At 35.2% G+C, this 144,179-nt stretch overlaps 2 protein-coding genes across 8 annotated transcripts in view; one reads left to right on the forward strand and one right to left on the reverse strand.

Moving 5' to 3' along the window:
- The first annotated feature begins 201 nt into the window (after positions 1 to 201).
- On the forward strand, positions 202 to 83,512 carry LOC145690237 (FIGNL1-interacting regulator of recombination and mitosis-like). 6 transcript variants are annotated; one of them, XM_081764930.1, is made up of 14 exons: positions 202 to 326; positions 18,366 to 18,490; positions 27,102 to 27,252; positions 31,250 to 31,336; positions 34,022 to 34,164; positions 42,386 to 42,540; positions 43,787 to 43,980; positions 49,536 to 49,681; positions 53,312 to 53,438; positions 55,085 to 55,259; positions 60,888 to 61,116; positions 72,719 to 73,046; positions 77,505 to 77,729; positions 82,508 to 83,512. In XM_081764930.1, the coding sequence occupies exons 2-14, from the start codon at positions 18,390 to 18,392 to the stop codon at positions 83,168 to 83,170; spliced, it is 2,724 nt and encodes a 907-aa protein (XP_081621056.1). In that variant the 5' UTR covers positions 202 to 326; positions 18,366 to 18,389; the 3' UTR covers positions 83,171 to 83,512. The 6 variants fall into 6 exon arrangements, with proteins under 6 accessions (XP_081621056.1, XP_081621053.1, XP_081621058.1 ...); XM_081764927.1 differs by lacking the exon at positions 202 to 326 and adding an exon at positions 414 to 570; XM_081764929.1 differs by lacking the exon at positions 202 to 326 and adding an exon at positions 577 to 721.
- A 28,299-nt stretch (positions 83,513 to 111,811) lies between these two features.
- The window catches only part of LOC145690239 (N(G),N(G)-dimethylarginine dimethylaminohydrolase 1), a 40,536-nt gene continuing 8,168 nt past the window's right edge, over positions 111,812 to 144,179 (reverse strand). The window contains exons 3-6 of one of the 2 annotated variants that reach the window (XM_081764933.1): positions 140,188 to 140,336; positions 135,139 to 135,234; positions 126,472 to 126,600; positions 111,812 to 120,111 (exon numbers count right to left, since the gene is read on the reverse strand). In XM_081764933.1, coding sequence (XP_081621059.1) covers positions 119,986 to 120,111; positions 126,472 to 126,600; positions 135,139 to 135,234; positions 140,188 to 140,336 — 500 coding nt within the window. In that variant the 3' untranslated portion in view covers positions 111,812 to 119,985. The remainder of the gene's footprint in view (positions 120,112 to 126,471; positions 126,601 to 135,138; positions 135,235 to 140,187; positions 140,337 to 144,179) is intronic. The other variant, XM_081764935.1, reaches the window with a different exon arrangement.

Consider the following 144,179-nt stretch of genomic DNA (forward strand, 5'->3'; position numbering starts at 1 on the left):
GTAAACACATTGAAACAAGACGGCTCAAGAAATACAAATATAACTTCTCACCAAAAGTCGTATCTTCGAATCGGTTCTTATCAGAAAAAGATGGACACATTCTTAAACAAGTGAATATCAGCATGCGAGACGGAGCGACACTATCGACATCTATCTCTCGCAGTGAAAGTTATGAACTAAAACAGTGTACTTCCGGATTCCCTTTGACTGTCACAGGCCTGGTAGGAAGTTTCAGTCAGTTGTATCTGTTGCCATAGCAACAGTGCACGTTCTGATTTTTTTTTTATTGTTATTTAATTATTTCAGCTAACAATTCATAAGAACGCGTAAGTTCCTTACAAAAGCTGTCATCAAAGAATTTTTGTTTCTATGTTCAGTAAAGTAAAATACACTTATGTCCCGTTAGTATACCGTAAATTATGGAGTACAAGACATTTACAAAGTGTGCTATGTAGAAGTCGTTTGTCTCAATTTTTGCCATGTTGTAAACAATATGGAGGACGCCCGTGTGATTGGTGGCGCTATTATTCAAGATTAAATTAAGTTAATTACGACGACAGTTTGTTATATGTGAGTTAATAGATTAATAATCGTAAAAGGGCTAGTGTTTATCAGTGGATGAATAATGCATAAACAAGCAGTCACTATCAGTAGGGGTATATTTTCTGTTAATCTTTAAGGGAAGAAAGACTGAAATTTGTTACTTTGTACTTATATTGTGGTTAGTACTGGTTAACGTACTTAATTATAAAATATTATCAATAATTTCGTTTGTAAGGACTGCAGTTCTGTAAAGATTTTCTCGTGCAGATTAAGAATATTCGGGTCAGCAGATTATTATCTACAAATAGTTTTTTTTTAATGTCTTCTAATCAGTGTTCGAAGTGGGAAAAAGCAGAGGCGGTATTACCACAGAGGAAATAACAAGTCACATAGTTATTTCCTCTGTGGTATTACTATGATTTTGACTCAACATACCGGCTATTTAAATATTGTCTTGATCACTGAAAAACCAGAGACAGTATGTCCTCATTACTGAAAAACCAGAGCCGGTATGGCATACCATCGCATACCGCCTCACTTCGACCACTGGTTCTAATGCTTTAGGAACACGTACTAAATCCTTTGCAAAATATCTGTTCGTGGTGCCCTCAAAACTCGTGTGGTTTGTGCCTTTACGCTTTTCTTATGGTTTACTGTAGATAGCAACTGATCAACATACATATGGTAATAATTTTTTTTTAAGTATCTGTTGTCTTAACCCTTTATTGCACGAAATTAATTTTGGTGGTGTTGAAATTATTTTTCTTCTTTCTTTCTTTCTTTTTTTTTTTTTTTTTTTGAATTATGTAGATAAATGTAAATAATATCCAATATACCGGTATGATTTTTATGTTTTTACGGCATTACTCGAGCAGACGGCTCTACCAAATTTTCACACATTTATTGCATTATCCGGTTTCTTCTTGCAGAGAATGCATTAAATGAGGAGCTAATGCACAAACCACGAACCAACTTGCTAGGTGGCCACTAAAAGCACGAAGTGGAGCGCACTCGAGTGCTGGCCACGAGTAGGAGCGCAGCAGGGGGGCCCGAGCGGAGCGAGGGGGTGCGTCTGTAGGGAGCAGGCGCGTCAACGACGGAGGGCATCCGCATAAACAAGGATAGTGTAAAAATACATAAAATATCCGCAATAATTTTCACCTTCAAAAACACTTAAATAATCGTAATAACTCTTACATTCAAAATGACTTCATTGGTTTCCCGGGTAGAAATGACCCGCTGCGAGGAGAAATTCGTCTGTTTTGAATTTTTACTTCTATTCCACACTTCGCATAGTTGATTTTACGTTTCAACATACCGGTACCATGATGCTGCAAAAACTTTATACTATGACGCTCTTTATCACACAATTCTTTGTAATAAAATCGTATGTTTGCATTATATCCATCGCAAATGTCTATTGCTAACACGAACAGAACATTCCCGCCGTTTATTTCCACCTTTTTCGCATTCTTGTATTCTTCCGCTTCAGTAAATAGTTACACTTAGAATACGTTCACTCCCATTCAAAATGTATTTCAATATGATATCTAATAACAGAAATTACTTATATTCATACTAAACTTCTTTTATGAAAAGTGTTTGACATCGTATTTTACCTATAAATTTTGATTTTGGTAGAGTCGTCTGCTCGAGTGAACCCGTTTTTGCTCCTGGGGTATCAAGTTACAGGATAGCTGTCATCGTTGTATTTCACTAGTGAAAACAGAGTTGAGTGACATTTAGTATCTCCCCCAACTTGTTTCATGGTTCCAGAACCGAGTACCTTGTTTTTGTCTAAATTGTGATAAAGGTAGAAGTACAAGGGTCCTGGGGGCTTCTAACTCTCTTCGCTAGCTGTCCCTAACTCAGCTATATTTTGTAAAGTAGATAACACACTGTAAATCTTATATGTGCAAGATTGAGGGAGATACTAAATATCAGCCACAGAGTTCAGTGTCAATAACTAAATATCAGCCACAGAATTCAGTGTCAATATCAGCAGAAACTATGTGGTATGGAATATTGTGAAACGATTAGTGCTGTATCGCCGGACCAATTTGAAAATCGAAAAAAAGTACCAATATGTACTGTATTTGGTTATATTTGGTTAGATTGCATTAAGTTACATTAGATTACGTTATTATTCGTGTAGCTTTACTATACGGATCGGTAGTATAAATAGGAGTAGTAGTAGTGGTAGTAGGAACGGGACAGGACGTTTGGGCGCGGACGTTTCGGCGCTGCCGTTTGGACACCGGACGTTTGGGCGCAAAGCCGTTTAGGCGCCAGACGTTTGGGCGCGAGGTACATAGCAAAAAATCACAATTTACATATAAAGTAAGCTAGGCACTGAAAACTAAGCGCGAATCAAGATATATACATTTCCTACATTTCTATCTTTATCTCACCTCATTTATCTGTATATTTTCTATCTCTATCTTATTTATTCATCTAAATTAAATAGTTTAATGCGTTTGTGGCATTTGTTGCCTAACCTCGTCATGAATTGATTTTTCGCTTGTTTACGATTCTTGTACTTCTGATCTAATGATCTCATTTTTGTATTATATAAGAAAGCTAGGAAATGAAGGAATCAGACGAACTGTTAATAATTTTCTTAATGGTAATTAAAACATATTGATTTAATTTTTGTATTTTTTTAAAGTTAATAATTACATACTTATGAATATTAAAATTTGTTTTCTTTCGTATTATGTTTGCTAAACTCTTCTCTTCCTTAAATCCAATAAAGAACTACCAATAAAAGATTTCCGCGCACTCGAGTTGAGGGAAGTGGCCCCGCGTAGCGTAGTCGCTAATGCTCTCGCCTTCGGTGCGAGTAATCCCAGGTTCGATTCCCGATGGGGGCATTCTGTCGAAAAATTGTAACACGCTCTTTGTCACACGCCAGCCACCCTGAATGAGGTTTTCCTGGATTTTCCTCATTAACACCAGGCAAATGCCGGGGTGGTACGTAATTTATAGGTCCAGGCCGCTTCCTTCCTCCCCTTTCCCCGGATAGTGTACTCCCTCAAACGTGACGGGCTAAATGGCCTTAGATGCCGAAAGCCCAGAAATCTAAATTCCTAAATCCTAATCGAGTTGAGGGAAAGATGTTGATACAGGGTGTCTAGGACACTGAGTTTAGGAACTGCAGTATGCCGTATTTCGGGTATCATTTTTTTTTAAAACATTCCAATATAAAAATCAAAACTTAACACACTTTTTTCCGTTCCATTGTAAGCATTTAATCTGCATTGAAGAAAGTAGCGAAAGGAAAAAAAAGATTTCAAAGTGAAAAATAATTGTTAAGTGTACATATATTGGTCATTTAGCCCCTAGAAATGTGTTTGACATTTACACTTATCGCATAACTACAGTAGAAGGCCTGCTTAACTACAGTAGAAGTACCCCGAATTAATGGAATAGGTTCACTATGTATGTAATACAGGCAATCATATCTAGTCTGGTCTACTTAGCTTGAAAAGTTATCAAATAAAAAGCACACTTAACTTTGGCTGAAACTTAAATTTACAAAACTTAATTGTTAATTCAGTTTTTAGAATTTTGAAATTCCAGTATTTCTAGTATGTAAAACAAAATCCAGTATAATTCAAGGACTTCCACTACAGTAGACACCTTGTGATATCTTGATTCGAGCTTAGTACTCAGCGCCTAACATAATGACTTTTTAATTTAACTCGCGCCCAAACGTCTGGCGCCCAAATGGCTTCGCGCCCAAAAGTCCAGTGCCCAAACGGCGGCGCCCAAACGTCCGTGCCCAAACGTCCGCGCCCAAACGTCACGTACCGGTAGGAACGGGTTAGCAGCCCCCGCATGGGTTCGCTGGGTTCTGTTCTCGACATGAAATGGGCAAATTAAAGACGCCCAAATTTTTCTGTGCAGTTTGCAGTCTATGGATCCGTATAATAAAACATGTGTACCTCTCTGCGAAATAGTACATCTGCCTCCACATACAGTGCCGCTTACAACATCAAAAACAATCAGCAAATACAACAACTTTCTTAACTTTTACTATTTCCCTTACCTGACTTTCATTCATTCTTCCTCACAAATTTAAATTAATTCTCCAATTGACCCGGGAAATTTTCTCAAACTGGTCCAGCGATGCAGCAGTTAGCCACGATATTTTTTTAATGTTAAAAGATCAAAAGATTTTGTGAAAAAATTTACAAGTAACAAATGTGCACGTTGTGCTTTCTATATGCTTTTTGATGCTCTCTGACACTCTCTGTCCGACCTATGCCACTAGACGAAAACTGTGGTAGAAAGCTTAACTCCATTAGTACCACATGGCATCAGCGTGCGCTGTTCGCTAATGTACACATTTTAAGAATATCATTATTATTGTTATTGATTCATTATGGTACCACTTGGCATCAAAATGCATTTTAGGGTTAATATTCGTATTATACAGTGAAACCTCTCTAAAGCGGACAGCCGTGGGGAATCAAAAAATTGTCCGTTATAGAGAGGTGTCCGTCGTAAAGAGGTTTCAATATTTTCTTACGTAAATTAATAAACAAGGTAATATGCAATTAGAAAAAAAAAATCATGAATCACGTATTTATGAATATTACCAAAATGTTACTGTACCTGCATTATCTTGTGCCATTCAATTCGAGGTACAACATGGGAATAAGATGTTATAGTTCTCTGCATTTTGTACTTATCGCTACTTACTACGTTTTCGGTGTTGCTTTAATTTATGAGTTAATTGCAGTCCAGCAATGACTTAAAAAAAAAATAAAAAAAAAAATGCGTACCCGTGGTCAAAAATACCAAACTTGTCTTCTGTTTGGTTAGAAATTCCAGCGGGACAGTAGAATGATGTGTCATTCCGAACAGTGGGCAACTATCAATCACTTTTGTTTCTGAAGCAGATTGGGTGGGAGTGAAATGCACGCAAAGGATATAAGAGTGTTGTGAAACAGAGACCCCTCCTTTGGGTTGCTGAATAGACAATTGAGGAGGCAAAATGTTGTCACACCCACATGTTCTTCCTTGGTAACATACGTATGAATTACTAAAAGTGTATTTTTACTGCACTTTCCAACTTGTTTCTAGAGAAAGTGTCCGTAATACGGTGGCAAATAATACCTATAAAAGACAAGACTTTAGAGAGGTTTGCCAATATGTTTTTTTCCTATTACAGTGTTTGGGGATTACAAAATATGTCCGTTATGGGAGGTGTCCGCTTTGTAGAGGTGTCCGTTAGTAGAGGTTTCACTGTATTAGCTACTTTCCATTTTTACTAGGCATGATAGGTGATTGCTTTTATGACTCACCGGGAGTGGAGTGTTGAAGCCTGTGAAGAGGAGGCTGGTTGGTGAATAGTACATAGGATGAGGTCGCAGTGTCTGGCGTTATTTGCGGGTTAAATTCCAAAGTTGATTAGATACTGGTGTACTTTTGGCGCACCACATTTTGGAAGATTTAAATACTGGGTCAATCCAAATGAAATCGACCAATGATGCTTGCTGACAAAATGTAGTTTTTTATTAATTTTTTAGCCAAGTTTGTACCACATTTAGGGAGTTGAAAACGGGTATTCATTTATTTTTTGGCCGCACACGTTTTGTCGTAGCGGCCATTTTGTATAGGCGGCTGAGCGGATTTTGAACTTTTTAGTGCATTCCGTTAAACGCTGTAACCTTTTAGGTTTTAAAGATAATGAGTTCAAACCAAAACCCTATGAAAGAGACTGGAAACTGGAATGGGCAATATTTTATGTTCTGTGCACATTGAGACGTGCTTCAAAACGTCGAGAAAAGAAGCTCTGAACATTGAGGTTGGAAACCTAGAAATTGCAATTTTGGAATGTACACTCATGTCCAAAATTATTGTCGGATGTCTATAAATATGTTGTAGGAATATTGATAACGAATTCACCCGATATTTCTTACAATGTTAGTATGTGTATAATCGGCAAAGACATGTATGGGGTAGATTTCATGTCAAAAGAGCAGTAAATAAGAACAATATAACGAAAATAAAAATTTTCTTGTCTATTTAGCAACATTTTGTTTTACTCATTCTAATTTTTGTATTTGTAATTCTTTTCCTATTAAATTTACCATAAATATACACTTCCCGATTATATACATAGTATTAGTATTAAAAGTACCCTGCAAAATCATTATCAAATTATATTCTTACAAGAAGACAGTTATAGATATGCGACAATCATTTTGGACATTAGTGTACATTTTGAAACGAAATAAATGAGACTCACCTTCAATTCTTTGTCTACATAGAGAGTGGATAATAGACAATGTCCTAAACAAGTTTCATATCTAAGAATTATATACTTATTATTTTGAAAATTTTTAAACCTTGCGAATTTTCGAAAATCGTGTATTTTCACCCTCAAATAGCTCAGAGAACAGAAGTAAAAAATCCCAAATTTGCACAAAATAGACGGTAGTTGTGCAGTAACAAGTGTGTGTACTTGCATCACTGAGACTCGAATAATTTCTAAGTTATAAGTTTTTCTTTACTGGCACTTAATATCATGAAGCGCCATTGGAGTGAATATAAACTTTGTTGCAAAAGTCAAAATAACACGGCAGTAATATTAAATGGGTAAAGTATACGTAATTTATGAATCATATCTTGTACAAAAAACGAAACGCATCTGTTATTTGTTTTCTGCCTACAGCGCTGCTGTTAAGACATGAGTGAGGTAAATATTTGACTAATTTGTGTATAGAGTTTGGCACTGATAATTGAAAGTATGACCTGTAGGAGTGCGGGTGTGAGTTTCCGGCGGATCTTAGTGATTGGCACCCACACTTTGTCATTCGTACATAGTTTAAAAGAGGTTCTTGGGCCATGGGAATGGAAAAAGTGATCAAAAAGATTGTTATTTTCTGGCTAATGTCTTCAATTCCTCCAATCCACCTTTTCTGTCATAAACACAGGCTATTGTACCATTAAGTGCAAATGACAGTGTTGCAATTTTACTCACTTGTTACTGCACAACTATCGTCTATTTTGTGCAAATTTGGGATTTTTTACTTATGTCCTTCCTGAGACATTTGGTGGTGAAAATACACGGTTTTCGAAAATTCGCAATGTTTAAAAATTTCCAAAAAATCAAGTATACGGTTCTCAGATCTGAAATTTGTTTGGGACATTGTTTACTATCTAGTCTCTATGTAGACAAAGAATTGAAGACGAGTCTTATTTATTTCGTTTCAAAATGTACATTCCAAAATTGCAATTTCTAGGTTTCCAACCTCTATGTTCAGAGCTTCTTTTTTCGACGTTCTAAAGTACATCTCAATGTGTACAGAACACAGAATGTTGTCCATTCAATTATCTTTCATATGTTTTTGGTTTAAACATATTATCTTTAAAACCTTGAAAGTTACAGTGTTTAACGGAATCCTCTGAAAAGTGCAAAATATGCTCAGGCGCCTATACAAAATGGCCGCTACAAACCTTCGCGGCTAAAAAATAAATGAATACCCGTTTTCAACTCCTTGGATGTGGTACAATCTTTACAAAATTAATTAATAAATAAATTTTGTCAGCAAGCTTTGACCTGGAAATTGGTCGATTTCATTTGGATTACCCCTACTTCGTATGAAAAGACATTTAAAAGGAACAAATTTCTGCAGGCGACAGAATAAATTAAATATAAAGTAATTTAGCTGTATTTTAGGATTACAAGTATGGAGTTACTAATGTAAAACCATTATAAATGCTTTACGACGGATAGAATAAATGAATGCGTATGAAAGAAGACTCTATTAGTTGCTATTTTCCACCGGTGGTGTATTTCTGCACAGTGTACATAAAGAGTGTTTTATATTTACAATTGAATTGTTACTAGTATGAAACCATGACAAATGTTATTGAAACTCCTATCATTGCCAAAACCCAATTCTTTTCACTACCCTTCCTGATGCGCCTGCTCCCTCCGGACTCACCCCTGCGCTATCGCGCGAGTCTACCAGCATCGTCCTGCCCTGACTCGTTTAGATAGCGTTCGTTCTTTCTAGTGGCCACATAGCTTAGATATGTCCTTTTTCCACTGTAGCTTTTATGCCATACATTTCGAAGCCGTATTTATTACTAAGATCGTAAAAGAATTGTAATTTTTCAACAAATACTTCTAATGGACTTCTTGAATTTAATCTATGCCAAATGATTTATTTTTATTTTGCCCAGCACAAATCTTTTAGAGGACAGTAAAAGGGAAATCAGTGTCAGAATTATATTTTTCAACAATTATTTCGAGTGCTGCGCCTGTCACGTGCAAGTCAAACTTGCACGGATAATATGTAAAAAGAGAGGATTTTTTTATTAAATAAGCGGTTATATACATGAAACTATTCGCCAAGCGAAGGGAACTACTTGTCGCAAGATTACCGCATGATTATATTGTGGAAAATGACCAGCATGTGTATTCTAAATATAGCTGCAGTTGAACAGAGACGTTGCCCAGGATGTGAACTAACAGTTATACAGTTTGTGAAACAATACAATGATACTGAGGAAGTTCTTTTGAAACTGTGAAAGTCAGGGATTAATAAATCTAACAACAAATTGCAGGTGGAGAAAGCTATGGGGGAACAAGATGGCGACGGACATCTTTACACCTGAAGTGTCATGCTCCTACAATTGTGCAATTGTGAATTTGTTCATAATTTTAAATTTTGACAAAATTTAGTTTCTTTCAGGGTGGAAAAAAATCATGATTTTTTAAATAAAAATCATTTTTGTTGATTTTTTTTATTTAAATCGATTTTTTTGATTTAAATCGATTTTTTTGATTTAAATCAAATCTTTCTCCTCGTATAATACAAGTCGCGAACTGGAGAAAGAACATTAGTAATTAATATTAAATGACAATTAGGCCATTTAAGTGAAAGTATTTTGGTTTAATTTCGAATTAATCCTCAATCGTTAAGCTATTTCAATCCGAAACAATATTTCTTAAGCATTAAGGAAAAAAACGTACAGCAACGTTTATCAACATGACACTTTTCTTTTCACGAAAATTCCTGATATTTGGCAGGAGTATATTTTAAAAAAATCGAAACTAGCCAGCGGCACGAAGTACATGTAAAGTACATAAATTTCGCCCAAAATTAGCTAATTAACTCTATGGCCTATGGAACCCGGAGGTTCAATGCCGCGTTCACGGAAACTCTCCACTGACTTCTATCCTTAGCCAACTGGATCCAGTTTCTATTTTGTATTCCTATTTCTGCGAGATTCATCTTAATATTGTCATCCCATCTGCGCCTAGATCTTCCTAATGGTCGTTTTCCGATTGGTCTTCCAGTTAAGAATGTGAAAGTGTTCCTATTTTCTTCCATCCTGGCTACATGACCTGCCCACCTGAGACTTGATGACCCTAGCAATGTTTGGTAAACCGTATAAATTATGTAGTTCCTCGTTATGAAGTTTCCCCCATTCCCGCTCCTCTTGGGTCTGAATATTCGTCTCAGGATCTTGTTCTCAAATACTTTCAGTCTACGTTCTTTCCTCATAGTAAGCGACCATGTTTCGCAACCATATAGAAGCAGGGTATCTACCAATCAGGGAAAGTCAGGGAATTTCATTGTGTTTCAGGGAAAAATCTTTTCCAGGCTGTGACGGGTGAAGGGATGCCACTAAAAAAGTCATAAATTACAGGTAAATGAATGGGTTCGTTTGTACGTTCGTAGAATATTGTATAAGCACATAAACAATGGTGAAAACTTACAGTTCACTTTAAATACAAGTTGGGGGCGCGGTGGCTCACTGGTAGAGCGTTCACTTCCGGTGCTTGGGTACCCTGGTTCAATTCCAGCTCGCGCCGTGTGACTTTGTGGTGTACAAACACCGTGGTCGTGGGTTTTCTCTGGGTTCTCCCATTTCCTCCCACTTTCTTCATTTCATTCATCACTCACCCATCACCGTCTCCTTTAGCCTAACCGGCATAACCGTGGGACGTAAAACTGAAAGATTTCATTTTCATGATTTAAATATAAGTTACTTTTCATGAGTTACTAAGGAAAAAGAATGACAGAGTCAGGGAAAATTATAATTTTGTCAGGGAAAGTCAGGGAATTTGATTATGCTTGCTTGCTAGACACCCTGAGAACAACAGGCATACATATTTTAATCTTCAAATTCCTGGACAGAATTCGTGACAAGAGATTTTGAACTGAATAATAACACGAATTCCTTGCTTTTAGTCGACATTTAATTTCTTCGTAAATATCGTTTTCGTCTGTTGATATTGATCCTAGATATTTGAAAGAATCCACTTTATCAAAAGTATTATTGGATATTTTAACGCATCCAAAATTTGCCCTATTACGATCCCGAGGAACTTCTATGCTATGTATTTAGTACATAAATTTCGCCTAAAGTTTTATTATTATTATTATTATTATTTTGGAAAGGGGATCGGGCCCCTCTAAATACGCCCCTATTATCTGGAAACAAACAAACAGACGTGGACATAAAAAAATTTTTGTCTTAAATGTCGATGGTGATTTCTCCGTTGGAATAATTAACGATTTAAAAACCCTATGTTACGAAGAGAAGAAAGCAGGATTTTCCCGTTTCCCGTTCAAAACAGGATTTTCCCTAATCATCCTCTGCATGATACTCGTTTTCATACTGTGCTGTACATACATTTGAGTCTTATTGTATTATGATTATTATCTTCCATAATCGAAATAACAGAACAGAAACGGGATTTTACTTATTTTCGCTTTAAATTAATTTATTTCAGAATTTGATTTAAATCAACGATTTTTATTTAAAATATCAAGTGATTTAAATCTTGATTAAAATCGTGATTTAAATCAGACTGATTTAAATCAATCCACCCTGGTTTCTTTACAATTTTTATATATTATTACATCTTTTTTTTTTATATGTCCTGAGCCTCTAACCCCCAAGTAATTTTACAAATAGTGTAAAAACAAATTTACTTAGAACAGGCGAATTCGTCCATGTTGGAACGCGCCATTTTATACAAATCTATGTTTTCAAAAACAATTAAAACAAATTTAGTGAAGCAGTCCACTGGGCTATAAGGCTGGGACTTTCTTTATAAATCTCCCGAAAGGGAGATAACCAGAACTAGAACTAGAGAAAGCTATACGTTTCAATATAACAGTAATTCATGATGAAAAGCGCAACTGGCGGAATGCAGCAACGAAGGGGTCGTTTTTTGAGCATGTTTAGTTATGTCTGGCCTAACCTAATCTTATGCTTTTTGCTGAAAACCAAGGAATGATTAACTTCGGAAATTTATCTCTGGCCAACCGCAACCTAACCTAACCTTTCGCTTTTTGTCGAAAGCCAGGCGGACGACCAACTTAATTGCCATATTTGCTGTCACAATTACTTTTCTTTGTCATTAGTAAGCTGACAGCGTACAGTTATTCAACTTTGGCAGGTGACACTATACAATACTTTTTGTATTGTTTTACGAGCTGTCATTTAAAGAGAGGAAAAATATGAAATTCCATGCTTTAAAGTATGCCTCGCAAGGCGATGGAAATAAGGATTCTTATGTTTTATAGTATGCAGAATCGATGTAGCATGTTTTTAATTTTCGTATTTTATAGTATTTTGACAAAAAGTTCATACTTAACTTAGTAATTCATACTGTATGTTTCATATTCCTAAACTGAATTTCTAACTTCCTTGAGTCGTGACCTTGCATCATCTTCAATGTTAAGTTCAGTTTCTCGCCCCATGTAGATGGAATTTTTATTTATCAGAACTGATTGGTGTTGAAAATTTGGCTTAGGGCGCAGTTTTCGACGAATATTGTTTTGTCTAAAGTCCAATCCACCACCCGTACTTCCACTCTTCCTAAAATCATTATTATATAAACTTAGTTGAGTGGATTCAATAGGAAGTGGTTTAGTGCGCGTAGTGTGGCGTGTGTTGATTTTGGATTTGAAAAGATGTAAGAAGATTGCAACATACCTAAAACTAATGCCGAACTTCGCGACTAAGTAGCTGAATTTAAGTGCTTTTAGAACAGACGGAAAAGTTCTCTATGCATATATTACAATAATAATGTAACCAAAGAGGGATGGCATTGACTTCTCCCCCAAATCCAGTGAGGGCTTCGGAGCCGGTGCTCAAACTTATAGTACGCTGTTGTAAACGACCTCTTTTATGCGTATAGCCACTGTCGCTGACACCCCTACTCTTTACCAGGATTTGCCCCGGATTGAAGCCACCTGAAAAAACCCACCTGGGTTTTTGACCTTTCTGTTAGTATATTATTGGTACAACTGAGGTGATCACATTGAAAGTTATTTTTATCACATTTTGAACTTTCTTTGGGGGAATTATATGCTTTCATGTTAAGGTAATCAACAACATTCAACATAAGACGTTTATAAAGTTCTGAATGCACTGATTGAATGAATTTAAAAAAACTCAGCTTGAGATAATTATGGAACAAATTAATGTATGGATTATGCTTATAGCCTATTTGAAGTAAAATATGCAATTTTATATTTTAGAAAATACTTACCGTGAATAGTATGCTTTCTGACTCGACGCCGCCGAGGGACGTTATCCCTCATACGTTGACAGGTTTGAGATCATAGGTGCCGGTACTAACAGTAAATATGTAAATACATTAGTAAAACTATTAGTATTATTTCTTACCTTTCACGGTAACAAAAGTATTCAGTAAAATTTGGTTTTTCAACAACAGTTCAGTCCAGTCATTTGTTGTTACCCTTCAAATAAGCACTCTGTAGAATCAACACCAGCAATAGCGTAAAAATTCTTGTCAAAATTAAGAAGCTTAATGCTCGGAGCTCCCAAGACTACGTAACGCTTACTATTTTAAGTGCTGAATTCAAACTTCAGTATTAATGGAAGTTTCGATGTACAGTAAAGCAAGATGCATTTTCAAGGAAAACCCGTGGTGAAAGAGGTGTTCGGGAAATTCCCGCAATTGAACCCACAAGGCATCGGAAGTGAATATTTCAACAATAAAACTATTTATTTTACGCTGGAAGATATTTAATTTTATTTATGACATTTTGAAACATTTACTTTAATAAAATATGAATTATAGGCCTATCTTTGTTAATTGTTTTAAATTTATTTTCAGGAAAGAACCGTCTTGCAACAAGTGCTCGGGATTTTCCCGTAATTGAACAAACAAAGCATTGAAAGTGAACTTCAACAATAAAACCGTTTATTTTACGTTGAAAAATATTTATTTCATATAAGACATTTTGATGAGTTATGTCTTCGTTTCAAATTAATATAGCTATTTGGTATTCATATTTGGCGAACGTCACAGGCCCCTGGGATGACTCGATCTACATTCGTTCGTTTGTGTGCCTGTACCACACAGTGTTCAACTTTTGGTCTTTGAAATTTCAGGATACAAGCTGGAGACACTCTAAATTTTCTGTATGGAGTTTTTCGGCATACCAACGTAAAATTACAAAATGGCATTTTATTATTATTATTATTATTATTATTATTATTATTATTATTATTATTATTATTATTATTATTATTATTATTATTATTAATAGCGGATATCCACGCTACAAGTTCAGTTTTCGGTCTTTCAAGTTAAAATTTTCAAAGTTGAAGCACGAGAGATTAAATTAGCTGTATATATTTTGGCGGCATAAAATTTTAAAATGGCGGCCATTATTCAAAATAGCGGGTATCCATGCTACAGGGTGCAATTTTCGGACTTTTTAACTTGAAATTTTGGAGTAGAAGCACAAAACATTCTAAATTTGCTGTATAGATTTTTTCGGCTATCCAATATAAAATTTCAAAATGGCGGCCATTTTTTCAAAACAGCAGTGAATAGAAAATTGTTGCAATTTGTGACAATGACAATCTTGAAATGTAAATCATATAACATTTTTACCCCAAAGACATTGTAATATTTCGAAAAAAAAAAAAAAAAAAAAAAAAACAATTAAACCCGAAAATACCAGAAAAACCCACATAGGTCCAGGTGGGTTGGGTTTTTCAAACCGTGCTCTCTATGGACGCATCCCCTCGCATTCGTGCTTTTTAGTGGCCAGCTAGCACAAGTTATTTCGTGTTTTATGCACTGTAGTGTTTACACCGTATGTCCACACTGTATACTCATCACAATTACAAATAAGGAACCGTAATCACTACCAAATCAGCCAGTCACTACTAAGTGATTTGGGAAGAAACTAAATAATACTCCTGAAATATGTGATTTTCATTTAGGCTACATTAGGCCCAAAGATTCTGTCATTCATTCCACGTAAGTCTATAAGCAATCAAAACAGCTCCTCTACTTCTTAGCTCCTCCTCCCTCTATTTACTATTGTAAAAGAAGGAAACAACTTCCAGATCATATTAGAGACAGAAGCATTTACTAAAGATAAAAAATCACCTCAATTTAAATTCCATCCTGTTATTGCATTTTTCAGCCACTATGAACAACTACTAGCGACAATAACTATACTAGGTCGCATTATACTTTTAATCTTTAGAAGGAGTATTGATATAGTTATTTTTGTGTCATATATTTGATTTTAAGTGTATTTCTAAATGAAGTTACTAGAAATAACCATTTAATTGTCACGAAGTTAATTTTAATGATCTTTTTATCTAAGAGTCACCGAGGTAGTGAAACAAAGTTTAATCATTTCGCGATTCTAGCTTTGTTTCAAATTTCAAAAAAGGTGATCTTCTATATGTTTGGGTAATTGAATCTCGAGAGTATTGATATATGTAAAATATATTAATTTAGCGTTGTAAATATTTCAAATAGCGTTGTTTGTAATACATATGTATTACTTGTAACAAATTAAAATGTATACATTCATTTGTAGCATCTTTAGTCCTTAGCGAAACCAGAATTCATAATGTGTGCTACAATTTAAAATATATATGAAAATGTCTTTGTTGTACGGTCACACGAAATGTGAAAATCTCGATTTATTAGGGAGTCGCACGAGACATGTTTTCTTCAGTTTGGGTTGGTGTGAATGAAACGTTCTCGTTGACGTATGGTGTAAAACGCAGCTCAGCAATACAACCCAAAGATGAACTAAAGTTACGCTTCTAATGTCACAAATTCTGTACACGTCCAAGAAACAGTCTGGGGTACCCAAACAGTAAGGAAACAGTTATTGAACGGGGTCGTATGAAAGTGCATCACGGAGAACACAGATTTTTTTTTTTTTTTTTTTTTTTCGACTTGAAACTGGGTAATTCAGGACAGGTATGAACATTTTGCAGCAAAACATTAACATTGCACTTGGAATAAATTCTGCTTTTGAGAGACCAAACTTTTGTTTCTAAAAATTGACTTTTTTGCTAAATATAGATAATATAAATATATATATTTATAATAATAATATATAATAATAATTTTCGTTAGGCTAGGTAGATGTTCCACAGGAAGTTTATACTTACCCTTACGGTTTGTACCTAGGTATAGATCGGGAACGGCTTCTGTTTTGTACCTAGTTTAGGCCCTCTCCCGTCAACATTTCTTGTTCTTCCATTATACACATTGCATTTCTATTCTATTCATTTCACAGATTACTCACACATTAATTACCCTTCCGTAACAACAACTCGTTTCTCCTGTAATTATTATTTTTTTTTCTCCTAGTTTTGGTCCCCTGAATGCAGAATTAGCCCTTGGACTTGGGCCAGGAATGATGAACGAACTTACCATTCGTAGTTTGTCAAATTTTGTTCTGGTGACAGAGTTCCAAATTGAGATCCTTGGGCACCGATCAATATTGTTTGAATGAGCTTCTCAAGAACATCGTGGAAGCGGACTTCAGAAGAGTGTTCATGCCATTGCATATGAGTTAGGCGTACACTATGCCACTGTCGTTCGGCGGTTCCATGTCATCTGTAAAATGTTGGACTTGTGGGTGCTACTGGAGTAGACACCTGTCAACAAGAATCGCCACATTATGGTGCAGTTCTCTGAGTGTAAGGACTAAACGGAAAAGTTTCCTACATCGTATTTTCACTTTTAATAATATATATATATATATATATCTGTTACGACTATCGTGAACGGTGAGGGCAGTGGCTGATCAAAGCTCAGGACAGTTTCCAAAACTCTTAGATGATGTTGATTATAGGGTGAATTATGTTCCTTTTGATTCATCATGTCTTTCTCATGTCAAAGCGAAAACATCACTTTCAGACTTTCCCTGATAACCACTCTATCGATAAAAGAGCATTGCGTACAGTATATTTAAGCCTAAATGGCATTTTCTTGGTCATTTTCGAAAATCTGAACAATTTGAAAATCCAAACTACATGTGGTTCAAATTAATTCGGATTTTCGACTTCCTACTGTATTTGGTTATCAATCTCATTACTTTTATCAGCTGGTACCGGTAATCTGTATTATTATTATTTTACATTTCCACAAGTATCCCCATTCTGGATTCGTAACTGAACTGGAGAACAATATTCCCCGCTCTTGTATTTTCTGAGTAAAATATTCTTCATTGGTTAAGTAAGAACAGTTGTCATTTTATCAATTACTAGATGAAATACCCATTCTTCGCACGGAAAGGATAAAGTTTATGCAATATATCATATTTGAGAGTAAGTAAAAAAATGGGTTAATAAATAAATAAGGAAGAGCAACGCCTTAAACGTTGCTTCTGTAAGTGTCAGTGAAATATATATATATAAAAAAAAAAACGAATAGTAACACCTTTAGCGTAGTCCCTGTCAATATGAGTGCAATAATATCGGATAGCAACGCCTTAGGCGTTGTCCGTCTTAATATGATTGAAATAAATAAATACGGAAGATCAACGTCTTTGTCGTTGCCCCTGTCAATTCTCGAGCCAGTTGCCATGTCCTTTCCTGTCTAAACTGGGGGTCAAATGTCATCCCGGCTGTCACTAATCATCTTAGCAGTCGGTAAAACCAACCATTTTAGCAGTTCGACACTTAATACCGGTGATTTTGACCTGTTATTTTTCACACCCACAACTCTCACGACAATGGACATTAAAGCTGAGCTTGAATGAGCTCATGGGTGTTACTATGCATCTCAGCGACCCCGAAAACTATGAATTTTACAGTAATCAGACATTTTGGACACACTGATTTACAATTTTTCTGATTTACTTAACTGTGTGTGCGAATCATTTATTTTTTAATCAATTCAATTTAGTGTTTACTCTCCAAATAAATATTGGGGTAGTGTCTTAAAATATGGATCATGGTCAACTTATATTATAGAAAGTTCCTTCCCCGTCTCCCATTGTAATGTTTCTAGTGCTACGAGTATCTTCATTCCAGGTATATCTAGAATTCGTCAATAAATAATAAATATTTTGAAATATCAGACTGCAGTCTCACTGATTACTATCTGATATTAATAATCATAAAAGTTGATCAGGGTGTCTATCGGTCACGAAAAAGTCACGAAATCAGAAAATGGTTATGAAAGTCACGAAATTTAACTTTTTTTTTTTAACTGTTCAAATGTAAGTACAGATTAGAAAATTTTGTTCTATAAAATGTCAGAGTTCACCACCAAAAATGTCTATGATCAGCTTTAGACAGTACCAAATCGCAAGAAAAATACGTTTCTATCGCATGGATGAAAATTCGGCCTAATTCACACCCAAATTCGCTCTTGAAAATTTTAAGAAATTTTATGATTTAGTAAAGAAAAGGTCACGAAAAAGTCAGGAAATTTCATTTTGGGATTTTAGTAGACACCCTGTGTATTTTGCATGTACTGTATGTATTCGATTAATAAAAGTTCGATTATTACAGATATTGTTTTGTTATTATTATAGGATGAGTAAAAGGTTCCATGAAGGATGAGTTCACAAGAGTCTATTACACAACTTCTACGCCAATTCGATCAGTGGTCGGTTGAAGAACTACGAGATAAAGTAGAATATGTTCTTCCTGACTTAATCATATCCTTTTATCCATTACATAAATATTTCATTACATAACGTTAGAAGTCATGTATTCATTATGCTAAGAAAGTAAAAGATTATGGCAGTAGAGTATGGTAGGTAGCAAACAGTACGTCAGGTTTTCTATGTATATGTATTAGGGTGTCTAAAAAGTATTGAGCCTTTAGAGGTCAAAAATAATAACACATTTATTGTTATTTGAAAATAACGTTATGAAATATTACATGTGCACCATTTTGTTCGATGATCTGCCACTTTTCCGGCAACACCATATATATGACGCGTGATTTTTCATAGGCTTCTGTTGAAACTAGCTTAACACTATTCAGGGAGTTCTGCAGAGACCCTAACAAATAATGTTCTGACAGTGGAGGTCCGGACTATGCGGTATATGAACTAAAACCTTCGTACCATGTTCTCAATATTTGACGAGTCGTCAAAGATGTATGCGATCTGATGTTGTCAGTGTAGTATACGACATTTCTTTCTGTTGACCTGTTCCAGCCGTTTCGTTTGAATTGTTAGGTACACTCGTGCCTATTGTCGACAGTATAAATCCGAGTCTACCGTTCTGTCCGTCGGCAGCAGCTGGTGATGTACAGTAACCTTCCAATCCCACCAAACACACAGCATAGCTTTAAGCATCAGTGCAGGCTTTACCACAGATAGTAAAGTTTCTTCTAGCTACAATCATAGTCTTTTTTGCACATTGTCGTCGTAGGCTATCCACTTTCTATTACTCTGATCAACCGCTTCAGAAATGGTTCGAGTTCGTTACATTCCAATAGAGATCCACAGGTTGAAATTCGATGGAAAAAATATTTTTTTGGTCAGATCATGTGGCACCCAAACGTCTAGTTTCTTTTGGTACTCAGCTTTCTCCAAATGGTTTAACATTGTTTCGTGATGGATGTTTAGACCATTGGTAATGTCATTACTGGTTACATGCCGGTCTTGCTCGACTTTTGCCAGAATATCTACTTTTTCTGTTATTGGTCCGTTCACTGCGAGCAGAATCTTGGACATCGACATTTCCAGGACGATAGCGACTTTTCACTGTTGCTTTTGATAATGTGTCTTACCCATAAACAGCACATATCAGACCTTCTTAGCACTTACGTGTTTATTAAAATAAAATTGTAAAATGCAGCGCAGTTTTGCAAAAAGTTCACTCATCTTCACGGCGCAATACCGTAAGTCTGATTCTAAGAATTGCAATACTTTTCTGCACATCCACTATCTTCAACCGTCAGCTGTCGAAGCGACTCATACTTGAGATTTGGGACTATAAAATCATCTCGTGCGCAAGAGACTCAATACCTTTTATCATCACCATAGGTGTTCTGCCATTATTGGTAGGTCATTTGCCGCATCCTGGTATCCAGGTTCCACATACATAGGTTTGATTATATATATGTATTTTCAAAAGATACAAATTTGATCCATCGTCCATGAGATAGAGATGCAAGGGCTCGGAAAAAAACCGGCTTTTTTGGAAAAAAACTCGGTTTTTTCTGCTTTGCTTTTTTGCTTGGGAAATTTTGGGCTTTTTTCAAAATTCTGCTTTAAATCGATAAAGCAGACTTTGTTTCGCTTCTCTATAACACAGAAAGTCAATTAATTAGTGGTTGATGCCGATAATAATATAAAACCTCGAAAGTAAACCATGAATTTCGAAAAGATATTTTAAACAATTTTACTTCAACATTTTTACATTATGAATTCCAAAGGATTAACCAATGTATATAATAAACACATTTTAACCTCCTATATACAAAAGTAAGCAGAGTTGGCAAGAACCATGGTTGTTTCTGAAAATGCCAAAAACCCGTTTGGGGGGGGGGGGGCAGTTTAAACCAGGCTTTTTTGGGGTTTAAACCAGGTTTTTTTATTTAGATATTTTGCTTTATGTATTTATATTACATATTCACAGAAATAAGTTTGTTTCGCCTTGGTGTTATTATTCAACAACGGGGTTATGCTGGAAGAGGTCCCATAAGCTTAAAGAAGTCCGGTCAGTAAATTTCTTAAATTGAGAAACTCCCGCCCTAGCCATCGGGAAAATCCCGTCATTCTTTTAAATGTAAAACAATAACGGGAAAATCCTGTAAAATTTAATTTGCATGTAAAATTTAAAGGCCAACGTATTATAATCAGTACGCTAAAACTGAGTGACACACAATCATAGTCAACGTCTTACGAATAAAATCAGAAAAATAAACACACTGCTGAACAAGACTGCACTTATTTAATATAAAAACACATTTACACGTGACGTTTCGATCTTCTATCCAAGATCCTCATCAGACGTGAGTGTACGTCTGATGAGGATCTTGGATAGAAGATCGAAACGTCACGTGTAAATGTGTTTTTATATTAAATAAGTGCAGTCTTGTTCAGCAGTGTGTTTATTTTTCTAAAACTGAGGTATTAAATTACAAATTTAGTATGTAGGTATCATTGAAAGTCCAATCCAAGCTAATGTTGGAAGCTAAGTAGGCAATCGATAAATTTTACCAATTTTAATCAATATATTTAAGCAACCTTCGCTTCTTTATAAAACAACAGGCATGCAGAAATATATAATTTGGTTTCGTTTTGTATGTTTAGGCTTAACATCCTTACGTAATACCGAGGTTATCAAGGAGAAGACTTTCACTTAAAGTGACATCCGAAAGAGTACTTGGTTTACACATGAAAGAAGGGTTGTGGTTCGACCGAGAATTGAACATGGGACACCTTGATTAAAAGGTGAAAAGGAAATAAGACTAATGCAGATGGTTTGACATGTGAAACGTCACCATGAAGTTCACACGATTCGCATTTTTGTTCTTTTAATTTTTTTAGTTTAAACCAGTTATTAAAAAAAAAAACAGCTGGTGTAAACGAGCCAACCCTAAGAGTAAAAACTTCTTTCAAAAAATACACAAATAACTAGCAAAATTGTATGTAGTATTTTTACTTTAAAATATTCCATACCCTCTTTTTGAAACAAAATAAAATTAAAATAAAACATAAGAGAAATACTTAGATTTGTATGATACAATTAAAGGCTGCACATGGTTCTGTATATTCTTGAAATTCTACAGTCAAGTTTTTTATAACCACCATCAAGGGCGCCCATCAGGGGGGTTAAGGGGGCGCTTGCCCCCCCTAGAGGAAAATGTACTTCAGAATATTGAAAATCCAATAGGATTTTTACATTAGTTACAGCAAAATTTGAAACTATTTTTGAAACGTCGCTTATACTTGCCCCTCCTTGGAAACCACAACATAGGCGCCCTTGACCACCATCACGGTTTACCCAGTCCTCAAGTTTTCTGAATTTTTAACAAGAGGGATTCAACATATCATTACGGAACAAAAAAAGAAAAAAAGACTACGGAATATATTTAAGTTAAGCTAAATACAACTGCTCAACAAACGTGACTGAGTGGTTGGCTTTTGCGCTTCTATCGGGAAGTCCGGGATTCAACCCAGCATTCGACCATTCTGACAAAGCCTTCCTTCATTCCATCTGAGAATGTAGAAATACTGCGTGTACTGGCCGACTAGGAGTGTAGGAGTTGGCCGACTTCCTTTCTTATTGTTTTTAAATCGTTATTACTACTAATTACCAGCAGTGACGGTTTTGCGAAGGTTAGAGGATCGGTCTTTCGGACTGAAGCCTGTTCTCCAAAGTTGTGGAATGTCTAAAACGAACGAAATATCTATTAGTTATGCCTTTACTCATAAACTTTAAGCTCCCGTCAAATAAAAATTACGAATGTTTAGAAAAACTAAACATTAGTAGTAAGAAAACCCCTCCCAAAACACTTTTTTAAATTCGCCACTGATTCTCAGTATAAAATGATCTTCAAGGTTGTATCCGGAAGATTATTGCTAAACATATAAACGAAACGAAATATTAGCTATGCCTGTACTCATAAACTTCAAGCCGCTCCCAAATAAAATTAGGACTTTTTAGAAAACGAAACAATCAGAGAAACCCCTCCCAAAGTACTTTTCTAAATCCGCTATTGATTATTTGTATAAATTGGTATTCAAGGTTGTATCTGGAAAATTATTGCTAAATCATTGCACAACTACAGTATAACAGAAATGTGGAAATACGGTTTGACGGACATATTGAAAAATGTATGCTTTGACGGATATATAGAAAAACGTAAGTTTAACTTTCGTGCTAGAAGCTGGAGTACTAAGCTCTTAGAAATGAAACACGGATGACAAACTAAAATGATCTAGAGAAGGAAAAAGATGTCGATAACTCAAAAGTTAAAATAAAGTTAAATAACCTGTAAAATTGCCCTCAAATACTACATTCTTCATGTTAGCTTTAATTCGTAAAATATGTGCTCCATCCATCTTGATGGTGAATTACAGAGCTAAATATGGCATTCAGGTCGTGGAAATCTTATCTAACTATAGAATATACTATAAGAAAGCTATTTGGATAGAAAAATCATGAAAATGAAAAAAGCCAAAATTTCCAAAATTCTCGGTTTTTTTCCAAAAAAGCCGGCTTTTTATGTGAAAAAAACTATCGATTCAAAAAAGCCGGCTTTTTTGCATCTCTACCATGAGATATGGAATAGGTTAAAATGTATTAGCATCTCTGCATTCGGACAGTTGTATATGCAATGTGGAAAGTCCGAAAATTTCAACTTCATAGTTTCTGCTGAAAGGACTTCGTGTTCCATTCAATCTTCATAGGAAATAATCATCCTCTCGAAGTTAACAAAATTACGCACTATAACTTTGTATTTATTGATAGTAAGCAAGAAATCTTCAAGATCATTAAAAGACAAATTTACAGTTTTAAGGATCTATAATAATATATATTTTTTAAAATAAAAATACTAGTGTGAATGTGAACAGTGGCAAAAGCGTGATAAAGTTGACGTATGTTTACGTCAATACTATAGGATACTTCAGTAAATAAGCTAACACAAGACCTCTCATTGCGTCACGTAATTTTTAACTTGTCTTATCTTTTCCAACGACACAGCCAGATTACCACCATCATTCGTGACAACATTGAAAAAGTCAGTATCAAGCTACCGAAACTACGCATGAATGCTTGCTGAAGTCTCTCGTCGCTTGCAAGTTGTCTCTTATCCAGACTTCTCTTAAGTGATTGGAACAGATAAAAATTATTGGTCTTCATCTTCCAGATCGGAACTGTAGGGAGAATGGTCCCTAGTATTTTCAATCGATGATGCCGTATTAATTCATGCTTGTTCTGCTGGTATCTGACTCAGTTCACTAAATTCATAACTACATCTTTAAAATAACGGTACGGTGTACATCAACCAGTTGGCGATGAATTTTAGATGGTCGTGTTTTCTTTAGTCGAAGGAATCAGATTACACTGGACAGTTGAACGAAAGATCGTGTTTCCATAAGCGTCGCTATCTTAGAACTGATGTTGAGACGGTAGTATAGACATGTAGCAGAGTTGAGGTCAACTTGTTCTTGTCTGGTGAGAAATTATACCAATTTTAGTGTATATTATTTTTCTTATTAAATTTAGTATATTTTCTTTAGTTCTTAAAATACACTGTGGTAAGTGTTGCCCCTATAAGTAAGTAAATTTATTTTCTTACCTTTTATTTTTATATATGTAATCTACAAGAAAAAAATGTGTTCCGTCAAGAAAACTAAAGGCGTTAATGATTTTTCTACCTGTTCCTAGTCAAATAAATTAATAAAACTTCACACGGATTGTAATATTCTTTATTTAAAAGTATTTTTAACTATTATATTTCTACTGGAATTAAAGCAATCACTTCCATTCTTAGCTGTATCTTATGTGCTTATTACTGTTTGTATTTTTTAGTATCTTTGTGAGCAGTAAATTTCTAAGAATAGAAACGAGAAAGAATAGTACATATGAACTGTTACATATATGAAAGGAACAAGACCTAAAAAAATCAAATCAAATAAAATGTGTGTTAATGTCCGTAATGATTTTCTCTGTAATCCCCTTAGAAGATTTTCTCTTAAAAAAGTAAATATTTTAGTTATAAACAGTGTAGCATTTGTTAAAAGATAAATTTATTTGTTAAAAAAAATGCTTTAGTGCTTCCGTCTCTATACATTTATGTTACTGTTAATAAATAACAAAGAGTTACCTTTCATATGTGATTGAACTGTGGTGGGTGCTGTCCTCTAGGAAAATTTCCTGGAAATATGTGTTGCTTCCTCTCTTCATTCAATGTTAGAAGGTAAGCTAGTGTACATCTAATTTGTATAGTCGAATGCAGACTCTATATTGTATAGTTAGGGGGCGCGGTGGCTCAGTGGTAGAGCGTTCACCTCCGGTGCTTGGGGTCCCTGGTTCGATCCCATCTCGCGCCGTGTGGACTTTGTGGTGGACAAACACCGTGCTCGTGGGTTTTCTCGGGGTTCTCCCGTTTCCTCCCGCTTTCTTCATTCCACTATTTCACTCATTTCTCATTATCACCGTCTTCTTTAGCCTAACCGGCATAATCGTGGGACGTTAAACTTAAAGATTCATTTCGTTTTCTATATTGTATAGCAAAAGGGGCACACTTAAGTATAAATTGTGTTAAAGCAGAAATAAATTATCGTTTTTAAGTTCTTTTAATCAGTTTCAATGCGTTTGGAAAGCAATTACACACATTATAGTGACAAGTATTTTTCGTGTGAACGAAGTATATTGGTTTGTGAATGAAACTTAATAGAACTCTATATGTTAGTGAAGGGTGAACATTAGTATGTATTTATGTATGTATGTATAGTTTTCTTATATTTGAAGCATGGACGTTAATCAGTTGTTCTTATTAGGCAAGTATATTTTCATATTTGTGTGCACCTATTTTCAAGATAGCCCATTTATTCTTTATTTTGCGAATAATCATTGAAATTTTGATTGAACGTAAGGATGAATGTTCACATTATTTTGACTACGCTTAGCTTTGTTCTGTGAAGAATAAATTTGTTATGATTATTGTTTTGTTAGAAAACAATATGTTTAATTTTGAAACTATACCTTACGAGATAAGCACCATTAAATATACTATTCGCTACGCATTCTGCACATTCTGTTGCAATAGGCGTAACACATTGTATGGATGTATCTACAACTTTGATTTACAACCTTAACATTACAGATATCTGTATTTTGTGATTTGTACTCGGTACTATATTCTCCAAGTGATAATATTGCCGCTGTGCTCCCACAACTTCATTGGCTGTTAAATAAGGATAAAGAAGATCTTCTAATGGAAAGATATGCACAAATTGTGAATTTCCAAAATCTTGAGTACTTCTTATTTAGTCCCTTTCTCGTTGTGTTTCCATATCTTGGTTATATCGTACTTTCCTATCAGAATATTTAGAAGTGACTGTACTTATATCTTGGTATAAGTACTTAGGCATGGATGAATATGGTAGGAATATGTTTATTTTCAAACATTTTAACAAGGTATTTGGTTATCGCGTACACTGTCAATTTATTGATTTTCAAATAAATATTCTGACAACCCTGAAATATCTATGTTTACATCTATGTATTTTCAGTCTTTGATGTGTTTCTTATTCTTGTTTACCTAGGTAATTATGTCAATATTGGTATCATACCTCTCGCTTTGTTTTCTCTCTCGACGTGAAAACAAAATTAGGTTTTATTAGTCCTATGGGTTTTAGGCTTCCAAAAATAGGTTTTTTAGGCCAATTCTAGTAGACGTATCTGTCTCTCTCTCTCTCTCTCTCTCTCTCTCTTTGTTTGTTTGTTTTGATTTCTTTTTTACAAATGGAATTCTTAAACTATTAATCAATTGTGTGCATTTGACATGTTTAGTTTTTTTTAGTTGTAAAACCAATCTATATCATATCTAATTTGCAAAGAATACTCACTCTTTCGTATAAAAAATGAACTCGTTATCCAAAATATTTCAACCAGTTCTTCTGGTTTCAGTCAGTTAGTGGAGTTGTGGAGACGAACTTGTAGTGTCTCAAGAAGTATCTAGAAGCTTAAGAAAGAATTGTACTCCTAAAAATAAAAAATAAAATAAAATAACTGAAACGCCAGTTGTGAGCTAATGCTATTTCTTCTCGAACGTATGGAACACGTAAGTTTGAAATATTTATATTCTGTCTGTTGTGTTTTGACTTTCCAATAAATGTCTAGACAAATCTGAGATAGCTATTAAATTAATGATTTGCTCCTTTAATCTGGTACATACATGCCTTGTAATGCCTAAATGGGGACTTGCACATTCACGTATAACTTCATACACTTCTGAAGATATATTTTTATGTGTGTAGTTTTTTTTTTTTTTTTTTGTATGTATTCTGCATGAGCTTTTCTTTCTTTTTGTTATTTTTTTAAAATATTTCTACGTGACATAATAGTAGAAATGTAATTAATTTCCTGGATAGTTTTTGAAAATAGTTTAACTAACTAACTAACTCTATGGCCTATGGAACCCGGAGGTTCAGTGCCGCGTTCACAAAAGCTCTCCACTGACTTCTATCCTTAGCTAATTGGATCCAGTTTCTACTTTGTATTCCTATCTCTGCGAGATCCATCTTAATTTATAGGTTCTAAATTGTTTATAATTTTACCTTAACTCCATAGTACAAATGCCTTACTGAGGAAAAACCAGAAGGCGTTCAGCTTCAGGTTTTGCAGATTCTGTTGGGATCATGTTTGCCATGTTTGTCAGTGTCTAAAGTAGAAGAGAAGGTCTTATGCAGTGCATTACCAGCTGCGCAGAAATTATTCAATGAGGTAAGTATAAAGAATAATTACTACTTGACACGATAGAATACATGTCTATTTAAGAGTAAATCAAGATTCTTATACGTCAAAACATCCCAGACAAAAAATCTACGAACGGTTTTGAGCAGGCACGTAGCCAGGATTTCGTGAGGGGGGGAGGGGGGGTCCGTGATATGAAATACTGTGGTCATCACACCAGGGTCTTGATCATTCTAAACTATTTTACTGGAACATACATTGGTTCGTTTCGTAACGGGGGATGCCAAAATTCTGAAGGCCAAGAAGCTCGATCAATCTAAACTACTTTACTATCAACATATATTGGTTTGTTAGGACAATAAAATTAGAATATGTTGGTAAGTATTTTAATAACAAACTATGATGAAATCTCGAGTAAAATAATAATAATAAAAACGCATTGAAAAAGATTATACAATATTTACGTCCTTTCGCTGTTTATTCAAATATAACAATTTTCCTTTCATTATGACCTCAACTATTATAAAAAGTACATATTCAGTAATGTCTTGTAAAATATTTTACAATATCTGCGTTCTTCTCTCTATTGAATGAAATGTTAACAGAACTTTCTTTCGACATAAATTTTGTTTTTTGTTATTCCGTCAACTACTGTCTGTTCCAAATGACAGGTTAAAGGAGCAGTAGAAAATTGTTTTTGAAATAACATGTTTGAAACTGTAAGGATGCGATGAGGAAAAATTATGATAAAAAATGTCCACGCTTTGCTTACAACGGCACTATGCTTTCGGCAGCTTGAAATCTCCTTGACTAGTAGCAGAAATTCTGAGAATTTCACTCACCTCGCCACCATGTATTGCAAGTAATACAAATCTCCTCATAAGAAAAAGTAACCAAAAGCTTCCTGTAGTTTATTTTTAACGCTGATCCTTCTTTTTCTCATGTCATTTTGTTTCATCCTTCCTTAATTTTCTTTCATTTCTGGCCTCGAAGGGGGGGGGGGGTCTGGACTCCCCCCTTGGCTACGTGCCTGGTTTTGAGGCAGTCTTCATCTCTCAGCACATCTAAAGAAAACTTGTCGCTACGTAAACACATAATGAATGAAAGTCTCTACTTAGCCATCTATTAGAATAAAAGTGACGGTACAAGTTTGTAACTCGATAGTAAGATTTCCTTCTCTCATAGTTTATGGATAATGGGAAGTCCTTGTTAAGTACTTCTATGTAAGATCACAAATAATAATAATTCAATAGATGATTTTGAACTAATATTCAATTAACGGTCTTGAATTGCAATCACCTAGCAAACTGATGATGATGTAATATACGTGGACAGAAATTTGTTAAGCTTGAAACACTCACTCCTCCTCCTTCTTCTTTTAAGCCTTTTTTCCAGTTAGCTGGGGTCGGCTGTTCGGATCGTGGTCCTCCACCTGTTCTATCTTGTGTCATATCTGCTGTGACACCACACTGCACCATATCGCTTTTTAACACAAGCTCCCCATTTCTTCTTTGGCCGGACTTGGGCTCGTTTTCCATTCAGTTCTATAGCATCTACTCGGTGAACTATACATTTCAGAAGTTTTCTTCTTACATGCCCAAATCGTCTCTACTCGAAAAGTATTTGCTGGATAGTAAGATTTATGAATTAAAACTATAATTGAATTGTACAGAACAATGACAAGATGGCTTATAATTCTAAATCACAAATATTATTATATAGCAAGTATTTCTTGAGTGTGTATGTGTGTATCAATTTTTAAGTTTTAAAAAAATATGTCAACTTATATTACATCGTCATGCTTCGCAGTTCAAGACCGTTAATTGAGTTTTAGTTTAAGATCGTCAGTTGAATGTTTGTTATTTGTGATCTTACGTAGAAGTACATACCAGGAACTTTTCGTTAGTCATTAATTAGGAAGAGAAAGAAATCGTACTATCAAACTAAAAACTTATTCCATTATTTATGGATAAATAGAGAGAATTTCATACATCATGTTTTAATGTAGCGACTATATTGTAAAATTCTGCTAAAAGCAAGTTTGGTAGAGACAAACTGATACAGGAATCGAATTTCTCCCACAGCCAGTTTTATTGTAAAACTTTCCGTTATAAAATAGTGTAACACAGATTCACTAAGTAAAGCACAAAGTCCACTAAATAATTAAGGCAAAACTACTTATCCCAAGGTGGGAGGCCCGTTTTCGATTCCCGGCGGGAGCTCATGTGGTTCGGATTCCACGTTAATCAGTAAGTCCACGTCTCATATAGCCTCGCTGCTGAACGGCACGTTGAACTCAAAATCAAGTTAAGTCAAGGTATCCCAAGGTCCAGGCAGCCAAGAGAAGGATCCACACAAAGCTCCACTGCAAGCTGAATGAGCTGGACTAGGATTCTTAGTGTTCCATAGCAAGCAAAAAGAGGTTGGCATCCCGCAAAGCTCCAGGGAAGCAAAGCGGGAAACGGAAACCACAAAGCTCCACTGCAAGCTAAGAGGCTTGGGTTCTCTCAGAACTTCATTGCAAACTTGGAGAGTAGGAGTGATCAGCCAGGACTGATGTCGGCTGTGGTGGACCTTGAAATTTTATATCTTCTGGATAGCGGTAGCGCTGATGTTCTTCCATCACATGATCCAGTGGTGACGATGCTTCGTGTAGTAGCTTATAGTATTGTTTACAAATAAAAGCGCATCTGGTATTGTTTACAAATGTTAGGTAACAAATTATTAGTATGCGTAATTTAAATTTCAGGGTCCACTTAGCATAGTGAAGTAATTTAGTGGTTACTTACTTCGATCAAGAAATTGTGAATATCAGAAATATAGAATGCACTTGTGACTACGTATCCTGCAAGCAAAAGTTAATTGAAATTGTTGGAAAGTAATCTTTAAAAATATGGAATGACAGCTGCCATAAAAGCATCCAGTTCATGGCAATGTTGAATTTTTATAGAACATGATTTAGAAACTGGTTGCTAAGAGTTTATTAATTTATTTATTAGTTTGATTTGTCCGAATTTGTTCGTACTGTTGTTTAATGTTCGTGGCTGGTTCTTAGTAAAGTTTTATATCGTAATTAATGTCCCATTGAGCTGGAATATTGATCCAGAAATAAAGTATGGTTAAGAATTTATAAAGAACGTGCCGTTAGATATTGTGTAATTATTTGTAGTTACATTGTGCGATATAAGGTCCCTAATAGAACCCACTATATACAATTGGGACCCAAGTTGGATAATAGTTATAATTGCATTTAAAATAAAACAGAAATTAGTTTTCGTAATTTATGAGATAATCTTCACTATTATAACAGTAAATTGTAAATAACTTAATAATCGTAATAGGCCAAACTGAAAAATTTGTAATTTGGTGATGGAACTACCGTTTTTAAACTACCCTTGCTGTAGGAGGAAAGGAGCGTATCATTGTTTCTATTCTTTCGTCTTTGAGCCGGTCATCGTTATTCTCTAAATTTGTAATCAGAAGTTTTAGTTACTATTACAAAGTGATAGGATCCAGAATTATAACGGAATTCCTGTTGTCTAGGCTTGGTTTCTGTCCATTATTCTTTTCCTCTGATGGTAATTTTTTGCCACCAGTTCTGTATATTACTAAGTGCCATCGTACCTTAAACATCGTTACTTTTGATATACCTATCACACTGGCAGTCTTGTATAAATTTACTTCAACTAATCACAATTTGACCTCTGAAAATCTGAGAGGTTTTTCATTTTACAACACACATGTCTGGCTTGTTGCACGTACTAACCCATAATACACTACCTCACGTACAACTCATTCCTACAATACAACACTAAAACAGTGTACAAACGTTTAGTACTATTGACTGAAAAAGATTACGTGTTGCAGTACACGAGCGTTTTTGTTATTTCGATTACTACCTGAACGTAGTTCCTTATAATTTTTTTTTTTTTATATTCAAATCAGATTTCTTTATTTCTTTCTTTTGAGGGGAGTATAGTATTAAAAGCAGTTCATTGTTTTAATTTTGTTTTTATTTTTTCCACAGGTTTTGGAAGGGATAAAGTCTAAATTACAGGAAGTTACGAGCAGTGATATTGATGGCGTTGTGGATGCACTAACTTGTCTATTACAGGTATTATGTGTGTGTTAGTTTATTTTTGGTTTGTAATTTAACGCATATTGCGGCCTGTACCTTCTTGCAGTGTAAGGTTTTTCAATACAACAATGTGCTACTACCATTTTCGTTATTAGATTACATTAACAAGCGTAATCATAGGGATGTAGTTGGAGTTAAAGTTTATTATTATTATTATTATTGGTAATTGTTATTTTGATACCAGGGTTAAAGAAGATCGTTTGCAACTAGTTTGAAATTCCACATGTCCTTGAAAGTGAGTCCTCGCACATGCTTCCAGTATTTTTTGCGTACAGTCGGACGCCATATGAATTCACAAGCACGGTGTCAGTCTGTACGTTCCTAGTCTTTTGTTATGTTGAAGAAAATTAAGAGGGTAAGCAACTGTGAAATATAATTAATTATCGAGTTCTAACAACAAGCAAAATGATCGCTGCGAATATTCATCGCCAGATATGTAAAGTGTATGAGGACAATGCAATGAGTAACACTAGAGTACGATAATGAGTCAGATTATGAACTCAAGATCTGATAAAATCTTTTGGCTGGGAGAAGTTAATCATCCTCCATACAGTCAGACCTAACTCTTAGCGTCTACCACCTCTTCCGCAATCTGAAGAGTTTCCTGAGCGGTAAGCGTTTAGACACAAATAAACAAGTGAAAACGACCATAAATAACTGACTGTCGTTACATGTGGCAAATTTCTGTGAAAAGGATATTCAAAAATACATTCTTCAGTACGATAAATGTTTAAACTTGCATGGAAATTACGTAAGCAAATAGAGAATTGTATGTAAATTAAAAAAAAATAGATGTCTTTTTCTCAACAACATGTGCGTGTTTCATTTTTGTTGCTAAACGGACTTTACTTAAAAAATTATCCTCGTATTGTTCAAGTGAATTTTAATTATATACGTATGAGCAGCGATATCATGCCAGTACAGCATTCTCGTTATCCATGATTCGTTAATACGCTACACCATTCCTTTCAAAATTACGTATACGTGTGTGTGTAATAATGTTAGAGTTGCTAATTATTAATGTTGTTGATGGAAGAAATTATTGGTATTTTAAAAAGGAAGGAAACAGGAAGAGAAAAAGTTGAGTAAAAAGATTTGATTTGAAATATGTAGAAAAAGGACTTTTTCGTATTTGTGAAGTCTTGAAATTGTAAGCAAAACACCTTTTTTGCCTGGGCGAGTCGTGTGTTCCAGTGTAACTGTATATAGAATTTGCTTTTGTTAATTCAATTTTGGAGTATATAATTTCGCTTTATATTATTAAACAAAAGCATAAAATAGTAAATAGCTTTTGATCAATTAATTTGTATGTTTATAAAAAGAATTTAAACATGTTTTGCACTAGTTTAATTCTAACACTTACTGTTGCGAAAAAAGTCAATATTTTGTATTATTATTTGCGTTTTCAATTATCCGTGCCGTTTCATCAGGTGATGGGGAGTTTGACTAATTCATTATAATTTTACTTACCAAATAAATAAACAGATAAAGAAGAAAATATTAACTCCTGATAACGAACTATTTTATTAAGATCAAAATTAATTCTTCTTTTATTCAAAGACACTACATTCTAATTTAATTTCTTCAGACAGCCTATTGACTTCATAATAGATGTTGGTTGTGGTTGCGAAAATTACATTGACACAATCAGACAGTTACAACAGTATTGAATATCCTCACTGTTCTCTTTCAGTTTCTATTTTATATTCTTATACCTTCCTGCTTTAACCTTGGTTATGATTTCGCGAAAAATATCACCAAAAGCGATCGAAAATAGATGAATGTTACAGAGGATCACAGGTAGGACTGTTTTGTTGTTAACAGGAGGACTCTGTGTAATTTTTTCTAATTAGATTTTCAATAAAGAAAGTACAGTAAACTATCAATTTAACGGATCTCAAATCAACGGACTTATGATTTAACGCACAGAATTTGACAATTTGACTAATATAGCAAATATAGTTGATAGAAACTGGTGAGCCGAAAATTTCTTCCAGATTTTTAAAAGACGACGGATGCGATTGTAATATGAAAGTGGTTCGTACACAAAATAATAGTGTTGGGTTATTATGAACATTTTAGGCAGTTTAAATCTTTGATTATTAAGAAACCGTACAATGGAAAAACAACTGAAACTTAAGGCTTTCTTTTACCTTTCTACTGCAGTGGTAAGGAGGTTTTTTTGTAGTAGTGTGGTATATGCATGAAACATTTCACATTTACATTATACAGCACAATTTCAAGTGGAATATCCTGTTTTAAATATCGTTCCTAACACAATTCGCAGTTTAACGGACCTCTGATTGTACGGAAACCCTTTCACCCTAGTTAGTCTGTTAAATGAAAGGAGGCTTTACTGTATTACGAAATAAAATGCTAGTGTCTTTGAGGCTAGGTAATTTGATCGCTATATATTATTACATCACACAACGATGTCAAGCTACTCTGCGATAAGCAATATCTTAAAGATATTGATCATTTTATGTCATAACTTAACGATCCCGCCCTCCTCCCGTTATTTTTAAAAATTGCGAAAAAAATAATAAAACGAATCTCTTTGGTACCTCGTTAGTACTATGTTAGTGCTTCATTCATAATTAATTTTAGCTGACTTTTAATTTACTGTCACAACCATATAAATTGTTTATTTTTCTTGTTTAGGTTGGTATTGTTCTTCTAGAATGTATGAATTGTGTGCTGCAGTATGTTGAGTCCGCTGGGAAAGTTAACTTCAGTGATGTTCCTTCACTTCCAAAGTCTGTTGTCACTATCGTGTTCTGGTCATTTAAACACTGCAGAGACAGGTAAGGATTATAATTGCTTTTCCCCGAGTATAATAGTAGTTGCGATTATATTTATTTATTTATAGGTTTGTCGTTTCTTTAAGGGTAGGAATAAAGTTGTCTTAAATCACTGATGACCAAATGGTGGCCGGCGGGTTAGATTTGGCCCTCGAAAGTGTTTGATTTTTTTTTTCCTTTTTCTGACTACGTGCCTATCAGGAAGAGTGTAGCTGGCCGTTATACATGACTTTTAAGTGTCAAACCTTTTCGTTACCACACCCATTCTGCAAAAGCCATTGATGGTGGGTCGATTGTTAGAAGAACGCACATTTCATAGTTACTTTCAAATGTTCGTATCTCACGCCCTAATTGATCTAGACATACGAAACAAGAAGGATACGCAGAATAGAACTAAAAATCGGTAAATATGTGTCTTACACACATTCAGCGAGGATGCTTCAGGAGGACAAGGAATATTGAAAATAGCATCCAGGTATGGTTCTTATTTTGTCTGAACCCACAGTGCATTATAAATTGGCTATCATCATAAATGATTTCGCGGCATTCGTTACATCATCTATAAAATTGAAAATTAAGAAATAAATTAGGCTGCTTGGGGTTCGGAGAATCTATAAAACTTCTTTTTAAATATTATCAATAAGATACAGCTTGCAAATAATTAAAATTGTGTATGTAGCTATTCGTGAACAAATTTCTAATGCTTTTAATGTCAGTGCTCGTGGTTTCGGGTCAGTCCACAGTGGAGGTATGAGAGGCGTCCAGTAAGTTAGCTACCTAAACAGGAAGAGAGGAGCGGAGCATAATGTCGCCTGACACGCACGCCAAGGTCACTGTGGGGAAGCCCGCTGCGCAATTTGAGATCAGTCGGGGCAACGCAGTAGTCGTGAGCAGAATGTTTGTTACGCCGCGTACAATGAATTTGCAGAAGTCGGAGCGCCGCTTGGTCATCAAGTTTCTCACTAAAGGAGAAAGACCAAAGGAGATCCACGACCAACTGGTGAAAGTGTACCGGGATGCAGCACCGTCAGAATTCCAGGTCAAATACTGGTCAAAGCAATTCAAGTGAGGACGGGAGTCCATTGAGGATGACCCTCGCTCCGGGAGAACTGCGGATTCAGTCACCACGGAATTGTGCCGCAAAGTTGAGGACGTGGTCCTGCGGGATCGCCGTATGAAGGTCGCTGAAATTGCAGCAACACGTGGCATATCAAAAGGATCCGTCCCCACGATTCTGCATGACCGCTTGGGCATGTCAAAGGTCTATGCTCATTGGGTCTCCAGAATTCTTACGCCTGCACAGAATTAGTGTCGATGCAGCTGTCCCAAGTCTTGTTGGACTTCCTTGAGGAGGACTAAGACAAATTCCTGGCTGTGATTTCCAAGTGTTAAATCATCCTCCCTACACTCCGCACATGACCCCTAATGATTATTTCCTCTTTTGGGACCTGAAGAAGCATCTGCGGGAACAACGTTTTTCGTCGGAAAACGAGGTCTAACAGACTGTTTCCCAATGGTTTGCAGGCCATGATAAAGGCTATTTTTTCTCTAGGATTTCTTCGCTGCCCACAAAGTGCCGACGGTGCGTAGACCTCCATGGGGAGTACATTGAAAAACAGTGATCTGCAAGGATTCAGGACATCTACATTCCTTCCTGTCTAGATAGATAACTTTTATTCGACGTCCCTCGTACTAAACTCCGGATAAAAATTTAATTAGGTGTTCGAATCCCTACTTCAAGGAGTAGGCCTTGTCTGAGCTTCTAGCGGAACTTAGATCAATAAATCGCAATTACTGTTTGTATAGTTGTTCGGAGTTATCTGTTATCTTACTCCCCATGGAAGCCTATGCTATTTGAGACTATAGTGTCAGTCTTGAAACTTTTATATGATGTGCCTACTTAGATCCCTAATATATAATACAGTAGTATTATTACAGATGAATGACGAAATTTCAGTATTCCTTCGTAGGCAGTGAATATGTAACCGCATAAATTGATGGAGCAATTTACTTCAGGAAAGATAAGCAAAATATAGGGGTCGTATCGGACTAATTAAATGAAACCTGAATTTCACAGTATCGGTATTTCAAATAAAACCTTAAAACATACTAAAAGTCCGTATCGATCCCACGCCGGCTTCACTTCCAAAATGGCGGCACAAGAATTCGCTACTCTCTCGCATTTGTTTCTATAACTTGAACAAATATACATGGATTTTCATCTTCTAAACGCCTAATTACGCAAAGTAAAATGGATTATTTGATGTTAATTAGTAAATTAATGTAAATTTTTAAAAGATTTTTTTATCGAGTAAAACCTTTTATTATTATTATTATTATTATTATTATTATTATTATTATTATTATTATTATTATTATTATTATTATTATTATTATTATGTAAATATAAATCTCATCTCAAAATTGTAATTTCAAGTTCATTTTCTTTTTCAAATTTTTAAAGTTTGATGTACTTATTATGAATAGATGTATTTACAATAACGCAGGATGCATTAGAAATGATTTAAGATAATAATTCATAATTGCATAGAGCTACAAGTGTAGTTTATAAGATATCGTCGACAACTTCATCTGGTTCATCAGAAATAACTTTTTGAGCATTAATACAGGCCATTCCACTGCAGTTTTTCCAGAATTGAGTACAGGACAGGTATTGAATTTTTTCGATGTTCACATCTTCTGGAACAATCACTGCGAAGAGATATTTTACATTGACAACTAATTTGATTCAAGAGTTCATCAGGCACCGTTGGTAAAGTTGTTAATACTGGAACATTGTTTCCGCACCAATCTCATTATGTTGGTTTGAGCTTATTTCTAAACCAAAACTGAACTTGAAGATATACTGTTAGTGAATGTTGTCTTCTGGCAGCTGCAAACTTTGGAGATAGGTTCGCAATATCAAAGGTGGATAAGAACAATAGTCACCCAAGAGTTGTTTATTATTATTATTATTATTATTATTATTATTTATTTATTTATTTATTTATTTATTTATTTATTTATTTTTATTATTATTATTCATCTGTAAGAATGGAAGCAGACGGAAGTTCCATTTTCTTACTGATCATCCCAAATCGTAACACTAATTTCCCTTGTAGATTTTGATTTTGCGAAGTACAGGTGGTTTTCTGGTCTTGAGCGTCCTATCATAATTGCCAACAAATCAGTCTCTGTATCAACAATAGCAACTGATTTCTGTGTATCACACATATCAATAGTTGTCCACACGATCATTTCATTAGCATCTCCTTCCGCATGCAAAACGTTAATATTCTGAGACAGCAATAATGGAGTAAGTTTTTCAATGAGGCGTGTCTTATTCAGAGAATTGCAGAGTTTGCTGTCAAGATGTGCATAAAACCACTCCATAGAGGGTTTGAAGACAATTAAGAAATGAGTGCTTAATCATATATTGTCAAGAAACTCTAGCCCTTTAACATCAAATTTGGTATATGTCCCTGATAATACATCCTTCATTATCAAATTCTTGATTCCCACATTAACTTAGTTGGTCTTTTGTAGTCTTTGTTTCTTTACAAAGACTAGCAACATGATCAGATTTGGGAAGTTCAGTGACTCTTTAAATTTTTAGTTTGTTCAACTACTACTCGATGTGTGCGTATATTTATTCCTCCCAACGTAGCGGCGGATCCAGGACAGACTTCTGGGGAGCGTTGGGTTGTAATACTGTTACTTAGAGCTACTTTTAAGAGCTCTAAACTCTGGGATGGGTTTTGTTTATATATAAAATAAGAAAGTTTCCTCTTCTGGGGCGGGGGACGATTGCTCCGATCGTCCCCTTCCTGGATCCGCCCCTGATAAAACGTATTGTAACCGTCAAGTATCCTTGTATTAAAATCTGCATTGTCAAATGCGAACCGAATAAATGAACTTACTTTTTGTTGACTCCTCTGCATTTATTCTTAAATATTCGTATCGTCTTATCTCTAGTTATGGGACACTTATTCCAAGATTAGTCAAAATATCTATTAGTTGCCTAGGTGCGTAGTGACGCAGGCAGTACACCTATCGTTAGTTTCAGGGTAGGTCGACAACCTGAAATGGTAAACTGAGCTATCACCGAATGCTTATGATTAGCCGCTGAATTGTCATTGTTGTTCCTCTTCTTTGTTATTTCCTCGAATCAAAAGTTTCTGGGATTTAGGAACCAGTTCATCACCATTTATTGTTTGTTAATCCAGAGGTGTATAGTATTCAAAATTGTACTCATTGTATTCAGTATTCAGTTGAATTCGGATGTCTTCTCTAATAATTTGTACTGTTTTTTGCACGATTCGAAAAAGTTCCTTCAGTTTATTATTATTATTATTATTATTATTATTATTATTATTATTATTATTATTATTATTATTATTATTATTATTATTATTATTATTATTATTTATTTGTGTATCGCTACCATGATTCATGCAACAACTTATTTGCATAGCCTCTAAATGTGAATATTACTTCTTTACCATATGAAGTCCGACCTTCTGTTATGACCAATCCCTCATCACTGTGATGATTTTTCTTCAACTGCTTGTCAGAGTAACCAGACATCCATCATTATATCAATATATTCAATGAATGTATTAAAGGCTTGGAGTCTAATTTCATTCACAGGTCTTCGAACTTTGCTTATTTTCTCGCCAATCAAGAAGCTATTGTAATAGTTATGATTATATTTGGCATCTGCTGCTGTAAGATCAATGACATTTTCGATTCTTTCGATTACTTTTGTCCTTCACTGTCCCTCGGTTTTTCGCCCGCAATAAAACAGTTTTCAAAAACTCAAATGTTTGGGAATTAAAATTTTCTGTGGCTGAAAACACTGCTACTAGACAGACGCAAACTATCTTAAACATTGGTACCCCACTAATATATCTTAGAAGTATCGTGATGATATCTAATAAACTAAGCATTTCATTAAAAAAAAATTCTAACTAAAAAGAAATAACAATTATCTTTCAATTTAGAGAGAACAAGGTCTACTGTAAACTTCAGTTGTACTTCCCCTAATTATCCAAGTGAAACTTTCTATGGTGCGGAAGATGAAGCTTTTGGAAGAACTGGTACGTTAGTTCCAATGTAGGCAACAAGAGGAAAGTTGAATAGGGAAAAAGGGATATATTCCGAATTTTTCCCCTAAAATAGGTAATTAAAATTTCCTATGGCTAGAAACACTGCTACCAGACAAACGCGAACTATCTTAAAATAAATTTTGGTACACACTAATATATCCTACAAGTATCATGTCGATATCTAAGAAGCTTGTAATTTAAAAAAAAAAAAATGGTAAAGAGAAAAGTAAAAAAAAAAAAAAAAGATTTAGAACCTAAAATCGAATTTCTCGTACGCCCCCTAGTTACACAATTGTAACGATCTGTACTTGCTTTTATTCAGTAAGGACTGATATTCGACTGGTGTAAGGTGACTTGCGTTCGTACGTATAGGTACGGATTTATAAACATAAATTTCGAAAATTTGGAATTTTTTGAACGAAAAATAGGAAAATTGTAATTTCCCTAGTTTGCAACACTGATTGTGAATTGGCCCAATTGATCTAAAAAATTAAATATCTATATGAGGTATATAAATGACAAGACATAGGTAGATATCCCGAAAACAAAGGAAGTTAATACTGAAAAACTGAATTCGAAAGTCGATAAATCTCGATTTTTTTTTACTCTGGGCTCAAATTTGAGAGGGAAATTCGACACTCAGATAAAAATACCATCAGAATAAACTATGGTCCAACCATATTTGGCATAGAAAAAATCATATTGGTATCTTAATTAGTGTTCACACAGAAAAGGATTAAGTAAGTGTTACTACCGTTAGTTACACTTTGGCCACCCTGTTTCGAAAGGGTTAATCGAAAAATTCAATAAATCTTATCCTCCCTTGACGTGAGATCTTTATTTGTAGTTAGAACGTAGACTTTAAACGTAGGAAAATGAAAATGAAAGTGGAAAAACGTTTAGAAGATGAAAATCCATGTATATTTGTTCAAGATATAGCAAAAAATGTGAAAGAGTAACGACTTCTTGTGCTGCCTTTAGACGCAATTTTGAGAGTGAAACCGGCGTGGGATCGATGGGGACTTTTAGTATGTTTTGAGGTTTAGTTTGAAATACCAATACTGAGAAATTCAGTTTTCATTTAATTTGCCCGATATCGAAGCATATGTTTCCTAGGTTAATTCAGAAAGATTTTCTTTGTTTTACCTGAATCCTTGTAGTTCTGACTTTGATCGTTAGGACATAGGTTTTACAAAATGGCTTCACTCAGTTATCATTGTTCAGACGCATTTCAGGATTTAAGTCAGGAAGGAGATTTGCCGTCCGAAAATTTAATTCGCAGTTGGTATGTGCAACTGCAGGAGACAATATCAATATAGAGGAAAGAGCATTTTGTGCAAACGCAAGTTTTTCAAAGGAGTATATGAAATTAACTGTAAGAGCAAGGAAACAAATAGAATGACTGTGTCTCGAACTGAACGAGGATATTAATGACTCCAAAGCAGAGTCCCACATGATTTTCATGGGGAATTTGGGCATTTTTTGGTTAGAAAAACTGAGATGATTAGGAATTAATTTCGTAGTCTGTTCATTCTCCAAACGTAACACCGCGCGATTTCTTCCTTTCCTGTCTCTTTTTCTTTTCTTCCCTTCTGGAAGTATTTCGATTTCTTTCTTTTTCTTAATAATGCGTTAAAACTTAGAGGGTTTTTATATAGAGTAAAAACACAATTCCGTTCGTATCTCACGTGTACTACTTGTCACAAGTATGGCAAACAACCGACAAGCATTTATGATTATGATAATCTTGTGCATCACTAAAGTAAAAACAACCAGGTATAGCAGAATTGTAATAAACAGCAATCGTGAATAAAGAAGAAAGCTTAACGCGACTAAGAGAAAATTTCAATGCGAAATCAACTGAGTATGCGACTTAGCTTAAGTTTGGAACACTTGTCTCTAATGTTTCTCTTCCTGTCCATCAGATGGAATATATTTGACGCTGAATTATTGAAACAAGATTTCTTCCCTTTTCGTAAGTATTCTATTACATTAATATCTGTGATGTGTCTGATGATTTAATAACCGTGTCAGATGAAGCCAAGTGTTTAGTTGGCGAAACTGTCACAAGATATTAGTTTTATAACAAGGGCGGCGCGGTGGCTCAGTGGTAGAGCATTCACCTCCTGTGCTTGGGGTCCCTGGTTCGATCCCAGCTCGCGCCGCGTGGACTTTGTGGTGGACAAACACCGTGCTCGTGGGTTTTCCCGTTTCCTCCCACTTTCTTCATTCCAGCATTTCATTTATCTCTCATCATCACCGTCTCCTTTAGCCTAACCGGCATAACTGTGGGACGTAAAACTTAAAGATTTCATTTCATTTTTTTAAAATTTTATAACAAAATTTGTTTGCTTTGCTCAGCGATTAGTTTATTATTTAATCATAATATAGACTAGGGCACAAAATGTCCGGTCGCCATTAGCGACTAGAAATTTAGAGCTGGCGACCAGTGGTTAGTAGGAATGGTTTCTGCCTAAAATCACAGGGCTGTGCAATGTCTGTTTCGCACGAAAGTTATTATCACTGAGTGAGAGAAAACACGGAATTTAAAGTCTTCATAATGGACATGGAAAGTGAAGTCATCACAACGTTGTAATTCGCCCCTCCTTTCTCTCCCTCAATCGAAATGGTTTGCCTCATAATTTGTACATGAGAGACTGGCGACCATCATTTTTGGATGGGCGAGTGCGTCTGACTGAAATTTTGCGTCCTGCTTATAGACAAAGCTGGCAATTTGTCCACTTTTCTGGATGGATCAAAATCCTTTAACGATAGCTTATTTATGTTGAGGCTCAAGATAAATCGAAAACTTTGAACTTTGTAATGAGTTTATTGTAACTTGTTTCTAATTCATCAAACCACATACAAGCCAGAACTACTATCAGATAAAAATTGAAAATAGTAGCTTAAGGAAAGCTAGGCACCAGTTGGTCCAGTCATCAAGGTGACCTGAAGCCTAGGATTTTTCGAACATTTTATTTTTGTGCAAGAATGAACATGTAGTATATTAAATTTTTGGTATTATATAAAAATTTAAATAATAGAAGTATCTTATTTTGATTTATTTATATTTGTACTATATTCAGCAGTTCTAATTTTAGTTATTTATTCTGTAGTGAAACATTATATGGAGATTTTTTTCAAAATATGAATGATATATTGTCTTCAATGTTCCGGAAAACCCAAGAAGTTCAGCTTCATTTCATAACTGTGATAGATAATATCCATTTCAATTGCATGTACGAAGATGAGCTGGAAGGACTGATTGAAGGTATGTGTCATTTTTCCTCTTGTACTTTTCGTATGAACAGCCTTATGGGCTCTATACGTTGTAAACGTCTGAATAGTATATTGTTGTAAGAAAATCATAGTAAATTGTTAGGAATGCGAAACTTACACTGTTGGCACACTACGAAACTCGAGTTGTGTGATTGAGATACTTCCTGGCTCTGTATTCCATATTTGCATTAATCTATCTTTAATCTAACAGACTAATACTTTAATCTGCTGTGTTTTGTTACGGTTTTCTTTTATTTTTTTTTTTTTAATTTCATCTAATAAAACTTGGAGAATTAAGGTGTTCATTATATGTACGAGGACAGAACAATAAGTAATATACAACATTTTATGTAGAAGAAAGTGTAATAGGCAACACATCAAGAAGTAAATCTAGACAAAGTAAGGACTCGTATTAAAGTTATTTTTCAATATACCTGTCCAAGTGTCTGAACACATTTCTTCCATCGTAGCACAAGTTTCACAATATCCAGTTCATAGAAGCCTGTCTTTTGGGAGTATAGCCATCCATGCATAACAGGTTTGACATCTCCATCAAAATTGAAACTTGTCGGCGAAGAATTTCTTCACTGGGGTGAAAAGATGATGGTCTGAAGGTTCCAGATCAAGCTTCGTTAAGCTTTCGACAAGTTAAAACAGCAGGGAGGTATGCAAAAACTTTTAAGAAAGTAGAAAAGTATTGATCATACGTTTTTTTTCCCTCAGAAATAAACCGTCTTCGTCCTTCAAAATCCCGCAGTTAGGAAGCCTTTGGAGTTCATTTGTCAGCGGTATCCGGAAATAGTGTTGCTAGTAGCTTCTTATTATTGAACAAAAAAACGTAGATTCTCACAATTCATCGTTTATGTCCCAGTAGTTTTATTTGGTATCTTTTTGTTTCTTATTGTATGGATGGTCGTCCAGGGCCCCAGTTTGGTTAAGAAATATCACAGTCAGTTACGTAAATGTGTTCTGTTCAAATGTTACAAGCTTTGTAAATGTTTCCGTCCCTAGCAACATTTCTAAGAATTGCCAAGAAATGATGATTAATAATGATCATTTGATGACAATACAATATTTTATCAATGTATATATTGGCCTTAATTTCCATTTAAAATGTTTCTTCTCACCCCATGGGTTGTGTGTACTTAGAAACTAAGGATTGTGTGCCACTTAGGACTCTATTCGCAACTTTATTCTCGTCTTCAGCTGTTTTAATTTTTCTTCTTTCTTTTTTCTAGTTTGTAACATTTTGGGGGACATCGGACCGATTTTGTCTGGTTTGGATGTAAAATCAATGGCCGCTCAATGGAAAGTATACGCAAAAATTACACAACAATATGCAGAACATTTGAAATATCGCTTAGATGTTTCTCAGCCAATTAAATTCCTAGCTATGGAAATTTCGCAAAATCTCGAAGCAGTATTTCAGATGGTATGTATAAATTATAGAGGAATATATACCAATTTACTTGGTATGTTAACTATATAATAGTATCTTAGAAGCAGTGGGGTAACGTTAGAACCTGCAATGCAGGCGAGCCTGTTGTGGCTTGGGGCACGCACTCCGCTTTTGTGAATAAGAAAGATCAGCTTATGTATTATTGTGGTTTTGTAGGATAGTCGTAAGTGTTCGTTGTGGGTAAAACAGAGGAATTGTCAAATTATCAAATACAATAATTCCCTATGTTAGTTTTGTGCTGAGGTCGATGCAGTTTTGTTGACGGTACTCACCATCTCGAAAGCTATCCAGTAACGCTGATAGCATATTGGCTTTTTCTCGGCATATTGCTTTCTTTTCTACCAGGCGGTGGTGGCTTTAGCAGGTAGGCACGTGCCTACCCAAAACTTTTGAAAAATATATAAATGCTAGAAGATACAATAAAGAGTAAATACATTTTTCAGTATCTATATTAATGGTAGATATTTATTTAACAAATAGCATCAACCACTACTGTAAAAGTAATTTCCTACTGTCATTAATCAATCAAATGTGTGTATGTATCCATAAGCGACGGAGCGGATCTACCCAGAATTAAAATCCTAAAGCTGCCCCTGCTCCCAGGCCATATATATCAAGCGTGAAACCAGAAAATTTTAACACGAAAAAGAAGCAAATGTATCAATTGTGTAGAAGTAAAATGTAAATGCAGATGCACAAGACTACAGTACACTTATTCTTAAAATATTAATAATTTACCTGTTAAATAATTTAGCAACTCCCATAGATAATCTAACATAATAATGGTAAACCGAGCATCAACTTATATTTTTCTGTGCTGCTGTATGCTACAACTAATTGTCTCGTTTAAATTTTTTATTATTGTTTTAGGAGTCCTGAAATTTATTTATTGCAAGTGGGCTCGCTTAGTTATCGTTACACCACTGCTTAGAAGTGTTTTATATGCTAATGAAGATGTCAATATTGAACAATAATCGTATATTTTTTTAAGGGGAGGTTTATATTGTACAGTAGATTTCCGAATATCTGGCCTAATGTGGCGGAAGGGCAGGCCGGATAACAAACAATTTACGTATACAGTACTGAACGTACTGTACAGTTACAATCAGAAACAGTGGCAAGCGTACTGTATTTTGTTACACACTGACGAAACAATGAACAAGAAGCAGAACGCTGCTCTTTTCTTGTCACAACTTGTATTTTACACACGACACGTAGGAAGATCGTAGCTCGGGAGTCTGCTGTATTGTTTATTGCATTCACAATTCACTTTCAACGGAAAACTTTACTCTGGAATTGATATAAATAATAGTGGACGTTATACACTTATGAGCGAGCATTAACATTGTTTCACCACAAAAACCCAGGTAAACGATAGTTATTTGATAGAATTGTTGTACAGATGGCACCAGGGCCGGCCTTAAGCCGATTGGACCGATTGCTCCCAATCGGGCCCCGCGCTAGTGCTGTCTACTCTAGTGTCCAGTCTAATCTTTTCTTTAGTGCCGTTTTAATAGCATATTAGGTCCCAGGGCAAACATTTGTATTGTGGCCCCTATGACTAAATTTTGCTCCTAATATATATGTAATTAATACATACAATTCTGCTCGCGGGGCCCTCAATGCTTCCGAAGCCCCCGATTAAGTAGTTATATTAGCGTTAAGATGGCTCTGCTACTCTCGGCTCTCAAATACACACAAGAACATATTGCAATACAGGTACATCCATGGACTCCACAAGGAAGAGTCTCCCTAGCAAATAAATGAATAGTTAGTATTAATTTTCTGGGCATAAGTAAAAATTTTCTGAATTTAACCCTTTCGGCCCTGGCGGTAACATATGTGTACATCATATTTTAAGATTAATATAATTGCTCTGGAGGATTCAAAATGGTTAGGGTTTCGTGTCCGTATTCTTTGAATCTTTCTTAATCACTTTCTGCTTTTTCCCTGGTGCTTCCATCTGTCATCAGGAAGCTACGCTCATTTCTTATAGAGTACTTGCAGGGGCTATCACGAGAGACGAAGCTCGGCTACTTGGGCAGTTTTATTCTTGGAGAAACAAACTATTTGCAATAAATCCTCCTTCTGCTTTAGTGATGTGTTTTGAGTTTTTAAACTATGTAGATCATAATGATGTTTCGATTAATGCAATTTTTGTATTTTACATACGTATTTTCAATTTTATGGACGAAACCTTTTACGTTTGTAATTCCTAAATATGATACCCGCAAACAAAATGACGGTTCTATTTCATTTGTTTGGTCAAAAGAAATAATAACACAAAAGAAAAATAAAATCGGTGAGTAAACAAAAAATCAGGGCTGAAAGGGTTAATGTTGCAGTACTTTCTTTTTTATTTTACGTTTATAACTTCTGTTGTAAAAATAGATATTTTGTTCAGGGAGTATTCTGCACACCCTCAACACCCTTAATACTTCCCAAATTTCCTTACACACTCCCCTGGGCGTAAAAACATTGTTCTCTTTGAGTTTGTGTAAAAATGTATATCATTATTCTGGGCGCACACGCTCTTTTACTTTGCACACCCCACTAAGTAAAAGTTCCTGGAGTTCTTACTGATTATGTCATGTGATACTACCGTGAATACTGAGATGATATCAAATAAATTAGCCTCAATACGACTCCTTTGCTTATCCTTTCTTTTATTATAGCTATATTAAAAATACAAAGCCAGAGGACAAACTTTGTTCTCTCCTGCGAAAAATCCCTGTTTTTTTAAAAAAGAAATCGAGTCAGGAAAGCGTGTGGTAGCCATGTACTAAGTAGGTGGCTGCTTGTGAAGGTTTTTCTTCTGACTCAAATTATCCAGTAGAAAATATGTCATCCATCTTCCATCAGTTCTTTTTAAGGTTTGTGATTGTCTAATCACCATTTCATTTTGGCTGCAGTCGATAACGATTTCAAGCTGGTTATACCTTTTTAAGTAGGTATATACGATATTCTCACTAGCGTACATTAGGTTTTCCTGGCGAATTCTTTTCAAAGAGATACAGCTATTAAGTAATCTTTGAACCAACGAATTTATATCAATGTGCATTTCATTATATCTTACAAATACACAATCTACCAAAAAATCATAACATACCTAATATCGGGTAGTGTTTCCTTTAGCCTGCATCACAGCATGTATCCTCCGTGAAAGGCTTTCCACCAGTTGCTGATAAGTATCAGGTGGGTTGGCAGCCCACTCCTCCTGCAAGGCGGTTCCAAGTGCGGCAGATGAATTTGGACGAGTTGACTTGGACCTTAAACGCCGCTCCAGTTCATCCCACAGATGTTCCACGGGCTTCAAATCAAGCGATTGAGCAGGCCACTGGAGTCGTTGCACATTGTTCTCGTCATACCACGACATAACATTGGCAGCTTTATGGCAAGGAGCATTATTATCCTGATAGTAACATGGTTCCATTCCAAAGAATTTCCACAATGTGGGAATCACTGAATTGTCCAAAATGTCCAGATAATTTGCACTTATCATGTTTGCAGGCACAACAAGCGAGCCTAGGCCGAACCAACAAAATGCACCCCACACCATTACACCACCTGTTAGTACAATGCAGTCTGGTAAAAAGCGTTCCCCGGGTTGTCGCGCTACACACCCACACCTGACCATCTGACATAAAGCACGAGATTCATCACTCCATAACACATGTTTTCATTTGTGTATGGTCCAATTTCGATTAGCCTTATGCTGTGCCAACCTCCTGGTTTTGTTCGTTGGATTGATGTGTGGCTTGTGGGTAGCTGCTCTACCATGGAAACCAAGTGTATGCAGTTCTGTCTTGACAGTGTTCAACTAAACTGAAGTGCCAGATTCAGTGTGGAGCTCGTGCTGGATGGCAGATGCAGTTTGACGGCGATTGCTGGATACCACTCATTTCAGCACACTCTGGTCCCCGTCCGTCAATTTATTGGGTCGTCCGGGCCGTTTAGGGACACTGGTGACACCGTGATCTTTCTATTTCAAGATTATGAGTGCAGGGGCGTCATTTCAAACTTCGCTTTGGGGGGGGGGGGGGAGCAAGAGCACCATCAACATAAGACTTCACGTTTTGTACTAGTATATTAGTAGACAATCAAGTAAAGTATATGCATTCCTCAAACTCTTGGGGGGCGATTGCCCCCTCCTGTTCTCCCTAAATGACGTCCCTGTTTGGGTAGCGTAATTGGACACTAATGGCACGATTCAACAAACCCGCAATATGGCACCCAATGATGACTCCCCTATCGAACTCACTAAGTTCTTGTCTGTGCGCCATTCTCAGTCAAACTGACTCGTCGCCTGACGTATGATCACTGATAATGCCTTCTGCATCGAAACAAATGACTGGCGTCGTGCAGGTTGCTCTGGATTCTTTACGACGATGTCTTAGCAGACTGACCGGTGACTTTCGGTAGATAGTATCCCTTCATTCGTTTCACAAATAAAATGAAATTTTCAAACTTGAAACATTGCTACGGCTTATTCTGCTCAATCAGTATTTTGACCACTGCGGCCTCTTTATGGACGGAAGAACTTTAAATTTTGCTGACGCTCGTTTCTTGGTATTCCACACTTCTCTGCCAAGTTTGGTCAAGAAACTAGATTTCAACATTGATAGGTGGATACGCAAGGTGGATAAAAACGTAAAGGTGAATCCAAGATACTATCTTGCATTCTGACACTAATCCATTCTGATACCTATCTTCCGGAGAGACATCCCACAATTGAGGATCCCCTTTAGCACTTCGCTTGCAGCCCTCCTTCTGGTGGTTTTTGAGGGTGAATGTTTCGCAAGGGGAGCCTGTTCATATGGGATGGACGCGAACCAGGTGATGATCCATATGGAGAAGCCTTCGAGTCATACCGCCAAAACATCAGTACGTTTTTATCAGGAAATGGCAGAATTAGGAACTCATGTCATTACGTTTAAAACATTCCTGTAAAAAGCCCAGATGCCAGTCCACTAGATCATTGCGCATTTGGACTGTTGAAACGACATCTTCAACATCACCATCCACGCACCCTTGATGGTGTCTGGAAAGCTTGCAGGGAGGAGTGGAACAGAGCTCCCATGCCTGTCCTTTGCCGGAGCTTGCTGCATTGGAAACTGTGATGCCATGTGATAGTCCACAATGCAGGAAATTCAATGAAACATGATCGGTAGTGGCGGCGCGGTATCCCTTAAGGTGAGTACAATTCAAAAATGGTCGGGTATAATGCAAACAACCGTCTGTACCTCAGTATCAGTTTCATCTGAATAGGTGGCGTGATATCATATAGCATTAATTTTTAGCTTTATGCGGAAAAAAATTCCGGTTTTCTTGAAAACTACACATGAGGATTTGCACTTACCTATACTATTTTCTTTAACTCAATGAGGTCTATTGATTGATATATGCCTCATCTTTTGATATTTTTATTTTCCCTTATACGTTAATAATAGTTTAGAATTTATGTGCTTTTGTCTCATTAAGCGTGTAAATTAGGCAATTAATTGTTTTGGTTCTTCATTTATTTAAAGGCACTAGACGATTCGAAACAAATGTCACTCACTTTAAAAGTTGGCAGTTTGATTCTAAAAATCATAATTGTTCAGTGTGAAAAATATAAGGATTATTTGGGGGATTGCCATAAGGAACTTCTGCAACTGTTGCTTAATCTTTATAGGTGAGTATCGATCCTTAGTTAAAGTAATTAATCGTGGCGATTGTAAACTCTAGTAGTTTAGTCCAGTAATATATTTTGTAACAGGAAAAAGAAAAATCGAACAGCAAAATCGATTTAAGAATTTTGTGACTTGTACAGATTAAACAGAAGCAACTAAATAATTAAATATATTTAAATTCGGTTCATTGAGAATGAAAGAAAATAGAATTTAATTCTTCTTTAAAAGCTTCTAAAGTAAAAGGATTTTGTTGGTGTTGCGAATCTTTTCAGCACTGACAATATAAAGTATAAGACTTGGGTGTGTACTTTAAAATAGGATACAAATTGCTTGTACTATCACTGGAAATCGAACCTGGGCCTACCGCACAAAAGACAAACGTTAGCTAACGGTACCTACCTTTTAGCCAGGAGTGAACTAAAAAAACCTTCAGAGGAAGATGTAGAAAGGAAAGTAACTTTCCTCGTAAGAAGAAAAAAACAGCCAAAACCAGAAACTAAAGTTGATTTAGTAAGATATAATGATTCTTATGGTAAATTCCTTTCTCCTTACTGTAAACACTTAGTCGGTATGTCTTTCATTTCGTTCTCTATTGCAAAGGAACAAAAGCTATCTTCCTAGTGCAATTCTACCTACCAATTTCAACTTAGGAGCATGAATTGTTTACAGTTGAAATTAAACAGATAAAGCAATCTTAAGTAAGACATTCGATCCGACATTGAATTTTTAGTAGTGTTTCGCAAATACGTACAAACCATTACATTCATACAAGATATTTAAGTCTACGAGCATATCCGTATGCATTTTCGCCGATCCCAAGAGGTTCATCCAATATCAAGTACGCCCTATCTTCTTCTTCTTCTTCTTCTTCTTCTTATTATTATTATTATTATTATTATTATTATTATTATTATTATTATTATTATTATTATTATTATTATTTAAAATTACTTTTGCATTTAGTTTATGTAAAACCTCTTAATAGATTTGGAAATAAAAGTAAGTCAAACGCGAAGTAAGATATTCACAGTGATTCACCTAGCAATACGTTCTGTGTCCAGATTTTCAGGATGTATCAATAAACCCATGTTGTTGGACTTTATTTTGACAGAACAGCACTTAGAAAATTGCGTCAGTCGTGTGAGTAGACCGTATCTATTCTACGGTCGCAAATCCTGAGTAATCTAATGGAATGCGGAATTATTTAAGCTGTTACATCCTGTACTAGCATTAAATACTTTTCATTATTTGGAAACTTAAATAAAATTATATCCATTTCCCAAGTTTCAGTAATTCTGTGTACAAAACAGTCTTAAAAAGATATTTCGTAAGTGGTACAAATTTATGCTGCGATTAGTTTATTTATTTTGATATTTGGAAACTTTTGAATAATAAAAAATGTGAATTCGTGATCAACGACCACTTTTAAAGAAATATTTATACACTTAATGACATTAATACAACATATATGTACACTTTTGAAGATTTTACTGCCATTGAAATAATAATTAGTGTTTTTATGAAAGTATGACATTTAAACAACAATGTTGTGACATATTAACAATGTACTTATATTACATTATTGTCAATTATTCCAAGTATTTCTATAGTAATAGAATAGGAATTGCAATGGATAGCAAAATATATTTATTTGGTTCACTTTTTTAAGAAAAGGATGATAAACTGTTAAGCATCGATGAAGGTATGTTTGTTTTATCAAAATTAGACTATATATTGTTTAAATTATTTGTATTGTCAATGATTCCAAAACCTTGTTACTTACGTTAAAATTAAATAGAATGTTTAGTTTAACGTTATGATTATGTCACCAAGAATGTAAGAAAGGAATAGTACCAAATTAATAATAATGAATAATTAATGCAATAATAAAAAAAAGTAGGAAGAAATTACGGTATATCAACAAACGAACAGAAAAAGAATGAATAAATTTTTTTTAGGTGTATCACCAGGTGAACTATTTATCACCAGGTGAACATTTTCTTTCCCTTTGGAATTCTTGCATTTACATTAAATATACGGACATTTATTTTATTTATTTTCAAGTTTCTTTCTAAAAGAAAACCAATAAGTAGTTTAGTAAATACACAAAAATGTTTAATTTTTAGTATGCTTTTATACGTGTTTTGTGATAGGCTGTATATATAAATCAGGTGTACGTGGAATCATAACCAGTTCATATGGCTATGTAAACAAATGTGTCTTTGTATGGAAACAAAACGCCCATCGGAAAGCAGTGGCGTAGTGTTAGGGATTCTCCGTTCACAAGGAAAAAGATACATATTTTATTATACATATAAATTGTTTTCTTACAATTAACTTATGCCATTATTTCCACCGAAATTTCCGGATGCGAGGGCCTCGTCTCGCCTGGACAAGTGAACACACTATTCATACAGTTTGTTCAGATCCATGTTTTCTTTCTTGACCCTTGTACGCCAGGTTCTTTGGGCCTCCAAGAACTATTGCAAGCATCGGAATTTCTGGCAAAAGTTTTCTGCTAGGATTAGAATGCGCATGTACAAACACTTCCTACTCCACATCGTCCCTTACGACCCATAGTTGGTCTTCGATAGATGATTCCATATTTTAAATATTACCAAATCTATGTATTTTATCAAAACTTTAGTTTTCTGTACAGAACTTCAAGCTATATAGAAGTTTCGGTCCCGTACGAGGTTCGATTCCCGGTGGGAGCTTGTATGATTCAAATCTCACGTTAAGCTGTAGGTCGATGCCCCATACAGCCTTGGTACTGAACGTGACGCTAAATTCTAATCAACGAAACAATCAAGCCTTACATTTTATGCCTTGAAGCAAAATTACTTTTAAATGGAGAACATGTGAATGTTTGTTTTCATACAAGACCATATCCAGAAAAGTCTGGGAAAAGGAGAAATTATGTCTGAAAATCAACAATCCTTATTAGAGGAACTTAAAAATGACTGAACTGCCATTTTATTCAGTGTTAAGAATTCTGTATATTTTCCCTCGATATAGCCTTATTCTGCTATTTGCAGAACAATAATATTGTGTCTCACCAGTGACTGACTTTGACTTTAACCTCCTCATTTCGGAATATCATGCTACACTGCTCTCGAAAATTGAAGCCGGATGACGCGCATTGTCGTTGAGTGTACTAATTACTTAACTCTACATATATTATCAAAGTTAATTTAACTGTACATGTATTATCAAAGAAAGAGTAAAAAAATGTTATTACTACGTTGGTTTGTTTGTTAAATTGGAGTTTAGCGTTATTTTCATCACCGAGATTGTATGAAAAATGAATCCACAGCTTAACGTGGAATCCGAACATCAGCTCCCACCAGAAACGCGGGTTTCTCACGCCGAAAGTATCTACATTATCAATGTAGGCATGAGGGGACTTTATAGTAGCTTATGTATGGTTAAATATAGCAACTTCGCATCTAAAAATAAAGCTTCAAAATCTATTCAAAGCTTGGATATAGCGTTGGATATACATTGCCGTATTAATGTAGGTAAGAAGAGCTCATTGCTCAATGTTTTATATTATTATTATTATTATTATTATTATTATTATTATTATTATTATTATTATTATTATTATTATTATTATTATTATTTTAAAGGTATTCTCGTCCTTGGCTACAACAAAAGAAAGTCCCAGCAAGTATCATAGACAGTGTTGAAAGGCAACTAACCATTGGTGCTGAACCACTAATTTCACATTTAATGGGAGACTGCAACTTTCAGGAGGTAAGGTAATACTGTAACGTATTCACACAAAAAATATTTCACTGCACACAGAAAGGGATAAATATGAGCTTAAAAGGAAAAAAATGAAATCTTTAAGTTTTACGTCGCATGGTTACGCAGGCTAGGCTAAAGAAGACGGTGATGATGATGAATGAAGAAAACGATGGAATGAAGGAAGTAGGAAAAAACGGAAGAACCCTGAGAAAACCCACGTACGTGGTGTTAGTCCACCACAAAGTTCGCTTGGCACGAGCTGGAATCGAACCAAGGACCCCATGCGCCAGACGTGAACGGCTTACCACTGAGCCACCGTGACCCGTGACTTAAAAGATACTAAAGTGTTTAGTTACATTCTTCAAATCTACATAGGAACATTTTATTGTGTATAAACTTCAATCAGTGTGTGAGTACGCTTTAATGAAAGCTAAAATAATGTTACGAGACTATGAGAGGAAATATAAGATTAGTACTGATTGTAATGAAAATAAATATTCGGTATAATTAGTAGTTAGGAATAATTACTTGTAGAAATGAATTAACGCATAATTAAACAGTAATAATTTAATATTGCGACAGTTTTCTGAGGTAAGTCCATTGTGATAGTAGCCAAGAAACTAAATCTTTCATACTTCTATCCGAAATTTTCGAGAGATTATTTTTTAAAAAATGAGCCAACTAGTTTCTTTCCACACTTTTAATACTTTTTAAACTAATGTTAAAACTGTAGTATTAATAATGCATTTTGAGAGCCGCAGTGGCTTAGTGGTAGAATGCTCACCTCTGGTGCGTGTGGTCCTTGGTTCGATCAGCTCATACCAGATGGACAAACCCGTGTGCGTAGGTTTCTCGTGGTTTTTTGTTTCCTGCAACTTTCTTCATTCTATCGTTTCGTTCATTATCATCTCTTCTGTGTATGATCGTGGGACGTTCATCTGTTTTGAATGCATGTAGATTTGCGGCACCTTTGTGAACGAAATGTACTATGTATAAATGTTCCTTTTGTTGTAGTTGCACAAGGAAGCAAACGTAAATAAAGTTTCCGATTTAATGTCTTCAAAAAGAGGAGAGCTGTGGAACGGAAGTCGTATATCTTTAAAAATATTTTTTTGTGAACAAGAAATCTGTTGATGGTTACAGTTAAGTCGATATGACGTACCGGATGGGCATAGAATTCGGTTATAATTTTTACAGCTGATGCTAATGAATTAAGAATTAAATATCAAGAGAATGATAGAGGAAATAAAACTATGTGTACACTACATTAAGTATTAAACGTATATTGTAAATAATCCTGTAAACTAATTTATTTCATTTTCGTATCAATTTCTCTTACCTTGGTTTGCAGTTTAAATAAGTTCAGTACACCTTTGAAACATAGTATTACATACGTGTATTATCTTTCACCGAAGCGTAATGTGCTAGGCAAAATGCTATAATTTCAGTTAAATAAGTTGAATCCAAAAGTGAAAATCCTTTAAGCGTTTATTGTTACTGCAGGATACTATACGTGATACATGACGGCAGTGACCACATCAGTAATATATGCAGTATATATATAATTTTTAGCATTATTGTCAAAATGAAAACTGGGGAATAATTTAGTATCAGTTACTAAAAGTTAATATAATCTGTATGTTTGTTTATAGGTGGTCTTTGCGTGCAATGAGAAGTCGAATGAAAAATGCAGATATGCATATATACATCTCTGTCTAACAATTTTAAAGAAGTTGTGTCATTCAGACATTTCTATCAGAAAAGAGTGGTTAAGAGAGAAGAAAAATATGAACCTCCTGTACAGTATATTTTCCACTCTTGAATGCGGTAAGTATGCGTACCATATACAATAGCGTTTTCAAAAGTTTGATATTGATGTAACCGTGGTAATGTGGGTTCCTGTCACCACGGCATCGTGCATCCTTAGGTTGCGGATCGAGAAAAAGACTCTAGGTATAGAAGTTAGCTGCGAATTTATTGAATAAGTAGTCACAGACAGATGATAAGCGGTGGTCCTCCAGCGTAGGGATTTAGCCTGAGACTAACAACCTCATCCTGTAAAAAAAGGCACTTATTCAGAAACATTCACAGAAATCGCGGACCAGTCTGCTCGACTCAGCAAAGTAAAACGGACATGAGATTTGGAACACGGGATATTCCAAATACATTATATTTTTACATTTTATTTCAATATCGTATTATTATATTTCATTTCATAATTTATTACATTTTATTTTAATCAATCGTCGAAGAGAAGGCAAATTCAAAATTTGACAATTCAGTTATTTAATTAGGTCTCAAAAATTTTTTTTTCTTAATAGTGGATTATATTTATTGTTGTTAAAGCCAATATAAGTTGAACTATAACAGTGCCCTTCCGTTCGGGCGCAGCTATCATAAAATTGAAAAACGTAATTCGTATGTCATGAAACAAAGTAAGAATCAATATAAACCAGAACAAAAATTAAAGGAAAAGAAACAAACAATAATTAATATCACATTAAAATTATACAATGAGAAAATATTTGTACTAAATTAATTAGAAGAATCAACATTATCTATATGGATTGTGGTAATAGTTTTTTAGTAACCAAAGTTTGAATAATTTGTAACCATGTGCTTTTCATGGGCCAATTGAGTTAGCTGCTGATCAACAGAGTTTAAAGTATCGTCACTAGTTTCTACATTTGTAAGTTCACGACATTAAGTTTCAGTTGCTGACGTAATTTTTATCTGTCCCCCGCCAGCAAACGTTAGGTTAAAGTATTATTTCATGTCACTTCAGTTAAGTTGCATTAAATCGCACATTCTTGCATTGAGTTGCGAGGAGAATTTACTTAATTTCTTTGTTGTCTCCTATTATAAAAAATCCTGCAATCTCTCCGATTCGTATTGTTACGAAATCTGTTAAATAGATTTGGCTGATTTTATATATTGTTTCTAAAAATTGTATTGCCATTTGCATTAGGTTCGCTTACATTACCGGTAAATCTAGAATTTTTTTTTTTTTTTTTTCATTTCTACCACCTTGTCTTATATTAATGTTGCGTATAGGTAGTTGACTGACATTACTGTGTACATTCTTATTTCCACTATACTGTATAGCCATCTGATTTTCGAAATTCAGTACAATTAACAACAAATTATTAAAATTCATATGCTGCGAATACATTAAAACCTGTTGCAATTTGTACGGTAACAAAATTCTAATTGACGTAATAATTCTCGATTCTAGTTGATAAGAATTAAATAATTTTAAATCATTATGGGTAATAATCACAAAGTCCATGATATTTTTGTCTACTCGTGGGTCGTGTTTCTTATTTCTAATTTGTTTCTGTTAGCCAAATCTCTATTCTTATTTCTGTTAGCCAAAATAAAGTCATTTTCAAAATTACCAAGCAAAATATCTTTAAAATCTTCATAAATATGTAAGCCATTCTTAATTGCTTTAAACCAAATTGAACATGGTGGTAACACACGAGATAAAATCTTAAGAAAATTAGATTTATCAATGCCTATCAAATCACATTCTTCTTCATTTTTTTTTTTTTTCTATAAAAGTACTAGCCGGAATATCATCTATGCGGCCACTAAATTTTGTTAATGATTTGATATCACTGAATTTCACCGGTACATTTAAAAATTCAGTATTACTAAGTTTTAAAGATCTTAATTTCCTAGGTTTTACATGTGGTCTTTCCTTATTTGTCTTAATCTTGGGATCCGTACTGGTATTTTCACTGGTACATCCCTCCGTGCTTCCGTTGACATACTTCTGCCTGTGTGCTGCATGTGGAAACTCAGAAGTGATTGCAACTGGTTGTTAATCCGGAACTGCTTCTTTAACTGGTAGATTCGTGTTGGTCATCTTGCTGGTCTTTTATCCTAATCCTATAATTTATCCTAAGGTCCAAAACTTCCTTTTGTAAATCAGATTTGGGCCGAATTATTGTCGATTCGTGCATCAATTCCATCAAATTTATTTTTCAAACTCAAGAGACAGTTGTTCTAGCTTATTACTGTGAAATTGCTCCAGTTGCTCTATCTTTGTAGTCTGAGATTGTTCTAATCATTCTAACTTATTAGACAATTCTTCTAGCTTGATACTGTGAGAGTACTCGAATTGTTCCAACTTTTTTCCCGTCTGATGTTCTAATTTATTTCCCATCTGATCCATTTTACAATCAAATCATTTTTCATTTGCTGCATAAAATTTTGAAAGTTCAAGTTAGGAATTTCAGTAGAGCGTTCTTCTCTAATTTCTTGAATAGAATCCATCCTTTTTGCCCTGTAAATTTTTCGCTGATTTGTCAATAGTATGTAATCCGTATTAGATAGATCTTACTATTCTTCAGAGCTATCACAAGTATTCTTAGCGGAATCACCATTTAAAATATAACGACACCACAGTGTGGTTTAATTATTTAAAATATCGTAGTAGTATATATAATCCACATAAAATACTGTTGCTACTCACTACGATGAATATTCAAAGATTACACACTATTTTCAATTACTTAAGTGCACTATATTTCAAAATAATTATTAAACACTTCACAGCGATTCCATACACTTCTAAGTTATATGGCGTCTTCTTGCATTTTATTTTGATAATTATAAACAAGTACATGGCAACGGAACTGTTGCCCTGGTAACCGGATTACTGCTCTAATGACGAGCAAACATTTTTTTTTTTTTTTTTTTTTTTATCTAGGGACCGAAAAATAAAACCTTTACAAAATCAAGATTATTCATGACATTTCTTCTTCGTCTTCTAATCTGTATCTTGTGCTAGATAAATTAGAATTTTTATCCTGAATATTAAATAAAAGAAGTAAATACATGATATCGTTGCAGATGGACCTAGTAGGAGTTCAGGAGGTTAGATGGGAAGGAAAGGAAGCAGTAAAGTCCAAAAATTTTACCTTCTTTTACGGGGAAGGAAGTAAAAATCACAAATAGGAACGTGGTTTTACGTTCACAAAACCAACTTTATTCATTTTTTTCTGACTTTTAGCACAGGCCAATACTTAAACATATCTTATGTTTTGTACCATGCGCTTTAATAATTTATTGTACAAAAGGAAAGTGCAAAAATGAAAATATGTACAGTATTGTACACATTGTAAGATACATTTTGTAATGTCAAATCCAAAAATCAAGTACACAATGCAGTATGAATATATAGTCACATCTAAAATAACTAAACATTAACGAAAAACGTAGCCTAAGTTGTTTTTTTTTATATATATATATACAAATTACATGTCTTTATTATGTATGTCTTATTTTATTAAAAAGAAATATTCTTTTAAAACAAAGCCGCATATTGCGGAGACCGAATAGTCGAGACTCTGCTGCAGTTCTTTCTCATTTATTTTCAACTTGTAGAGGCAAATTGTGTATAATGTGCAGAAACTTTGCTGTGTTCAAGATGTTATTCTTGGTTTTTGAAACATTATTTGTGGAAGTTTCTCAAAATTTCCAGTGCCCATTTTCATACTTTAGTGCCTAAACACCCTGACTCTAGTTATGAAATACATTATAACTTATGTAGATTGATAAACCTATTTTGGTAAAAGGTTTTGCACCTTCGCCCAAATGTCATGGACCCTAGGGTCTAGGGGGATAAAATTCAACTGACTGGGAGTTATAGAGACATAACGAAAAAGGTACGTTTCAAACATGTTAAGAGATGCTAAAACGGGATACGGACAAAATCTCGCCGCCGAAACATCGCCGCACGAAACTTCGAGTGGGCAAAACCTCGCTACCCAACACCTCGCCGCCCAAAATTTTGCGGGATGAAACCTTTCTTAAAATTTGCCCAATGTGTTTCTTAATATGCAATTTCATATTACAAATAATAATAATAATAAGAAGAAGAAGAGACAAAACGTCGTGTGCGTGGGTTTTCTCAGGGGTATTCCTGTTCCCTTCATCCTGATTATTTAAAACCTCATCTATGTTGGAAATTTGATCGAGATAGGTCGAATGGCTTAAGAGATATGATGCCACAAACTTAGTTATTTTTTATTTTTATGTATATAATTTCCAAAGCACGCGTTAGAATTTTTTTCTTGTCATTATTTTAATGCAATTACGTGTTATTACTAAATATATACATATAGAAATATATAGAACATTCTACATCGAGAAATCTTCATGACGAGGTTTTATACTGACGACATTTCTTCTCAGGCGAGATTACGTCTCAGTAGTTTAGGCCAGGCAAAATTTTGCGACGCGATGTTTTGGGGAGTAATGTATTGGCCTGGCGAAATTTTGTCCTGCGAGGTTGTGGGCGGCGAGATTGTCGCCGCGAGGTTTTGTACCCAAACCGCTAAAACAGAACACTCGATTTCAGATCTTTCGAAACATTTAAAAGAAACACAACACAATATACAGTAATAGATTCAAGAATTTTACTTCGAGACAAAAATGAAACAAAAAGACTGTTCTTTGAACATTTGTTTAAGCTTTTAAAAGCACCCGAAACTTAATACAGAAAAACTCTCACCTCTGGTGCGAAGAGTCTCTGGTTCTATGCAGGCCATGTGAGTATGCGGTGGACAACATCGTGTCCGTTGGTGTTGTCGGGGTTCTCCCGTTTACTCCGTCATTCTCATTCTATCAATTATTTCATAATAATTGACATCCATTAGTCATCCGTCTCTTTTAGCCAGAAGAACATAATCGTGAGACGTTTTCATTACAATGTCTATTCACGAACTCAAGAGTTATGTACCCAAATAATTAGCATACTTATTTTCTGCACATATGGCCGTGCCGACAGACGCGTGTACGTCGAAGACACCCATAGTTTGGATCATATGTAGAAAGAATTGTAGGTCCTTGTCTTAGACAGCCAGCTAATGGAGAATTCGGGCTGACATAAAAATTTGCTTATGTAATTGTTCGATTTAATTCAAATAAAATTTGCTACTCTTAGGATTAGAATAGGCATTAGATTTCTGGACTTTTGGCATCTATGTTAACTCTTCAGGTACGAGAAATGACGTCCCTTGGCGATCATACTGCCCGGGGAATCGAGGAGGAAGAAAGGACTGGGGACGGAAGGAAGCGACGTGGGACCATTATGTTAGGTACCATCTCGGCTGTTGAATGGGGAAAAACGCACTATGGATGGCTGGTCTGAAAAAGGTTTTACACTTTTTCGACCAGGAATCGACACCGGGACTGTTCGCATCAAAGGCGAGAACGCTAGCGACTACCCTACGCGGTATTACAATTTGTTACTCTTATCATAAGAAAGCGAAAACAAGTTCATTATACATTCAAGACAGTTATTGTTTTTGACATGATAATGAAAAAAAAATATACAATTGTTTGCCTCCCACATGTAAATACAGTATAACCTTTAATTTAATTAACTTTTGTCCTTAATGATTTTCACAATGTGTTTAATACTTCATTTAAAAATTTTTACAGGTCACGCTGAGCTTTCCTCCGATCTTAAGATGCCAGGAATCATGTACGGAGGTCAACCGCAGAGGATGATTAGTCTTTACGAAACTATCGTCACATACATGTGTGGTTTTGTGGCTTCAGCAACTCAAAATGAATTCCCGATAATTGAAAAATTGCTCGTAGAAAATATTGTGCAAACAAATGTTTGGAAAGCTCTGCTAGCAATGGATATTTGGTGTATCCTTTCAAGGTAAGAACAAGTAGTAGACTCCATTAAAGACTTTCTTGTCCCTTTTTTAAAAAGTACGAACAAGGATATGCAACTCCTTTTAATCCTCTGATAAAGTTACGGTAAAAGTTTTATCCAAAGCTTGAAAATAATTTTGAAATTTTGTTTATAGTACAACACAAACTCAATTAACTTATTCTTCTAAGTCCAAAACACTATATGATAGGTAGTACCAATGCGTTTTTCAGAAGTTATGGGAATTTTTCGATTAATATACAGACTCCTTCTAATGATATATCCACGTTTAACGAAGGAAAACTCTATGTTGTGTGTGAGTGCTAAATTTAATTAAACAACATAAGTTTAATGCGTATTACAGTGAAGCATAATAATAAAAAAGCTGTGAAGCGTCCAGGCAAATGTTACGTTTTTACCATTTTCTGGTAATTTATTTTTCATTCCCGCTTCGGGATTTTCTTATCCAACTACATAGGTAGTGTTTAAGGAGAAATATGTAATACTCTGGAACATAATGATATGGATGATTCTAACCAATAAAGCTTCTGTGAACACAGTCCGATTTTGAATTGTCACCGAGATAGGGAAGAACATAGAACACATGGGTGCAGGTACTCACCGCTTCGTTTCTGATAAGCTGCAATGGAGAGAACCATAACTTGGAATATCGCATAAGCAAGCTTTCCAAGATGCCGCAACCAACTTCAATGCACTTATGAACACGTTGCAGGGTACTGCGTGGTGCTTGCAATAGCGTGTGACGGTGATTTTCGATCAGGTTACAGGCATTGTTGATGTGAGCTATAATTTCAGCTCATGTTGCGCTAACACATCTTCCCCTTCATCCACCTCCGGAAACAGAAGTTCAGGGGGAGGGGGGCGATAAGTTCGGGTAACGTGTTGCTTAGTGAATGAAACAATAGTTATCGTCTTGGGAGATGAGAATGTCCACTACATTTCATTATATAGATGTTGGATGGGGACGGTAGGTCACTCAGTGGTAGGGTGCTCACCTTTGGTGTGAGGAGTCCCTGGTCCGATCCCAGGCCATGTGAGTTTGTGATAGACATCATCATGTCCGTGGGTTTTCTTGGAGTTCTCCCATTTCCACCCACATTCCAGTTCTTTCATAAAACTTCACTTTCATTAATCATCAGTCTTAAGGGCTGCGGTGGCTCAGTGGTAGAGCGTTCACCTGTGGTGCATGGGATCCTTGATTCGATCTCAGCGCGCGCCAAGTGAGCTTTGTTGTGGACAAACACCGTGTGCATGGGTTTTCTCGGGGTTCTCCCGTTTCCTCCCACTTCCTTCATTCCACTATTTCATTCATCTCTCATCCTCACCGTCTCCTTTAGCCTAGCCGGCATAACCGTGGGACGTAAAACTTAAAAGATTTCATTTCATTTTTTTAATCATCAATCTTCGTTAATCTGCAGGGCATATACATAGGACGTAAAATCAGAAATTTTGTTGTTAAGATAAAGATGAACTATTTTCATGAAGATGTTGGAGAAATGACAACACTTGCCCGCTGAGAATATCCAAATAAACATTCTGGTTTATGTTCATATGGACCCATGTCGTGGTACGAGAAACACCTTCATACCATTACAGAACCTGCATCTTGAGAAAGTTGCAATAACGAAGGTGTTCTCTATTCTTCCTCTCTTCTGGAAAAGAGGAATAAAAGATACTTTATTACATTAGATGCAGTATTTGTACTATATATAGGAAATCATTTTGAAAGACTGGAGTAAAACTGTGGCCGGTGCGATCGTTTAACAACGACGAAAACGAACATGTATAATGCACAGATGAAAATTAAAGCTGTTTGGTAGGTGAGGATTGACGATAATACTGGCCAAAGGGAAACAATACGTGTTTCTCACTTAGTTTTTTATGCCGATTTCAAATATTTTTCAAAACTTTTCCATCACCCAGCGTTTTTAAGTAATCTCATGAAAAACATTTTCCGTGTCTATACTCTATACACGTGTCTAAGACATATTCCGTGTCTTAGCTGTAAATTACATTTACTCACCTAAAATGTATGTAAATTGGATTTTCGGCTGTACTTCGCTTGAGGAACATCTCTCTTCAGTGTCCAACGGTAGACTGCCAACATATTTTAACATCATTTACCCTGGTAATACCTTTCCATTTCCACGATGTCCTGGTGGAAATGCTCCCCGTGTTCGTCGCTCACAGCCCATAGGTTTTCAGGAAGAAATCGAGATGGGAGCAGAAAGTGTATTTTTAAAGACATATTTCATCCCATTATCTTGTAGTTTTCAGTCATCTCACTGACAAGTTCCCTGTAGTTCTCAGACCCGAAATTTCCTAGGAAGTTTGTGACAACTTTTTTTGAAAAGTTGCTATGCAGCTGCTTCTTGGATATTTAAGTGGTTTTCAAATTGTGTATCTTTCGTCAGTTCCGTTATTTGAGGGCCAACAAATATTCCTTCTGTTCACTGATCCTTGGGAACTTATTTTTCAAGAAGAGTAATGCACTGCCATCACGATCAAATGCTTTCACAGATTTCTTAATAAGACCTGGTTTGATATGTAGTGCAGGCAATAAGTTTTTTTTTTTTCTTTCTTTCTTTCTTTCAGAACGTACAAGTAGTTGGTGAAGAACATTTTCTTGTCCTAGATTAAGTGACTTTCTCTTTGGCCAGTTGTTTTGAATATAATGATTACATTTATCTTTGCTATTCCACTGCCACAAGAAGCAGCAAAATTTATAGCCAAGCTGTAATCCAAGTAAGATGACTATAACTTTCAAATCCCCACATATTTGCCAAGAAAAATTGTCATACTTAATATCGGATAGTAAAAGCTTCATATTCTCATAATTTTCCTTCAAACCAACTGCATGGGCTAAAGTAATGGATGAATATATGTTTCCATTATGAAGTAACACTCGTTTCAAATTTGTTTTCGAGGAGTCTATGAACAAATGCCAATCCTCAGATTTATGCTCAATACCCAGGAACTGGAACAAATTCTCAACATCATTGCACAAAACTAGGTCCTTCTCTTTAGAAAACAAATGCTCAAATTCCTTTTGGCGTTGGCGGGAAAAACTTACTTTGGTGTCATCGTGCAGTAGCTTCCATCCTTTCAATCTTGAGGCGAGTAATTCTGCCTTGCTTTTACTTAAACTAAAATCCCGAACCAAATCATTTAAATCCTCCAGTGTTGTAAAATGAGGTTCATTTATAGCATCATCTTTCGCAAAATCTGAATTATTCTGTAATTCATCGTGAACATCAGGAAATTTTTCAGTCGCTATATCATCTGGTGAAGTTGGTATGGAAAGTCCTGGTCCCTGAAGCACCGGTCGAATTGCTGAATCTAAAGATAGATATTTAAAAGTGTGTTTGAACTTCGAACTTATTCCAGATATATTTGTCAAGCAGAAGTAGCACTCTGTCAAGTGATCCTTAGGTTCGCGCCATATCATAGAGGCTGCAAAAGGCATATGAGGGGATCCTTTCAACCAGCCAGTCAATAGTGTTACTCATATGGCACAACAGATTTCCGGAGCCCATGTCTTGTTCTGGTCAATTTTGTTGCTAAGCTTTTCTTTGTAGAGGAGTACATTTTCGCCTCTGCGCTTTGAAAGTCAGCTCACTGCACACGTAACAGAAGTTATTTCTATCATTAACACACTTTCGAGACATTTTTCTTATAACTATATACTTTTAAACTACTCCTTATAATGCACTTCTGTGGACGGTATTACACACTTCTATCATAGTTTGACAACGGAAGAGAGTACAGAATTAGCTTCTTTCAAGAAAGCTTCTATTCTTCTTCAAACTTGAATCACAGTTTTGTAGGGGAATGTCTTTCAGAGCTTGCCTAGACTCAAATTTTTGCGAGTCAATTACAAAAGTGAACTTATCAATGGAATTCCGATTAATTAAAAAAATACATTAACACATTTTTTAAATGCACAGTACTTACCTACTACATAAATATCATACCGTTTCTAGGTTAAATTTTCTTTACATCTTCTGTTACATCTTTCGCCTTCTCCTCTTTGCGTTCCAAACTCTTTTTAACTACTGCTTCCCACGCCCGTCTTTGGTTTAATACTACATGACTTTATTTATGTATTCCTGAACTCACATGGCTAAGCAATGAATCACGCTGAAAATTCTTTGAACCTTGTACAAATGCCTCTGCCGACCTAATTCCTGCAGCAATGCAATCGTGGCATTTCATTGCATTACCGTCAAACTCCAACCACACAAATCCAGATTTCCAAATTTCATTAAAAAAAAATACATGGTTTTTTTGCTTGGTCCAGAACTACTCTGATTTTCGTTTCGACGTTTTATGGGAAACTTAAAAAGTAAAAAGCACATACTCCGAGAATGCAAAAATACTAAACCACGCCAGACTTCAGTCTGCTACCACAGGTTACTGTTTATAGAAAATCGTGGTATACTCATCCTTCTTGCAAAATGAAAAAAAAAAAAAAAAAAAAAAAAAAAAAAAACATTTGTTGCTTCCATAACTCACCGGTGTATACCAGATTGATTCAATATTGTTTCTCTACATCTTGTTTATTGATACGTATTCATCAGTACGCCAAATTTATCCCGCAACTCATCACGTCCTTATTGACAACACAATCATAGTCATACGTCTTGCAAATAAAATCAGAAAAATAAAAACACTGCTGAACAAGACTGTACTTATTTAATAAAAACACATTTACACGTGACGTTTCGATCTTCTAGCCAAGATCCTCATCAGACGTACACTCTTACACGTAGACTAAGTGCAGTCTTGTTCAGCAGTGTTTTTATTTTTCTGATCACGTCCTTACAGTGATAACTCGCAACAAATGAAACTATCGGGTGGAAATTTTGCGAGTCAAATTTGACTTGCAGTTTCAAATTTTATGAGTCAAATAGTCGACAAAATGATAGATTTACACGTCAATCGCTAGGAAACGCGAGCTCTGATCATTGTTGTGACTCGTGAATTCAAGGCAACAATCACCAAACGTTATAAGTCAATTGTTGACACAATGAAATGAAATATAAGTGTAACATACTACTTCTAATCAGTATGTTACGTACCACAAATGGTAATAAGCAGGGAAAAGAATATTTTCAAAATTAAAAAAGAAAATAAATTAGTAGGTGATGGAAAATTTCTGACTTCATTTTTGAAAATACATAAGAAACATCCAAAATTGTTTATATAACAAAATCGTTGTTGGCAGTAATGTACTTTCAACGACATCAAACACAAGCGAAATGGGATTGAAAGTTAAGATTTTAAGATGGAGAGAGGCCTCGTACCCACCAACCCGCAGGATGCAGGAATTCAGAATTTATTACAAACAGTTCCTTTCCTGACCAGATCAGTGCATTTCTTTATCCCTTGTGACGGCAAAGCAGAGGAGGAATGGGGAATACATATTGAATATCAGTAAATTCTGTTATGATCAGACTTACCTTATAAACGTTGATTGTTACAAATAACCCTGTTTTAGCGGGTGACTTCCATCTAGTCATATCCCATCTTGTAGTATTATATAAACTTCTTGAGCTAACGTTACGATGCGTAAATATATATAGTCGACAAAATGATAGATTTACACGTCAATATATATATCATCTTGTACGAATGAAGAAGAAGAATATGAAATATATATCTATAAGAAAAAGAATTCCAAAAGCTCTTTGAAATAACAGCTGTTCACTTTAACACCAGATTCATCCAACAGTACTGAAATACTGATATGGTGCATTATTTTAAATTCCGTTGTGGTGGTTCAGCACATAATATACAATGGACTTCACTAGTAATTATTTGTAAATAACAATAACAGTCGTCTTAGAATAGTTTGGGAGAATATTAAAATCCACAGTAGAAAAACTTCAATTATAGCTCAATTGTGCGTCCATTGGTCTCTTTAAAAAGGCAATAAATCGAGCATTTTATAGATGCGATGTCCTTTCTTTGTTTCTTTCTTTTTTTTTTCTTTCAAATATACCTAGGTAATTAACCAATGAGAGCTCCATGCTTCCCCTTTCAGAGGATTAAAAGGATATATATATATATATATATATATATATATATATATATATATAATTAGTAGAATTCTGAGAAATATACAGCAGAATATAGGGCAAGGGGGATATTTTAAAAAATCAACTAAGACTGTATGCTTCCAAGAATATGTTCCGTACCGCACTCAGGCGAAGCATATGTTTCGTAATTTAGTATACTGTAATCCTACCTAAGATATTTTCCCGTTTCTTTCTTTCTTTTTTGACATATCACTAACTAACTAAACTAACTAACTCTATGGCCTATGGAACCCGGAGGTTCAGTGCCGCGTTCACAAAAGCTCTCCACTGACTTCTATCCTTAGCTAATTGGATCCAGTTTCTACTTTGTATTCCTATCTCTGCGAGATCCATCTTAATATTATCCTCCCATCTGCGCCTAGGTCTTCCTAATGGTCGTTTTCCTATGGGTCTACCAGTCAAGACTTTGAAAGCGTTTCTACTTTCTTCCATTCTAGCTACATGACCTGCCCACCTAAGCCTCCTAGACTTGACGACCCTAACAATGTTGGGTAAACCGTATAAACTATGTAGTTCCTCGTTATGAAGCTTCCGCCATTCCCCATTCTCGTTCCTCTTGGGTCCGAATATTCTTCTCAGGATCCTGTTCTCAAATACTTTCAGTCTATGTTCTTCCCTCAGAGTAAGTGATCATGTTTCACAGCCATACAGAACAACAGGCATAATTATCGTTTTGTATATTTTAAGCTTCAAATTCCTCGACAGAATTCGCGACGACAAGAGATTTTGAACCGAATAGTAACACGAATTCCCTGCTTTTAGTCGACATTTAATTTCTTCGTGAATATGATTTTCGTCTGTTAATATTGATCCTAAATATTTGAAAGTATCCACTTTATCAAAAGTATTATTTAATATTTTAACGCATCCATAATTTGCCGTATTACGGTCCCGACGCACTTCCATGTATTTAGTTTTCTCTGCATTTACTTCTAAACCCATGTCCTTGCAAGCGTTTAATAATATCTCTGCATTTATTTCTACTGTTCTCCTATCATCCCCTATTAAATTTACATCATCAGCATATGCCATAACCTGGTGAATGCCGTTCAACTCTAGGCCCTGGTTGCTATCTTTGATTTTCCTTATGACGTATTCCAGCACAAAGTTAAATGATAATGGCGACAACGCATATCCTTGTTTCAGGCCATTTTCGACGTGGAAGCTCGTGGACAAAAATTTTCCTACCCGGACTTTACTTTGGGATTCACTTAAACATATCTTAATTAATCTAATTAGCTTTCTCGGTATTCCAAACTCTGTAAGAACGTTATATAATGTTTCTCTCCTAACCGAGTCGTAAGCCTTTCTAAAATCAATAAATAGTTGATGTACCGGGGTATTGTATTCCCACTTGTTTTCGAGTATTTGGCGAATGGTAAATATTTGGTCGATAGTTGATCGATTTCGTCTAAATCCGCACTGATAATCTCCAATAATTTCATCTGCGTATGGGGTCAATCTTGCTAACAGAATATTTGAAAGGATTTTATAGGATGTTGACAGAAGAGAAATGCCTCGATAATTATTACAGTCAGTTTTGTCGCCTTTCTTGTGAATTGGAACAATGATTGACTCTTTCCACTCATGTGGCAATTCTTCCTTGTTCCAGATAAGGAGAATGAGTTTGTGTATCTTGTTCCACAATTTTTCGCCTCCAGCTAAAATTAACTCAGCCGGAATTTCATCTACACCCGGAGATTTGTGTTTCTTTAATTTCTTTATACCGGCTTCCACTTCTATTCGATTGGATTCTGGAATATACGGTTCTGCGGTGTGTATCTCCTTTTCTCCACGCACATTAGTTTTTGGCTGCGTGTTCAGCAAATCGTCAAAGAAATCTTTCCATCTATTTAAGATGCTATCCGTATCAGTGAGAACTGTTCTGTCAGATTTCTTTAATATATAAGCACGAGGTTGATAGCCTTTCTTAAATATATTGATTACAATATATTTAAGACAGATTTCTTTCTTTGACATATCACTACAGATCTATTTCTGATTACTTTCCCAAAGAAATTAACAGTATTCAATTTGAAATGTTCTAATTCGGCTCATGGTTCCTTCCTATTTTAACAATGATGTTCAGAGATCAAGTTAACTTCAATCATGATAACACAAAAAATATGTATATTTATAGCTATTAATATGTATGTTATTAACAGGGTTAGAATTTTGTTGATTTATAAACTCTTACAAAAAGAGCCCTAAAGAATGGCCTGATAGTTCTACAGAAGTACTCCGTAAAAATGCCCCACTAAAATAATGTAGTGGGGCAAGATTGACCTATATTACAAGGGTCGCATCATAATCTCACCTGCAAAAAACTTACCTAATATAAGCTCAACTATATTAATGCAAAAGTAAACAAGAGCTAAGAGGATATAAGTTCGCTACAAATAATACAATTGTATTATAAGCTAATTATTAAAATAATGAGAATAATAATAATAATGATGCAATAAATAACACAATAATGATTACTGATAATTACATTAGTAATAATCAGTGATGGAGCTAGAGAAGCTGAAGAAACTCCTAAAATTTTTCATGGTGGAAATTTCACCGCAGAAGCTAAACAAATTACACCAACCATTTTGTAGATAACTTTATAGGAACATGACATACTTTATATACACAACAACATGTCAAACAAAATATACCTTTTTTGACCTCTTTTTGGTACAACCTTAGATCTTTACACATCAAATGTTTCTATATAAAAAATTGGTACGTTTGAAGAGGACGACACAGGACAAAGAAAAACATATTCACATTTTTTTCTTTCTTTTTTTTTTTAATTTATAAACTGCAAATGTTCGTGTTCATTACACACACTTTCAATCTTCTAAACTATTTTCTAGCAGAATGTTAATTAAGTCTTGGACTTCCGTAACCGACTGGATCCAGTTTCTGTAGTCCCAAAAGTTTGTAAAACTAGATTGGAATAGAATGGTTATTCTACGACGGGTGTTGGGAAAGTCATGTCTATGGCAGGCTAACAAGAAAACCAATGAGCTGAGGAAAAAAAAAAAAAACAGTTATTATTTTTCAGTGTAATCACCTTCCAGTTCTACATATCGTCTCCATTTTGTTCCAAATGACTTATGCCTTCAACATAAGAATTCTCCTTGGAGTCAAAGAACTGAATCCCAGCATCCATTACCTGCTTGTCGCTTGAAAGTCGCTGGCCCCGAAGGTATTTTTTCAAATGACGAAACAAATAATAATCATATGGGGCTAGGTCAGGACTGTAGGGTGGGTGGAAAAGTTGAGTCATTCCCTGTTCTGTGATAGCAGCCTGCGCAAGATGGGAATTGTGTCCAGACGCATTGTCATAAAGAAGCAAAATTCGACAATTTGCACCTCCGCGTCGTTTATTCTGAACTGCTCGACGTAAATCTTCAAGATTTTTTTTTGGGGGGGAGGGGGTCCCTATGATGGTATGTCCCTTTGGTATAGCTTCAAGCAAAACAATTCCTTCCCTGTCCCAGAAAACAGTTACCATAACCTTGCCAGCCGATTTCTTTGCCCTGATTTTTTTTGGAGTTGGTAACCCCTGATTTTTACACTGCATAGACTCTTGTTTAGATTCTGGATCATACCAGTGAGCCCATGTTTCACCCCCTGTCACTATATGCTGGTAGAAGTAGTTATCTCCTTCCATAAAATCAAAATTTTCCTGACACATTTGTACCCGAGTTTGCTTTTGAAAAACGTTCAAATTTTGAGGAACCCATCTGGAACAGACCTTTGTGAGCCGAAGATGTTGGTGTAAAATATCAATCCTTACTTCCTTCGCTATTTCTCTAATCTTTTTTCGTCGATCGGACATTATCAGTTTTCGTACAATTTCCACGATTTCAGGAAGTTGCTGTTTTTGGTCGACCATTCCTAGGCTCATCTTCGATGTTTGTTTTACCACACTTAAATGAGCTTATCCATCGTGTTACCTGTCGATGCGACAGTGCATCATCACCATACACTTCCACCAAGTTTTGATTAATTTCATTAACACTGACGCCCTTACGAAAGAAAAAATGCGAATCACATGTCTATGATTGATTGATTGATTTTTTGAGTTTAACGTCCCGTTCAGCAGCGAGGCTATATGAGACGTGGACCTACTGATTAACGTGGAATCCGAACCACATGAACTCCCGCCGGGAATCGAACCCGGGACTCCCACGCCAAAGGCGCGTACGCTAACCGCTTAGCCACGGAGGAGCTCAAAATCACATGTCTCTGTTCTAAATTAGTTTTTTCTGGGTTTTGCTCAACTTATGCACTTGTGGAGGCTCTGGTGACCCGGTTACTTGACATTTTCCCTTGAAATGTCCACCTTCTTAAATATGCTTGTCCTGCATGGCCAGGTTGCTTTCATTCACAGAGGTAATTAGACATGACTATTCCAACACTCCTCGTACCAGCTGGAACAAAATACTATTTCTATGAAAACCAGTTTCCTTGGCTGCAAAGTGAAGAGGAGGATAAGAACCACCTCTAGTTTGAAATTTCTTTCATCTATGCCAACTTATGGACGTTAAAACTTAAAGCCAACCAAACTTTTGCACCCTACAAAACTTCAGCTGTAAAATCACGAGTCCCGCACAATAATGTATTGACAAATGCTATCAAGATTAACTTACAAAATGTTATGGTCACGTCGTAAAAATACGATAATGTGTGGCAGTCTATATTTCGTTGACATCCATCACAACTCTGAATTACTTTATATATTTAAACAAACAAACAAACAAAAAAAAAATGAAGAGTTAATGTACTTCATTATCACAACAATGTGTTGCTTCCTGTTATGCCCTTGCGAGGATGAAAAACCAAGTTTTTGGATAAATCTAAAGATTTCCTTAAGGTAGATATCGGAAAATACAGACAGACAGCCGTCCCTGTTATATTTCTTCTCATTTTAAGTGTCCGTCTACAGATGATGTAACACGATTTTGAAACAAACTTGCACTTACGACACTCGATATCCACATGAACGGTATTTCTTTTTCCTCTAAAAGTATTCTATATTCCTTTTTCTAGTATAACCAAACAACTGTCCATAAAATCACGATTTGATTCTCAAAATTTAAAAAAATAAATGAATAAATCTGTTCGTTTTCCACGGATGCATGTATACGGACAGGTTAAGAATATGGGTACTTAGGTGAGTTCAGTATTTTTGATAAGTATTTTTCATATTTATGTTACGTATGTTTCTTATTTATCGTATTAGGGATATTCCTAAGTAAAACTGTAAAAAGAAGAGAAGGGGGTATTTGTGTAAAGCTAGCATAGATACAGATTAAAACAGTGTTTTCTTCTTACCATGAATAGATATTCTACATTGTACATTATGTACTAGATTGTTTGATTGGGGTTTAATGGGGACGTCAGCTATTATGTACTAGAATTAGGTGTGTTTAGATACCTTATATGTTTATGTGATCTTTAAAAATACTTTGTTTATCTTCGACTAGGTATGGAAATGCCGATCTTTGTTATGCCCATGTGCATTTTCTTCTGAATTTGTTCAAATACATGAAACAGAAAGGTTGCAGGCCCGAGAGAACATACCTTGTAATTATACTGTCTCGGCTATTCTCCCTTTTGACAAGCAAACATATGATGATGATATATGACGAAAATAATCCTGAAGAATTGCCAAGTGTTTGGTATGCTATTAAGGTGAAAAATATGCCAAATGCTGTACAAAGAGCTATTGCAGCTTCATTAATTTCAGCAGCTGTTAAGCGTAGCAACAAGTTTTTGACATGTTATTCAGATATTGAAGATTATCGGAATCTGGTAAGATTTACTTTTTTTATTATTATTATTTATTTATATTTGGTATTGTATTCCGCTATTCTTGTTCTGAAGAAAGCTTTAATGTTCTACCTGGATAAAGAGTCTACCTTGTATATTTTTTACATATAGATCAATGGAAATTATGAAAAATTAATACTCGGAAAGTTTCTTTCCAAAAGGAATATAGTTCTAATTGCGCTGCTTACTCATTGATGTAGTTTCTTGCTCTGTAAAAGGAAACGAATTTGTTCCGTAATAGTTTCTTATTAGTGGAGATCGGATGTTAGGCAAAATGCTTATTCTTTAATATTAAAGATATGATCAAAAATTATATTTTGAAGTTTATACGGGGGTTATAATTTCAATTTAAGCCAATTTTATTTTGCCTATTTCGCCCATTTTTGCCGAAATAATTGTTTTGGTGCCTAATGTTGCCTATTCTATGCATTTTCTTCAAAATAAGACTTTATTAGGGAAAAATATATAATTTAGTATTTCAAGAAAGGATTCTTCATCTTCCAAGAAATATAAGTGTTGTTTGTAGTGATAAAATGTCGTAAAACTTTGGACTGCTGTGTGTACTGATAAATGTATAAAATTTGGACTGTGATGTGCGGTAATAAAGTGCTTTAGAGAATGTATGTACCAAATATACATGGAATACATGTCAAGCTTCGTTGTTATATATAAAGTAAAAGAAGATATTAACAAACAGGTATGATTCTATATTCTTTGAACATTATCTATGACATGAATTTATTTTGTAATTGTATTGAGTATTTATCTTCATTATTTCGAGTTACCAGGTTTTTACTGTCTAAACATCCGGTCTCTACTTATTATATTTTACATTTATTTAAATTATCTTTGTTGATGGGAACATTTTTTTTTTTAATTGCATCTTCGTGCATCAAAATTGTGCACATTGATGAATCAAATAAAATTCTAGATACAAATTTATGTTCTTCAACGTAAAAAAAAATCATTCATGTTCCTTTAAGAAATAAAGTTCTTACTTCCTTTGAGTAGAAGATAAAATAGTGTTTCTTGATTTCCTAGATCTATGATTTTGAAACTAAACAAATTTCAAATCAGGTATGTTTCTGATATATGTAAGAAATACTAATGATCAATGAAATAATAAATTGAACAGCACGGAAATATTCCAAGGAATTCCATGGACATTACGCTCTAGAAGTGATCTATCTACCACTGAATTATTGCTTTCTTTTTCCAAACAGAGTTTCTGAGTGGAATGAAGCAAAAATATTTTGGAAAAATATAAAAATGCTAATGTAAGCACAAAAGATTGGTACAGTAGCTATTTGAATAATGTGTTTGAACTCTTTTGATAGGTTAAATCAAACAGGACAATTACAAAATTATTAAAATTATTAATTATGCACTAGAAATAATAGTGTACATTTTCTCTGTATTTGAGTAAAAGCGGTTCTGAAATAAGGGTGTCCCTTATTTTTGGTAATTTCGTGTTGCAAAACGCACACCCCCGAAATATATTCTATGTGACCGTAAACATGCATTGGTGAAATATTAGCTCTCTACGAGAACGTTAACCCGTGCCGACTTGACGACAAAGTCATGAAATTTACTTTTCCACATTATAATATAATTTAGAATTTCCAACCGTGATAACGGAGAAACTAAAAGAGACAGAGAAACGAAACTTTGCACGAAACAAGTAGAGAAAGGACGACATCTGCCCATGTATTAACAGCATCACCGGATGAACAGTATTGCCATCCCAAGAGAAAGTTATGTTTTTGTAAATCGAATGACCTAAATTGGATATCATCATTGGAATCAACAATGAAAATAAAGACAAAAGAAATGGTAAGCGTAGATCAGAGTTGCAAACGTTTCGAGAAATAACGTAAAACATGTGCTCAATGCAAGCATGAATGTGCTATATGCACAGTTAGCGCATATAGGAAGTGAGGTACTAACGTTTCGTGAACTTAAATTAAATAGTAGCAAGAACTGTTTACGCTGACTCTAGGTGTAGAAGGGTCCGCGGAACAGTGTTGCCATCAACAGAGGAGAAAAGTTGAATTTGGAAAAGCTACAATAACTCGGAAAAGGCCACTAGTGCTGTATGGTTTACATGTATAATGCTAGGAGGTAGAGCACGAGAAGTAGTACCATGGTTATGTGAGATTGATAAGTCAAGTACTGACCGAAATATTCGTTATCTTATTAAAGCTGAGAAGTAAGATTCGTAAAAGATGGCACCGCTGCACAGCGGCGATTTTTTACTCTTGTCATCATCGTTATCAATGATCTCAAAAACCCACGGCTACATAAACCCATGCAAATTGCTCGCTGTTTTCATATTTTAACCAGATTGTTAGGATTCGAACCTGCTGTGCAGCGTTGCCATCTTTCACGAATCTTACTTCACAGCTTTAAAAAGACAACGAATATCTCAGTCAGTACGTGACTTTTATCGATCTCACATAACCACGATACTATTCCTCATGCTCTACAGCCTTGCATTGTAGGTTTTAAACCACACAGCACTAGTGACCTTTTCCGGGTTATTGTACCTTTTCCAAACTCAACTTTTTTCTTCTGTTGATGGCAATAATGTTCCGCGGACCCTTCTAGATCTAGAGTCAGAGTAAACAGTTCTTGTTACTATTTAATTTAAGGTGTACAAAACGTTAGTACCTCACTTCCTATATGCGCTAACTGTGCATATAGCATATGCATGCTTGCATTCAGCACGAGTTTCACATTATTTCTCGAAAAGTTTGCAACACTGGTCTACGTTTACCATCTCTTTTTCTTTATTTTCATTGTTGATTCCAATGATGATATTCAATTTAGGTCATTCGATTTACAAAAACATAGCATTCTCTTGGGTTGGCAACACTGTTCATCCGGTGATATTAATACATGGGCATATGTCGTCCTTTCTCTACTTGTTTCGTGCAAAGTTTCGTTTCTCTGTCTCTTTTAGTTTCTCCGTTATCACGGCAGGAAATTCTAAATTATATTATAATGTGCAAACTTAAATTTCATGATTTTGTCGTCAAGTCGGCACGGGTTAACGTTCTCCTAGAGAGCTAATATTTCACCAATACGTGTTTACGGTCACATAGAATACATTTGGGGGGTTGCGTTTCACAACACGAAATTACCCAAAATAAGGGACACCCTAATATACGTAAGACTACGAGCGTAGGAGTGAATTTGTGTTCCGTACTTATGAGAATTTTGTGGTAATACTAAAACGAAGGTTTTGAAAGAGCAGCAAGTGTACGTTAAATTTTGTTTTGAATTGGACAAGACATTTGCAGAAACCCTGAAAATGTTGCAGGAAATTATGGTGTTATGAGCTGAACCCAGTGTTATGAGTGGATTTCAACGTTTCAAAGCAGTAAGAACATCCATCAAAGACAAGGCAAAACCTGGACGTCCATCAACATCATATAATGATATTCACGTTCAGAAAGTGCACGATATAGTATGAAAAAAATGCAGTTTGATGTCTTAGAAATCAGTTAATCGTCCTGTCATGTGATCTTAATTGATAAACAACATGCATCTTGTTTCAGCAAAATTCTTACCACGGTTGCTGACAACAAGAAACACGTGTGGAAATCTTTTGAGTCGTGCAAACGAAGACGACAGCTTCTTGAAAAACATCATGATAGCTGACGAGACTTAGGTGTATGGCTATGACGTTAAAATAGAGGTGGGTCTATGGCTGTGACATTGAGATACAGTCATCCAAATAGGTGGAAAATCTTTACCGAGACTTAAAAAAAAACGATGTCAAACCATCAACAATGAATATTATTTAGAAGTGATGAGGTGTTTGAGGGAGGCTGTAAGGAAGAATAAACCGCAAACTTGGGAAAATGAAACATGGATCTGCACCGTTACAATGTTTCTAGCCATTCGGCCTCCTCATTAAGGAATTTTTTGTGAAGAACAATACATCTGTTATACCCCAACCACCCTGTTCACTTGGCATCTGCAGACTTCCTTCTATTCCCCAAGTTTGAAGTCCATCATAAAAGGTAGCCGTTTCCTATCCATAGAACAAATAAAAACATTCAGTTCGAAATTTCTAGGCTATTCCAAAAAGGGCGTTCAAGCAGTGGAAAACGCTTTGGGAGCGATATATTAATAGTAGATGGAGCTATTTTTAAAGGAGATAAATCTGGGTAACTTCCGTAAACAATAAGTACTATTATATTTAGAAAGTTTGGTTTCTTTCTGGACAGACCTTGCAGTTCAAGTAGTTACTTAACATTTATACTGTTTGCATCATATATAATTACTTGCCTTTTACATCTTCGGTGTTAGCCTCATATGTTTACTCAAATTCAAACGTCAGTGTCTTATATTTACAAAAAATCAACTGAAATATTCATCATAATGTATCTTTGGAAAAAAATATCCAGTTTTATTTATTTATTTACTTTTCAGCTGGATGGTTTGTTAGGGGCCACATCAGCACTAGAAGCCCTGTCAGAAGCAGAAATAAAATCGATACAGAACCTAAATACCCTTGTTTCTAATGTCATCTCTTTATGGCAGTGCATCCCAAATTCCATTTCTGGTAATAACGAATGGCTCCAGTTTTATCTTAGTGTGCTATGCCATGTAACATCACACTTAATCCATAGTTTGGATAATAGTCAACTCTTGTTGGTAAGGAAATGGATAAAATTATATTGTGTTCTTCAATCTTCTATTAATTGAGAAACTATTTTATTTCTTTGTAATTATCGATAATATTCTTGTATTTGCTGACAAGGGAACATTCCGATTTGGTGAATTCAATTGCTGAAAATGAAAATGATTTGGAGCACTGGATTTAGCACCAAAAGAAACAGAAAAAAAGAGGGTGTTTATAGTGGCAGACCATATACAAGGTGGGACATAAATGAGGGCAAAGTTCGTAGGTAAAACACAGAAAATGTCTAGAAATGCCATGGTAATTTTGAAACGAGTAGAGAGATTGAGGTCAAATGTTGGATATGAGGAATGCATGTAAGAGCTCCACTGAATAGTCGTAATGTGAATCATGGGGGACATCTGAGAAGTCTCCATGTTGGAATTACCACAAGAAGAATATACGAGAAAGGGGTCTAGTGGATTTTCAAGTGGTATCCCGTGTGCAATTTAATGGTAAAGTATTGTGGGTAGTATCATTTTGTACCTTTTAAGGTAGGGAATGAGAAAAGTGATGGTGGACATGTCAAACCCGCGACTGGGAGGGGGGGAGGGGAAATGATGAATCATGGTTCGCTTAACCCCTTATAACTTCCCTCCTAATTAATTTTATTTTTTTTTATTTTATTTTTTTTATTTATTTTTTTATTTTTTTTTAAAGAAAGGTCTAAGTTCGTTCTACATATTATGTTATTAACATCTTTTATGTAAATATAGCCGTTTCGGTTAAAATTTAAAAAAAAAAAATCTTAAGAAAAAATATTTCATTTAACAAAATAATCATTTTTGTAATATTTATTTATGCCAAATAGCTAAATTTATCAAAAGAGCATGAAATACGAATAAATTTTTATTTTCAAAATCGTAGTTATATTAAACGTAAGGTAAAGAACAGTATACAAAATCTAATATTTCACTCAAGAGAAGCAATTAATACTTTTTAATTATCATTACACCTATTCCTACAATTTATTATATTATGTGATCCATGTTAATGTTAATTCTGTAGATATTCATAAGTATTTTAGAAATATGTTTTAATTATCATGGAATAAGTACTCCAGTCATGTGGTTTCTTATTATATTCATTTACTGAAAAATAAAGGATACTCTTCTTCTGGTGTGAATCCACACGTTAGTCATAGGGACACTTCCAGAATCCGAAGTTGTCATTCTCTCCAATCTTCATAACATTAATTCATCTTAATATTTTAATATACACTACACTACACTATGACACTACATTCATAACGCATTAAGAAAAAACAAGAAATAGCTAAAAGGGGACAAAGGAAACACACAAACACTTCCTAATTTCCTCATAACCATGTTTCAAGTTCATCGCTGAGAGAGGCTCTTTAGGGCCACAAGGATTATCATACATTATTGGCTCGTATTGCCCTTTACCATTAACAGTCCAACCCCAGTCAGTCACTGTAGGTAGTTCAGTATTCGCCATATTAGGGCTTAAAAATGTGCTCTTTTTATTGGCGGACGCAGAGTATCTTGTGTTGGAGGCATGCATGATCCATAGAATTGCTTTCTACTAAAAAAACCACCACCGTAATTTCTTCAAGGGTGTTATCTTTGGGATTCTTAAGTTTACAGAGCATATAAATGCTTCCAGAACTCGGAACATTTCTTCATTAAAAGTATCTTTTCCTAGTGATGACAAAGCATCAAATACTGTCTCATGAGCGTCCAGTAGCGTATTTAGGAAGGGGTGGCTTCCGGGCTTAAGCCCCCCCCCCGAAATTTTACTTACTATAGTAAAGTATATGAAATATCTTGTAGAACTTTCACATTTTCAGGCAAATCCCCCCCCTTGAAAGTTAGCAAAGCCCTCCCCGAAGCAAAATCGTAAATACGCCACTGTCAGCGTCCATAAATGCATTAAAGAAACTTGTTTTCGTTGTATCATAAAATGATCTGATGATATCAGTCCCTGAGAGAGAATGCAATCTAATCAAAGCATCAGCTCGTTTGTGACCTAACGCTTGATATATCATACGAACAGAAATCTCACGTATTTTAGCTCCTGAGACAACAAACCAGATATCCTGTGGAAGTTGAGGGTAGAAATTCATCGCTAGTATATAAATATCAGAAGAAAATATTCTTCTATTTCCATTGTGCTCCATTTAAATTTGCAAAGAGTGCATGCAATATGATTTTTGTATCAGCCTCCTCTTGTGTTGTTACTAGAGCTTCAACATAAATCTGGCTAGTTCTACTCAAGATGAAGGAAAAAGATATTCAGTCGCAGTTGTTGATGGAATGACAGAGGTCCACAAACTGAAAGCAGGAAAGGAGACGAGAACAATTTCTGATTTGACAAATCAGTTCTGCAAATTTTTTCAAAAGATGGTGTTTTTTCTGAGATTCATGTTGTCTTTGACAGATACGTAGATAATTCTCTTAAATATGCAATAAGAGATAAAGACAACAAGGTAGTGTTCCTGTCATGTACAAGATATAATTCAACATAAACGTAAAAATTCTTCCTTTCAAAAAAACTTCTTTCTCATGATAAAAACAAGGGCAGTCTATGGAGGTTTTCAGTACTTCTCTAGTGAAAACCAGCTTGGATAATGGGAAAAATATTATACTATCCTATCGGAATCAGGCTCTTGCTACTAACCAATGTACTGAATCTCTAGTAACAACACAAGAAGAGGTTGATACAAAAATCATATTACACGCACTCTTTGTAAGTTTAAATGGAGCACAACTCTAAAAATATTCTCCTTTGATACTGATGTCCTAGTGCTAGCGTCGAACTTCTACCCTCAACTTCCACAGGATATCTGGTTAGTCTCAGGAGCTAAAACACGTGAGATTTCTGTTCGTATGGTATATCAAGCGTTAGGTCACAAACGAGCTGATGCTTTGATTAGATTGCATTCTTTCTCAGGGACGACATCACCAGATCATTTTATGGTAAAACGAAAATAAGTTTCTTTAATACATTTATGGACGCAGATGAGACAGTATTTGATGCTTTGTCATCACTAGGAAAAGATACTTTTAATGAAGAAATGTTCCGAGTTCTGGAAGCATTTATATGCTCTGTAAACTTAAGAATCCCGAAGATAACACCCTTGAAGGAATTATGGTGGTGGTTTTTCACTACAAAGCAATTCTATGGATCATGCATGCCTCCAACACAAGATACTCTGCGTCCGGCCATAAAATGAGCACATTTTCAAACCCTAATATGGCGAATACTGAACTACCTACAGTGACTGACTGGGGTTGGACTGTTAATGGTAAAGGGCAATACGAGCCAATAATGTATGATAATCCTTGTGGCCCTAAAGAGCCTCTCTCAGCGATGAGCTTGAATCATGGTTATGAGATGGGTACCTAGAAGCGGACTACGCAGATAGGAAATCTGTTACTAGAATAAGGCGAAGGAAATAATCTTTCGTGAAACAAGAAGGAACTGAGCACTGACATAACTCGATTAAGGGAATCCCTTTTTATGTGACTTCTTCGTCTATTCTTTCATGAACCAGTCCGTTCCTCTTTCGACTTGCTACCGATCGGTTGAACAGCATAAAATCCCTGTGATGTGAAAGAACGGAAATTAGGAAGTGTTTGTGTTTCCTTTGTCCCCCTTTTAGCTATTTCTTGTTTTTTCTTAATGCGTTATGAATGTAGTGTCATAGTGTAGTGTAGTGTATATTAAAATATTAAGATGAATTAATGTTATGAAGATTGAAGTAAGAATGACAACTTCGGATTCTGGAAGTGTTCCTATGACTAACGTGTGGATTCACACCAGAAGAAGAGTATCCTTTATTTTTCAGTAAATGAATATAATAAGAAACCACATGACTGGAGTACTTATTCCATGATAATTAAAACATATTTCTAAAATACTTATGAGTATCTACAGAATTAACATTAATATGGATCACATAATATAATAAATTGTAGGAATAGGTGTAATGATAATTAAAAAGTTTTAATTGCTTCTCTTGAGTGAAATATTAGATTTTGTATACTGTTCATTTCCTTACGTTTAATATAACAACGATTTTGAAAACAAAAATTTATTCGTATTTCATGCTCTTTTGATAAATTTAGGTATTTGGCATAAATAAATATTACAAAAATGATTTTTTTTGTTAAATGAAATAGTTTTTCATAGGAAAAATCCTTTTTTTGAAATTTTAACCGAAACGGCTATATTTACATAAAAGATGCTAATAACATAATATGTAGAACGAACTTAGGCATTCCACTTCGCATCAGAGCTGTTCTTGAGGCAAAATATGGTCCAACCCCATATTAAAATGGTAAGTTGCACTTTTGCAAATGTTTCCATTAAATTGATAAGTATCTGTATATTCTCACTCTTAAAAATATTGTACAGATTGTTAAAAGCTAAAAGTCCATTATTACATAATCTGTGACATTATGTACACTGTCTTTTTCTGGAGAAACACGAACAACCTAATCTCAAAAGATGATTGAGTAATATGTATTGCTTATTAGTTTTAGAGCCGTTTCCTTAGTATTTCTTCCTATGTTAAATGGAGCCGTGCTTTATGAAAAGATCCTAGTATTACAGTATTACATGTACTTTATTCAAAACACAATAGAGTATACTTTCTAAACGTTAAAATATAATAATATACAAGACATGAAGTTAAAATGTTAAGAATAAGATTTGTGACGAAGAATGAGAACTTATGATGATGTGTATAATCTGACATTAAACTAACAGTTTTTTCTTTCTTTTCTAGTTAACGGAAGTACTTAAACGTGTAGGCTATAGTACTACCACAGCTAAGATAGGTCTAACAAAAATTTTGCGAGGACTCGGAAGTAAGCATATCCCTCCCAGTGCTGAACAGCCAGTATTATTCCGACATATCAGTTCTTTATTTGTGAGTCTACTGAAAGATGATGATCCTGTGATATATCAACTAGGTTTAGAAACTTTTGTGTATTTTGCACATATTACAAAACATGATACGATTATATCAGCAGCGATGAGTGGAGACAAGGAGCTGAAACAACGAGTGTCGAAGTATCTTCAGAAAGAACCGGAATCTTTGTCTTCAACAAACCTTTCTATGAATGAATATATTCATAATTATCCTAACGTAGAATTCGTTCATCGATGTTGCCTTACTAGCAGTGATATAGGAAAACGACATGAACATGTAGTTAATGAAAATATGTCTGTGCCAAAAACATTTGAAAAAAGCATCAATGGGAGCGAAAAACAGACTACAAAGAAGTTACGCATGGAAGTGACCGAACAAAATATTCTAGAAGTAATTGAGAGAATAAAAAATGATTCGCAAACTTTAATAAACTTCAAGTCTCATATAGAGTTCTCAAGTTCTGTAAAAAGTGAATTAGTAAGTATCAGTAATGAATTAAAACGTATTTGTGATTGATGAGTAGCCATGTGTAAGAAGTGTATGTTAGTTTTTTTGTTCTAATGTTTAAGTTTGGTAAGTCATTAATCCAACCCGTTGTTCAGTAAAGTTCACAACATTTTTTGTTTATTTCACAGAAAGGAATATAATTGACATTTGTTTTCTTGAACAGAATATCGCAACACACTTAGCCAGTTTGGCAGATGTATCAGTCATATTATTTAAAAAGACATTTAGTTTGCAATTTATTGAGGTGGTAATTTGTTTTCACAATCATGTAATCAGTCTATGATAATGTTCTAATATCAGTTAAATTCAGCAGACAATGTGCACGGCAAATGTTTTGATGAAAAATAAAAAGTCACACCCTTGTTGATATAATAGAAGGAAGAAATAGTAGATTGTTCATTGAAATTCAAAGAGTGAAAATATGCCACTAAACTAGCGATCGAGCGGAGCCTCCGGCTTATCGTGTCTATGCACTAATTACAGAGACCCAGTTTTGATCCATATATATAAAATATTGAATTTCAAATTACGCTTTTAGGTATTTTCTTCGTCTGTAGCTTCTAAGTAAAAACATTTCATTCTAATATTTATTATTTTTGTTAATACCAGGTGTATAAGCTTAAATCCGCTGTTTTGTAGTCAGAAAAACACTTTTTTTTCCCGTAGAAAGCCAAAAGAAAAATTTATTCAAAGTACTTGCCCTCGCTAGCTACAAATTTTGCCCACTCTCTGGCAATGTGTGCATACCACGCCAAAGAAAAAAGTCCTTCTCTTTCGAGGCAAACCACTCATCAAGCCATTTGCGGACGTCTGCATACGAATCGAAGTGCTGCTCAGTGAGGGCGTGGCTCATCGACTCAAACAGATGGTAGTCCGAAGGGGCCAGGTCTGGTGAATAAGCGAGATAGAGTAGCACCTCCCAGTTGAGTATCTCCAAGTAGTTTTGGACCACTGTTGACGAAGCGTTGTCGTGGAGGAAAATCAGTTTGTCATTCTTTGTTGATACTCCGGCCTTTTTTCACACAGAGCACAGTGCAATTTGATCAGTTGGAGGTAGTGGTGGACATTGACAGTTTCACCAGATTTCAACAGCTCAAAATATACGATAACCTGCTGATCCCACCAACGGCACAGCATCGTCTTCCGTCCGAAGCGATTTGGTCTCGAGGAAGATGTTGAGAGTTGACCGGGATCAACCCACGATTTCTTGCGTTTAGGATTCCCGAAATATATCCACTTGTCGTCGCCCGTCACAATCCGATGGAGAAACGACTTTCTTTTTCGTCTGGCGAGCAAGATTTTTCATATGTTTTAGCGTCTCTCCAGCTGCCGATCGGTCAATTCATGCGGCACCGATTTTCCAATCTTTTGAACCTTTGCTATGGCACGTAGATGCATCGAGATGGCTGCTTGAGTAATACTCAATTGTTCAGCAAGCACATTTTGCGATTGGTTATCGTCCTCGCTCAAAAGAGCCTGCAATTGATGGTCCTCAAACGTCCGGGTCGATTTTCACGCTTCTTGTCGCTCAGGTCAAAATTGCCGTCTTTGAACCGACGAAACCAATCTCAGCACGTTGTTTCCGATACAGCACTGTTACCATAAGTCTCCACAAGCATTTGATTCCATTCAGCAGCCGATTTCTTCAAGTGGAAGCAGAAAAGCAAAGTTCCCGCATATGCTCTTTGTCGGGTACAAAACTAGACATGCTTACCAACGGAACATTGTGTGTTGTTTGCACTTGCTGACGATATGCACTGATTCTTTGTTGCCAGATGTCCAACTCATACAAACAAGTATGGTTTTCCCATGGTAGCTCCATACGCGCACGAACGCCATCTATGAGCAAACAGCGGATTTAAGCCTGGTATATGTTAATAATAATGCCTGAATACATCTTTTCTGTTCTAATATACTTATTTGTGACATTAGTAATTGAGCATAAAAAACCATTTTTAAACAAATCGCTTGTTACTAAAGTGATTCTGCCGTACCTACCTATGATTTTGAGCGCTGAACAGACATCCTTCTAAGTGAGCAGAGAAAATTTTCATTTGGGTTCAGTTTTTCAAAGGAAGAACTATAAGTTCAACCCAGCAATTTATCGAATACTTGCATCTACTGATTCTTATATCTATGAAAGATCGGCATACTCTAATTTAATCAGATCAAATGTTCGGGTTTAATAATTTATTTCTAATAGCTTATTAGCTGCTATCAACAATTGAATATTGAAATAAAGAAATTGAATTTATCTACTATTTAACCTTCTTTCGCTGAAAGTGATGATGTTAATGCAGTAAAAAGTGGATTTTTATCATCTTGTATAAATTTTCTCATTGTTAGTGCATATTGCGCAAAAAAAAAAAAAAAAAAATCTCTAATACTTAAATTGTAATGTGTCTTAAGAAATATTAATAAAAATGTCCTTTTGAAAATGAAACATTGGATCATAGCGAGCTCAAAAAGTGAATATACACGCTTAAATAAGTATGTATATAATTTTTCATCCTAATAAAGTTACTGTCTTTTAATAAGCAGGAAACAAATATTTTGAAGACATAGTAAGACAGTATCTTATTAACGACGACATCGTTCACCCAGCAGAGGTATATCCGTTCAGAGTTCGAAATTGTAGGTCGTTAAAATATCTTGATAGGAACACTTTGATACGTGATTAAAGTTGGGTAGATGAAGTTTTGCTGAAGGAGACCAGAATAATCTCCATATTTAGTGTTCTTAGTATTCCATTTTCGGTCGCCAAACAGTTTCTAAAATCTATAACGTAATCTCATAGTTGGTTGAAGCCTAAAAGTAAATTAATTTTACTTATTCTATTTTTCATTTTTCTGTAAATCACTAACAAACTTTTCTGTTTGTTTGTAAAACAGATACTTAAATTGGAAAACTCTTTTGGTGAAGTTCGTTTTGCGTTACCAGTGTGGAAAGATCGTGGAAAACCTTAATATTATATATTGACGGACGATATCCCGTATGTTTTTGTAAATGTCTAGTGTCCTACTTTATATCTAACAAGGGGCGTATGCGAATCGTGACAGCTAGATGTTTATGAAAATTGGTACCCCGACTATTTGTGGATCGCGAATCATCGTGGTGATAGTCACTCAGAGCGGAAATGCCTTGTTTACCCGCTACGTAGCATTACCCGGGTGAGGCTGTGTCGAGTTATACCCTAAAAACGCCGGAAAAGGCAGAAAATGGAAAATGTGTGCACGTAAACTGACACCTATGGTAGGGGGACATATGACCAAGAACACGGCGGTAGTGTCACACAAGCAGTGTTGCCACCCCAACACAAACTTATAATTTTTCTAATAGAACGTATATCATTTCATGGCATTAAATAATTGGCATAAAACGTGAAAGAAAATAAGCAAACGGCGGGTTATCAGTGTTGTCAAAGAAGGGAGATATGAGGCTCTAAATCTGAGAAATTATGGGGCCCGTACAGAGAAACGAACAAATATACAACAACAACAAGAAGACTGCAGAAGGAAAAATGTTCAGTAGGGAGTAAACCACAGCATGCATAGCATTTTCTTTCACATTTTATGCCAATTATTTTAATGCCATAAAATGATATATATTCTACTTGAAAATTATTTGTGTTGGGGTGGAACACTGCTTATGTGATACTACTGCCGTGTTCTTGGTCGTGTGTCCCCCTACCATAGGTGTCAGGTTACGTGCACACATTCTTCATTTTCTGCTTTTTTCCGGCGTTTTTAGGGTATAATTCGGGACAGCCTCACCCGGTTACTGCATGATATGTTTATTATACGCAGCGGGTAAATAAGATATTTTCGCACAGAGTGACTATTACTACGATGATTAGCAATTCACAATTAGTCAGGGTACCAATTTTCATAAATATCTAGCTGTCACGATTCGCATGCGTTCCTTGTAAACAAAAAGAATCTCGAGAGATTTTCTCGAAGGAAAACAAAGTACCTAAAATAATTGATAAAGAGCAGCACGAAAATACTATTAGGGACGGTCTGAGTGCAATCAGCTAGTCAGCACCTCCAAGAGAGAAATGTATATCTAGTCTGAGAGAAAACTGGGTAGCGTTGATTGATGCATCGGGACGGTAAGTCGGAGACCAGGGTTCGACCCCTAGCCGTCACACATTTCCTCTCTGAAACCTCAATCAGATGCGGAGCATTTTTTTTTCGACTGAAAATTAATCTGCGTTAGTACATAAGTAAATTAGCTTTTTTTTATTTTATTTATTTATTTTTTGGCTTACCTTTATCTTAAATTAATTAATGCTGCCAATTGCATGAATTTTCAGTAACTACTAATGTTGATCACTTTCTATTGTAACTGGAACGTTTTGACCCTTCGTGTTACCGGTTTCAAGGGAACGGTCATTCCTTCCAACATTTTCATGCATTGTAATCTCGTCCATTTATACCTTATTGATTGTTTGTATTTCGTGAGCATTATCTAGAACGTCTGTTGATAACAGTAGAACGTGCTGTACGAAACATTGCCATGCGGTCGTAAACACAGACACCTTTTTTATTGTCTTGACACTGGACAGCTGACCATCTGCACATAAAATGGGTGTGGTCACTATATTCTGTACAATATTTGTGTAAATTTAAGAGCTTGGAATTTTTGAAATATTTGTATATTTATGACGAAAGGAAAAGAATTAAACTTAATTAAAGCAAATTTAGTTTGTTATTTTATATTGTCTTTATAAACGTAAATGACAATATCTCAGAATATATCAGAAATCTAAATGCGAGTGTTCCGTTTAAATTCATTACAATGTGCTGAGATGAAGTGTGAAAAATTCCAAGAAAACCAGTAATAATGACGATTACATGTACAGTATGACAAAACGGTTTCCATTTATGGATATTTAGGCCTACATTTAACTCATTAATCACAGATACAGGAAAATATGGTTATTTTTTATGTTATCTATCATTCTACAAAAAAGATGTCAAGGCGAGGGCCCTGGGTATTGCGGAGGGGCCCATAAAAAGTAGTTACGCCCCTGCACATAGCTATGTTTTTGATTCTCCATAGCGGCTGAAGGAGGACCCGGAGGGTACACCATTACATAGCATTTTCTCTTTGACCTGTAGAATAGCACTCTGTTGTTCGTTGGCGCCATTTTTTAGAACACCCGATTATACATATTAAACACGATTAGTTTTAGTTGGACCGTATGGACTATGTGTTTCAAATTTAGAGCCTTAATTTTCCTCATTTCCCCACATCATACAATGATGGGTTTTTGCACAGCAACAGAAGTTGCAACTCAATATTCCACTTTTACTTTCATTCCAGACTCATTGCCCATTGGCATGGAAGTGGGAAGTAGGTGACATAAAAAGAATCGAAAACGACCGATAATGGTGTCTAATCCATAATTCTCGGAGTCGGTAAGGAGAATAGTGACACTCTCAATGCCATTTAAGCCCAAATTCATTCCAATCGGCATAAGGAGGTGAGGGAAGAAGATACGAAGTAAAAATAAATCGAAAATGACAGCTGTTAATGTAAAATTCATAGTTTTCGAAGCCTCGAAGATAAATGACACTCCAGATACCGTTTAAGTCCAAGTTCTGTCTCCATCGGCATGGAAAGCGAAAAGAGTTTAGGGTGGGAAAGTGTGACTTTACTAATTTTTACATGCTTTTCTTTCATTTACAATGGTTGAAATTTGTCCTCAAGTCATGCGACCTTAATTTAACTCATTTCCCGACATCATAGAAATATTGCACAGCAACAGAAGACGGGTGACAATACAATATTCCATTCTTACTTTCATACATTTTTAAATATGTATATATTATTTAAGTAAGAATAATTTTAGTTTGACCGTGTTTTCAAATCTTGCAACCTTCATTTAACCTATTCTTACGTCATATAATGATGAAATGTTGCACATCAATGTAAGTCGGATAACAATACAATACTTCGTTGTTATTTTTATATATTTCTATATTTTTTATTATTATACTGAATTCGAGAGAAGATGGCGCCAGGATACGATGGACTGTTTCGAACTCCCATTTCATGCAGTTATTTTATTTAATACGTTATATTTTGGATTAATTCTGTTTTGTAAATTTTTAGATCGAAAGATCCAATACATTTCAATCAAAAATTTTCTTGTAGGCCTTATATCTGGAGAACTACAAATAATGTAGCCAAACCCAAACTATCAGTTAACTTAATATGATGTACTTATTCCGCAGAAAATACGAATACTTCATTTAGGGGGCGTTCAAAAATTTTGTGGTCTCTGATCCAAAAACTAATTACTGGCCAAGATCACAGATCTTTTGATCCTTTTTTAGTTTTCCTAAAATTCTTTTTTGATGTATGGATATACCTAGTGTCAACGTATTTATTATCTTATTTATTTTCCACCAATGTATCATTTAGTGCAGACGGATTCGGACTTAGAATTTTCACAGTTCTTCAGATTACCACTTGTTTCAGTCGATGCAACATGGCCTTTCTGAACAAGACTTCAAATCTTTTGAAGATACCGAAAAATGGCTTGATGGATGTATCTCTTCAAGAGAACCTGAGTTACATACAGGGTGGTTCGTATTGTATCTACCAATTGCAGTTGGCAACCCTGAACAAGTGTGCGTACGAAGGATGCGCATGCATACATCCTTGAATAGGAGGAATCAGGCAATTAGTATGCCATGGAGCGGTAGTCTGTGCAGACAAAGAATTGCGGCGGTAGAAACCATTATCCGAACTGATTATGTCATGGAGACTCAGCAGGCACTGCGGCGGAACAATGATGATCGCCATATGGTTATACCCGAGATACACAATATCCTCAGGTGGGTGAGACAGTGAAGGGCCACTAGTAGTGTTTTGAACCGGCAGTCACGAGGCCGGGGAAGAATGTTCGAGCGTGTGAGAACCTGGAACGAATGCGCCTATCACTTGAACACAGTCCCTGACGTTCAGCACGGCAACATACACAAACGTTACAACTGTCGCGACGTTCATTAGGTCGCTTACTGGATGATTTGACCTTCCATCCGTAAAAACTGCAGGGAGTTGAGACATTGATAGGTAAAACAGATTCGCCATTGCCCTGACATTCTTGCAATGATTAACCGAGAACCACTAGTTTTCCAACAAGTGCTGAAGCAAACTTTTTCATCACTGGATATGTTAATAAGCAAAACTTGGTCTCAGGAAAATCCACGTTTACATGAAAAGCCTCAGGTTAGTGTAAAGTTGTGATATGGTGTGCAGTTGGCATGTGTGGGATTATTGTTTTTATTTATTTTTATACGCGTATCTGTGAATGCTAACCGATACCGCAAAATTGCAGAATATCCTGTCTGGAATTGCAGGCAAGAAGATTGCTTAATACTATTTAGTTTCAGAAGATGGTGCAACAGCATACACAGCATGCTAAAATATGTATGTACTCCGATAAACATTTGCAAACCGTGTGATATCCCGCTTTGGCGATGTGACGTGGCTATCCCGTTCCCCAGATGTAACAGCTCCGGATTACTTCTTCCGCGCTTCCTTTATGTGACGGAATGGATCTTTGCCAATCGTTTGCAGAAAATTGACAAACTTAAGACTGTCATTCGCCGTGAAATAAGCGCCATTCCGCAAGATATGTTATGGAATCCTTCCAGCATCGCTTTCAGCAGTGCATCCAGGCAAACGGGGAACATTTGGAAAATGTTATTTTCAGGGTGTAATGCGACCTGTCGATATGTGTTACATACTGTAGTAATTGCCACTTTATGTACTTGTATTTCATAACTGAATTTAATTACTACTTCTGTCACCAGGTTTCTGTTATTTTTTAAGTTGCTAGATACAATATGCGCCACTATATATACATACATATATATCGCAGAATCCTTGTGTTTCCCGGAAAATAGTAAAAGGTTAGTTTATAAAATATAATGTACCACTCTTTTGAAATAAACGAGTTTCCGTTTAAAAAAGTAAAAATTAATTCAAGGATCTAATAGCAATTACAGAATGTCCAATATACAATGCAACCCGGAGTTTGGGATAGTAGAACTTTTGAACCTGAAGCGATACACAAATATTGGTCATATCAAAATGAAGCTTTGTTCATGCATATATTTTTAAAGTAGAAAGCAACGATTGAAGTACACGAGGAACCACACAGTGTTGCCAGATGTAACCGAAGGTTGAAATCAATTTTTTTGCAAATTGATTCATAACTCATACGTGTGGAAGTTCTGTCGTTAATTTTCAGTTTGTTTAGCTGGAATACATTGTAAACTATGGAGCAGAAAAGAGAATTTTTAATTTCCATCGATAACTTATGGAATCAGCAATGTTGCCAATTCAGAATGCTAATTTATGAAAACTACTATTTCCCTAGTTCTCCTTTACAGAGGCTTCATACGATTAGTTGGCGGTGGAAATTAAAAATTCTTTTTTCTGTTCCATAAATTACAAGCCACTCCAACTAAACAAACTGAAAATTAACGACAGAACATCCATACATATGAGTTATGAGTCAATTTACATGTTCTGCAAAAAAATTGATTTACACCTTCGGTTACATCTGGCAACACTGTGTGGTTCCTAGTGTACTTCAATCGTTACTTCCTACTTTAAAATATATATGCATGAATAAAGCTTCATTTTGATATAACCATTATTTGTGTATCGCTTCAGGTTCAAAAGATCTACTATCCCAAACTCCGGGTTGTATTATATTTTGGACACCCTGTATAACAAAATGAAACGCAAATGTTGTGTTGTGTTGGTACAAACCGATACAGAATGTGGCCTCTTTCGTTGACACTTCATCATAAATTGAGTGAAAACAAAAATTAAACGATTGAAGAGTGCTGAGTAACATCAGATCCGTTACAATGATGGCTCCTGTCACATAATTGTGTTACTAGGTTGAAAATGGTGATAGATAAAAACTATAAATAAATTTATCATTAAGACTACTTGGGAAAATTATTGGATAGAGAAACATCGAGTAGTAAATTAATAAAGAAATAATTGGTAAACAAATATTGAATAGAAATGAATGCTGAACATAAAAGATATACGTAAGAAAACAAAAATATGAATTAAGTAAAATGGAGGTTCGAAACAGTTCTAGTCAATTACGACAAAGATTCGGTTAGCAGAATCGCCTATATCGTCGTCACACTTTTAAAAATATATTTTCTATTATTTTTTGATCATTATTATTATTATTATTATTATTATTATTATTATTATTTTTATTATTATTATTATTATTATTATTTACTATTATTAACGTACCACCCATTTTCGGTTACATGCACTCATCACTTCTTTCCCACAATAGTTACCGATCAACCGTCCTGAGGTATCTATCAATTCCTCCCCTCTAAGCTTCCAACACTACCAAGTAATCGTGAAAGTCATCATGGCGTCGGATCTGACAATACTTACTAATTTTTGCATTCTTGGATATTTCTTTATTCCTTTCGGTTGAGTGGTCTTGTAATCCCATTCTCTGAAATAGAGAAAATGTGATGGGGAACAGTCTGTATTGTGAGGGTTGCTCTTGAATGATGGGTGTCCTGTCCTTCATAACGTCGGTATTGCATAAGAACATAAAACAGAAAAACTTCTTTCCCTCCTTGTCTGATAAAGCGTCAGCAAAAGAGCTTGCAAGTTTCAATTTTATACGAGGGCTATTTTTCTTCACTATTAAGCCACCAGGGAAGTACCACGTAAGATGACGAAACGGAATAAATAAACTAAAGCTATTCGTTGGACGTCGTCCGTCCCCCGCATAGATAATTAGACTGCCATTCAATCATTCTGGAGTAGCGACCGTGAAAATATATAGAATGCAATCAAAATGCCGTCATGTGTGAACGATATGATGTAATTCGATTTCTCCAGGCGGGTGCTGTTCTCCAAAATTCCAGGATCAGTCAGTTCAGAAGTTATAATCGACGCCTTTCACCGACCATATGATCCACTCATTCATCTAGCTAGATTGTCTAAAGCCACAGAGTTATTTCCTTGGCTGCTATCGTCGTGTACCTCTGTAAGTCCTTTCAACTATCTGTAGCACTTGTGGACACAGCAATCACTTACAAGATCCCCGCAATAATCCGTACTCAATCGAAGATAAATTGTGTCCGTATTATGTCGTTCTGCCTGAAGAAATCGATTTACATCAAGTTGTTCACACTTTGCGGGCGTTTCGATTGCATTCAGTGCGTTTTCATGCTCGTTACTCCACAATGATTCAATGGCAGACTCTGTCTACTGGTAAACGGGGAATGGGCGACGTCCAATGAACAGCTTCGGCCTAAACCCATTTCTTCATCGCTTGCCTGTGTCCTTCAAATCTTACAGAAATATGGTATGAACTTTTGGATGATGGTAGGCATTTTTTGTTTTTAGTTAGAAGTATACAATTAAAGTTTTTTTTTTTTTTTTTTTTTTTAATAATTAAATACAATTTTAACCTATGGTATGTAGCAGACCGAAGGCTCGAACAGAACAGCTAGTGTTACTAACAGTCCAACTTTTCCAGTCGATACATTTATGACTAAAAAGGAAAAGAAGAAAACATGCGATAGGGTAGCAGTTTCCAAACTTTTTGATTGGAGTTTAACTTACTTTCCTAGCACCGAGGCTATGGAATGGAATCTACTGCTCAAGTGAGTTATAGAAGAAACTAGGAAAAGAAAAGAATAGAAACAAAGTTACACTGAAGAATGTAAAATAATGTGCAGAAAGTTAAACTGTGAATTAAGAAGGGAGATCTACAAAGATAGGGAAATATACCATAGAAGTAAATGTGACAAGAGAAACTGAAAAAGGATAGAGAAATTTGAATAATGTATATGAAGGTAAATTCAATGGAAATAAAAAGATAGGAAGGGAAATTTATTTCGACAATATACAAATTAGGTATGGAAATGAGTACAGTAATAACCAAAATGCAGCTTGAGACGATGGAAATAATACATTTAGTTGTAGACAAAAAGAAGAATTTGTGTATTTTGGACATTAAAACTTAATAAACAGTATTAATGGTATAATTTCTACATCAAGAAATTCTCAAAGGGTCACAGACAGTGGCGGCGATTGGACGTTAAAAGTGGGGGGGCAAGACATGATCTGAATATTTGTATATCAATCTTACTTTCCTGGTTGTTTCTAACACTTTGTGTCACGAAAGGTTGTATAACTAATAGGATATTATATTTTTAAGTTAAAATACTGTATATCGTATTTCATATTTTATTAAGTAAATTGACAAAATCAACGCAAGTAGGTACTAGACCTTTGTACTCTGAAATAACGAAAATGTAAGAAGAGATTTGATTCCTTGCTCATGAACATCTTAAAATTCTGTCTGGAAAATTGTGTAATCAGATTATTTAATAACAAATTTGAAAACCAAATAAATAGAAATAATAATATTAATCATAGTAATGAATAAAAAGTCTTGTTTTGTAGATGCTATACTGAAAGTGGGGATAATTGAACAACTTAATTTTTAGTTCCATACATGCTATTAAATGCATGTTATTACTCTTAGAAAATGAAAGACAGTAAATACTACAAGCATATGCTACGACATTTAAAGCAATATTTGCCTTTGCAGCTTCCCGAAACATGTTCGTTGCCACTAGGTGCAGTTTTCACTTTCTTGGAACACTTCAAAAGACAACAATACTCACTCCACACTCTACTCTCCAGCTATACAAAATAATCCTAAAACCTAGAATTATGTTGAATTCACTAAATTTAATTGTATATACAGTTACACCCAGGGATGAATTCAGGGGGTAGCCCGGGGGGAATCCCCCCGAAGAAAATTCATTCTTCCCCGGAGAAACTGAAAAAAAATCAGTCACAAAATGTAGAAATTACTTCACCCAATTATTTACTTTCCTTTCCGTGCACGTGCAGACAAAATCCGATCTCTCAATATACATATAAATGACGCAGACCCATTCAATATAAATATTAAACATGTAACATCTAAGATAGAATACCAAATAGTTAATAAAACCTGTATTTCTTAACGCTATGACCGAGTTTGGCAGAACATGAAATTGTCAACTGTTGAAGAAAGGTTTGTATTTTAGTAGGTACTATACTCTCGTCCTATATTATATATTAGTAGGTAGCACTAGCACAGATTGAGATAGAAAGGAAAGATAGGGAAGATCTTTCGATCATTCCATATGATCTCTGATGTTAGCAGACTTCAGTTCTTGAAAATGTACAGTTCCTGCATTATTTGAAATAGAGCGCCTAAATCCCATTCTCGCATCGGAAGTAACAAACGTAAATGTGTTTTACGATTCTTAAAGTAAACACACCTTTCTTTAATTAAAAATAAGTCAGTTAAAGGGTGAGATTCAGAGGGATCAGGGAGGAACAGTTATCCCTCCTGGGTTAGAGATGTATATAGAATTTATCAATATAATTGTAGTATATAAGTGAAAGATTGCTATTGAAGGTGATGAACAGTGGCGGCGATTGGACGTTAAAAGTGGGGGGGGGCAAGACTTGACGGAAGGTTGTGTAACTAATAGGATACTATTTTTTGGGTTAAAATACCGTATATCGTATTTCATATTTTATTAAGTAAATTGACAAGACCAACGCAAGTAGGTATTAGCGCTTTGTACCCTTAAACAGAGATTTGATTCCTTGCTTATGAACATCTTAAAATTCAAAGCGGCTGATTAATATATTGAATCCTTGTAAGAAGTGAAAGCATGCTGAAATTGTTTGTTCCAATAGGTTAATTTTTGATTCCGTGGCAATTAAAACGCAATTTCTGCAGCTTTCTTAACTCCACGGAAGGGCAACCATCACGTACTCACGCAACGCCGAATATTATATGGCACCAGTTTTTTCTATGAACCACTAATACATACAAAAACTTTACATTTTCAAATAAAACCATATACATTAATGGGTTACTTCAAAAAAGTGGGGGGAAACTGCCCCCCCAATCGCCGCCCATAGTGATGATTAGAGACCGGATGTTAGGCAAAATGCCTATTCTTTATTATTAAAGATATGATCAAAAATAACGTTTTAAAGTTTGTATGGGGGTTTATACTTTCGATTTAAGCCAATTTTATTTTGCCTATTTTGACCTTTAGTGCCTAATATTGCCTATTCTGTGCATTTTCTTCAAAATAAGCCTTCATTGGGAAAATATATAATTTATATAACATAAATAATACACACATATTAAGTGTTTGTAAACACAAGCACGTGGTACGTTACGATATATATACATGGTGAACTTCAAAGATGTGCACATACTTCGAGAGGTGATTCGTGACATGAAAAGAAGACAAAAAGTCTTCTTGGATGTCACGAATCACCTCCCGAACTATGTGAACATCTTTAATGTCTCGTTCAAATTGTCAGGATTCGATTTTGGATTCCAAGTTGCCCCCCCTGTCACTCGTACACGACGCAGAATTCGACAACATGCAACAGGACTTTTTGTCTTCTTTTGATGTCATGAATCAGCTCCCAAAGTATGTGCACATCTTTCAGGTTCACCCAGTATGTATGAAATGCATAACAAGCTTCGTTTTTATATATATATATACTTTTTATATACAATAAAAGAAGATATTAACAAACAAGTATGTTTCTATATTCTTTGAACATTATCTATGACTTGAATCTATTTTTTAATGGTATTGAGTATTTGTCTTCATTATTTCGAGTTACATTTTAGTGCCTATTTTACTGCCTATTTTTTAAATTTTTAGTGCCTATTTGCCTGCCTATTTTCCAGGTTTTTAGTGCCTAAACATCCGGTCTCTAGTGATGATGATCCTGCTCAGTGTCGTGCCATGGGGAGGGGCAAGCGGGGCGAGGGCCCCGGGCGCCGAAGTAAGGGGCGCAAAATTCGGGAGGGAAAAAGGAAAGAAGGACAGAAAAAAAGAGGAATGAAACACACGTGCACATGTGGGCATATATAAAATGAAAGGAAAGTGCTCAAAATCAAGGAAAAGCAGGGTTTACTTTTTAAAATTTTCTCACCTTTCGCGGAGTCTGTCGACCTCACTTATATATACGGGGGTGCCGTCGTATACTCGCCCCAAGCGCTGATTTTCCACTACACGGCACTAATCCTACTGAAGATTTCGTAACTATTGATGTGTACGCAGTGAAGAAACTAAGGCTAATAAGCTTGATTTAGAATCAGAAGTGTGAGAAAGAATGATAATTTTTGTTAAGATATTGTTGTGTATGTTTGATTTAGGACAAAAAATATTTGAGTTAATTTAAATCTTTTTAAAAACTTCTACATTAGTAACATACAGTAACTACTGAATATAGGAAATAACAAAAATAACTACTGTAAATAGTAGTTAAAGTTTAGTCTAAAATATTTTTGCCAGTCTTTATTTAATGTTTTAGATCAAATTAAACGATTGTTTTTTTTTTTTTTTTTTTAATATAATCTCACATTGAATATTTATCAGCAATTAGTCTCAATATTAGGTAAGATGTGCATGTGAATGGAATTGTTAAATATGCTGCTTTCTTGCAAAAATACAGAAAAACAACCCTGCCCCCGAAGAGTTGACATTCCCCCCCCCCCCCTCCCAGGTGAAAATGTCTGAAATCAACACTGGTTACACCCCTAAACACACAGCACTTCACTCGTATATTACATTACAAAACAATGTAAAAGGTAGAAGTTGTTTCTTATTGCGCTCTTTTTAATCAATATTCTTTACTTTTTTTTTGCGAAATGTTCTCTCAATTAGTTTCAAAGCGGCTGACTAACATATCGAGCCCTTGTAAGAAGGGGGTATAGAAGCAAAACCTGCTAAATCCATTTTTGAATTTTGTCTGGGAACGAAGAAAAAGTGACACCCTCATGTTTTCAGAATTGTTGAACAACTTTTTTTTTTTTTTTTAATGGTTGATTTCACTCATTTGTATTAAGTAGGGACCTCTAAACAAGAAAATTGTTAAACAATTCTGAAACATAAGGACATCACTTCTTCGTTTCCTGACAAAACTGAAAATGGATTTAGCAGGTTTGGCTTCTATACTTCTGGATTGAAAGTATGCCCGAATTGTTGTGCTCCAATAGGTTAATTTTTGGGTTGTTTTCCGTCGCACTTAAAACGCAATTCCTGTAGCTTTCTTAACTTCACGGGAAGACAACCAATACGTACTCACGCAACGGCAAATGCTACATAGCACCATTTTTCTTATGAAACAGTAATACATACATAAACTTTATATTTCCAAATGCAACTACGGTATATACATTAATGGATTGCTTCAAAAAAGTGGGGGCAACTGCCCCCTTTGCCCCCCCCCCCTAATCGCCGCCCATGGTCATAGTATATAGAAACCTATATATATATAACTCTATGGCCTATGGAACACGGAGGTTCAATGCCGCGTTCACAAAAGCTCTCCACTGACTTCTATCCTTAGCTAACTGCATCCAGTTTCTACTTTGTATTCCAATTTCTGCGAGATCCATCTTAATATTGTCCTTCCATCTACGCCTAGGTCTTCCTAATGGTCGTTTTCCGATTGGTCTTCCAGTCAAAACTTTGAAAGCGTTTCTACTTTCTTCCATTTTAGCTACATGACCCGCCCACTTAAACGTCCTAGACTTGACGACCCTAACAATGTTGGGTGAACCATATAAATTATGTAGTTCTTCGTTATGAAGTTTCCGCCATTCCCCATTCCCGTTCCTCTATATTATAGCAAGTCCCTACCAGTGGTGGAAGAATACATTATGATTAATTTTATTGGTAGAAATAGAAATCTGATTCGCTAACTCGAGTAGCTCCCCATTTATCTAATGATTTTGATGTCAACTTAGTTGGGGTCAACTCTTTCTACTAGTCGTCCCCCTCAAATTTCACTTCAGAGATGCCCAGGACCACAAGCAGCACAGAAAACATGCGCAATACTCACTCGGCTACGAGGGTGCCCTCGAACTTTTTGAGTAGCGGAGCATGTTTTAGGAGAGAAATCCGGAACGGATGAATTAAATGAGAAAAAAATACTTATTTTACGCTTAAGTGTAACCAAATATGACTCAGAGTTCGGTTTTCAGTGGGAGCACGAAAATATTTTAGGTTAGCCCAGGATAGTGCATGGGTGTCAAACTTGGAGGGTAACGATTTGCTAAATGGCGGGACTGTGGTCAAGTAATTGGAAGTATAGTTATACAGTGAAAAGGGAATCATGCGCAACTGCAAGCATGGCAGTATATGAATTCATTCAGTCTTGTTACACATTAACAGAATTATGAACTCTTTTGTATATTTTCATAAAATATAACGAAAGATATGTAAGAAAAGTTTGATTTCTAGACATTTTACTGTAATCCATAATGTGCGAAGAGGGGGAAAGAGTGGGACGGCAATCACTCCGTATGTCCCATTATTCCTGCCAGTAATCATGAAATTGGGAGCTATAGATCGATCTGTTGCTGGCATTAATATTAAAGGATAGCTAATAAGAGTGGCAGTCATATCACGCCTAGTGGGATTTGTGAGATTGTAATGTTAATACGTTCGTCCGTTGCTCCACATGATAACCTGAACAAAAGCGAATATTTGATTTTTTTTTTCAGGAGACAGCTAGAGCTTCAGGCGCTCGCGTGTAGTGATATTACACCAGCCCTCGCGCGGCAGTATTTTCAACGCCCTTGCGTTTTTAGTAATTATTCCAACTCAATAGCATGAAAATAAGAAAATAATATATGCTGTTTTTATAATTAATTAGAGAAACCCTGGCAGTCCTGTCAATCTAATCCACCGCTTTGGAATTAGATTCAAGTACCCAAAGGTTAATGGAATCAATCCGTTAACATCTTCACGGGTAAGTCTAACTGTGGCTATCCATAACCTATACATGGAAATACTGTAGTTTGCGCGATCCTCTTTACTGTCTTTACCAAAGTTTATTTATTATACATTTATTGTGAAACTATCTCAGTTGACTAAGTCTCTAAAATAAATTTTATTTATTATTACTTTACTAATGCTTATACTTAAAACAATTACATACTTCACATGAAAGTGAGTTAATAGTTCTATCGTTCTAGCTTCAGAAATGGCTAGATCTTGCGACCAGAATCGTTATATTTGTAACACTGGCACAAGCACCTCACATTATTGTGAGGTTAATGAAAGCTGACGTTTGAGAGTTGCAGAGAATAAATGGTGGTTGGAGGTTCTGTAACAATAAACACCAGCTCTGACGATGAACTCAGAATATATAAGATTATCTAAAAAGTATTGGGGCCTTTTGAGGTAAAAAGTAAGAATAGATTTATTGCGATTTGAAAATAATATGAAACGACATATACAACATATTTGCTCGATGACCTGCTATTCTTCCGGCAACATTATAATCCTGTCGCTATAGAACTTCCGTAGTTTCCGGTCCAAAAAAAAAAAAAAAAAAAAGTGACACGTGGTATTCATAGGCCTCTTTTGAAACCACTCGTGATCAACCGCTTCAGAAAGAGTTCGACTTCGTTAAGTTCAATAGAGATTTACAGATAGAAATTCGATCGAGTAAATGTTTTGGAATGAGATCATGTGGCACATAAACGTCGAGCTTCTTTTGTAGTCAGCTTTATCCAAATTATTTAACACTCTTTCAGTGATAGGCGTATAAGTCATTGGCATTGTCATAACTGCTTACATCCATGATGTTGCTAGATTTTTTTTTTTTTTTTTTTTTCAGAATATTATCCACTTTGTGATTGATTGCTCTTTGCAGACAGTATTTTAGACATCGAAATTTCCAGAGCGAAAGCGACTGAACCATCTTATGGGTGTCGCTTTTGATAATGTATATTGTCTACAAACAGTACGAAATCCTTCACGGGCTTGCACAGCAACTGCGTCTTTATCGAAATAAAATTGTAAAAGGCAGCAGTTTTGCGGAAAGTTCACTCATCTTAATGCGCAACTCCTTATGTTTGATAAGAATTTCAACACTTGTTCTGCATCTACTAATTTTAACTGTCGGCTGTTAAATGACGTTAGGCCTGACCCGCACTCATATATATATATATCCGAGATTTGGGACACTAACACCACCTCTTGTGCAAAACGCTTAATACTTTTTAGACTATCGTAAAAATATGACACGTTAATTTGTATCGTATGATATCCAATAAGAGTCAATCCATATGAAGTGGTCCAAAAATGGCGAAAATGGCTGCTCGACCATCTCCGAAAATTACAAAACTTTGAGTGTGAGGAGCCTTGTGTATGAGAAGGTCAATAACACTATTCACGTTGTCGTATGTACATGTGTTCCTGAATGGCGGCCATCTTTGTTGTCGGTGGAGTGCCATTTTTTTTGCATTTGCAAGCGTTTACGAAAACTACAGTTGCTCAGGACGTACGAATCAGACGACTAAACAAACATGAATGTTTAAAGGAGAGACTGAGGCACACGGAAAACATACTCTTGCTTCTAAATAAATGTGCAGGGCAGGGAGGGGCAATTGCCCCTCTGAGTTTGAGATTTATATAGATCCTATCAATAAAATATTAGTAAATCCGTGAAAAATGCGAAATTTTACTTATATCAATGGGTCTTGCCCCCTCCAAGCAAAACCTGAAATGACGCTCCTGGTGCAGGGTTGCAAACCAATACATGAAATCACTAGAAAAAGTACCGAAAATTACACGTTTAACCCTTTTAAATTATGGCTTTATTGAGGTATTTTGTAGACTTTCACTCAATCATCTATAGCGTCAAGACTATCGTAGGATCATGGTTCATACCTCGTTTTGTTTCTAGTAAAGCAGTGTTTCCAACTGCGTCCGTAAAATTCCCTAAAGTACCAAATGCGAGAAATTTCCGCTCAGTGGGAAAAAAGGATTTTTTAAAATCTCTTTTTTTATTGCGAATCTCTCCCCTTTGGTATAGGATACGATCATGAGAATGCTACTTTAAAAAAAAAAACTTTGCTTTATGGTGAAAAGAATGAGATACAAAGAGTGGCCCTGGGATGAATAGTTTTGATACTACAGGCGATTTACATATTTTCCCTTGATAATACCTTTTTAGTGAATTTCTATATCATCAAGACTGTTCATTGTGGGGACATGAATTGTACCTCGTTTTCTTTGCCATGAACCAATCTTTCAAACGGTACCACTCGCATGTCTCTTAGCAGGTACCACAATGGAGAAAATTCGCGAAAAAGGGAGATTTTTGTCAAAAAATCCCTTTTTCCCCGATTTTGGTCCCCTCTGGCCGGCCCCTGTGTCAACCCACAGAACCCCAAAAAAATCTCAAACATACTACATACTATGTGTAATAACTGTACGAAGTTTCAATGTTATATCTTGAAAAATAAGAGGAAAAAATATTGCCCCATGTGCAAAATGGGTTATCCATTGCTCACATAGGGGAAAGCTGGTACTGTTTGCACATATGTTACAATTTGATTCTTTCCTACATAAAAATAAATAAAATAACCATAGTAATAAAAATGACAGTTGCACTTCTATGGGGTTCGAACCAGCTACCCCCGGCATGCAGACTCGTTGGTTTAACAAACTGAGCTATTTGTTTTCTTACGTGAACTGAACCTGTTCTACGTAAAGACGACTTTTCATTACGATCGTGCTACCAATTCGTCCTTTTCCATAGTTAATTTCCACTATTTGCTCTATGTATACGTTAATACTCGGCATAGATTCATATATTTGGAGTTTGCAGATAATGCGCGTAATAAGACATATTAGAAATGTTTCGTTTGAAGATTTAATCCATATTTCTCTCCATGACATAGATGTTGCTACTTCGTGTTGAACTGCAGAATTCCCTCGCGTTCTTGAAACTTTCCCACTTTAGCAGAGTTGGTAATTATCATAATTTCGGTCGATTTAATGTTTTTTGCTTCTGATTTATTTATTTTAAGCTAATATCTAACACAAATATTAAAAACAGGTTTGTTATTAATGTTTCCTGCTGGAGAAACCTTCCAAAATTTCGAACATATAAAGAAAACGAAGATATTTTCAGAAAACTTCAAAATAGAGACGCGTCATTTATTTTGCTCCTAGTAGTACGTATATGCTTTAGAATAAATAATGATAATACTGTAGATACTTTACTAAAGTAATTGACTAAAAATGTGTAAAAAATGAAAAAATAAAGAAATCGAGATTTTTTTGACACACGTCTGTTGACTCTAGCAACATCAGTCATACCTCATTTTCTTCAGCGTAAGGCAGCCTTTCAAATGGTACCACTCAAATTTCGCTATCGTGTACCTGTCAAGATAAAAATGGGGAAAAAGGGAATTTTTTCTTTTAAAAATCCCCTTTTTCATTTTGGACGAGATTTTCCCGCTTCTGGTACACGATAGGGAAATTTGAGTGGTACATTTCGAAAGCCTGTCTCATAACGAAACCAACGAGGTACAAACCATGATTCTAGGGTAAATAGTAATGTGTCAGGGATTTTTTGAAAAAAAAAAAACTTTTAATATACCCTTTTTTAAACCCATCGTCCATGTTTGTGACGTCACAGCCCCCAGACAGAGCACGCGAGGCTGCAAAATGTCCATAAAATATATTCTATGATGCTTCCATATTTGAATGAGTGCAAAAAAAAAAAAAAAAAAAAAAAAAACGGTCTAAAAAGCTTTACTAGACTTATAAAGCAAATTCCGAAGGTCGACGCCATGGCACAGGTGTTGCGCCATCATAATTTAAAAGGGTTAAAGGGGCTGTATTTTGGAATGGCATAAAGTGGGTGGTTCATAAGTTTTGTGCTGAATACTATTGCATGTAAAGAATCTGTAGAAATATCCACACCTATGATACTACTGGCATCGTAGATTTATGGGGATCCGAAAGTTGAAGTTTGTGATTTTGATGCCATGTTTGGAGCGTAATATCTCAGGAGGGCAAGGTGCTAAAAATTGCTGCTTAGGCCACAAAGTAATTCTGTATGTGAATAAACTATTGAAAAAAAAAAATTAAAAAATCATGATTGATATTACATTGAGAAAAAAGTTAGGACATGGTAAAAACGCGAAGAAAGCCCGCGCGTGACGGTCATAGCCCGGAAAAATTTAATGTTTTGATATGTTTCATGATAGATCTCAAAAACTATGCATAGTGCAGCAATTAGGCCCACTTTTGTTTGTGTTCAATTGTGCGAAAGCTTGAGAGTGGCGTTTGTTCCATCTTTCTAGCTCCATGATCATTGCCACCTCTATATGGTAAGGGGGTTAGCTTTCCCTTGCACCCACAACACCCATCGTCGAACTGGACCGCAGTATTAAGGCACTTAATGTATCATTGAAAGCCAATCCTAGCTACGGAAGTTAATGCGTTCATAAAGTTGCGTTACACCTATCTATCCTATCCTGCTGAAAATAGCGTATTTGTGGAAAATATTTAAAATAATTGTTGTTTCCCTTTTCTTCTATAGCATTACAGCAATAGCTTTTACTAGCTGTAATTACAAGTTCTCACAATTACACGATTTAAGCAGTGTTGCAAATTTCAGTAATGTTTATCATATCTCCGGAACTGTTTGTGATATCGAAGTGCTGTAAACGGCAAAATAATTTACATATCCATTACAAACCATAGAAGTAACTAGATATGATAATTACCTCAGCATTTTTTCGAAATAAATGCTTAAATTTTTTTTTTCAAGTTCTGGTAACTTCGTTCCTATTCGTTCGAAACAGGTCATACCATGACCATGGTATCCAACACTAAAGTACTTTCGATGTGCATTATCCTGTGCATCACCGTTATGCTGTATTTGAATTAGAAGCTTCCGAACTTCGAATGTTTGTGTACTATAACATCATTGGTTTGTAACACTGAATAATAAAAGTGGTATTTTAAGATTGTTTGACACGTTGATTTGAAATAGCTAATAATCTGCGGTAGGTAATAATATAACTTCATATTGGGTTGGCAACACTGTTTGCTGAGTCTTTCTGTTTAATACATACAAAGATATCCCTCTTCTTATAGTTGCTTCGTACAAAGTTTCGCTTTTCTCTCTTTTGGTTTGTCCGTTATAGCGGATGTCAATATAAATTGTCCAATCTGTAGACGTGGCAATGATCATGGAGCTAGAAAGATGGAACAAACGCCACTCTCAAGCTTTTGCACAACTGAACACAAACAAAAACGGGCTTAATTGCTGAACCATGCGTAGTTTTTCAGATCTAGCATGAAACATATCAAAACATTAAAATTTTTCCAGGCTATGACCATCATCACGCGCATGCTTTTTTTTTTTTCGCGTTTTTACCATGTCCTCGCTTTTTTCTCCATGTAATATATATATATATATATATATATATATATATATATATATATATATATATATATATATATATATTTCAATAGTTTATTCACATACAGAATTAATTTCTGGTGTAAGCAGCAATTTTTAGCACTTTGCCCTCCTGAGATATTACGCTCCAAACATGGCATCAAAATCACAAACTTCAACTTTCGGACCCCCATAAATCTACGATGCCAGTAGTATCATAGGCATGGATATTTCTACAGACTCTTTACATGCAATAGTACTCAGCACAAAACTTATGAACCACCCACTTTATGCCATTCCAAAATACAGCCCCTTTAAAAGTGTAATTTTCTGTACTTTTTCTATTGATTTCATGTATTGATTTGCAACCCTGCATATTTATTTAGAAGCAAGAGTATATGTTCTCAGTGTACCTCAGTCTCTCCTTTAAATATTCGTTTTTGTTTTGGTGTTCGTCTGATTCGTACGTCCTGAGCAACTGTAGTTTTCGTAAACGCTTGCAAATGCAAAAAATGGCACTCCGTCGACAACAAAGATGGCCGCGATTCAGGAACACATGTACATACGACAACGTGAATAGTGTTATTGACCTTCTCATACACAAGGCTCGTCACATTAAAGTTTTATAATTTTCGAAGATGGTCGAGCAACCACCTCTGGACCACTTCGTATGGATTGACCCATAACGAAAATAATAGTCCTCGGAATATTTGACAAAAGACGTGCAACTATCTGACGGACGCCAGATTTCCTTAACCGCACAATACATATGCCAAGGAATCCTTCGATGCAGTACAAACAGGCATAGATGGCCTGTTCCCGTGAAACCTTCTTTATATTATCGCCAGAGCAGAATTATTAGCTTGCCTTTTACGTTAGAGGCTAATGCTCCAATCCAAACATACAAACGTTACTTTTTATTATTATTATTTTCATATGTCCATGCTGAGATTTCTGTATTCTAACACTACATATACTGGCTAAAGTACTTGTTCTTCACTTGCAACGGGTAAGATTAAAACATCTGAAACATTCGCTGGAGTTCAGTAACCCATTTTCTTACCCTTTTGGAGTGGATTTTCGAAAATTAATGGAAAGGAATGAAATGTTCACATTCTCTTCATTGCAAAAGTTAAATTTCCCATGTAACAGATTATAATAACTATGCAGTGATATTCTACAGGACCTTACCCTCTTTCTAGTGTTTTCTCCTCTCTCCCTTGCTAACTTACGGGTTCGACCTGGTTATATGTTCTTCCATCATGATAATACGAACAGCATCTAATGTGACCGACTGTGAAATTACTAATTTTTGGCAATGCTGTTAATTTTATCTATAATTTTCTTTCTTTATCCCGATTATAAACCGTTCACTTGAATGCCTATAATTTCAACCCTATTTTACATACCTCGTCGGTCGTACAGTGTTCAACTGATCTTTTAATAGTTCTCTAATGTTTATGGTGTGCTACTGTAGTAGGGACCTTATAATCCAAAAATTAAATTTAATACATATTTTTTATTATCACATTCTTTGTGCAAAGTTTTCGCTAAACGGTACGTAAATTATTGGAAGTAAATGAAAAAAGAAAATTGTTTACACGACAATTTTATGACACTTCAGTCTTTTGTTACACCGTCACGGACAGCTCTTATGCTGCAAACCAACGGGATATGATGTTCACAAGTGCTTCACTTAATGTAATATCCAGTTCGAGGTGCCAGATTCGAACCAGTTCCTCAGTGATTTATCTCATATACTGATATATCTTCCCATGTCAATGTAATATGCCGCATTAACTTGTTTCCAGATTTTAATTCATCCACTCCATTTGAAATAAAGCATTCACACAACATGACACTTTCATCAAATTTCCTTCTTTTGGAAACGTACTTTGGCTTTATATTCTTTTCTCATCCAAAATTTTATTCCACTGTCATTTCCAACAATCATAAACTTCTTCTCATCCAAGAAAATTACGTGCCAACACTGTTCATCACTCCATGCACCATGTCTACTCACGAACTCTTTTCTAGCGTTTACATGTTTAAAAAAAGTTAAAAGTGGGTTCTTAGTTTTCTTATGTAACCCTTTTTCATTAAATTGTTTGACAACAGTCATCCAGCTTATGTTATAACCTGCATTAGAATAAATAGCCGCTGCATTTCGTGCCCCTGGAAGCTCTGTCTGATGCAGCCAAGCGAAAAACCTCTCGATCCAATCTCGGAGTTATTTTCATTTTCTGCCACACCGTTCTCATTCGGAAGATAATACCATGCTTTCCTTGCTTCTGTATTATTCTACCGAAGATAGTATGATGTATACCTAGAATTTTGGCGATTTGTCTATTTGAGTAGCCCTTCGTCTTTGTTTACAAAGGCTTGTGTCACAGATTTCTCATATTTCGAGTTTCTAGGGAATAATGAGATTCTTCAACGTCTTGTAATGTACGTAAAGCACTTCCATTTAGAACGTAAACAAAACAAACAACGAATAATACATAATCTTCATTAAAATTTGCACTTTACATCGCTCCAGAAAAGCAAACAAAACAAGCATTTTAAGTCTCAACCACAATCATATTAAGTACAGAGACACCAAACGGAGAGCATCCGAACTACTGTAATGCAAAATACTGCTCTGATGTTCCCAAAACTTAAAGGTTGTTGGAAACACAAAGTAGATACCAGTACGTCACGGAATAGCTTATTTAAATAGTAAATATAATGAAACCCTTGTGTTTGCTCTGTTTTTTTTTTCTTTCTTTTTGTGTGTGTGACGGATTGTAATATATAAGTCCCCTAGTATAGGGTAACTCTGTTATTATCAGAGTTACAAAAAATGTAAGAGGAAAATCGTCTCCAAATATGATGTTCTCAATCTAAAGTGAAGCAATTCTTTAAATCGGATGAGCCGTTTGAACTGTACACTCTTTATGCGCCGTTGCCATTTACCTGGACCCACAACATGAATGAATGAAGTTACTGTCTTTTACATTAACGTTTCAAAGATGTCCCCATTCACCATACTCGTACAAAATTTATCCTCCTCACGCCCCGCCCTCTCCTTCCAATAGCCCCTCTATTAATGGCAACGTTGCAATTTCATTTAACATTGGGCGCCTAAAGAGTATACAGCCCAAATGGCTCGTCCGATTTATAAGACTCCTTCACTTTAGATTGAAAACATCATATTTGAAGTCGATTCCCCTCTTATATTTTGTTGTAACTCTGATAATAACAGAGTTACTCATGTCAGGGAACTTTTGAGACACACTGTATATATGAGACGGGAGCCACTGATTAACGTGGAATCAGAACCACATGAGCTCCTGCCGGGAATCGAACCCGGGGTTCCCACGCCAAAGGCGCGTATGTTAGTTAACCCGCTTAGCCACGAAGGGTCATATATATATATATATATATATATATATATATATATATATATATATATATATATATACAGAGAGAGAAAGACTTCTCCCTTTTTCAGTCCACTGACCCACCATGATCCTAAAGAGAAAAAGAAGAAAAAGGCGGGAAGAAAAAAAAAAAAGGTTCCCTGGATGCTTGAATTAATTCTCGCTGTTGACGAACAGAGGGCTATTGCAGCACAGCAGACTGACAGGGTACCTATTTGGAAGTGCTACCCTTGGGCTATCAGAGCATTATTTGACCGAGTGAAGTGAAAAGAACATTTGTGTTCAGTGTCTTGAACATGGCGGGCTTTGTGCCTAAAAAACATTTGCGGGAAGCGCTACTCTTCTGTTTCCATCTTAAGTAATCTGCTGCAGAAAGCTATCGTTTGCTAGTGGAGGCGTATGGAGAGCATGGTCTATCGCAGGCATGTGCAAGTTGGAAAACGTGGTGGCCAATCACAGAGGAGTTTTACTGGCGTCGAGGGCCGTACGAAACAATGTATAAAATTTTCGCGAGAAATGAATAGCTGTATTCAATGGAGAATCTCATTCTCGTACATTAATATCACAGAAACATTAAACTGTTTTGTTGGTTACAAAAATATTTACATACTAAAGAAATATAGAAATCTTAATTATGGAGGATGAGTTTTGAAGCGCAAAATTGAGTGGGAAGGGGTGATGCTGAAGAGAAATACTAGCTTCTGGATTCTCATTTATAAGTGCGTCCTAGTCAGCCGAAAAATTTTGAAGATGAGGACTTAGAGGCACTACTGGAAGAAGATTCATCTCAGACGCTTAACAGTTGTCTCAAACTCTAAATGTCGATGAATCAACTGTTAGTAAGCGTTTAAAATCTATCGGAATAATCCAGAAAGTGGGAAACTGAGTGCCATATGAATTGACGGAAAGAGATAATTACGAAACATTTAACCATTGGGATGCAAAAACGACGTAAACGGAAGTAGTTTTTGCATCCCATTGTAACTGGCGATGAAAACCGAATTCGTTACGACAATCCCAAACACAGAAAATCGTGGGTGAAACCCGGAGAACCATCAACACCAAAACTGGACATTAATGAAAAAAAAAAAAAAAAAAAATCATGCTGTACATTTGGTGAAATCAAGTCGGTGTGGTTTATAATGAATGCTGATCGTTACAATTACTGCATCTGAATCAAGCACTTCCAGAAAAACGACCGGAGTATGCCTAAAGACACGACAAAGTGATTCTGCTCCATGAGAATGCCAGACCACATGTTGCAAATGTAGTGAAAGAAACCTTAGAGGGATTGCGATGTGATATCTTACCCCACCCGCCATAATCACCAGACGTCGCCCCTCCGACTACCATGTTAGGATTCATGCAGCATGACCTTTCTGACCAACACTTCAGAACTGTCGAAGATATCTAAAACTGGCTCGATGGGTAAATTGCCTTACAGGAACCCGCATTTTTCTATCGCGGAATACATTTATTACTTGAAAAGTAGGAAAAGGTTGTAGTTGCCGAGGGTATAGTACTTTCAGTAGAAGATATTGTTCTGTTCTTGTAGAATGACAATTTATCATTGGCACAAAAAACAGCGGGAATTAATTCAAGCACCCAATAGTAAAATACAATAAAGAATTATGCCAAATTTTATTTGCAAAAATGTTACGAATTCAATTTCCCTCCAATTTCATAATAAAAATGAAGATAAATTTAAGTACGCTAAAGATACCATAAAATCTTTCCTTCATGTTCGTGGAACATTAGGGGCCTTATGTAGAGACGTTTTGACGTATGATTAGCATCATACTAAAGGCCTGACTACTGCAGGAAACATACGTTAATCGTACTCTTTAGTATGACACTAATCACACGTCAGAACGACTCTGAATAAGACCCTAGCTGTTTAAAAGGTCTGCTTATATCTCGATCCTGTAAGATCTATTTGATTCCCTAACAACAATGGCAAGCAGAATGTGGGAAACAGCAAAGTCAATTTACAAGACAGATCAAAAGAGTCGAAGCAAGAAAATATACGCAAATGAAAGAAAAACTCGAAGAAATCTAGTCTTGTAGTATTGGTAAGGAACATTTCTCCCGTTAAGATTTGAATTCTGTTAATAGCACACTAAAGTTGGCATTAACCTATAGTGTACTGGGGCAGTGCATAATTAACTAACAAAAAGTCTTATTCACAACTCGACAACATATTGAGGGGCCGCGGTGGCTCAGTGGTAGAGCGTTCACCTCTGGTGCTTGGGGTCTCAGGTTCGATCCCAGCCCCCGCCAAGTGAATTTTGTGGTGGACAAACACCGTGTGCGTGGGTTTTCTCGGGGTTCTCCCGTTTCCTCCCACTTTCTTCATTCCACCATTTCATTCATTACTCATCATCCCCGTCTCCTTTAGCCTAGTCGGCATAACCGTGGGACGTAAAATTCAAAGATTTCATTTCATTTCATTTCGACAACATATTGAGTTGACAACACAGAATTTGAAAAGATTTTTGTTGAACTTCAGACACATTTGCAAATAGCTTTCTAGATATGTAGCAACAAAAGTATCGTCGCTCCCGAGCTATTTTCATCGCTAAGTCGTGTAACTATCTTAACTGTTTCTATTATTACCATTATTATTTACTTTTTATTTTTTTAAAACGAATTTTGGACTTAGGAAAATTTCAAATACTATACTTTGCAGTTTTGAGACTATTTAATTTGAAAAATATTTTTAGGAAAGACAACTTTCGTTGCTGTTGCAAGGTAGTACCAAGTGAGATTCTCATTTCCTATGTTACAAATAAAACTCTAATTTATGGTACAAAACTATGAAAAGCCATTTAAATGGGAACTAAATCTTTGTTTCGGGAAAACAAAAAACTGAACAATGTCTCTTTTTTGGATTCTATTCCATGCAATTCAAGCTACGCCATAATTTTTACTACTTTTTTTTTTCTTTACAGAAACACATCTTGAATTTGGCACAAGTACATACAAAATCTATTGCTACAAAATGTATATAAAGCTTGAAAGGTAGAAACCAAATACAAATAATACACAGGCACATGTATATATATCTGTACATACATATATTTATATAAAAATAATCTTATTTCAGAAAACAAAAGGAGCATCTCCCGTAAAAAAATAAATAGAAGGTAATATTTTAAAAGAATAAAAAGGATATATTAAAACATAAATTGGACTACGCTCGAACTAACTCTAATAAATTAGTTCCTACCACATACAAAGAAAAACATGCACTAAACGCACAAAAAATAATATTTCTTTTGGTAGTTTTGTAACTAATATAGTTCAAAAGGGAAACAGTCTCCCTTTTCCTGATTGCTATTTATGGAATGTGCACTTAACAATAAATCTAGTATACAAATACTACCTACTTTTTGAACTACTTAACTTTGTAAATGTGTGCATTACTTAACATGCTGTTTTTTTTAAGCATAAAGCAAACATATGCACCTGAATTTCACATAGACTCTCTCTGATAAAATTTCTTGTGAAAAAAATCTCATGACAATCAATTAGATTAGTATTAGCTTCTTAAATTGTCTTACAGTATATTCATTACTGAAAGATACGGTATTTGACAAATATATTTTTCACTTATTGAACATAAATCAGTGACGTTACTATAACTGTCAATATTATAAACTTAGGTGATTTTATCCTTTATATTCTTCGCAAATTTCGAATTAAAGAGGTTTATTACATCACTGAAATGTTTTTCTCAGCAGGGGGACAACGAATTCATCATCCGTTATCCATCAGGAAAAACCGAAAATAGTTACTGAAATTCAATTCCAGTCACCAAAATAGCCCTCGTTCGTTGAATCCAGCGCTTAAAGAGTATCTATTTACAGTAATTGAAAACATTTTTAGGACTATATGTTACAAAACAAAATTAACGATACCATCAAGTAGTATATGTATTTATAGTATTTGATCTTAATATCTCTAGAAAACTATATTGGAATTAACTCATCCACCAGAAAGTTACTGCGAAAAGAAAATTTTATCAGAGAGAAGTTACTATCGAATGTGACTGTACAGCTGTGGTTGAAAATTATATTGTTCGTAATTTTACTATCCATTTCGCACATACAATGCTTTTTGGTCTTTCTGTTACAGAACACATTAAACCAGAGAAAAAAGCTACTACTCTCTTCCTTCAACGAACATAAAACAACTTTTAACCAGGACTGTACACACTGCACGTCTTGAGTATATGTACACACACAAATATACAAACAAAGAACAAGATTCAACTTACATTAAAATCATTTACATTACGTTCAACTACGTTTAACAGAGTCTCTACTCTTCTAAATTAAATTGAAGTATCCTACAAATATTTATTTCAAGAGATTCGAGAAAAAATTTGAAGCATTTTGTATCTAGTTACCAACATATATAGTCACTCTCTTTGGCAGTGAACATGAGAAAGACGAAATTGTTACTGGGTTTACGTCCATTATATTTCTTTTTTTACAAATTTTACTTTCAATTAAAAAAAAAATGAGTGTGCATTATATTAAATTTACCTAATATACAGTAGCCTCTCACTAATCCGGCGGGTATCACATCAAATTGTGCCGGATTACAGGAAGTTACATGATGGCTGTTAATCTCGCAGGTATTTGCCCATCTAGTGCCATCTCGGATCCTCTACGCTCGCGAAGTCCATCACAAAACAAAACACCGGATTACTGGATGGGCCGGAGTAACGCATGGCCGGATTATAGAGAGTGTACTGTATTATAGTAGTTTGCAATAATTATTCTGTTTTAGGAGTGCTTTGCGTGGATACTACAACTAACACTTTCAGTGCTCTTGCGGTAACATGATTCTTGAAGCCTGACTTTCAAAAAGTCAGGAATGATTGTAATCTTTGCCTTCCATTTACAGCGGTAGTGGTTACCACCGTAACACCCTTCTCTCCCCAACTAAAGCTTTAACTAACATGTCCTCCTATATGTGTATATAATTTAATTTACCTCCCCACGTATTACATTGTGCCCTAATCAGGAACTAACGTTTATTCTACTTACTTTTCACCTAACAACACCTGAAAAGATTAGGAAGTATGTCAGGTAACTATTTGGGTACTGAAGAAAATATCGCTAATGCTTTCAAGTCTCACTGTCGCTTTCGATTAAAATGAATAAGAAAAAAATGCCAATTTGACACTACTGTCTATCGATATATTTGTTATCACAAGTATTAAAGATGATCTTGATGTATGGGTCAGAGATTTGGCTATCCTTTGAAGCTCTTTAACACTATATCTTCTACTCGAAGGTCAAAATTATATCAGATGTCAAAATATATTGCAGCAAAATGTTTATTTATTTATTTACTTTTCTCTTTTTTTTTCTCGTCAGTATTATAACAAGTTTTGCCGTTAACTCCGTCTCCCAAAAGTAGTATTGTTGTTGTTTCACGCGGTAATAATTTAAAAATACATTTAAAAACTCGGTGAAAGATATTTTTGTGTGTTGTCTAATGTGCACAATTGTGTCAAGTCATACATACAAGAACTAGGGTAACCGTTTGTGCTATTTTTTTTTTTTTAGCTTTGACAGTAGGATATTACAATTATTGTATTTCAGACAGATGGTCTTTCTAGCACTAAACTGTGCGAAAATTATACGAATCACTTTATATTAAAATTCGAAAGCTATAAATTTATTCAGCGTACACGCGCATACCATTTCTATGTCAGTATTCCCTCATGTGTCAGTATATCATTCTATATATCACAACTTGAACAACGCGTGTCCATGTGTTCATTTTACTGCCTTCATGTAACTATAAGCAAATACATTTCACTTTCCGCTTCTCATTTCTTTCCTTTGGTATATTCAATATAATGTGTAGAAACAAAAGAAGCACATTCCTTCTATTCTATGTAAAACTGAACTAAACATAAAGGGTTCTATGTAGGAGACGAAGATTGTTATCGCCACGTAATATGCAGCATCCTATATCTTTAGACAATGGTTTGTTTCACTGAAAATAATGATACAATAGCATCAACCCGGCAGAACTAAAATTTGTAAAAAGCACCTCAATTGCAGGTGGCTTAATATATGCACTCTCAAAAATCAAAGACACTAGCTATATCACTGATTTTAGTTGTGTAAATCACGATCGTAATGATAATGGATAATACAGTTTTCTCACTCTAGCTAAGCACATGATAGATAAGTTTTCAAACTACTTTCAAATATGCCTAAAAATAATAATGAAAAATTGAACTCAACTTTGTAATAATTCACTTGTACTCTTACCTATGTTAACTTCGCCCAAACTTATATGAAAACACATTTCACTGAATCTGGACAGTAGAATTATACTGAAAAGCATCAAGTTAACGTTATGCTTCGTTATATTTGGCTCCATCATTATACATAATATTTACAATACAGAATTATTCATACAAATGGTATTTGGAAGTAAATAACGCTTGTCTATTATTCTTGTGCATCATTAAACGTTTCAGTGTTCACGTTCGAATGCCTTCCTTTGTTCGCTAGAAAGAGAGAGCCGCTATTTCATGGAAAATATTCATCCACACATTTCCTGATATGTGACGTAACACCTATCAGCAGAATACAATATGTAGTTCCTTTTTAAATGCCAGAAATATGCGACCAATCGAAACCAATTGGTAAATTGTGTAGTGTGTAAGGGCAATACTATGGATGATTATCAAATTTGAACATTCAATGAAGGACAATGAAATGAACATAAAGAGGTAGTATACTGGAGGCCATCTTAAGGAAATACTGACTCACTGTGTGCGACCAATATATGAATTCCAATTCTCTCTCTCTCTTTTTTTTTCTTTCTTTCTTCTAAACTTTCAAAGACAAATCACTTAAAATTCATACAAAGCTCTTTGCTAGCTTTTACGCCAGTGCATTATTTATACCTGTAATTTGGGAATGTGGCATCTGTTGTATATAAAATCCTTTACAAATAATATCGCTTAAAATCAAACGTTATTTACTCCCTAACTACGAGTTGTATCACAAATATTAATCTTGACTCTTTTTTAACGTTAATCCCTCTGCAAAAACACAAGGATAGCCACTTGAACATTATTAAAACTAAAGTGTTTCGATTAGCAATTAAAAAAAAAAGTCTGGCTAAGTTAAGCAAATAATCTTAAAATCTTTTTATTCGAATTGTTACATGCTCTCATGTTCTTCACACTGTACTTAAATTTTATCGTAAGTTTAGGAAACCAACTAAATTAAATTTCTTTTGAATTAATATAGACTTGAAAATGTAAAAGCACTCGTTACTATTAAAAACTACTCAATTCAACTTCGAAGCTTAGAGCATTAACAAATACCGAGTGTAGGAACAAACTCAAAATGGCACTGTATATTTTCAGATTCACGAGAAACAAAAGAATATTCGTTGTAAAGACTGAAAATCAACATAAGCAAACTATAAACTTATCGTAGTTTCGATCTTAAATTCTTCGTTACCCCTCCAAACACTAACTTACACACTAGTTTCGACAGGATAATTACCATCGTTCTCAACAAACTTTAGAATATTTTTAAGTTATCATCGTACGAGATTTTATATTGTATATTTTGCACTTTGAAGAAGAAACTCTGGTACGAATTTCTTTGTTTCAGAAAAATGTAATAAAATCTACACACAGCTTTTATGCGGACACTTCAATTGTTCGTTTGTGTCGACTAATCCCTGAAACAGATGAACTATCATCAGCGCAATTTTGAACACTGACGCAATTTGAGTAGTCTCACTCAAAATCTGAAACAGGCTGATCGAAAGTACTCATTTAGTGGAAGAAGCAGGGGATAACGACTCATGGAATGGAATAAACCGACAGTTTTCGAAAGCAAGAAAACTATTTTGCTAGATCTCGACTTCGGGAAAATTCATGAATTTTGAATAATTTCTTTTTCTCATTTATTATTCCTTTGCCCTCCTGCACACCTACAGAGTTACCAATCCCAGTAGTTTATCTTCCTCCATTAAACCCCATCTACTAACAACCTGGTAACTATTACGTGAACCTGCCTTCCAACATGACAACCCATTTGGATGCTTCTTAGCACTTTTTCTGTTCTTCCTCTCCCTTTCTGACAAACCTTTGACAGCTCAAGACATAAGAAAAATTGAACTCTTTTCATTCATTAATGACATTATCATATCCATGAGGTGGGTTATAATAGGGTGCAAAATTTTTCAGTAAGGGAGGGATTTTCTTTCACTGCCACAAAAATAGACAAGGTCTACAGTATAGAGTAAAAATAGTGTGACACCAGAAACATATACGGAAAAATAGTGGTAAATATTTGGCGTTAACGCGATAGTTTTATTTGCTCATGTAGCAATTACTCGTTGTGCAATGAGAAAAAGTTTGCACTGGATAGGCAGTTCACAGATAGTTAGAGCATGTGAACAGAAATCACTGGTAAGCAAAAGATAAATTTTCGGAAGAAAAAACTTATGTACGTCCTAAACGGAGATGTAAAAAAGAAAGTGATAGATGCATTTGTAGAAACAAAATTTCAGCAAAGGTAAAGAAAAATAGACATCATAAGGATCACTAAAACTGGATCCATAATTTCTAATATTACTACTATTAAGAAAGATACAAAGAAGAGAACCAGAAAACTGCAGACTTTTATATTTACAGACATATAAATGTACGTAATATTAGATACTTTTACAAGAGGAGTCTCATAAAATGAAAATTCTAGTAATTTCATTAATGTTTACAATGTAAATAATACTATTACGCTTACTCAGTGAAAGGGGTGGTGATAGTAAATGGAAATAACAGGAGTTTTGTCTAAACTAGATGTTTACACCACTTTTGACAATGGATTTGCGTTCTGGCAGTATTCTTTAACACCTCTCTGCTACCTCAAGCGTACAAAAATTTTCCTTATTTGGTTCGTATTATTGTTATCAAAAGATCGTTACCTTGTATCTTTGACTTTCTTTGTTTAATGCTTTATTCTCGTGTAGGTAAATGTCTTTATCGCAACACTTCGCACAAATAAGCTGATAAAACTTTCTTACGTCTGTAACTACTCACGTGGGGTTCCTAGCTTTTATTCTTGACGTTTTCGTCTGTAATTCGAGTATCTTCCAGTTGTCTGTGCCGTCTAAGTTCTAACTAGGCCACCGCCTCAGATTTTGAAAATATTTCGATTATGTAACTACGCTGTCACTGAAGTGCAAAATATATATTTTTCAATATTATATGAAGTACCTACCAATATTGCTGAATACTTTCCAGAACGAAAAGTGCATCCTTTAAACATTAATTATTATTGTTATACAACTTAGTATCACTGAACTTCAAGTTCTGTTGGCAGTTAATAATTCGTTGCTAAAGAAAAACGAACAATACTATTATCCTGCATTGTTTCAAAGACTGGTCATTTGAAATAACTTGGAAATAAAAATTGGAACTTGTGCAAAGGAGCAATCAAAAAAAAAAAAACTTTCACAACTATGCTAGTACAGCAGTTTTTTCTTAGCTATAGGAACCTGTTCTTTTTTCCAAAGCACTCTGCTCTCATAAACTGTCATTACGAAAAACTGTTAAATTAATATATGTATGTAAAGACATACTTAAACCTAGTAATACTCTGTGCTTCCGAAAGAGATTGCTTACTTCGCAAACGTGCAGGTCATGTTTGTTGCAGATGATATTTAAGAAGTATAGATAAAATTCATTTTCTGTCCTCAAAAATATTACAACTATTTGGAATGCTTCAGAACTCGTATTTTATGTGAATTACAGCAAGAAATTTGGTCTAAATTTAGTGATCACGAATTCGGCTCATAAATGGTCAACACGTTAATTAATACTTTTAGCACGCTCATTACTTGCAATATTATATACTTTGTCGCTTTTTTATGCATTTTTTGTCTCCCTCTGCCGCATACGCTACAGATATAGTTATACAGATCACTTGAAAATTCTGCTAAAACAACATTAGCATACCATTTTGTCGATCTCAGTATGAGTGCTACTTATAAAGAGAAGACTTACTATTTTTCAAGACCAATATTTCGACCATGGCACATAAAATGGAGGTCTGTAAACGGTAACAAGTCACCGTAAATGCAATAAAAATAAAATCCATTATTACAAATATCCCTAAAAGAAAAAAAAAATCATCTACTAGCCTTTTATCAACTTGTTTCATTTTCTTTTCTCCGAGGGAAGTAACTTCATTTAGTTTATCCTTAAAAAGAGCTTTCAGCTTAAATTAATATTTATGGAACAATATCACCTCTAACACTACATACTGTGCATGTTATTTGCAATACTCTCAATAGCTACCCAAGTGTTTACAGGCGTGACAATTACTTAATTCTAGTGTTGTGATTTTAATTTAAATTAAACGTAAATACACTAACAATTAACTGCTGTACAATACTATTTTTTTTTCTATTTGCATATATTACATACAATATATGCCTATTTCATACACTGTTCATACCATATAACGGTTTATTTTTACCACACATATGTGCACATTCCAAGGATCGTATTGGAAATTATGCACACAAACACACATACATGACAAGTGTTTGCGGAAAATAAAACTACAGTCTTTAAACAACTACTGGTTTCTGCAATTTTACATCCTATAATACATTCTTTTGTTTTTACATAAGCGGGAAAAATTATTTATTTATCAACCTCGGAATATGTACTTATTTTTTCAAGAACTTGGTTCTTAATTTATTACTTCAAGTCAAATAATTACTTCCCTCTCACCTCTCTCAGCTCATTTATTCAATTACACACACACACACACATACATACATACATACAATATATGCAAGCAATCGAGTTGTACGCATTTGTCACAAAAATACCCGGGGGGTGAAAAGTTGTTACAGGAAATATCTTTCTTAAAGAGAATATACAATATGGTTCGTATAGAACTACATACTTTTCTCTGACTCGTATGTATGTTACTAATTATGCGAACCTAAATCTCACATTTCTCTCAATATAAGAGTAGTTCACAGGCTTCTGATATGCTTCGTGCGTCTGAATAACAAGCAGCAGGATGTCAGACCAGTTCCTGCTTTCGCTAATTCCGATATACTTAGAGACCGTCTTCCAAAATCTACTCGTTCTTCGAAAACCTGTAAACATAAAATAATAATAATTAAGTTGGAGCAAAGAAATCCCGAACCGAGCATGAAAACTGAATTCCTACCAGAAAACAATGCAAGCATTATCATCAGGGTGGAAAAAAATCATGATTTTTTTCAAAAAAATCATTTTTGTTGATTTTTTTGATTTAAATCGATTTTTTTGATTTAAATCAAATCTTTTCCTTCGTATAATACAAGTCGCGAACTGAAGAAAAAGCATTAGGAACTAGTATTAAATGTTAATTATGTCATTTAAGTGAAAGTATTTGGTTTTAATTTTGAATTAATTCCCAATCGTTAACCTATTTCAATCCCAAACAATGTTTCTTAAGCATTAAGGAAAAAGTACAGCAATGTATATCAACATGACAGTTTTCTTTTCACGAAAGTTGCTGATATTTGGCAGGGGCATATTTTTAAACAATTGGAACTAGCTAGCGGCACGAAATACATATAAAGCACATAAATTTCGCCTAAAATTAACTAACTCACTCTATGACCTATGGAACCCGGAGGTTCAATGCTATGTTCACAAAAGCTCTCCTGACTTCTATCCTTAGTCAACTGAATCATCCAGTTTCTATTTTGTATTCTTACTTCTGCGAGATCCATCTTAATACTGTCCTTCCATCTGCGCCTAGGTCTTCCTAATGGTCGTTTTCCGATTGGGCTTCCAGTTAAAACTTTGGAAGCGTTCCTACTTTCTTCCATTCTCGCTACATGTCCTGCCCACCTGAGAATCCAAGATTTGATGACCCTAAAAATGTTTGGTGAACGGTATAAATTATGCAGTTCCTCATCATGAAGTTTTCGCCATTCCTCATTTCCGTTCCTTTTGGTTCCGAATATTCGTTTCAGGATTTTATTCTCAAATACTTTCAGTCTGCGTTCTTCCCTCAGCGTAAGCGACCATGTTTCACAACCATACAGCACAACAGGCATAATTATCGTTTTATATATTTTAAAGCTTCAAATTCCTTGACAGAATTCGCGACGATAAGAGATTTTGAACTGAATAATAACACGAATTCCCTGCTTTTAGTCGATATTTAATTTCTTCGTGAATACAGTTTTCTGATCCCATATATTAGCCGATGGCAGAACTCTCTTTGTCTTTATGCGATGAACTTTTGTAAGTCAAAAATTTTCTGCAGGAATTTCAAAATAAAAAAATCAAGATGATCAGTTCCAGCAGAAGAAACACTTGTGATTGTTAAAAATGTCCTTTATGTGACGTGAAAAACAGTTCAAATGCAAGTTGTCCGTGCATTTAAGACATCTATACATAGCAGGCACGTTTTTATACTTTTCTGTTGGCTATTTTATTTCCTCTGACAATTTTTCCTGCACAGGCGCGGAAAATTTTCTGCGATCACATCTGCAATGGGGTCAAGTATCCACTTTATCAAAAGTATTATTCGATATTTTAACGCATCCAAAATTTGTCGTATTACGATCCCGAGGAACTTCTATGTATTTAGTACATAAATTTCGCCAAAATTTTAAAATCTATTTTTTTTTCGGAGAGAGGATCGGACCCCTCTAAATACGCCCCTATTATCTGGAAACAAACAAATAGACATGGACACAAAAGAATTTTTATCTTAAATGTCCATGGTGATTTCCCCGTTGGAATAGAAATTTTAAAACCCTGTGTTACAAAGAGAAGAAAGCAGGGTTCACCCGTTACCCGCTCAAACGGGATTTTCCCTGATCGTTCTCTACATGATACTCGTTTTCATACTGTGCTAACATACATTTGAGTCTCATTGTATTATGGTTATTATCTTCCATAATCGAAATAACAGAAGAGAAACAGGATTTTACTTACTTTCACTTTAAATTAATTCATTTCGGAATTTGATTTAAATCAACGATTTTTATTTAAAAAATCAAGTGATTTAAATCTTGATTAAAATCGTGATTTAAATCAGACTGATTTAAATCAATCCACCCTGATTATCATACAAAGGGAAATGTAAATAGATATATGATGTTTTCTGTCATCAACTTTTCGCACAGAAAAGTCACTTGCTAGAGCCACCAAAATTTGCACACAGCAATACAGATAGGTCTACACTAGATCTGATCTCGTACGAAGCCATTTTTTCAATTTTCAGCTCAGGGAAGTCAGATTTGAGGGGTAAAAATGTATGCAAAAATGTAGTTTCTCGAACGCCTTGCTTGTATGCAACCATCATACATCTTGGATGTGCGGGCTTATATAACAGCAGATGAATAAATACCCAAGCAATGGAAAGGTTGTGGGGAAATTCTTTAACTCCCCTTCTTTTCTTGACTAGTTAACACGCACGCCATTGTACAATAAGTTCGTTCTTGACTAGTTCTTGACTTTTTCTCAGCTGTACAAAGTGGTTCATGACGCAGAAACACGCTTACTAGTTTTGTTTTACTACTGTCGAAGTTTAGTACTGATAATGAAGCTGAAATGCAAAAAGCCCGGAAAAAACTGAAAAGAACACTGAGGAAAATGTAACGACGGGGAGGCAGGGGATGCAGGTACTTCCTCCCCTTTTTATCCAGGTTCTGAAGTAAGACCCAGCAACAACTAGTAATATATACAAGGGAGTCGAAAATCCCAGGATACCCTTTTCCTTCGAAAGAGAACTGTTGGACATCCACAGTTCAGCACATCCGAATAGAGATTTTATGTTTTTCTGAGGGTTCTCCCGGTTTATGGCAGCCATATCGGATCGTATCATGCATGGATCCAACTCTAATTAATACTTGGAAATACGCTCACTACTTGCAATCTAAATATAACTGTTTCAACTAATTATTTTGTCTTTCCTTACATATGCTGTAAATGCAGTCAGTTACAAAGTACAAGTGAATTTATATCATATGTTACAACCATATCAGCTTACTTTTTCTCTCTTTATTTCAATACGAATGCTACCTATAACGAGGAAAGGACATGGGTGGATAAGTATAGTGAAATGACCCCAGATGAATTGGGATGCCAAGTGGGTGGGCAGTACCCCTAAGATGCATTAATCCCTCACGTTTCAAACCTCAACTCTAATTGGTTCATAAGAAATGGCGCAAAATCGTAGTGGGATTAATTTATGATATTTCTCAAGAAAGGTTCGATCGATTTTGTTCAAACTTGGATGTATGTAAAGGACAAAGCCCTTATATACACCTATACATACATCCAAGTTTGAACAAAATCGATCGATCCATTCTTGAGAAATAAATTAATCCCACTTTTTCGATTTTGTGCCATTTCTCATGAACCAATTAAGAGTTGAGGTTTGAAACGTGAGGGATTAATGTATCTTGGGGGTACCTACATACCACTCATTTGTCGTCCCAAGATTCATCTGGGACCATTTTACTATACTTTATCCACCCACGACCTTTATTATTTTTAAGAAGACTATGGTACATAAAATGAACGTAGGGCCGAAGTGGCTCAATAGTAGAACGCTTATCTCTGGTGCGTGGGCTCCCTGCTTCAATCCCACCTCGCGCCAAGTGGGCCTTGTGTTATGTGTGCATAGTTTTCTCGGGGTCATCCCATTTCCTTTTACCTTCTTCATTCCACTATTTCATTTCTCATCATTACCACGTCTCCTTCATGCATAATCGCTTGACTTTAAACTAAGGAAAATAAAAGGAAGGTCTGTAAAGCAAGATTCGTGAAAACAAACCTACAATACTCTTAATGAACCAATACCTTATATCTAGCAATACAGCATTCTACTTGTTTTTCTGTGTAACTGTTTGGACCCCACGCCACGATGATCACGTTGTGTTCAACAAAATACAATTTGGTACTACTTTAAATACACCTCGTTCCTCAATCTCATTTTCTTCAATAATATGTGACACTTTTAGTTAATACATTGTATTGTTGCAGATATAATTAAGTTCTATGACTTGATTTGTATTCAGCATGAAATTTTCTTTAATTGGTCTACGTACCATTGTATTCATACGTACCTCTAGGTAGATATTTCTCTAGAAGCTTCCAAGTGTGCAAAATTATAGGATATTCCTAATAATTTTGTCATTACTGTACATATAATGAATTACTTACCGGAAATACTGAAAATATAAAGCACAACACAAAAAATACACTACGAATTATTTTACTAAGGCGCTTCATCAGGTAGGAAGGGAAATAATGGAGAGAAAAGAAATATTAACCTTTAGGAGACCAAGGCCGTTTCGCCATGTAACCCTCTTGGAGCAAGCAACTTTTTGTACGAAAAATATATTTTTATAGAGTTATTTTCAAATGTCAGTAGCTCGTTCCATAATTGATCCAGACATCAAAGAAAAAAGAAGACGTAGAATAGATTTTATAAAGATGATTTATGCTTATTGAAGCAAGCGCAGCCTAAGGGGGCGGCAAAAATTAGAAATTTCTATTCCTTTTACGGAAAAATGGGATTTGCCCCTCTATTCCTTTTTCTCCCCACCCCTGTAACGAATGATTCTGAATGATAAACATACTAATTACAGGAAAGGAAGTATTCTTTCTGAAAGCCTTGCAACTAGCACTAAGAAAATGAATCTGTAAGATTTTTTTTTTAAATAAGGATTATGTCATTCCACCCCCACTCTTCCCTTATATTGACACAAACATGTTCACTTCAACTGAACATCATCGAAAAAGTAAGAGGGGTGCATTTACTAGTAAATGCAACCAATAACACAGACTTTCAAATAGAAACGTAGAAACATTGCATTTAAAGCAAGGTAACTATCTGTAGTTCTTTGGTGCTCAAGGGAATTACATGAGAATAGCTTTATAATTATTTGCACTCCTAAAGGTTAAAATACCGAGAAATCCAGAATGTCTAAAACAGTTATTTGTTGGAATTTTTTTCATTTTCCACATCAATTCGTATACATAAATTCGAAGAACTCAAAACTCCTAATTTTACAAACTTACTTTGCATCATCCTGAGCTCTTTCGTGCCTAAGCAGTTAGCGTACGCGTCTTTCGCGCAAAAGACCTGAGTTCGATTCCCGGTGGGAGTTTATATGGTTCAGATCCAACGTTAAGTTGTACGTTCATGTCTCATATAGCCTCACTGCTGAAAGGGACGCTAAACTCAAATCAAATCAAAATCAAATTATTTGCATCATATCTTTTATCATGTCCAAAAAAGTGTTGTACAGGAATAAACTGAAAGACGAATCAGTCTGAAATTCAGTACGGAAAAGTTCTACTTCTGAACCAAGCGCTTAAAGTGTAAGTTTACAAATAAACATTTTATCTTTTTCCAACATACTTGGTAGCTCGAAGAGCCTGGAACTTTCTGACACGTTTAACATATAACAGAGTATATGGATAAATGTCAATGGCTTCCTGAGCAACACTATTATTTTCAAGTCAACACAGAATAAACTTCACTAAAAAATTTCTGAGCCTCTATAGGAGTGTACTCGGCACGGCGTGCTGGAATATCTTAACTAAGTTATGCAGAGCTCTTAGAAATGCAACGATTCTCCAGTTCGTTACCTCAATTGCAGTTTTAAATGCTCTACGTAAACAAGTAACCCACTAAATGCTCCAAGCAAAGTAACCCCACAGCTCCCTACAACAAGTATTACAGGAGCATTTTGTGACATCCTTATATCTGTCTTGAAGATAAAGAAAAATGTAAAGTATACATTACGGCCATCCACTGAATTTTTATTATTATTTTTATTTTATTTATTTATTTTTACATTACGTCAAGCCATTGCAACATTAATAATCTTTTTTAAGTACAAGAGTGAAAGCGTCTCTCTGAAAGCGATTAAAGGTCAGAAGCTGCAGAATTCCTTTGAAAGTCCATACCAAATAACGCATGAATACTCCCCCCTTTTATGGTACTTCAAAATAGCACATTTACGTCTCCAACAACTGAACTAGTTCATTTCCAAAGTATGGTAATAACCCATAAAGGAAAGTATATGCTATTTTGCTACATTGAAGCTGCATTTTCCCGGCACCTCACTGTCTGGGAACATAGCGATACTTCCACATCTTTACCAGTAGAGCGCATTGATGTATGACATTACACTTTGAACACACCATAATAATTCTGTTTTTATAATGCTATCTTTTATTAAGAACCGCTCTGAACTACCCTGTTTCGTCCCCGGATGTAACTTAACAACTTAAGACATTTAATTTTCCTTGCTTTTCAACTTAGTTCTAACATTTTAATCAAAGAATAGAATCTCACTTCTTTTACCCCCTTGATAAATTACCCTTATGAAATAATATTAACAATTTGACTTTCTAGCTGAAAATTGCTTTTAAAAAATTTGAAGTGATTTTCTACCCAGTACGAATGAGCTGGAAAAGTCCATTGTGCTTACCTTAAATGACTCTGGAATTTCTTCCTGTGAACGATGAATTAGAGTTCCATTCACATGAAGCACGTTGGCTGCAACATCCTCTGGTACGGTAAGTGTTTGGTAACTGAATGTAGCTTCACGTTCTATACGCTACAGAACCGAAAAATAACATCTTATGAATGGAATGCATAAAAAAGTTAATAGACACTGTTGTCCTTATCTTTTAAAATTAAACGAAACTTCTAGTTTGTCTTGCGGTTATGTGATCTATAGATGATTATGGTGAAAAAAAGTATTCTGAATGAACTGGGAAGATATAATATAAAAAATAGAGAGAAAATTCATCAGGAAGTTCACACAGTGCGTCATGGAGCCAAAATTTTCACCAGCAACCGAAGTCTAATCATATAGTTGACAGACTGTGGTGAATCTTAGGGTTTATATGTTAATATCCGTACGTACGTATACACTGATACGTTAGAATATCAAATAATACTTTTGACAAAATGGAGGCTTTCTAATATCTACGATAAACATTAATAATGAACATGAAGAAATTAAATCTCGACTGAAGAAGCAGGGAACCTGTTGTATTATTATGTAACTTAATCTAACCTAATCGAACAATTTAAAGCTTAAACCATATAAAACGATAATTTTGACTGTTGTGCTATGATTGCGAAACATGGTCACTTACTTTGAGGGAAGAATGCAGACTGCAAGTGTTTAAGAATCAAATCCTGAGGCAAATATTTAGACTCAAGAGGGACGGGAATGGAGAATGGTGGAAACTCCATTAACGAGGAACAGCATACTTTATACTATTTACCTAACATTATTAGGATCGTTAAATCTTTATGAGGCTCAGATGGGCAGAATACGTAGCCAGAATGGAAAAATGTAGGAACGTTTTCAAAATTTTACCTGAAAACTCAATCGGTACATTAGGAAGACTTAGGCGCAGATGGGAGGACAATATTAAGACAGACCTCGCAGAAATCGGGATACAAAGTAGAAACAACTTTATCAAATCGGATAGACAATGGAAAGCTTTACTGAATGCGTCATGAACCTCCGGGTAGCATAGGCCATAAAGTAAGTATATTAGTCAGTTAAGTATGTATATATGTGTTCGTAATTTTATTTATTTCCATGTAGAGCCTAAATGGCTTAATATAATTTGATAAATCAGGTGTCGATAAATTCGTCAGCCTCAGTAAGATTGCGTATATGGCGTTAAAATTCGATATGGCAGGCCATGTTATTCAAATGAAAACATTTTGTGTAAGGTACCCAATAAAAGGGTCTGGAGAGAGCAATCCAAAAATATACACTGTATGCAAGTTTATTATAAATAACAAAATAAAGGAAATAAATTGTTTCATTTAAAAAAAAAAATCACAAAATATTTATTGAATCTACTTCAAAAATATAGTTTTTTCACGCAATCGTGTATATAAATTCTCTTCCTAAACACGAACACAGCAAGAAATGCTATATATAATCTGAAGAGAAAGGAAGTGGTTGAAGAAAATGAATAAGGAAAGAATTAATATGTTATAACTTCGCAAGGAATTCAAGGCATGAAGTTGAAAATAAAGAATTATAACAAATGAATACTTATAGATCAAGAGATAGCACACTTTTATCAGAAAGGGTTTCTTTAACTTTGATGAGTAGTGGGGGTCAGAATAATGTCATCAACATGGCTGCCACCGGAATTCATAGCACAATTTTTAACTGAGGATAACTTTCCACTCAATAAAGGTAGAAACTTCGTTCGTGCAGCAAATTGAAAGTAATAAACATGTCTAAAATTTGATGTCATTGCCGCCATCTTTAAGTATGGCACATAATTCGCTCAAAATTTAGTTTCATTCGCGTTATTGTAAATATTTACTGGCAAATAACTATGAAACTATTATAGATATGAAAAAAAACGATATGAAACAAACGTGACAGAACAGAATTTGAACTTTCCAGCTATATTCATTTCATTACTGTATCTTAAAAATTGAATGAATAAATCGATTTTATGTATCATATGGTGATGTATTTTTGACCTCTAATATTATGCAAAGCAAAACGCGTAGACCACTTTTATTTATCTCAAGTTTACCATAAACTTTGTTAAGTGCTTAAGATTTCACATAGTCTATGGCCTAGAGAAATGTTTCTCTTAAGGTTGGTGAGTGGTGGGAATCCAAGTAATGACGTCATCACTATGGCTGCCGCGCCAACATGTGATTCTTTACTTAAACAAATATAATTCTACAACGAAGCGTCGTAGAGAATTCTTCTTTTTTTCTAAATGCTCGTAATGAAGTAGCTTTTGTTTTGTGTAATACCAATATATTTCGGAGCTCCAATAGTCTTCCTGATATTTAGCCTGAAAGTTACATTTTTACGATTTTTTTGTAACATAGTTAATATTTTAAACCCAACAAGTTTCGAACTGTTGAGGGAATAAAATTTATGAAAGCACAAAAAGTTTCCTAATATTGTGGAGAATTAAATATGGCTTTTGGATGGACAAAGCGTTAGTAATTGCAGTTATAGCCTTTTTCTCGAAAGCAAACACTTCTTAATGTAGTAGGGATGAGTTAAGATGTAGGTTATGGATAATCCTTATAACAAAATTTATCGGAAACTTGGGGTAAGTAAAATGTGTTGCTTCTCTTGGTCGATTAGTGAGGACTGACCTCTTTAATTGACTAATATGGATTTGTAATACTGTATAATCATAAACAAAGATTAAGGAACAAATGAAAGAAATATTTTTATGTGAAGTTTGTTCATTGTGTTATAGGCACATTTGTACTTAGACATCTGAATATATTTTTGTAAGTACTATAACACAATATTCTTCTATTGATTAAGTAAACTTAAAGTAATGCTATCGTACTTATTACAGTAGGTATCAGAAACAATGTAAAATTCGATTTTCTGTTCAGCTTTTTTTTAAATATATATATATATACCGATCTTACTACTCATAATCGGAGTCTGTCACTGTCACAGCTTGTTGGAGCAACTTCATCCTCACTTTCAGATGTATTGTCATTTTCCGGCGGAAGAATGTCAGGTGACATAGGCCCTTGGTATTTTCCGTTTTCTAAGTTCCATGCATGACAGGTTGGGACAATGTCCTCGAGAGGATTAGACGTTTACACGTTTCCACATCCAGGATACGACATTGATCCGTTTTAGTTCTTGCTCCAAAGCAGATTTTGACGAAGGAAGAAGAGTAGGATCAACAGGTCTAAGTTTTGACAACGGTTTAATTCTTAACACAGGAGAGGTTTTCTTTTTATAAATATTGTACCTCACTTCTGACACGGAGGTGTACGAAGATGGCTATTAGGGGCGGACCAAGGGCCGAGCAACTGCCCGGGCGCCACAGTCAGGAGAGCGCCAAAACGAGCCTCACTACTGACTGTTTTGTTTTACATTCTTGTAAAGTAGCGTCAATTTTACCATCTTTTTCCATTCCACTATGGAAGAAGAGAGTTTCACAGCACTAGAGGGTCTGATTTGACAAATGGAGACATGAGATGTAGAAGAAAGATTGGAGGGGGAGTTGTATTGTTTATAGGGGACCATATTCTTTGTGAACTTTCCTCAGCAATAAATGTTATTGGATTTTATATAGTTACTCTTTTAAAGTGGTAGTGGAGGGGGAATAGTATATACACCACTGTTCAGCTTTTGTACAAATTCATGAGATACGTTTTATAAATGCTATGCACTTCAACTACTAGGACCTACATAAAACAGGTTGTTGTGCGTAAAACACGTTCAACATATGTGAAATGTATTTATTGGTATCTCAGGTTATTAGAATAGATAGAATAGACTGTTACATAGTTGTATATATGGGAGAATGACTCCTTGTGTTTTTCATATAGCAAAACAATTTACAGTATTATAGCAGTAATATGTCACCATTAGTAGCATTCAATAAATGCTGTCCGATATCGTTTTGTTTATACATATCAGTACATTAATAATAATAATAATAATAATAATAATAATAATAATAATAATAATAATAATAATAATAATAATAATAATAATAATAATAATAATAAACACAATGCAATTGATTCCATATGCATATTTTTAAGTACTAAAATACCTATATCATTATTTGAGTATTAATTTTTATTTTTTTAAAAAAATGGGTTTAAAATATTAAAATCACTGTAATAAAATATAGGTTAGGACTAGGGGACGCCAAAAAGTCACTCTGCCCAGGTGAAAATTTTGCATTGGTCTATCCCTGATGCCATACATACAACATACTAATATCTCTACACCAGACAGCAATGATTCATCCACCAAGACGGATTCTCCAAATTTAGCCAAAATTCTTTGTGAGCCATATTTTTTGTGAGAATGAAGGAATGAAAGCCTGGCAGGCTGTCAGCTATTTTCACTTCCTATATCTTTGGCTATGTTTGTGACGTTGATATATCTTCTACACTTGTTTGAAGATAAACCACATTCAAGCCATAATTGTGCACTCTTTAAGCTTTTTTGGTGATAGATTACTAATACCAAAACATCGGAATCGTTTGCTCGCACTAAAATATTTCTTTCTTCGGCATAACGAGTCGTGTGAAAAATATGCCAAATGATCCTCGTATTTGCTTCATTGTGTTGGCAGGCAAGTTCTTTCACCTCAATCACATCCATGCATTTATACATGAGTACTTGTAACAAGTCTGTTCTATAACAACATATAACGTTTTATTGTGTAACACGTTGCAGTATTTAGTTGTTTTTTTTCTTTCTTTAGGTCTAGACACGTTTACTTCACTCACTACTGTTTCAACATTGCGTAGTTATACATTATCTTCGGCATCCTTGATAATTGGAGGGCCATTGAAGTCAAACACTAAGTGAATTTCTCTAGCTTTCTCTTTACATATTAATTTCAGAATGTAGTAATCAAGAACTCCACAGTTTTCTGGAAATGGAATTGTATACAGGATCAAAGATTACAGGAACATGGCATCAAAGATTATTGTGCCCACAGTAGCTGGAGCAGGTACTACATCTTCCTTCTGAAGCTTTTCCAACTTATGCATTAGTTTAGATTTACATGTTATATTCATGGAACTAGAGGGGCTAGAGGATTATTTATCGAAGAGATAGAGGAACTGCCCTAAGAGGATAAATCAAAACATCCCTCATGTCACACCTCTGTTCAGAGGCAATATTGAGAAGTCTTGCAAAAAGATCATGGGTGCATTTTACGACCTGCAGTTTCTTATCTGATTTTTGGATAGTTTTAGAAGAACATACAGAAGCACAGTTCAGCAAGGTTTCTTGATATTTGAAATTCAACATTCCTTGGATCACTAACATGTAACGTCTTAAATTTTTCGAATGTCTCTGTGCCTTTGAAGTACGCACTTAAGGGATTTTGACTTACTTTACTGTCCACAACTTGCCCATTGGATATGTTTCTAAAAGGGGTTTCTCTGTTCATTTCTTCGAAAGGATCTCTTAGTCCCATGCTTCACGACATTATTAAATACTCCACAATATTAGAAACTTTAAATATTTTTATAAATTTTATTCCCTTGGCAGTTCAAAAGTTGTTGGACTTAGAACATTCATTATCTTACAAAAAGATCGTAAAAATGTAACTTTCAGGCTAAATATCAGGACTATTGGAGCTCCGAAATATATTGGTATTACACAAAACAAAGGTTACTTCGTTACGAGCATTTAGAAAAAAAGAACAATTCTCTACGACGCTTCGTTATAGAATTATATTTGTTTAAGTAAAGTATCACATGTTGGCGCGGCAGCCATAGTGATGACGTCATTACTCGGATCCCCACCACTCACCAACCTTAAGAGAAACCTTTCTCTAGACTATAGACTATGTGAAATCTTAAGCACTTAACAAAGTTTATGGTAAACTTGGGATAAATAAAAGTGGTCTACGCATTCTGGTTTGCATATTAGAGGTAAAAAATACACGAATTACTCATTCAATTTTTAAGATATAGTAATGAAATGAATATCGTTGAAAAAAACAAGTTCTGTTGTGTGACGTTTGTTTCATATCGTTTTTTCATATCTATATTAGTTTCTTAGTTATTTGCCAATAAATATTTACAACTACGCGAATGAAACTAAATTTTGAGCGAATCATGTGCCATACTTAAAGATGGCAGCAATGACATCAAAGTTTAGACAGGTTTATTACCTTCAATTTGCTGCACGAACGAAGTTTCTATCTTCATTGAGTGGAAAGTTATCCTGTTAAAAATTGTGCTATGAATTCTGGTGGCAGCCATGTTGACGTCATAATTCTGGACCCCCACCACTCATCAACGTTAAGAAAAGCCTTTCTGAAGACTGTAGGTTATGAGTAATCTTAAGCACATAACTAAATTTATGGTAAACAGGGCTAAATAAAATGTGTTCTATCTCTTGGTCTATTACGTCTATCTGGGACAGGAGATACTCAAGGATAGCAACATTATAGAAGAAACTAATAGCCGTATAAAGTTAGACTGGAGTCCATTTTGAAGGAATAGTTTCATATCGAAAGGCCAACATCCCAAGCATAAACTTATCAATGAATGTATTGTTTTGACATGTACACTGGAGACCGTGGACACTAACAAAAATCAGACATTTATCATCTGCCCACTACACAACGAAGTATGGAGAGATGTATGACAGGAAAAAGATCACATGGATCACAAGGATGACAGGTGCGACGGATACTATCATGAAAATAAAGGCACTGAAGTGGCAGTGGGCTGGATGTATTGCAAACAGAAATGATAATGGACAAGTGCAATTTTTTTGACTGGATACCAACAGATCACAAACAACACAAGAAACTTCCTTATACAAGTGGGAGACGAATCAAGAAGTAGTGAAGAGAACCTGAGACAGGATTGCCCAAGACAGATGATTACGTAGAAGACTGGAGAATCCTTCATCCACCAGTTGGACTATTGTGTATATATATATATATATATATATATATATATATATATATATATATATATATATATATATATATATATATATATGTAACTCATAACTCAATCAATTTGTTTTCTATTTTAAATAATAATTGCTTGTACGCAATACTATCTATCACTTATTTAAAATATTAACACAAAATACATCTTCACAATAAAATTTTAATCTAGAAATAGCAAGAATCACATCTTAAAGAAATTTCCAATACCACCATACACATTTCACTGTATCCAAGATGTATACTTATAGCAGCACACTTAATACAGGGTAGCCCAAAAGTAGGTATACAGTCCCGTACTGATGAACTAATTGCTTTTTATATCATTTCTTATTGTTGTCCATCAGGTAGACGTAGTTTCTTTATTATTTGTTGTTAATGTATTTTTACTTATATATTAAGTTCGGAAGAGCTGAAGCAAACAAAGCCATACGCTAGAATGTTATACTTGATCAATGCAGGGGTGTATATCTACTTTTGGGCCACCCTGTATAATTTAAGTCAGCATATTAGTGTGTTCCAAATCTTATTTTACAGAAAAAATGTAAGGTGAGATTCTGTGTGGTAAATATACGTCGTATATTTGAACTAAGGTGTCATTGCAGGTAAAAAGTTGAAAGGTAATCTCTCTAATCGTTTACTAGTAATATAACAGATAAATAATATTACGATGTCTCGTCTCGTATATTCCTTCCCGAATTATTCTCTAACTTAGAACATTAACTACAGTTCGTTTAAATGTAAAAAGCTGACGAGGAATATGTCAAAATTAGTAATTACTTCCTCTTACCACAATGAATTATTTCCCTCAATGGAAGCCATCAAATTTTACACTAACATCAGAACTGGTTAATAAAAGATGCAATCAAAACACTAGTAACTTGTAAACGTCATTTCGCCTGTAACTACGTTGGCAATTATGATTCTTACTTCTATGTCTTGAATATATTATGGAAACCTTCATTTCGACTGCTGAACCAATACTACAAATGGATTATATATATATATATATATATATATATATATATATATATATATATATATATAGTATACATATAATATCACGTACAGTATACATAACATATATAACATAATTTTGGTTTATAAGAAGCTCTAATTATTTTTACCTGTTTAATGGTAAACGCCCAACTAATGGTTCGGGTTCTACTTTAACACTTCAAGCGCCAAGCCTCAATTAGATGATATATTCTGAGGCCGGCAGCGTCCATTGGCTTATTGAATAATACCTGAAATGTGCATAACATATGTGCACATGACCCCCAGTAAAAAACCAAGTGAACATAAAGTATATGCACATGATGCTTAAAGTGTTAAGCTGTAGGCATCATCTAATACACCCTCAAATGCTGAAAGATGTCATTAAACTGAATAAATTTAACTTGATCGTTTGAGTGCGATCACTATTTCCAAGCCACCTAATGTACCTTTAGATTTATTTATTTATTTTATTTTTTATTTATTTACTTTTTTTAAAGATTATTGTAAAATATTTCCCTTGATCTCTGATTTGAACTTACGCAAGAGACAGTAATATCAGAAACTTTATAGTTATATAAATGTTTCGAAAGATAGGTTAGTCTTGTGCATAAGTCCGCATAATATATTAGGAACAGAAGTGATAATCACTGTATATAATCAAAAACACAAACCTTTAAGACTTCTTGAGCTGCCTTCCCTGCGCCTACACATATTACATCCGGTCCTGCCATCGACACCATGGCCTTCAAATGATGAGTCTCAGTCACCTGCTCGAACAATGAAAAATATATATTCATCATATGTTAATCACAAAAGATTTTCCATCTATTTCTATTTTCTCACTACAAATATTAAATCAACAATTTAAATAAGAATATACTGCATTCAATCTACTACTGTGGTAAAACTACAAAATATTAACTACAAATCATACAATAAGTTTGTAAAATAATATCCTACAGAAGTTACCACATAATGCAAATTAAATATACGGAATTGTTCAAAAGTCAGCTGAATATACGTACTCTTAAATTTCCACAGGCATATATGGGCTAAAAATTAGTTCCAAAACTTAAAAAACTTCCTTTCTAAAAACTTTACCTGACAAATTATAAATATGTTGTTCTCATTCTCTATAAATAAAAACAAAAAAAACTTGTTAAAACTGTAAATAAATCAAATGCAAAATTGCGAAAAGCTAGCTTGCATATTTTGGCTTCTCTTTCACATTCACAACTACTACTTCAAATATAATTTCTCGTTTACCTCTGAAATTAAGTACCTTCCATCCATAAAATTATAAATGTTTCTTTTATTCCAAGGGAGGAAAAGGGATGTGTTTTAGGACTGCAACACACCAGGGTAATTAGTAACAATGAAAGAACCATTCCAGTTATCGGAAGTTCCAAGTTTAATTACGTATCTTTTTCAACACGTTTAAAAGCTATCCCTTACGTGTTGATGTGTATGCTGAGGTCAATAATGTTTTAGAACGTCTGGTAGAATTTCTTAAAGCTAGTAAATAATCTCCATTTCAATCCTCTATTTGGATGCAAGTAAATTTTGCTGTTATAACACGATTCATTATGTTCCAGTGACAAAAAGCGGACTTTTTTGTGTAAATAATACATTTATCTTTCTTCTTCCTTGTACTTTCCTTTTTCCATTACTTTGTTACAATGTTAATTTTGTCTATACGATTTCACCTTTAAATATCTTGCTAAGAATGAAAATTTGCAGTTGAACACTCGAAAATAGTTTAGCAAAATTAAATGTATTTAAGTTGTGGAGTAATAATGTACATATTTCCTTTTATTATGTGGCGAACAACATCGCGAATCACACAAGAAAACTTTAATTTCACCTATTCTTTATTACAAACTCCTTACGCGTCTACAACATAAAACTACCAAAACCTCTATGTTCACTTGAACCGTTGTAACAAATCAATGAAGAAAAGACACACAAACTCTTTGTCACGCCAACATGATTAGCGTCTTCAGACACACAACGCTAAAGACAAATACAAACCATTATGAAACAACTCAACGCCAGCCTCTCAAATCTCTTTCGCTACATAAGCACATCACAATCGTAAAACAAGAATGGGTTAAATTTATAAAAAATAACTAAACAATAACTTTTCTGTACTTCATTTCACTTACAAGTAAGACTAGCAAGTTTCCTTTATTGTAAAAATCTGTACCATTAACAAAAAAATCAGCGAATCTAACGTACAAGGATCAGTCATAAGTCTTGCAATATTTCCACAACCCAAACAGCAGGCGTATGTATACACTTTGATCGACCGTAAGTACAACGTTAAACTGGCCCAAGAGGTAGTGTGGCAAGCGGACTATTTAATATAGAGGCCGCCATTCCGTCAATACCTTCTGTTAGTTTTTTAGTGGCAGTGATGATGAGTGCTCAACAACGTATGATACGTGAACTGTTACTATAAGTTCGAAATCGGGTATAACACTGCAACAGCACTCCAAAACATTTATCATGCGAAAGGGGAAGGTACAGTGAACCATAACACAGCAACTAGTTGGTTCCAGAAATTTAGTGCAAGCTGTAAAGATGTCCAAGATCAGCCAAGGTAAGGCTGCCCCAGGATAACAGATTCTGAGATCATACAACACGTAAGTAATTGAGGAAAATCCATCTAACAGCATCTATCACCCTAACGAAGTCGTGAAAATCATCAGGAGCTATTGAATTGTGCCACATGAATTGAACCAGTTCACGCCCAATGGATAGTAGTTGATTTTGAGTTTAACGTTCCTCTCAGCAGCGAGGCTATATGCACCGGGACCTACTGATTAACGTGGAATCCGAACCACATGAGCTCCACCGGGAATCGAACTTGGGTCTCCCCGCCAGAGGCGTGTACGCTAACCGCTTAGCCATAATGAAGCTCTAAGCCCAGAGGAGAGTAGATGTGTGCCAACAATTGCTGCAAAATCCACGTGATGTGCGTTTCCTGAAACGGACTGTCACATGCGACGAAAACTGGGTGATTCTCAAAATCTGTATATACCAAAACAATGGCTGAGCAAGAGTCAACTTCCAGAACCGGTCATCAAACATAACCGGCCAGTCTCGAGCATAAAGTCTTGCTCTGTGTGTGGTGGAACTACGAGGGAGTAACTCACATCGAGTTCGTTCCTAACGGTCGTACTAACAATTGCGATCCTTATTCCGAACAGTTGGTGCGGAAGTATGCTGTACTACGCCAAAAATGTACTGCATTCGTAAACAGAAAGTGCGCCCTGTTTTAACATGATAATGCAAAACCACACTCGACTCGAAAAACGGATTAAAACATTGAGGAATTGAATGGCATCGAAATGATGCCACACTTTCTGGTGGCTGATATTTCACCAATCACGGAAAAAGCAGTGACTGACATCTCTGCCTCTAAGGACACGATGTGGTATCGATATTGAAGCGAGGAACAGGCCAACTATACTATACTCTACTATGAATGTTAACCTGCTTTCACTGTACTATAATAAATACAGGTATGTTATGTATCAGAATATTGCAAGTATTATGATTCACCCTAGTATAAACATTTGATATTTGTTAAACAAATGCTAGCGTCTAATCCAGTATTTATCATTGAATTCTGATTTCCCAAGTGTCCTTCAGTACTAAAATTAAATCGTGTGTTTAAGTTCTACATTTGTTTAATTTAGATATTGAACCATTAATCATAGTCCTCCAACGCATGGAACCAAGCAGTTTAAACTTACGAATTATTTCTACCCAGATTAATAATTAATTTGGTGTAAAGAAAAGAGAGTTTTATATTTATTCAAAAATATTCACAAAACAAATTTCTCCCGTTTAAGTAGCACTGTTAGAAAATTCAAGGCTCAATAAATTATACTTCAGCCTCCAACCAATTACATTCAGTTTAAAAGAAACTATAGTTGCGAAATAACAAAATAAATTTTGACAGAATAATAATAATATATATAAAAGCTGCACCTTTCAACCAGATATTTGATATATTTTAACTCAGAAACTTCGGAAAATCAACGTACACGAAAACCATAAACGCAATAGGGGAAATATCAATACGTGCCTTATCTAGTGTCAACGTTAATATCATGTTCAGCCCTTTGTACACTTCTTTATAGTTCAACAAATATTTCGACATTCAGTGCAGGTATCTCATTTTAAATCGATTAGATCTTCCAATAATCAATCTAACAAAAGCTGCCAAACATTCGTTTGTACATTACATACAGTCATCTCATTTCAGGTCTAAATCAATCAATTACCGGTACATCTTCCGATAGTTAGTACTGATTCTCCACACATAGCAAACATATTTTTTTCTCCTTGTCTCCAGAAATTTCTGCTTCGTTATTTACAAATTCATCATTATCTAGACGAAGAAAAAAAGTTCAATTTCTTGTACATGCACGATTAACAAATGAAATTCGAAACCATTTAAAAGAACCAAGTTTGACAGAAGTTACAAAATGTTTTACGATCTTCTTACCCAAGAAGGAAGATTCTATTGCTAATATCCAATCCTAATAGACCGATTCATTCTCTGTCTCTCCTGTCAGCGACACACAATCCTTAAATATTACGAAACCATAAGTTCTCCCCAACGATCTCATTATTCAAAAACAATGTATGACAGTAATCTTTAATTACGTATTATCCAGCAAAATGTCTTCTCTCCTACATACACGAGTTGTTCTGACTTAACATTTTCATCTTCGCCATCCATCACTAATTCAATTCACTATATTATCATTCCAATTAACACCACGAGATTGGCAATTCAGCAACAACATTATTTTATAAATATAACCTCTTAAAAAGAGTACACTTTTTAATTTAGTTACTACAGTACAGATCATTGCATAATATTCCCTTAAAATCACAAATTTCAATTTATCATTATGAATTCCACATCAGGTTTGTTTGGATCAGCGTCGAGCGTTTGTAAGAAATATTTTTTCAGAATTAGGTCTAACCAAAGAAAAAAATAATTACTTAAACTCGGAATTTCTACCTAAAATCGGAAATGTTTAACAGATCGAATGTCTGAAAAGAAAAAAAAACCACACGAAACGTAACTACTTCTTTTTAATAACATGAATTCCCGTTCATTCAATCATACGAATATAGGTCTAAATTTATTATTTGAATTGTATATATTCATAAAAAATGCATCATTAATTTCATTTTTCTGCGAGGTATAATATATTACAATAATATTTCATAAATACTTGTTTTAAAGAAAACAGTCGTCGTGTGATACAGCAAAAAATGAGTGAAATGAAATCTGTTCCCTTTTTAATAAAGTTTTAGCTCAAAAAACGTAACTGACGACATAACAGTGCATATATCGTTCTTGTCCTGCAAATGCAAACTGCCATGCTTTTATGAAATCCTTCTTGTAAAAAAATTTGTCATTGATTTCACAAAATACATCATGCATAAAACTACCTCACCCACAAAGCAGCAGCTTGAAGCCTTCTTTGTATGTCTACTTGGAACACATGTGAGAGATGAATGAAATAAATATAAACTGTTGAAGAACAACATGCTTTATCCTTGATGTGGCTGGTTGTGCAATGCTAGCTGTCGCAGGCTGGCATAAAATCATGCCACCTTCATGAATGGGTTGTGCCAGAACATGCTGCCACCCTGGTGTGGAGTTTTGGGTTATAAGGTCATGGTCTCACCTGAATGGAGGCATTAGATGACTGATGAAGTGATGTTACGCGTGGTCTCACCTTAATAGGTGTGCAAGGGAACTCTGGAAACGCAGCTGCCACCGCTCGAGCTCCTGCCTCGTTCGTCCAGTCAGACAAGCCAACAAAGAATTCTCGTCCTGAACAAAACAAAATCAAATCATTAGAATTAAGATTATATATATATATAAAATGCAGAATGCTTTCCTCCTTTTTTCTATACTGTCTTCTTTAGGAACACATGTCTGCTATTACTCTGTATAAAATCTTTTATCATCACGAGTAGTATCGAAGAAATTAAAGGCGAGGTTTATAAAGTCGAGTAGAGACGGCATTAGTTCAAGCAATAAGTGCAAAAAACTACAACTGTACACAAGCTTTTTATAGAGAAACTTTTACTGAGATAATACAAAAGAAAATAATTGCACAGTCATTCACTTGCATTAATCATTAAACCTCAGACTTTTATGTAATTACATATTGTAACTGGTTGTATGTAGCTGTACAGGAATGCAGATGTACATCGATCAAGACGTTTACATTGATATATGTAAACTTGATTTTACATATTTTCTATATTTCACACGACGATACATATTTCTTATGATGCTACATATATTCTACATATTTTGCGTTATCGCGAACTTTTAAGAATATTTCTTTTTAAAGTTTACTTAATAGTATAACAAACGAAAAAAGCCAGTTGCTTGGTTTCTTCCTCCAAATTTGTCCTATATGGAATATTCTGTCTTTTCACCGCTACCGTTAAAGGAAATGAATTGTGCTTAAGATATTTCAGCTTTCGCGCGGATTTCAAAGAATCCAAGTGAGTAGAATACGTGATCTGTTAGAACCATCACCCGCGGACTCTCCTCCCTCTCAGGCGGTGCATAGAACACACCAAAGTATCCGAAATCACATGCCTAAAGCGACAGAAGTGATATTTTGTACCCTTGCCATTTTTACCGTACCTGGAACAAACTTTATTTTATCTTTCTGTGGGAGGGAAAACAACGTAAGGAGAAAGCATGCCTCCTCTTCTTTGTTTTTCATCCAATTCACTTGACGAAAGTCAGACGTGGTAAAATATATAGTAACCGTGAGAATGAGTAACAGTGGATCACAGAAACTTAAACGTGTTCTGCTTCTGTCAAATTCAGATAAGACAGAAACATGTTGAAAAATAGAATTCAAAGATTGCTGACTAATTTGCACAGAACGCTGCAATTATCATTTGAACGCCAAGAAAAGAACTATTAAAGAAAAATGTTTGATGGACAGTCAGTGTAGAGCATATAGGGGGGGGTAGAAACAAAGAGAAACTGGCCCAAACTTGGATTATTTTGATCTTACTGATTGTTGGTGTATTCATTCATATGGTCACGTTTGAATAGATGTATATCCTTAGTTTAGCAGGGGCAGTTTGCTTTCCCATCTATAGTGACTTTAGTTTTATTTCGTTTATTCAAATTGTCTCATAGTGTCTGGTAGATTGTCGTACATAGAACCACTGCATAATTAAATACCCAGAGCACTTACTTCATTGTAACTGTAGTTAAAGCACCCATTAGAAGATATTCGCAATCGTACTGAAGTTGTTGGTTTATTTATTTATTTTAATGTTAAACAAATTGACTTCATTTTTGTACTCGAATATACAACAAAGAAATTCAGACAGCAGACAATAAATTATTTGTGGACTCGTGAAGTGCAGAATTGGTGTGACTGACATTCAGAATGTTTATCCGATAACGGCAATAAGATGGCACCGGTCACGTCTTCATTAGCAGCGAAATTAAAATTGTGGGTTGAAATAGATGAAGCATTTACGACTGATGGTAAAGTCGTACTATATACAGCATGTGACAAAAAAATAAATAAATAAAAAAATAAAAAAAACGGATGCTGTATGAAATCGCAGTTGAAACAACATAAGAAAAGCGCCCTCCACACTAGAAACAAGTAACTGCGTTCTGGTGGAAAGAAAATTTTTCTGACCCAAATGCAGCAGGGGACTTCTACAACGAACGAATTTTTCAAAGACGTTTTCTGCAATGGTGGTTACTAATATTCCTTGGTATAAACTTCAAGTACATGAATACCGGGAATTCCTGGAAAAATATTGTAAGCGTCAAATTTCAAATAAATCGATGTTGCGAAAAAATTACCTTGAAATTTGTTACCAGGAAAGTATAGAGAGCATTTGGAGTAAAATAGGGGACTCGTGCATATGGGTAGTTGTAGATGAAACTACAGATTTGGCGGGTCGCTATGTAGGTAATCTAATTGTTGGCAAATTAGACACCGAAGCTCCCTCTCAACCATTTTTAATCTTTTTCCAGACACTAGACCGTACTGATCATACAACAATAGCAAGATTTGTAAACAGTGGGTTAAAAGTACTTTGACACCAAGAAAGAGTGTTGGTTTTATACTCTGATGCTGCTCCTTATACGCTGAAAGCTGCAAGAGCTTTAAAAGTATTGTACCCGAATTTAATTCATTTCACTTGTCTTGCTCACGCATTCCAACGTGTGGCGGACGGAGTGAGAAGCAATTTTCCTCAGGTGAACACATTTATATCCAGTACAAAAAAGGTTTTTGTGAAAGCTCCGCAGCGACTGCAATGTTACAGGCAACACTTGTCGAATGTACCTTTACCTCCTGAACCCGTAGTTACACGTTGGGGACCTTGAATAAAGGCGATCATGTTTTACAACGAACATTTTAAGCACGTAAAGTCTGTAGTTGACATGTTCCCACCAGAGTCCACGATTTCAATGAGTGAAGCTCAAGCCACTTTTTAATGAACCTGATATTGTCTCAACCATAACATACATTGCAAGCAACTTTGGCTTCCTTTCAGAAAACAAAGAAACTTAAATCTTCAGGACTTTCATTGCAGGAGTCTCGATATTGTAAACAGTGTAAGAGAAAAAAAATGTTGTTCGAGGTGAAGATGGCGACAAGAGTTTACAGAAAATTTGAGCTGGTTTTGGAAAGAAAACCTGGATATGAAGCCTTTGATAGTGTGTATAAGATTCCGAGTGGGGAAATCGCGATTCCCATCCCAGAATATATATCCCCCCCAAAATATTCTTTTGTTGAAATACGCCCCTACATCATGTGATGTTGAAAGATCCTTTTCAGCATATAAGAATATAGTCTCCGACACACGCTTATCAATGAACTCTGAGAACATTGAAAGGTACTTGGTTGTGCATTGTAAATCAAAATGAATCGCGCAAGATTTTCCGCCGACGAAAAACTGAAATATATGCAGTGAAGTTTTGTACAATACATTGTTTTTAACATATATATACGTATATATATATATATATATACGTATATATATATATATATATATATATATATATATATATATATATATATATATATATGGAACTGATAAACAGCGTTTGTTTTTAATGATAGTGTGTGTTTGTGTATAATTAAAAAATATATAATTTGGAAGTTACTTGTTCAAAGGAATTCGTAGTATTATAGCTTAAACTGGAAAGTTGCAGACCAGTTATTTTTACGTGAGAACGTTATTTTTACTTCTTACCATAACATTTTATTGTTTCTTTTATATATATGCTCTAAATGTGGTGCATCAGTCAATCAGAATGGTCTACACGGTCTGTCTTGTATAAGTAGCTCCGGAAGACATATGAGGCATTCGAACGTGAATGGCATTATCTGGAGAGCACTCACATCGGCAAAAGTTCCATCTGTTCGTGAACCTGTGGGGTGTAACAGATCTGATGGCAAAAGACCAGATGGCATGACGCTGGTACCATGGAAGAGGGGAAGGATGCTTCTCTGGGATTGCACCTGCTCTGACACTTTCGCGTCATCTAATCTCACTCTTTCTTCATCTCGAGAAGGAGCTATTGCAACCCGCAGAGAATGCGAGAAAAGAAGAAAATGTTCGCGCCCGTAGCCATTGAATCGAGTGGCATTTGGGACCTCGAAGGGCT

This window comes from Thermobia domestica, chromosome 7 (genome assembly GCF_964235325.1).
Source record: "Thermobia domestica chromosome 7, izTheDome1.hap1.1, whole genome shotgun sequence".
NCBI lineage: Eukaryota > Metazoa > Arthropoda > Insecta > Zygentoma > Lepismatidae > Thermobia > Thermobia domestica.

Coding starts and splice junctions, on each gene's coding strand:
- LOC145690237 (XM_081764930.1), top strand. CDS start 18,390: ATGAGTTCACAAGAGTCTATTACACAACTTCTACGCCAATTCGATCAG. Junction 53,439..55,084: donor GAGACTGCAACTTTCAGGAG/GTAAGGTAATAC, acceptor GTTTGTTTATAG/GTGGTCTTTGCGTGCAATGA. Junction 55,260..60,887: donor ATTTTCCACTCTTGAATGCG/GTAAGTATGCGT, acceptor AAATTTTTACAG/GTCACGCTGAGCTTTCCTCC.